We start from the raw sequence: 121,896 nt of genomic DNA on the forward strand, positions 1-121,896 counted from the left end.
ATGTACATTAGGGATTATTTACAGCTATTCACGAAAGTTTAAACGATTACAGAATTTTAAGATCTAATCTTCGGTTTTTCTTGAATAAAAATCTAACGGAAATAGATATCAAAATAATTTTTTTTTCCAATTTGGTCAATAGGTTATTTGTTAATAGAATAAAAAAAAGTAGGTTTCGACTCATCACTGTTTACTCAGAAATTTCATTAAAAGGAAGGTGATACAAATTAAAAGGTGTCACAAAAGTTTAAACGATTTTATTTAGGATCAATTATTTGCTAATTAATTGATAAATCCGGTGCGAATATATTTTTTTATTTTTAAATAAAGTTAAAATGATTAGTTTAATATCAAAAAGTACATCACAACACCATTAGGCAGCTTTTAATTCATTAAATATCAACTTGAAACATTGTAAATTTTAAATTAATTTCAATTGCGTGCAAACGGGTCGAAAATCAGTTTCTAGTGAGATCAAGTGGCAAGTTATTGGTATGGCGAGGACAAAAAATCACACAAACGTTCAAATAGGCAAAATACTTCATGTTTCTGAATCTTGCGTTCGAAAAACCATCAAAACCTGGGAACTTACCAAGGACGTCTCCGACATGCCGCGTACTGGGAGACCATCCAAACTCAGCAATCGTGACAAAAGTGGTATATTCAGAATGAGCAGAGAAAACCCCAAACTCAGCTACAAAAAGCTAACACAAATCTTCAACGAGTCAAAAAGTAATCCAAAAGTTAGCAGAGAGCTCGTGAGACGAACATCGTTGAACAAAGGTATTGGAACGTACATAGCTGCTAGAAAACCTATTCTTTCAATCACGGATAAACGTAAACGACTAGTGTGGTCCAAAGTAAGGCTGGACTGGTCTGTAGAACAGTGGGCAAAAGTTATTTGGAGTGATGAAGCTAATTTTCAAGTCGTAAACCGCAAGGGAAGAATCTATGTCAAAAGACTTGCAACTGAGAAACATTCAGACAGGTTTTTGCAACATCGTCGACAAGGCGGTGGAGGTTCAGTTGGCATCTGGGGATGTTTTTCTCACAAAGGTATAGGCTTCTGTGAGCTGTACGAAGGCCGAATTAATCAATACACCTAAGAACACATTGTAAACGTGTTTAGTTCCATCAATCAGACACTTGTATGGCAGAAGCAAGCAATTCATCTTTCAACAAGACGGGGCTTCAGCTCACACAGCTCACTCAAGCAAAGAATATTTTTTGAAAAAAAAGTTCAATGTGATGCTCTGGTGCCCTAGATCACCAGAGCATCACATTGAACTTTTTTTTTTCATTATTTGTTCGAATGTTGCAATTCGTTTAAACTTTTGTGCTTCTTATTTTTCCTGTATGATATTTTGTAATTGTTTTTTTCTAAATAAATATTAAAATTTTTATAATATGTTCATATTCATTTTAAAGCTAATTACTTTTTCTTTAATAAATAAAAAAAATTTATTCAATACCATTTTATAGCTGTTTTTTATTAAACAAAAACCAAACATACTTGATAAAAATTCTGCAATCGTTTAAACTTTCGTGAATAGCTGTATAATTTAAAACTTTCAAAGTACTAAATAACAATAACTTATGACTTTTAAGTAACTTTACGAAGCTTTAGCCAATGCTTTAATTAAGTTATTTTCAACAAAAGTCAAAAACTATTCAAAATAGGCAAATAGTATACATAAGCAGAACTAAAATTAAAATGTAATGTAAAATTAAATTTTTAATTATCGGACCTGTTCAAGCTCTTCATAGGCTTGGTCTCCTTGGCGCTTCTTTTCAGCTTTTTCCTGTTCCAATGCCTTCCATTCAACAGGGTGTTGACTGACCATGTGCCTTCTTATTCCACTGGTACTGCCATCATTGATCTTTGACAGGTGTTTACAGTCCCCAATGTTGCACTTAGCGTAGGTCTTGTCCACACCACCTTCAGTGACTTTCTCCTCTGTGAAATGCTTCCAGATCTCTGTTCTAGGCCTGACCATGTTGACTTGACTTGAGTGTTGAGTCTAAGTATCAAAAATTTTGTCACAAATTAATTTTTTTCCGGACTTCAATCAAACACGTCTGATCTTCAAAAAGTTCCAGGAACTACAAAACTAACCAAGCACTTTCCCGGAAAAAAAGAACCAAAATTTGTACTGCATTTTATGAATGTGGACATTTTGTTAACATGATAATTCTACTGTTAAGTATTTTAAACTTTGGTCTAAAATGTTTTAATAATACTTACTTTTAAATTAATGACTTATATTTTAACTTAACTAAAAAAATTGAATCATCAATACTTTTGTTTCTAGCAATTTTAACAACAATCTTGTCTAATAATGTTCCTTTAAAAGCAACAAAAATAACAAAGAAACAATTAAAAAGTGTTTTCTTACCGTAGAAGATGTAAAAACCACAAAAATTAGTTGAACTTTACTCTTTTGTCTTGATTAGGGTTAGGACTATTGTAATTGTAATGAAAACAATAACAGTAACAATAATTATTGTTATTGTATTAACTTAATTTAGAAACAATAACAATACTTGTGATTTACAACTATTGTAATTCTGTAATACAATAACAATAATTATAGTATTGCAACTCATCTTTATAAAACAATAACAATATCTGAAAAAAAATGTATTGTAATGACCCACTACAATAACAAGTAAATATTGTGTTGTAATTCGTCTTTGTAATACAATAACAATTTATTGTTATTGTAATAAAAAAAAATATTTTATTGTTAAAATTTAATAAAGTTGAAGAACCGTTCTTCAACTTTTCAAGACATTAACATTTTTAGGGCTTGTTCATATGGACAAGGGCTAGCCCGGAAAACGAGCCAGTTTTAAAATTGCGTTTATATGAATTTTTGCCAAAAAAAATAAAAAATGATATCAAGTGATATTTTACTCTTTGTCGGTAAAATAATGAAACAAGCAAGAAAAAGGCGCCTTAAAAGAAACAATCGTAGTTGCTCTATCAGCAGATAAAAAAGTAGCTATTACTTATATTACTCAAAAGATACTTGATCTTTGGTAAATTATAAAAGCAAAACAACTAAATTTTTAAGTACACGGAAGTTGCCAGTTTTATTATTAAATTTATTATTTTACGCGGAAGCTTATAAAAGAATTTACATAAGCTTCTGCGTAAACGGGCTGGTTAATTTCTTATATAAGAATTTGTACGCTTGCGTACAAATTTATATAAGAAATTAACCAGCCCGTTTGCCGAGATCTCGGCAAAAAAAAGTGAGGTCTCGCTATCCGGGCTAGCTCGTTTATTCATATAAACGGAAAATAAAATTAAGCTTAAATATTGGTGGCGTCGATATCTCGGCAAACGGGCTGGCTCGGCAAACGAGTCAGCCCGCTTTCCATATAAACAGGCCCTTATTTAAGAAGAATTATTATGTTTAACTGTTTGTGTTACTAAAGTTAATTTTCATATATATTTTAAGTTCCTTTGCAGCATTAAAATCAAGAGGAAAAAATAAAAGGGCTGAATAAAACAATTTATGAATGTTATTTTTCGTAATAGTAAGGCTATCATCAGATAGGCAATATTTTGCGGCCATTTAGAACTTAGAAATACATAACAAGATAGGTGATGCGAAATCTAAATATGTAAAAAATAAAATTTGCAATATATTGCAAATCCATAAATAAAAAATAGCAAAAATAATAGTAAGTTCGTCAGAGATGAATATAAATACGTTAAAATACGTTAGCTTTTCTACTTTAATGTAAAGTAATACACTACAATAGTTATTGTAATTGTTTTCATCAAAACAATGCAATAATTATTGTAATTTTAATTCATTAAAACAATACAATAGTTCTCGAATTTTATTGTATTGTTAGGAAAAAAACAATACAATACTTATTGTAATTGTTTTTATTCACAACAATACAATACCAAAGTAAAATTTTGTTATTGTTTCTGTAATATTACAATACAATTTTATTGTATTGTAATGTGTAATTGTATTTAATTTTTACAATTACAATTACAATAGTCCTAACTAGGGTTGTTAACCGCAATATTTCGTGCAATTCCGGAAAAATAAAAATCTTGCGGAAGGATATTGAGAATCAGGAATTTTTTTTTTTTCGTACCGAATTTTACGAAACAAAAAAAACCGTTGATGTTCATTTCGCAAATGCTACTTACGAAATGTCGCCTTTCGCAAGTTGAATTGCGAAATAAAACTATTTTGCTACATACGAAAGTAGCGCTTACGGAAGTCGCACTTGCGGAACGAGCTCTTTCGCTAAACGACGTTTTGAAGTCTATAACAAAATTTTGTCGGCCAAACGGATATAATTGTAAAAAATAAAATTTTTATATACCAAAAAGTTTATAATCAAATTTTATCTTCAGTATTGCAACATATGAACATATTAAGGTTTTATTTTTTGAAATAATGATAAAAAACCAAATTTCTTTCGAAACGAAACTCTTTCGCACCGCAACTCGCGAAACGGTTCTTAACAGAAAAACACTTACGAAACGCGGCTAATTTTAAATATTTAATTACGTTTTATGAATCAAATACGTATAATTAACTAGGTAACTAAAATACTAATTATTATAATATATTTAATATATTTAATAATAGAATATAAGGGGGCCTAACGCAGCTAAAATTTAAAAATTTTAGCTACGTTAGGCCCCCTTATATTCTGTTTCAGCACCGCCATACCCCGTCCTAACGTTCTTAATCCTTCTAGGTCACTGTATGTATATATATATATATATATATATATATGTATATATATATATATATATATATATATATATATATATATATATATATATATATATATATATATACATATATGTATATATGTATATATATTTATATACATATATATATATATATATATACATATATACACACACATATATATACACATATGTGTATATATATATATATATATATATATATATATATATATATATATATATATATATATATATATATATACCATTACCGTTCTCGTAATGATTCTCGTAACAACCGGGACCCGATCGAAATAAATTTCTCGAAAGTTTAAAAACTTTAATCTCGTAACTCAAAAACATTTCGAGAAGAGTTCCGTTACGAGTCTCGTTTCGTAACGTATCGAAACAAAAATAGTTTCGAGAATTCCATGCTTACTTTATAGTAAAATTTTCGATAAATGTTTATATTAACTGCCATGTCAAAATAGGTTACTATAAATAGGTAAATCGATTTTCGGTTTTTATGTGGTGTTATTTTTTGGTTTTTTTTTTGGTTTTTTTGGTTGTTTTTTTTTGTTATGGTATTATAATTACTTTTTTTTTTCTTTAAGATTTACGGTTGACGCATTAACCCATATAAAACCATGATTTTTAAAATGTGTTTCTCGTCTTTATTTGGTGTGATTCAGGTCCAAATGAACAATATTCATCAACTGTTTCTTAATTTTAATATACTTAAGTGAATATTGGTGAAAATATAGGTGTCAGTTTAAACTGACGCTAGCTGCAGGAGGGTACAGGTTTTCTCACGTGTCATATTTGGCTATGAGAAGAAGAATAGTCAAACTCTGAAACCAGGAATCACATGGCAATGTTAACTGATGCAGCATAACTCACAGTGACGTTTTATAACTGTTATTTATTATTTCACAGGGCCACCTAGCGAGTGAAAACTGCCCGTTTGACGCAAATGTGTTCAGAAACAACAAAATGGATGCAAAAAATATCATTAATTTTTAAATAGCACATAATAACTGTAATGTCACATTAATGTTAAGTTGCAAAGACTATATTTCATTGACAAAAACAGGCATCAGTTATTTGCAGTGGAATGCCTTAAAGCAACCAGGATGCGGTCCCACATTGCACTTCTCACTGTAGAAGAGACTAATGTGCCTTTGCAGCCGAGTGCCACACATCGACGCTGTGTACTCTGAGCAATCCAGTGATCTGTAGCATCTGTGCGTACTTCAGTAAGTACTCGTCGATCGACTGCTACACGAGGTGGCGGATACGGCACTGAATTCTTCTTCATTGATAGTGTCTGCACATAGGTTTGTGCAATCTGACGTCGAAATGACAGCAGATCATGCTCCGGGGCGCCAGGTATTTTCTCCTGCATACGGTACAGCTGGAAGGCGTTCTGAACGGCCAAATCAACACAAAATCTAAATATTGGCCAATACCATTTCTTTGGTCGGTGCTGAATCATATAGCAAGCTAGATTTTGGTCTAGGCGGTCCACACCGCTCATCCCATAATTGTACAGTTGTATTACTGAAGGCTGATCAACGTCTATGGGCTTCTTCTGTGCTGATGAATATCTCTTAGCTTTGCGAAGTGGTGCGACACCAGCGTAAGTTGATGCGACTGTCACAACCTTACTGCCATGCCAGCGTACCAAGCATACATTAGCCTTTTGATCCAGGGCAACGTCATGCGAGCCACGAGGCAGCTTGTCCATTGCTTTGGTGTTTTTCAATGGCGCACCTTCAGTTCGGTTAGAACGGAGAGTGCCCGTGGCGGCCATTCCTCTATCCGCTAGTAAGCGCAACAGTAGTGGGCTGGTAAAGAGGTTGTCAAACTCAATGTGAAAGAAATAACCATCACGTTTTGGTAAATCTTTTGTGAGATTGACCACCACCGATCCACTGAGGCCCAGATCTTTATCTGTCGTGCCGGCACCTTGATATGGGTAGAAATTGATTACATATCCCAAACGAGTTGCTGCCACCCACATCTTATACCCGAACTTGATTGGTTTGCCATGGATGTATTGCTTTGCACCGTGTTTTCCGTAATAAGGGATCATACTTTCGTCGATGCTGATGATTTGTTCAGGCTGAAAGTTTGCCAGGCAAGCAGCATTAATGGACTGGATAAGAGGGCGGACTTTGGCAAACCTGTCAGTCATATCAAGTTCGTTGTTATTGGCAAAATGTATATTACTCATTATCGAACTGAATTTATTGCGTGACATAGCGGCCGACACCATGGAATTGTGTACATCCCCCGCAGTTTCTCAATACATAGGGCGACGAGGCAGAGGAGCATAGCCGCTTATTAGAAGAATCGATAGGAAAAGCTTGAGTGATGTAATGTCCAGATCAAAATTGTCATGGCCTTTTTGAGCAGCGTATTCTTTGCTTTCGTTGCATATTCTGTGCATTAATTTTGGTGTCATGAACAACTCAAATAATGACACTGGTGACAGATGGTTTTCTACTTTAGGTGGGGGTATGGTCTATGGAAACTTTTCCTTTCTGACGGCCTCCTTGAAGTCGCTTTTGACCCATAACGGTTTATACGGAACTTGTTTCTTTGTTCTCTTGTGCTGCGGACCCTGTTCCACTATATCATCTGCAGTGTCCTGGGTATTGTTTTCTGCATTGTCCTCCTCTGCAGTGTCTTCTGCACCGTCCGACTCTTCCATTCCAATAACATCAGTTCCGTTGGGTCTTCTTAGTTTCATCGTCGCTTCCGCCAGGAGTTGATTACGATTGAGACTGTTTGGATCTCCACACACCTCATTCTCATCACCAGAATCTTCGTCAGTGTCTGCACCAGAGGTTATTGGAGAAACAATTGATATTTCGGTGCTCTGAAGACATTCATCGTCTGTATCTTCTAGCAATTGTAGCACCTCATGAAGCCGGTACCTGCAAAATATATGAAATTAGTTATTATTTATTTGCTCGGATGTTGAAATGACGTCAAAGCATTCCCACAAATTACGTCATTATAAAATAGCAGTAAAATGATAATAAAAATTAACAATAATCAACTCTCAACCTTCAAATATAAGAACTCAGAAGGGAAATAAGGTGGGTCACAGTAACTTACATAAATACCAGACTGCTGTAGTTTAATTATTTTGTATTAGATAAGGCTCATATATTTACAAGGAGTCATACAGTTTCTACAAACTGATGAAAATGCCTTCTATTCCGAGGTGAATAAACTGTTTGAAAACCTGTACCCTCCTGCGGCTAGTGTCAGTTTAAACTGACGCACAGAAATCGCATAAAAATTTAAGAAGACTAGCTTTGTTGACTATACCGATTATTCAAATGTTAAAACGATATTTAATGATATATTTAATCTATATTTCAACTAAAAACAAAACATATATGCATACCTTTTTCTTGAGGAAACACTCGTGTTCGAAAAATATTAATCAACGCTACTAAAGTGTGTCAACTGAGCAAAAATTAAAATAAGTTAATGCAGTTTACTTTATTATCAGCATCATACATTCACACATGACGTAGTTATTACGAAAAATGCAAAGAATGTTTGTTATTTTGCAAATTAAATCGGATAATGTGACTGTCAGTTTAAATTGACGCTAGCCACATATGGGTTAATACGATTTATAAAAAAAAACCTGATTACCTTTTATTGTAAATTTTTGTCAGTTAAAATGATATAAATATATGCAATTAGTTCAATTTTTTAAAAATCTTCTCTATTTTATTCCTAATTATTTTTTGTACGTAACTTTGGGGATCTTTTTAAACGGGGGGGGGGGGGTTCTAATTGTAGTTTTGCGCATTTGTCAAATATCGAGTTACTTAAATGTTATAAGGTGTTAAACTAATTAATTATCTTAGTTTGCATTTGCAACACTTTTGAGGAAAGAAAAAATTGTTATATATATTAAAAAGAATAAACTGTTACACATGTAAATGATTATTTTACATTTTATTATTCTGGTAGAAGGTCTTCATCAAAATTTTTATAACTCTTAATAAAGATAAATCTATTCTCCTTACCACCATCAAGGCAAAAACGGGGAAGGGAGGTCCTTTATTAGTGTCCGATTGAACTTTCCATACAAACTCTGACATTCGCTAAGTCTGACTATTTATCTATTCCCCTTGAGAGTCAGACTTAACAAGATTCTACTGCATATATTTTTTGAATTATAATTTTATAATTAAAAAATACAAAAAAAACTGCAGAACTTTCTAGGACCACTATTTAAATTACACCATTAAAAAAAGTTCACTTTTTAACTACAGTCTTGCATCATATTGGTACGTCATTTAATACGCCATAACACTCTATTAAATATAGAAAACAGTAAGCAATATATTTATATTATATTATTAGATAAAACAATTTAAATTGGATCAGAATTTAAAATATCTACAAGTTTCATTCTACGAGGATTTTTCCTAGCAAAACAATCAATCACTTCATTTGCATCAATGCTGATATCTTGGTGAACGTGCATTAAAGCAAGACTATTAAATCTATTCTGTGACATTGTGTTACATAGATAGGTTTTTAAACGACCAATAACAGAGATTGATCTTTCGCAAGTGCATGTTGTTACTGGAATAGTTGCAAGAATTTGAATTAAGGTATTAGGAAAAGTTATTCTATCAATAAGAGGAAGGAGTTTGGTTAGAGTTGTTGGAAGAGAATTTTTAAAACTACGCCAATAATCTTCCCACATGTTCAATTCGGTCATGATATAGCGTGGTTCCGGAAGTTCATCCTCATACTCATTTAAAAAAAGAAGAAAGTGGCTCCTCCATTCAGCAACATTTAAAACGTCAGTTGGCATTGCAAAGAATCCATTATAAACAGCAATATTTCTATTAGAAAAACGTAATTGAATCTGGGAATGATAAATGGTCAAGAAAAGGAATTGTAATAACTTTCTTGTAATACTCATTAATAGATTCACTAGGACAATTATTTCGATTTAGCTGTTTTCCTTTTGTACGAGGCTTGTGCTCATAAACACCAACACTAGCTGCCAATAAAACTGCCTCACTATACCAAGCACCGTGATTGTGTTCAATTTCTGATCTTAGTCGCTGTAAAGCAAGATATAACAAATTTACTTTTTCAGGTGATGCAAAAACATCAAAGTTTGGAGATTGAAATTGTTTTGTAATTGGTTTTGTTACTTCTAAACAGCGAGACACCACTACTAAAGTAACAAGAAACTGGAAAGATCTAGTAGCAAAGAAATAACTATTTGCATCACGCACTGAGTCATGATTCCAAGACTTTTCATCGTTAGTAATCATTAACTCAAACCATTTATTTATAGCCGGAAGTACCTCTATAAACACATCTAAACCATCAATTCTGGCAATCCATCTTGTACGACATACATCTATTAGACGAGAGTGATGAGCTTTTGAAAACATTTCTTCAATTTTATTTTTTTTCAGAACATCAAAACGCTTTGGACTAAAATTAAAGAACTGAGGTATAACTCGAGCATTTGACATCATATTGCTAACTATTTGTATGTTACAGGCATCTTCAACACAAAGATTGAGGACATGAGATTTAAAATGAAAATACAATGCTTTGGGATAAATAGTTTTTATTCTTATTGCAGCACCGGAACAGATCCCAGCCATGTTTCCAGCACCGTCATAACCTTGACTAACACAAAATTTCTAATCCCATATCTTTAATACTATTCAAAGTTTGGCTGGCTACAGCTTCTCCAGCAAGCCTAAGTCGCAAGGAATGATGCCAAAAAATAATTCACAAATTTCACAATTATCATTTACAAAGCGTAATACAAGTGGCATTTGTTCCATATTGCTAACATCAGATGCTTCATCTGCTCATATTGAAAAAAATTTAGCTTTTTTAACTTCACATTTCAATTTAGAAGCTATAATGTCATTACAAATATTAATCAACTCATTTTGAGTAGTTTTAGAGCGATATGTTGCATTTTTTGGAGTAGCAATTCGCCCATTCACCAAATTCTTTTCTGCACAATCAGATATTAATTTCAAAATTGATTGAAGGTTGCCAGAGTTACTATTTTCATTCTCATAGTGAAATGAATCATCTCTGTGGCCTCGGAGAGATATGTTTTGTTTTCCACACATAATAATTGCCAGAACTATTGGTTTTAATATTTCTCTATTTTTTTTGACTTGTTCATCAACTACTTTGTTGAGATTTAAGTCAATAAATTTAAAATATAACTACTTTGTTAAGATTTAAGTCAATAAAATAAATTTCTTTTGCTCCTTATATTGGCGAAAATGAGTTGCCTTTAGAGTTGCAGTTTGGTGAATTGGTGAACTTTCAGCATGTTTATTAAACTTATTAATGGGCTTTGAATATGCCATAAATGGAGATTTATAAAGCTTAACATTTGTACTTACATTATGACTTGTTTCTTCAGATCCAAAAATAACACAATTAACACAATAAGCACCTTTTTTAATTTCTGAATATGCAAGCCAAGAGTATAACGATAGCCAGGAGAATTGAAAGGAACGACCTGATTTATTGGATTCAAAATGAAAACTAGAGCTTGGTTTATAAACATTTTTTAATAAATCATACTTATCTTCATTGCCTAGTTTATTAATTCCATAAGATTCATAGAGCCCGATATCGTATTTGTTTACAAAGGGCAGTTCACATCTATTTCCAAAAGCAGAAGAACTACTTTTAGAGTTTAAATTTGCCTTACTCGGTGAATGGATAAAGTTTGAAGAACATTCTGCAATCGATAGTGTGGAAGAACTTTTTAATTTGATTGGCGAAGATACAACACAAATTTTTTTGTCTGTAGGAAAAGATGACTTAATAGTAAATTGATCAATTGTGAGTTGTTTTCTTTTTTTTAAAGTGGAAAGGATTTTAACTGAATCTAGAATATCTGTTTCCTGAGTAGAATCAGGAAACAGGATATTAGATTTTGAAGAAGTAAGTTGATTATTTTCAAGTAATTTTACTACTTTAGGTGCAAAAATATTAGGAACTTGGTATTTTTTAGGAACACACTTTAAAGATATTAAAGGAAAAAGTGATCTTTGTTTACAAATATATTAGAGGTCTGTTTAAAACCTGCAATAACTGAAGAGCAACGAAGTATGTGTATTTTTTTTACAGATGTGCTTAAAGTATGTTCAACACGTGGTCTAACAGTGCATTTGAAAAATATTTCATAAACAGTTTTTTCTATTTCTTTTCTATCCTTTTCTATAGGATAATATGATTCGATTAGTATTCCAACAACACTTGAGAGAGAGCACACAAATTTGTTGCAACATTGATAGACTCTGATATGACAATTAGTGTTCTATTATTTTTACAAAAAGAATTATATGCTTTTTGGGAAATAATAATAGAAAAAGCTGTGTTTTCATCAATTCTTCGAGATTTGGTAACATCAGTTTGAGAAAAAATAATTGGATCATTCGAATAAAAATCTGCATTTGTATATTATTCGATACTGGTCAAACATCTAAAATATTCTGGCAAAGATTCGTTTCCAATTAATAATATAGAACAAGCATTAAATAAACAGTTTCAGTTTGGAGAAGTTCTAATATAAAAACAAAAAATTAACATGAGCGAGGTAACATAATTTAATAATGTTATGCCACAAAATAATTATTACACAATTTTAAATCATAAAGTAGCTTTCTGGTAAATCATTTACTAAATGTAATTTTGGTGTTATTCAAACATAGAATAAGTTATAATATAATTGATTATTTTCTCCTTGAAATATGATATAAATATATTATACTTAAGCATGAACAAAATTTTACTAAAAAAATATGTTTTTAAATTTTAGGCACCTAGGACAAAATTTTACACATCTTTCAGCTTAAAATACAAATAAGTTTGTTGTAAAATGTTTAAGCAAAAAAAGTTATATATGATTTCTTTATTTGCTATTATTTTAACCATTAATCAACACACACACACATACATACACACACACACACACACACACACACACACACACACACACACACACACACACACAAACACACACATAAATATTTCGTTTGTTTTTTTATTTTTAAATTAATATAATTATTCAAGAAACAAATTATTACCTCACTGGTTGAAAATCGCTTTCTGCTCGAAATGATTGAGATGAGGGAAACTGTATATTTGAAACTTTGCATATTTTATGCAATACACTTAGTTTAGATTTTTCATTAAACAAAAACTTTTCTCTAATAGTATTATGAGCTTCAACAATAACATTAGATAAAAACGATACCTTTTCTGATTGAACCCTATTTTCATCTAAAAAACATTTTAAAATGATTTGAAGCATTGAATCCGCCATGTTCACTTAACCTACGAGTTAACCAAAAGCTTAGTGAAAACCCTTTTTTCTGATTTATGTGTCATTGGCTTGCACCCTTCAGAGATCTTTCTGATTGGGTCAGTACCCCTCAGAACCAGTTTTGATTAGCTTAAGAAACCAAGCCAGTCGAAAATAGCTTCTTAGGGGTGCAGGCCAATCAAAAATAATTCTGAGGGGAGCAGGCGAATCAGAAAGCAACTATACTGGAGTTTCCTAGTCGAAACATAAATATATATAAAATACGCTAGCGCTAACACAACAACAAAGATAATTATTTTCGACATCCTTCACAAAAAATTAAATCGCAAATTTTGAGTTGAATAAAATATTTTAACAATTTAATTTTTATTTATAAAAAAATGCAACAAAGTAGTATACTTTGTTTGTTGAAAGCTGACGGGTGCTGGAGCACCCTTTGAACCCCTCTGGATCCGCCCCTGGTATACCCTATATTAACTTTAATCTAAAAAAAAAAAGAAAGAAAAGGTAAGGTTAAGGAAATAATTCATTATGAAATATAAACTTGGACGGGTCATAATTATTACAGTTAAATAAGCTAAATTTAAATAACAAATAATCAGGAAGACTTGCAACCTTCATATTTTGCACTTAGTTTTATAGTCTAATTAAGCAATTGTGTTTTCTAAAAAAAAAAGTAAAAATCGGATAAGGATATTTTGCAAAAAACGGCGATGATTGGAGAAGTAGCATAGGTAAAAGTTTCGGGCTCATAGGCAAGATCCCCCGAGGGGCATCCTTAAGGTAAATTTATTTTATAAAAAAAGTAAATTCAGTAAATATGTTATAAATTCAGTAGTTTATTATTATTACAGAGAAGAACACATGAAAAACAATTACAAAGTATATAATATTAAAAAACTCTTTTTTCTAGCTTTTGCATTTGCAAAGCTAGAAAAAAGAGTTTTTTAATATTATTCACAACTTCTTTAACATCCATTGTTGATGCTGTTACATGCTCTATGGCTAGTAATGCAAGATGATGTAGTCTGCTTTGAGTGGTTGAATTTCTTTTGTAATCTTTAATTGTTTTTATTTTAATAAAACCTCTCTCCACACTTGCAACCGCTACGGGTAATGTGAAAAACAAAAGAACTGTCATGTAAATTTCAAAAAAATCACTTTCCAATACACTTTAATTGGTTGTCATTATTTCAGCTAGCTGTTTAATTGTCATTGTGTGGTTTAAATCTAATTTTAATAATGTGGTAAGTTGGACAAATTGATTAGCTAGGTTTAATGTAAATACTTTTGGATATTTGCTGCAAAGTGTATCACAAGCTTTTACAATTTTTTGTTGCGACATCGTTAATATATTCTTAGGTTCAAGAAATGCAAAATAATGGTTGATAGTTCTCATTCCGGTGAAACTTTTATTGATTTGGACAATTATTTTGTCGAGTGTATAATAAAAAACATTTACCTTGAATACTTCTTCACTATTACTAAAACGATAATCTGATGATAATTCATCAAAAGTGACGTTTAACAAATCTTTGTCGTTTAGACGTTAAACGCGGATCAGCTTTCCACAAGTTTGCTAGCACTTTAGCTTCCATTTGAAATTCTTCATACGAGTCTCGAAATATTTTTAGTTTGATATTTAAATTTTCTAATGCAGAAACTGTCGTACTTAAATCCGCAAATTTTTTTTGTAAAGTATTAGATGCGTAATTGATTTCAGTCATGATTTTGAATAGAAATACAGTAATAAATACAAATTCAAAATTTTCGATTTGTTTTTTAATATTGGCTGCTTTATTTCTTTCATCCACCTTATTTGATTGCAGTATTATTTTTGTAACTGCTTTTAAAACTTCAACGAAACGGAACTTTAATAGCTGCTACAGATTGTATTCTCCCAGACCAACGCGTAGGGATAAATGTTTTTTCCGATTCCCCAGAAATAAAAGTTTATAATAAAAAAAAATAAAAGTTTTCCGATTCCCCAGAAATAAAAGTTTCCGATTCCCCAGAGATAAAAGTTTTTTCCGATTCCCCAGAAAACTGTGACAGCAGATCCCACCTCTTGATACTGTTTCTAAAGAAAGAATATATATTTTGAAGTGTGGTGTAAAATGACATTACATCATGGCAGCCAGATACGCTATCATTAACAACTATAATCAAGTTGTGACTGTTATAGTGGACATATTCATAATTTGGTTGCATTTGTTCAATTTTAGACTGTAGTCAATTGTAAATTCCACTCACAACACTGGCAACATCATAACCTTGACCATAACACTTTTCAATTGGAATATTTAATTCGCTAAGTATACGCAGAACCTCATCAGTAATTCCTTTGGCTGAATGATCCGTTAATTCAAAAAATCCTAAAAAGTGTTACAATAATATTAAAATGTGTCGCTTTTTCGTTTTCACTGCGATCTATGTGTATATGTCTTATAACAACTCTCAATTGATCTTTCTTAGTGATATCTTGTGTCGTATCTAACATTAAAGAATAAAATCGCGATGTATTGATTTTCGTTGTTAGTTCTTCCAATAACCTTACTCCCAAAATTGCTGTTAATTCATTTTGTATATCTGGACTAAGATACGTAATGGATCCGGAAGTCATTGAAATAATTTGTTTCATCACATCATCATTATGAGCAAGTAGTTCTATTTGCAACAAAACATTTTCGTTATAATCTCCTGTAAATCCTTCTCGATGGCCGCGAAAGGCTAAAGAATTTTTGGCGAGCATAAGCGTTATACGAATTAAACGCTCTAATGCCATTTTCCAAAAGGATGCATTATAACCTAACTGTTCCTCCTGTGTTTCATCAATTGTCTGACTAGTTTTTCATAGTTGATATACTGCAAAAGCATTAACATGAGCTTGTTAAAAGGTATGAGAACTTAAACGTGTAGGTAAATTTTTCCAATCTTTCAGAGCAGTTTTCCATTGGCTATTTGAAAATAATCAGCATGGCTCACAGTAGACAGCATCTAAAAGTATGGAATAACATACGTGGAACTGGACCATATTTTGATGTGTAGTAATAATAAGTTTCACCAAAACTCCTGTTCTGTTGATTATAATCTTTGTGAAATGTTCCTTTTGGTCGATGCGGTGGAATACGTACTAAAAAACGTTTTTCGTCATCAAATATAATTTGATTTATTTATATTTACCCAAATCATTAGTTATTGCCATAGAGTAAGTATTAGGGTAATATTATATTTCCTCAATTTGTATTGCATTTTCAGTAGCAGTATCAGTAGTCTGCGATTCTTCAGTTTTCGGAAATTCATTTATATCCGCAGAATCTATATTATCGGATTGGTGAATAACATTTTTACTTTTTTTAAAAATATATCGAGCAATGGGCAAGTTTTGCAATTCTTTTTCTTTTTCCTTTCTGATTTTACGCTTTTCAGCGCCACTTTTAACTTTAGATATAGATTCCGCCATGATAAAAAGGGTCTTACCCTTATAAATTCCAAAAACTGGTGAAATCAATATATATAAAATTTTTATTATTTTTTTGAATTAATTTTTTACCCCTAAAAAAAAATACATAAATTTAATAAATGTCAGAAAAACGTATTGTTAAGGCAATCCAATAAATTAATTGAGTTCAAAAAATGTTCCTGACGTTAACACATGGGTGTATGTTGACATAATGATCCATTTGAAAGACCTCTAAATATTATATATATTAAACCCATTTTTTCAAAACGGGCTAGCACACTAGTAATATATTAAAAATGAAATAATGCAATAGTGCTTGCTTACCTAAAAAACATGATACAAAACATGTCACAACCTTATTTGATTGTTTTTAAAACAAAACAGTTAAAGTTCTAAATTGAAGAGTTTTTATTTAAGAGAAATAAAATAAATTCAATAATAATTATAATAACAAGATACTTTCGTATTACATTGATTAAATGGCACTAATTTTAAACCAAATTAAAAAATTCCAAATTATCGTACAAAAACATCAACATTTGAAAACATTCAATCGTCATCCTGTTTCGCTTAGCATATAAATTGTTTAATGCGTCAGAAAAAAGACACTTACTTGGTGCACTGAAAGCAGGTGTAAACAAAATCATCGTTAAAATACAATACAATTTTGGAAAAACATATTGATTTTGATGCCAAAACACTAAAACATTTTGTACGTGCACTGACAATTTTATAAATTCACTGATTACTTTTTTTAAATTTAAAGTTACATTTTTGAAAGTATCACTTCCGGAATCATCTTCATCTTCAAATGATAACTTTAATTTTTTTTGATTCTTTTGTCACCTTTTTAATTGGGATTATTTTACTAACTCTTTTTGCAAGATAAAAATCCGACAAAAGTTCTTCTAAGCTTTTTAAATATTTCTTTTTTTCGTACTTTTTAAAGAATTAAAAACTTTTATAATTTGGATCCAAAATGGTGGTACGCAATAAAAAGGAATTTTTTCTCTACTTCATATGAATTTTGTAAGTTTGTAAAGATTCTAACAAATGTGATTTCAATATTACAATTAAAGGAGGAGTTTCAATTTTATTCTTATTTAGCTTCTTTTCAAGGTACTTTATACTTGGAATAATTAAAAAACACGTTGCATACCAATCGCCAGATAGTAAAACACTTACTTGATTAAAGCTTTGTAAAACATTTACCGTTTCTTTTAAGTTTACAATTTCATCTTCATCGAGTAAATATTTTCTCATATCTTTGTAATGTTGTTTCAAATTAAAGAAATCTTTTACGTAGGAGTGAAGCTGAAGCATTCGCTCTGCCATGAGAAATCTAGAGTGCCAACGAGTTTTCACATCTTGAATCAAATCAAATACGTGATTTCTTTCGACATCTTGTCGCATTTGGCTTCTTTCTAATAAATAATTAAGTTGAGAAGAATGATTGAAAGATGTAAGAGTTTTCCTGCACTTAGTTAATGTTATTGCAATGAAAAAGAATTTAGACGAATCTTTTTCACCTTCTTCAACTAAATCTATCACATTTTTAACAACTAATTGCAAAACATGTCCCATGCATCTAATTGATTGAATGTTTGAATGATTGAATGAAGCAAACAAAATGAAAAAAAATAATTGAATGAAACAAACTTTTAAAAAATTTACACAATTACGTACATTACTGGCGTTGTCTGATACTATACAAATTACACAGGCCTGCAAAATGAGAGTCATAACTTCCCCTCTGGAATTTGATAGCTGATTCTAGGGTATTTTGGTGTGCTGATTACGAATATGTACTTAGTTTTTCTCTATCACCTCCAGATTTTTCAAAAAAGGCACAGATAGAAAATAGCAAAAAAACAGAAGATTTCACATAAAAAAATATATATTTAAAACAGAACATTATTTTTAACTTAAAAAACTACTAAAATATAATAACAACTTAACACTAGTCTAAATAACATTTAAATTTCATTTGTGGAACCTGATCCTTTTCTCCTGGAAGCTTCGGTTGTGCGATTTTCGCTTAAATTTCCGGTTTGGATCGTCGCGCTTCAATAGCCAACAATAGTCCGCCATCATGTTGGAATTCCATCTTCCTTGATACCGGACTTCAAGCTCTTTCAAATATTGGTGAAATCTTTTGCCTTGTTTTTCGCTAACGGCTCCTAGATTTTCTGGGAAGTAATCAATATGAGAATTTAAGAAATGAAGTTTAATGCTCATATTATAACCCATTACACCCAAATTGGAAATCATTTTGGCCACTATTTCTTTATAGTCGGAGCTTTTATTGTTTCCCAAAAATTTTGTCACCAATTCCTTAAATGACTGCCATGCTTGCAACTCGATATCATTAAGTTTTTCATCAAACTTTTCATCCGACATTAATTTCCTAATATCAGGGCTGACGAAAATTCCTTCTATTATCTTAGCTTCTGATAAAGATGGAAAAACTGAATGCAGATATTTGAAGCCTTCCCCCTCTTTATTTAAAGCCTTCACAAGTTGCTTCATTATACCCAATTTGATGTGCAATGGTGGCAGTAAAACTTTTTCTCTGGGAACCAAACTCTGTTTAAGTACGTTTTTGAATCCTGGGGTTAGTTCAGTTCTCGGAGTCCATTCTTTTTTGGTTCAATGATGTTGTTTATCCCGGCTATCCCACTCTCAAAGAAAGCACGGGTATTTTGTATAACCACCTTGTTGGCCTAGTAGCATGCTTATGATTTTCAAATCTCCACACAACATCCAACCGTGTTGCTCATAAGCTATATTACTCAAAAGTTTTTCCAAATTTTCATAACATTCCTTTAAATGGACAGAATGTGCCACAGGTAACGAGGCATATGTATTCCCATTATGCAGAAGAACTGCTTTCAAACTTCTTTTTGAGGAGTCAATAAACAATCTCCACTCGTTAGGATCGTATTCAATGTCGTACATTTTCGTCAAGCCTGGAATATCTTTACAGAACACTAAATCTTCATCTTCAGCGAAGAATGGAAGAAAATCTTTTTCTCTGTGACGGTACCATGAAAATGAAGTACCAGGTGCCAGCATATTTCTTTCTTTTAATCGTGATCCGAGGAGTTCCGCTGCATCTTTGGGAAGATTCAAATCTCTTGTCAAGTCGTTTAAATGTGACTGTGAAAAGAGCTGACAAGCGTCAGAATCTCCATGAAATTCAGGATCAGATTGGTGAACATCCTCTTCCTCTATATCACAGTCAGAAATTTCAATTTGTAGAGCTGGAACCGGGGGCTGCACCATTTTTGAATCGCCAAATATTGCAGGCGTAACTGATGACACGTTTGGATAGTTTATGTCCCTTTTATTTTTTGAATTGTATCCAGTTATGTCACAACAACAAAAGTAGCAATCTTTAACATGGTCGTTAGGCTCTCTCCATAGCACAGGCGAAACGATTTTGAAGCTATTTTTCTGTCCTTTTTACCACTTGCGAAGTTCTAATAAACAAGTCGTACAAATTTTATGAGGTGCCCAAGTTTTGTCTTGGTTACTTAAAACGAGTCCAAAATAACTTTTATAAATATTTTTTACAAAGTTTGTAATACTGTTTCGTTGTTTTATCACCATAAATTTCCCGCAAATATAACAGAAACAATTATGAGAGTTTAAACAACTTCGCGATGCCATTTTAAAGTTTATGTTGCAAGATGCAACATAAACTTTAAAATGGCATCGCGAAGTTGTTTAAACAGTGCGGGTACTTATACAAAAATCCTTTGGTTTATCTTAATTACACCCTTTTCTAATAATATTCACAACAATTAGTTAATATTACCAAATCATTATGTAATAATGAGCTCTTTACTAAATTAAGCCAAAATGACCCGTTTTTGACATGTTTAATGCGAATTACTAATACTTATTATGTAGTCATTAACAAATTACTAATTGGCGTTAATATCTATGTTCCCTTACACTAATTATATGAAATAAAAATTTAGCTGAAGTAAATTAATAACGTTTTAGACATTTCAAAAAGGTAGGCGCTCAAACATTTTAAAGCAAAATCTTAAATATTCCATATCAAAAAATCCTGACGTGATGGATTTTTTTTATTATTTTTCTCCTAATCAGCACATCAGAAACTATAAAAAACGTTACTCAGATTTTAAAGAGGAAAACCATTGCAGGCCTGTGTTATTTTAACATCCACTTTAAATTTTTCTACGATTTTTAGCAATACCTCTTTTAAATTATTTGCAACATGGCGCCCATTTAGGTATGCCAAGCCCAAACAAAAAAATGTTGAAATTTGTTTTGTCAAAAATGAGATGTGCAGTTGCAGATATATAACTGTAGTTTTGACAGGACGTCCGTCCATCAGTAGTAATAGATAAAACTTTAATTGATAATAATTTTTGGCTTCAAAAGTTCAAATTTTTCTCGATATGTATTAGTTAAAAGAGATCTTAGCTTTTTTCGGCAAGGCACTTTAAACTTTGGATTTAAACACAAAACCATTACTTTTAGTTGTCAGTTAAGACATTTCTTAAGTTTTGTTGTGTAAAGAAATTATATGAACATAATATGATTTATGACAAATAAATCAACTTAAAGGCATTCATTAAAATTTATTGTTTTTCAGAAATTTAAAATACGTAATATAATTTGTGACAATTTCTTTATAAAAATGTTTTGTTTGTACCTAGTATTGCCCAACATTTTCTTTTATTGAATTAAATAAAAATGGGTTTGTTACTAGAACAACTCCTTCAAAAACAGCTGATATTTTATATGGAATACATAATTAGTTATTCGCATTTTAGTAATAATTTTTAAAAGAAAAACCAAAACTTAGAGTTCAACAAGATATATATATCTGTACCTCGGAGGGATACAACACTATGTCCATTTTCACAACTTTACAGGAGAGGAGTTTTAAACTTTTTTTCAACAAAAAGTGTTATTGGCACAGCTATTTATTGAGATGTTGAAACAATATTTTACCAGAACATTCTATTTATTGTTATTTACATCATGCAGTTGTTATAAAATAAAAAAAAACCTTTTTTACGGTTTTTTTTCACTTTTTAATGGACATGGTGTTGTATCCCTCTAATAAAGTTATTGTACTATAAGACCTAATGTGGGATATTCAATAACAAACACAATACTATTTGACTTACAAAATGTATTTAACTATTTTATTTATAATTCTCTTTACAAATACAAATAATACATCTATGTATTGAACTAAAATGGTATTTTAGATGCAAAAAACTCAGTCATCATCACCTAAGTCTCCGTCAGGGTACTCACTAGTGGTATTACTAGTATGCTTTAAGTTTTTATAAAAGTCATGGCAAACTGTAGGAACATATGGTAGTAATGCCAATAGATCATTATACTTTTGTTGTGATATTGGTATTGGACTTGGTGTTACCAGTTGCAAATCGTTTGGCAATGTAAGGTGTCGCCTTCTTAACCTAACAAGGTCAATCTCCTGGTTGTTTTGACATCGTACAAAGACCTAAAAATTTTAAAATCTTCCAGTTCCATATTATGCACAGTATATTTCATTGAGGTCTGTCTGACTAACTGCTGCCAATCCCAGGGCGTTAGAATTGTCATGTTGTTAAGTTTTTTTTCTCTTCCGCTCTATCAGTGCATGGACAGTATCCGCCTCCATATGCGTGTGACCCTTTAGTAGAAACTTTTGAGTGATGATTTTTACTTGAGGAAACTTATTGAGTATCCAAAAGAAACACATAATAAGGCTAATATTCTTTTTCTGGCCGTAACAATTATCCGACCACAGAATGATTTCTTCAATGTCACTGCCAGGAATGACGGTATCTGCCCATTTCAGTAATGCAGATCCGATTTCATTTCCGCCACGAGCTCCTTTGGATTCGTCCCACATAATACAATGGACTGACGAATCAGAAGAATCAAAAAGGGTGTAATTCAACGTCCAAAGTTTTCTCTTGTAAAAGCTTATGCAATTTGTTATATGGGGTGACAGCAAACATTTTTGAAGATCACCCGTTAATACCTTAAGGGTATTGTTAGCCCTTTTGGTGTCCTCGCTTTTTAAATCATACCTTAATTTAGATTCATCCAGATGTGCATTATGTTCTTCCTCAATAGAATTTGTTTCATATAGACTCAAATTATTATTTTTTAATTTTGCTTGAAAATAATCACGTGTCTATTTCTGGTGGTTTGAAATTCAACTTAAATTTTTTGTTGAACACATTGTAGTAGAGCCATTTTTTTAGCTATTAATAAAGGGTTGAAATCATTTTCATTACAATCCTCTACATACAGTTCATACATTTTCTCTATGTTCAGGTGCGGACCCAAATACTTCATATCACTCTTTTCCCTAGTATAATGACTGCTATAATTTGGGAAGGAAGAGATGTGTCTTACTACACTTTCAACAGTGTCATTATGTGTTTTATTGACGGGAGTTTGCTTACCCCTTTGATCGATTTTTACAATTCCACCTGGTTCAATATTTTTCAAAACATTAACTACCACGGTGTTTGATATAGATAGTGTACTTAAAAACATAAGTTTACATACTCTAGTTCGTATGCCTTTTACTGTAAAATAATATTGTAGAGTATTTTGTTTTGACTTATTGGAGGCAAGGTCTCGTTTTCTTGAACGGACAGTACTATGCTTCTCTACACATAAAACAATGAATTGCCGTTTTATGTCATTTCCCTTCTCCTGACTCCAGTATGCATTAAAGATCTCCTGTCTGTCACTTTGTAATAATTTTTCAGAACATTTCAGTCTGCAAGAACAAGGAGGTTTAATAATTCTGGCAGGGACAACTTTACCCTTTTTACTAATATATTCTTCACCTGCAGAATATTTATGTTTCTGAATATTACATGCCCATTCACTGATATGAACGACACGTTTTTTACCTCTCTGAGTAGAAATAGATTTATTTTTCACTTTTCTCCTTACGCCTACTGTACCTTGCAAATGTAGGCCTACTTGATTTTCTGCAATCAAATTTAAGTCTTCCTCAAGTAAACGTAGCTCATGTCCAATTGAGTTTGTTTTAGCACTAGTTTTATTTCTACTGACCTCATTAGAGTATGTAAACTTATGTTTTTAAATACACTATCTATATCAAACACCGTGGTAGTTAATGTTTTGTATTTCATTAAATACAGGGACATCATCACTGGAATTCGTTTCAGAGCTTGGAGGTTCATAATTATTGTCCCGATCAGAATCATCATCATCTTCGTCGAAACGCAAGTCATCTCCATTATCCTCTTCATTTTCAACATCCTTGCTGTTTGTATGATTTGGTTCTGAAATAAAACAAGTCTTATAATATTACATGTAAAACATAATATTTTGAAGTTTAGGTTCATAACAAAACATTACATTAACTGTTTGAGGTTATGTATATCACATTAAAAATAATGAGCAAAACAGTAGCTTACCTGTAGTAGAACCTTTTTTAGAACTTTTCAATAGTTCCAGAATCTTTCTCCCACGAGAATTATGGTTCATTATTCTTACTATTACTAAAAAAGAGCAAATACAATGACTTAAAATACATCCAACTATCCGTGCGTTCTTTTGTACCCACCTGGTAAGTTGCAGTTAACTTGTTTCTCCCGAACGCTTTCGGTTAGTTAGCTATGAAGCTTTGACACTATTGGCTGCTGAGAATAGGTTGCCAGGGCGACAGCACGTAAGCGCCGCCTAGATGACACACTGCGCATGTCAACCGATCTCGCCGAAGTCCAAACTACGATAAGATGAGGAAGTAACTGAACTTACCGAGTAACCATAAAAGAACGCTTGTGGTAAGTTACGGTGACTTCAAGTACCCATAAAAGAACGGGAAAGTGACTTCCAGTTAACCGCAAGCCACCAGGTGGGTATAAACGAACGCACGGTATGTAAACTCATCAGAACTGTCAAAAGTACTCTTAGTTCACTAACAATCCGCCAGGCTGTGTAGAGGTATACAAGTAGTAATTCCATATATATATATATATATATATATATATATATATATATATATATATATATATATATATATATATATATATCATGTCCAGTAGTAATTCACATGCTTCAGAAGGATAAAACACCAAGTCCACATGGTGTTCTATCCCTCTAAATGAAAGTGGACTTGGTGTTGTTTTAAAACATGCTATATCCGGTTCTAACTGGTTTTGGACATAGTGCTCTATTCCTCTAAGAAATATGAGAAAAGCTGATTTTAACTCTGTAATAAAGTCAATATGGAAAAAAATGGACATAGTGTTGTATCCCTCCGAGGTACAGATATATTCAATTACACAATATAGAAATAATAATAAACAATAATTGCGTAACAATTACAATCTTGTCGTCACTGTAAAAACTGCGTTTTATGTGTGTAAAACGAAATAAAGTACGTAAATGATTGCAGGTATTATATAAAAGAAATCCAAAAATGCTCCTGCATATAACACCTTTCAAAAATTTGGAACCAATTTTTTTTTTATTTAATAATTTATAAATCATTGAAATTAGATATTGAAAAAATCCAGATTTAAACTTCTTTTCATTGAAAGTTAAAACAAGTACCTAGTAATAAGGGGGGGGGGGGGGGGAATAATAGGAATCAGTTTTATTACTATTACAAAATTCCAATTGTATATGTCGCAAATCTTTCTCCAAAAACTTAGAAAATTCTGAAAGTCGACCTTAAAAAAAAGATCCCCTAGAGATGTTAATTATAACTTACACCAATTTGTAATTAAAAACATGGCGCTCAAACCACTTCACAACTAACGCATTACAAGATTTAAAAAAATATTTTTTGGGTGAAAGTAACAATATGCTTTTCGCAAATTAAAAACCTTAGTCAACTAAATTTAGTTATGCTAAAAAGTTAGTCGACTAATTTTAGTTAAACTAAAAAGTTAGTTGACTAAATTTTGCTGGACTTAAAAGTTAGTCGACTAACTTTAGTTGGACTAAAAAGTTAGTCGACTAATTTTAGTTAAACTAAAAAGTTAGTTGACTAAATTTTGCTGGACTGAAAAGTTAGTCTACTAACTTTAGTTAGACTAAAAAGTTAGTCGACTAATTTTAGTTAGACTAAGAAGTTAGTCAACTAATTATAGTAAGACTAAAAAGTTAGTCTGCTAATTTTTAGTTTTGGTCACAACACTACTTATCGGATACTTATTTTAAGCATAAACTTAATAAAAATGATATATTTATTACTTAGGGGACAGTCACATAGTTAGAAAACTAAAGCAAATACTACATATTTTCAAACTTAAATTACATATTTTCAAATTTAAGTTATTAATAACTTCAAATATGAAGTATTAAATTTGCGGTAGTTAATTTTTAAAAAACAGTTCCTCTTAACGCTATACACTTTAATCAATGAGCAACTTACAACTTATTTAGAAAAATTAAAATTAAAATACAAAATAAACACAAATAATGCTAACAAATCAAAATTAAAAATATTTATACATAAAGAAATACAAAGATAACTTGAGTTTTTGTTCGTAATTGAAATTTATTTTTCTGAAAATAATTCACTTGAGTATGGAATCGCCCATATATCTTTTATATTACGGAAAGAAGCTGAGAATTAGGATGATATGCTCTATATTGGTATAAATAACAAGTTATACTCTCTCTATTTATTTTAAATGCAGATTTTAAAATATAAGGTTTTAACCAAAGAAATTCGTTAAACATGAGCTTCGTTATATGGGGTTATCAAAATACTCTCATTTTAATAAAATTTGATAAATTTAAAAATGAATTAAGGAAGTAATTTTCTTTTTATGACTGACACAAATATAAATTCATTTCTAGCGCACAGCTGATCGTATGAATAAAGACTCAAGGTTAAATACCTTTATATAGTTTTCTTTAAAAGTTGTGTAAAATGCATGTCCTCAGTCAAAATGTCTTGTTCTAAATTATTTAAATTTAATTCAGTGAATATAACTCATTTCCATATGTTCGATTTATGGAGCATTCTCAAAGTTTTAAGATTTTTTCTTGAAGATATCTTAAATTGTGAAGCTCTGTCCTAGACACCAAAACTCTAAAAACTTTCTTAAGTTAATCAACAATCTTAATGACGTTACAGGATGGAAAGATTAGCCCTCTATGAGTTCTAAAAATAATAAAGTTGCTACATAGTGAGCAGCATAATAAAAAATTCTCATGATATTTGGCAAAATCTTGTGGAGAAGTCAAAATATTTTCACATGTCATGCAGGTAAATTTACGGTAAAGTTTTCTAACAATAAACCCTGCTATATATCCAAATATAGCCTCCTTTTAAACTGAACCAGGAGCTGATGAAAAGCTAGCAAATAGGCTTTTGATAAAGTTAAAATCTTCACTAGATATTACAATTTTTTCAATTAAAGGAGATCTCTGTATATTATATAAAAATATACTTTAATAAAAATATTCAGATATTTTGTCAAAAGCAAACTGTTGAATGAATTTATGAAAGCTTGAATTATGCTACCAGGGAGATTCTTATTTGTAAATTGCATGAATCAGCATGACCGTGTTATTTTCGTAAAACTAAATTAGACTTGCCAAGAAACTTCATAACTTAATATATCAAAATAAATTTTACATGTTAAAACCAGCACTACTGAGAAAATAGTTGTCCCCCGGTCATTCAAAATTGCAGAAAGTAACTCTGCAATAAAAACAAAACAAAAACTTACTTATTTTTATCACAGAATTTCTTTTTACTATTGTTTTCAAAACGTGCTAAGCCAGCCCAGTGGGCACACCGACGACTTTAAGACGTCTTTATTTTGTTTGGTTTGGAAATACAGAAAGACTTCCTGCGTGGAACGTCTTAAAGACGTTCCACGCAGGAAGTCTTTCTGTATTTCCAAACCAAATACATTCAAACAAAATATCTAAAAATACATTCAAACAAAATATCTAAAAATAGCTTAAGTTGATATATATGTATGTATGTGTGTGTGCATATGATATATATATATATATATATATATATATATATATCAAATTGTGCTATTTTTAGATATTTCTTATTATGCATTTTTTGCTTCATTTGTTGCAGGTTTTGCACGCTTTGCATCCCTAGAAGAATAAACAAAAATAACACCTCAAACATAAAAAATGCGAATTTTATCGAAGCTTTATAATTATTGCTAAAATAAATCCGCTGCATTTATCCCAGGCAACTGTCTCTTGGTGTCCTCTCGCCTTTTTCGACCTCCACCTCTATCAGATGAAACACGCAGCAATGTTTTTATAGCTGACTCAATTTCAACGTTTTTGGCTTCCTTTGTCATGGGATTTGCATGTACAGAATCTGTATAATATATAAATATGCTATAAACCCTTTGTGTTTGCAAAGCAGTCGAAATATACTATATCAATACTAGTATCATTTCAAAAAATACATAATAGATTAATAACCTGTCACAAATCAGCATATGAAATTATACATGCCACTAAATTACAACTTATACTAAGGAAATTTTCCACTTTCATTTATTCTAATAGTTTTTATATCAATACTGCATAAAATACAAACTGCAGCCTAAAGACCATAAATGATTTCCATAAAATGTAACCCTAAAATTAACAAATTCTGTGAAAATGGAAACTTTAGGACTCATTACCATGTTGTTACCATTGTATTTTTACAATAAAGCTGTGATGTAATGGTTTGTATATCTGAAAAGATCACAAGTCAGTGGTGCGAGCACTCTAAAATAAGTTTTGTTGATTCTATGCTTGCACATGAATTTAGATTTTTATTTGTTGATTTTTAATCAATTTTACTAAAAAAGAACATAAACACTGATAAGCATTTTAATGGAACTATTTGATCACAAGATACTAGTTTTGCAGGACAAGTCACTTGACTACTTGAAAACTAAAGTCTTCTGTCACAAAAACACTCCTTTTCAAACAATAATAGCAAACTTTTTCAACTAACTCAAATATATACATACATTTATTTACTAACCACAAACAATGTCCTTAAGCTGCAGGACAGAAAAAGCATGCTTTTTCCACGGCCCATGAAATTAAAACTGTTGGCCAAATCATAAGTCATGACCATTTTCATTATTCGTCTGACAGTCTCTTTCAAAGTAACACCTCCTTGAAGACCAAGATACTGTGTCTAAACATTATGTATAACTTAAACTTAAAGAAAAAATAGTTTAAGTTTGTCATTAGAACAAAAACTCACTATCTGCAACTTGTCCAGCGTTGACTGTCGCAATTTATTTTCAAAATTTTGCACCTGTTCAAATGTTTGCAATAGAAAATTACATTTTCAGGCAATTTGGGATTAACTCTTGCAATCTGTAAATCAAGATGCTTTAAAATAGCATTTTGTTGTTGTGAAATACATTGACTTTGAGCCTTTATGTCATCATTCTGTTTTTGACTTCCACCAGCAACTTAATTATATCATCTAAATATAATTTGTTTTCCATTTAAAATTAAATCAAATTTAAATTAAAAGTTTGAATACATCTTTTTTGTACTTTTATATGTTTCATTCATCAATCAAACAAAAACATTTTAAAAACAATAATATTTCTTATGATACTAACAATTAAGATTGTCTACATTATTTAAATTTGGATTTTCAAATAGTATTTGTATGCCAGAAAAAACACAGCATAAAAAATGTCATCCAAAATATTTTATTCATAACAGGCCCAAAGATAGGTGTCCATATTTAGCAATTAACTTTTTATCAAATTAAAATTAGCTATAAAGGCAGACAAAGTATACTAGCCATATATTCCAAGACATTTAACAGTAAACTGCAACCAATCTGTTCCAGGTATTTGAAGTGACTTGATTGCTTTTATAATTTTATGAGTAGCTGTTGATTTAGGTGGCCATGCACAACGTGTTAGGTTCAGCGTTAGCCATAACAATGGCACTGCATTCACCTCTTCACCATCACTTGTTTTAAAAACAACCACTGCATACTAATAAAATCCAAAAATATACTTACAGTGCTTGCAGTACAGAAATTTGTACTTGACCAACGATTAAAAATCATATTAAGCATATAAAACAAACCAATAGATGTATAAATGAAACATTGCTATATATATGAGATAGCTACTTAGGATATTCAAATATTACCAAAAATTAATAAATATTGTAAGAAGAAATATCTTATAGCTGAATAATAGTTGAATATTGTACAGGTGGCATATTTCTAAAATTAGATCCATTTTTACTTACCCACATTTAAAAAATAAGAAAAGTGTTTAACATACTTAAATGTGTTACATATACATAAAAATACAACTTCTTAGAATTATAATGTCTTATAAAATATAAATTATTCATAATACAATATTTTATTACTCTTTAACAAGCAAGAGTGTTTAGAAAAGGAATTACAACAAAGGAAATGTTTCCACAAGGTAAACATACACTATTTTGAAAAAAATCCTCACTTTCAATAGTTTCATAAGAACCACAAGGATCTGAAACATGTAAGATATTTATATTAGATGAAGGTAAGGGAGATATATAGAAATCCTGAATATTTTTAAAAAGTTCAACAACAGTTTTATATTTGAACTGGTTCTCAATCAAAACAATGTTGCGTACAAAGCATGATTGTCCACTTAATTTTAAAAAGCAATTGTCACCTGGAGATGTTGATAAAACTGTTCCATTTGAAAGACTTAGCTTACAATACTGTTTTAAACAACTTACACCAAAAGGCACTGGTCCAATATTGTATTCTATTTGTGGTATGAAATGTTTTTTATTTGCAGACACTACAGACTTCTTATTATAATGTCTTTCTTCTAAACGCCTTTCTACCTGTTGTAAAATAAATGTTGGGTTACGAACTAATTTTTTCAGAGAAGCAAGCTTATTTTCAAATGGAAAGGCGGAAAAGTTATCTAGTGGACCAAATTTCTTTACATCATGACCCAGATGAATCAAACCATGAAAGTTGTATACAAGCATGCCTGTGCCATATAAATTCTTTATATTTTCTAAACATACCACAAGAAGCTGTTTTGCATAGTCTAAATACTGTCTACAAAACTTTGGACTTGCAAAAATAGAAATTGCTACAGATAAAAAAAGGAAGTTTTCATACAAATTTGCAGGTAAAACATCACGTAATACAATGGGACCAGTATAAAAAGAAACTGCCTAAATTCAGTTGCTTTCCATCTCATAATTTCAAACACAGATCTAGGTTTTCCGGCAAACTCTGTGGGCATGTGAGTAGCACATTCCACCAATAAGGAAGAAAATAATTTAATTTCGTGAGCTGAGCACACCAACAGAGTAAAAGTCTGCGAACTACTCCTAAGCACACTAAATGCATGTAATCACAAGGAAAACCTGATACCATGCCAATTGGTAATGAGCACAATGGTGAAAGCACTAAATGATGATCTTCATCAACTTGCCTGTCAAACTGGGCATCAGTTTGCAAATGTGCATTTAGTTCCTTAAATGTAACCTTTCCATTCTATTCTCCTTCAACTCTGCTTTTATCACAGCCGAAGTACCCACTATGTGATTTTATACATTTGATCATAGCTCAGGCAGGGGCATCACATACAAAACTGTGCAAAGTAAGGGTGATTCACCCAATAACGACAAGGATTTATTAAAAATTGAAATTTCTACTTCCTGGGATTGATAATTTTTATCTCCCTTCTCACTACAAATATCTTGGGATCTGGAACTGCCTTTAGAATCAAGCTCTGTATTACAATTTGCAGAATTTTCATCATCACATAATCCTATTTCCGAAGGTAAGCCAGTGATCCTCTTTCGGCAAGTATCACATAGTTTTGCTCCAGCCATAAGTTTTGAGGGATACATAGCTGCCTGCCGACTAGTAACTACTCTTAAGGTTTTATATTGTTTTTTCGTATGGTGTTGGAAAGGATCATAACAAAAGTGTTGTCTCTTCTTTAACTCTTTCACCTGCGCTTGAAATGCCATTTTTAATCTAAATTTAATTTGAAAGTTACTAAAAACTTCTTCCTAAGTTGTCTTTTGATAACAAGTTCAAGGGAAATTAAATGATTGTTTTAATATAAATATATATAGCTTTAAGCCTCATATCATTGAATACTGACTTAGTAAGTATATATAGTAATAGTAATTAAATTACAACCTAGAAAATAAAAGGAAAAAAGGAAATAATTAATAATATATATCTACAAAAGGCTATTTACAGAAAATGACCTCAAAGTATCGCTTTTGAAAGGCCGATAAATATTAAACTTTTAGAACCTACTTATACTTTAGCGTTATTCCTAAAGCTGTTTATGAGAATCCCAAAAAGATTTTTTCATGTGACATCCACAATAGAAAAAGCAATGTGTAAAAAAAAAACTTTGACCCTTGCCTTTGCCATCGACCAGGGTCAAAGGTCAAATGTCCAAATGACCAATAATTTTTTTTTATTATTAAACTAATCACTTTTTTGTATTAACACAAAGTTGTTCGTCTATGCAAGAGCTTCTGTTTGCCACCAAAATCAACTTCCTAAGTATAATAGAAAAAAAGTTATGACATTTTAAATAACCATGGTCAACTGAAAAGGTCTAAACTTTGAAAGGTCAAATCTCAGGAAATAATTGACCTAAGTCAAAAAAATTTACAAGTTTTTCTTCTGTCCGTATGCCCAACATTTGAGCCAATTTTCATCAAAATCCGAGTCGGTGATGTCGAATTTGATTAAAAAGTGGTTCTACTTGATGTGGAATGCTCCTAAAAAGAAAAAAATATCTTGTTGGTTTGCTAAGATTATTAGATTATCCAGAATCTATAAAACGTGATATGGGTGATGACATATTTAGCATTCCATCTAAAGCAGTTATGATAAAATTAGCGATTGAAATAGCTAGTCAACTTTTTCCCATAATGAGATAGAAAACTTAAAAGTATTGTTTATATGAATCAGTTATCTGAATCTTTAGCTGCCAAATTAGAAAAATTTGTAAAAAAAAATATGTTTTTGAAGTCAAGTGCAATAAATCAACTATGCATCAAGAATTCAATCTGTTTGAAAATACCAAAGGTGGGCACCCGATAATTTTTTCTTAATCCGATAATCGATAGTCCGATAGTTTATTTTCTTAATCCGATAATCGATAGTCCGATAATTTTCCAGATTCACCGGTCCGATAATCGATAGTCCGATAGTCCGATAGTTCAAAAAAAAGACCAGTCCGATAATTTTAAGTCCGATAATTTAAGTCCGATAATTTAAGTCCGATAATCTTACTTAAAAAATTAATTGATGAAATTATCTCTTCTCTTGAAAGATCTTGTGTATTAATGTTAAAAAATTCCAGAATAAAAAAATTTCCTCTGAGGTTTTTTTTTAACATGTTGACCTCTAAAATGCATGTTCCGATCATAATTATCTCAAAATATCAAAAACATAAATAACTAAATGCATGTTATAGTTTATCTTGTCACCCAAAGCAGTATGCCATGGTGGTATATAGAAAAATTGCTGTCCAGCATATAAAAAAAATAACCACAAAAATTTTTGCATTAGAAAATTTCGACAAAAAAGAGAATGGTAATTTTTCCAACAAATTTTAGAAAGTTGTAAAAAGAAAACGTACAAAAAATTTATTTTAAGAAAGCAAGGGAAGGTTACCCTTGATAAAAACAAGTTTTTCAAAGTTGTCGGCTGTCAGGTTCGACCGCTTAGGCTTCAAGATATCTGAACCACTACTGAACAGCCTCTCCACAGCTGCGGAGGAGGGGAGGGAGGTGTTGTACTTGAGGAACATATCCAACCAGGCAACTCTGTGGAGCAGGGGGAACTGGTCATAAGAGTCACGTAGTTTACTGTTCACTCTGATTCTGTTCCACTCATCGTAAGCTTTTTCAATGTCCTCCTCAAGGACACCCTTTCTTGCCAACATATCGTCGTCGTCCCTCATGTACTTGAAGGGGTCCTCCTCATCTTCTTTCTGCATCTGGCCAGTCTCTCCACCAGTCACCAGTCTCTTCAGGGCTGGCCCTGATCACCATCTGTCTAACGATTTGCCTCTTGATGTCACCTTTCAAGGCTGGGTTAAGATACCCAACCACACTTAGCTTGAAATGGGGGTGGAGGGCAGTGGCCACTAGAAGGTCCTTATCCTCAAACATCTTCTCAAACCTCCCCTTCAAGGCCACACGTGAATTTTGAGGGCTCTCCAGCAGGTATGTTATCAACGCCTGCCCCTCAACAATGCTGTTATCCCTCCTCAAGCCTGCTACTTGGTCCTTCATCAGCTTAATAGTAGGCAGGAAATAAGGCAAGCTTTGCTTAAGCATTACAGCATTCAGCTTTTCCATCATATCTCGGTCCTCCAGCACCTCAAGCAGTGCACAGGAATCGTAGTATGAGTTCCAGCGTGTCACCCCTGGTGTCTGAAGCTTTTTACCGATGGCTTCCTTGATCTGATTGGCCGCCACTGTCCTCCTGTTCTGACAATTCCACAATGCCTGTGCCTTCCCATCTGTCTTAGTGAAGGGAGCCCTCCCACCATAGTTCCAGCCTGGCACCTTAGAAATTATATTAACATTTAAAATTACGTTTAAAAATTGATAAGTTAGAGTTAGTAACAAATAATTAAATAATACTTAACTTAACTTAAAATATTCTATTAAAACTTAAGTGTAAAAAATCACCTTGCTAATGTCTGATGTTGCCATCAAGTTGACTGTGTGGGCTGCACAGCGGCGGTGCTTGGGCAGCTCTTTGCAGACCTCATCATCCATCCACTCCTCCAGGAGGTCCTCCATTAAGATGGTCATGACAACAGCCTCATCAGAGTCAAGGTCAGGGTCACAATCCTCCTGAATTCATTAGTGAATTAGAAAATAAATAAATAATAAGGTAATAATAACTAATATGTATGGTAATAACAACATTTAAAATAGTTTAAACTAATCTATTTCTTTCAAAAAGAAAAGAATGGATGAAATCCACATTCAAATAAATTTCTTATTGGATGAGCTCTTCTTAAATCAGGGGTCTATATATTGGGAAATACCCCGGGTGCAGGGGGAATATGGTCCCAGAACCATACACAAATATATATTTTTTTAAATATAAAAGGGGAAAAAAGTTCACAAAGGGAAAGGGGGGGTATGGTTTTTTATCAAATATATAGATTCCTGTCTTAAAATAATTCCAATACTAATCAAATTTTAATTGATTAAATCTTTTCATTTTAGCAACATTTCTTACTCAATCTGGGCTGTTCAATAAGCAAAAGTGAAACTTTAAAATTAAATCATTGAATTTTTTTTTTTTACAATAACGATTAGCCTACCTCTTCAAACTCCTCTTCACCCTCCTCTGCATCTCCACCCAGCAGGATCTTGCAGGCGGCAACATAGTTAGCACCATTGTCAGTTGTTGTGCTGATGACCTTAGTGGAGATGCCGAACTCCTGGTGCAGGTCGAGCATGACCCTGGCGAGGTAGGCACCAGTTTGCTGGACTTTTATCTCCTTTATGCCCAGGATAGCATTTTTTCTGTCGAGGTTGACAGGGTCGATATAATGCACTGTCATTCCAATAAAGGCCCTGTTGTGGGCGCTCCAGCTGTCTGCTGTGGTCGCCACATAGCTGACTTTTGCCAGGAAATTGGTCAGGATGCATTTGGCCTCCTCTCCTCTCACGGCTATGTCCCTGCTGAGCTTCCTCCTGGAAGGGACAATGAAGTTTGGATTCAGCAGTTTCAATAAAACCCTCAAGGCAGGAGAGTCTGTCAGTTGAGCGGGCACAATGTCTTTGATGAAGAAGTTATAGTAGAGATTAAGGGCCTTTTTCTGGTATTTGTTGAATAATAACTTCAGTACACAGGTATCTGTTGAACAGATACCTGTGTACTGAAGTTATTATACAACACAACAGATAACTGTATACTGAAGATATTTTACAACAGATACCTGTATCCTGAAGATATTTTACAACAGATACCTGTATACTGAAGATATTATACAACAGATACCTGTATACTGAAGTCTTTTTTACAACAGATACCTGTATACTGAAGATATTATACAACAGATACCTGTATACGGAAGATATTATACATCAGATACATTAATACTGGAGATATTATACTAAAGAAACCTGTAACTATTAAAATTAAATATACCTTGCTCCAGAAGAGTGTCTGCCACGCTTGGAGCCGGCGCTCAGGGCAGCAACGAAGGCCGGATAATCCAGAGGGTGCTGTGTTTTGTAGTGGACCTTGAGGTTGTTGTAAGAGGACGCTGCGTAGCTGATCTCCTTGTTGTACATTGTGGCCTTGCACTTCATCTTCAAACTGCCTTTGCCTGGTCCAAAGTAGGATTTGATGTACTGTAAGACAAAGGGCAGGGGCTCGGACAAGCTGGTCCTGCTGGTTCCGCTGTTATGGGCAATCTGGTTGTCCCCCTGACTGGATATGTCAGTCCTGGCTAAAGAAGCGACATTTTCCTTTGTTAACGGGCTGACTTCCCGGCTGATAGTGCCTTCACAGATTTGCTCTTCATCACTTAGGCTCATGGCGCTAGAAGGCCGTCTTGTAGAAGGGATAAAAAATCTGTCCATTTTAATAATAGCAGACTTAACTGCTGTTAAAAGCACAAAGACTCTCAGACTCTTCTGGTGATACTCAGAACGATGAAATGAATGCAGCAAGGACCCAGCGAGAGCGGAGTTACTATTATAAATTGTTCAAATTACGCGCCACCTGTCCAAGAATGCCGCGGAAGGCTGTCTAAATGTCGTCTTTTTCGTGAAAAATACCCCAATTTTGAAATGCAAAATATTAAATATATGAACATTTTAAAAAATAGAAGTCAGATAGTTTTGAGTCTGTCCGATAATTTAGTCCGATAGTTTTGAGTCGGTCCGATAATTTAGTCAGATAGTTTAAAAAAAAATTTTATTACGATAATTTTTCTTTGATCCGATAATTATCGCTTTATCGGAAGTTCACCTTTGCCGGTCCGATAATCGATAGTCCGATAGTTAGGTTAGTCCGATAATCGATAATTTTTTCTTAATCCGATAATTATCGATTATCGATTATCGAAACTTTTATCGGAAGTGCCCACCTTTGGAAAATACTAATAAAAGATCGCATAACTTAGATACGCTTTATACTGCGCTTTAAACTATTCGTCCTTCCAGTGTAGAGACTAAAAGGATGTTTAGTTCAACTGGATTTTTTTTTACCAACTATAAAACTAGATTGATAGACAGCCATCTCGATGCACTGGTTTTTCTCAGAAGTCACTTAAAAATCGGAAACAGTTACAAAAATATATATATATATATAAATAGAAAAGTGTATTTCGTTATTTACATTTAGACCCTGATGAAGATTTTCCTGGGATCCCGGCAACAATGTAAATAATTCCCGCTTTCCCGGGAATGGGAAAAGTCTAGAAAATCGCAATCCCTAATCATCAGACTGTAACATAATGCTTATTGCAATGCTTAATGCCAAGAAATATTTGTATGAATCTTTAGATAAAATACATCGTAGAACAACTTGACCAGTATACAAAAGAAATTGACAAAATTCAGTTGCCTTCTATTGATCTAAGTCATTACAACTCCCTGGCTAACGTACAAATTCACACGGCAAGTGTCTATTTAATTATAGACACTTGCCTAGTGAATTTGTCCATTAGCCAGGGAGACAGCTTGAAATTTTTTCAAACTGATGAGTAGCTATTCTACCACCAGGACCTACTTTCCAATAATTCAATAACCTACGGGACACACCTAAACATACGAGATGCATGTAGTCCAAAGGAAAGTTGATCAAAGTTTAAATTAATCAAAACTAAAGGAGATATAGGTGTTTGATGGTGATAATATCCAAAATTTTTAAATGTTGTTTTCCCTTAAAGAACTATCGATCTCATTGTTAAAAACAACACGATCTTCATGTGTTCCATGAATACAGCATCTTTCACAAGAGTCATAACCAGTGTTGGATATGATACATTTCAAAAACACTCTGACAGGGGCATCACACAAGAAACACTTAACCTTTACATCATATTGGTTACCATTGATTGATGTACTATGTTCCATCAACTCAATTAATTCTGCAGCAAAGTCCTCTAAATAATCATTAATTGAATCAGGTTTTTTGTTTCCGAAATAAAATGCAACAACAAATATATCAAAGTCACCAAAAGAAGCTAAAGTTGGCCACAACTGTGTGCTGCTTGACTTATACAATGGTTAAGCATCAATGCTAAAGCACAATACAATGTATCTTTCTATGAAACTGTGATGCAAAAATATTGTTTCTAAATCTTTTTTAATACCTAAATAGATATATCTACCTCCGTAATTCTGTATAATGTAAACTTTCCTTAGAGTTTGCAAAAGTGTTCAGGCATCTTTTGGAAGTTTAAGCCCCTCTTCATGAAGTATATTAAAAAGGTCACTGAGAGAAGCTCTGGTCCATCTTTTACGAATGGAGCACGCAGTAAGTTTTCGGCAAAGAATATTATATAAGAATAACAGAATTTAGTATCATTATATTACCTAGTAAACACGGTAACGTTTAAAAAACGTTTTTAAGACGTGAATTGGAAACGTTTATTTTCAGAGCTTTTTCTGTCCAAAGGAAACGGTGAGGGAACGGTTTTTAATAAACAATCAAAAAAACGGTTTTTGGACGTTTATTCGAAACGTTTATTTAAGGAGTTTTTTTTTTTCCATCTAAATGAAATGGTTTAACACTAATTTCAAACGTAAACTAGTTAATTTCAATGTGTAAAAGCATTAATTTCAAACGTATGATTAACTTAAGCTTATTTACTTTCGTAATTAAAACGTCGGTTTTAGTTACAAAAATTTTTAAATATAATTTAAAAAAGCATAAGTTCATTATTATAATGATAATAGCATTATAAAGGTACTTAATTCGAAACAACACAATGATTGCGTGTTGCCACCAAACTATTTCAGCCGGCTGACCTAAAAAAATTCAATAACCCAGATTTAAAAATTTGAAAATAAGAGCTGTTTAATAACAAATTAAAAGTAAACAAAAGTATTTATTAATAAAAAAACACTTCTTTATTAAAAAATATCATTATTTTTAATATATAATGCAGTATAATACGACTTTATGGATTGTGAGAACAAATTTGTTCATATAACTTTATAACAGTTTGATATGTAATTTATCTCAAAATTGATTGATAAATAATTTTGAAGTTTAGTTAATTATAAGAAAACCATCATTTTTTTTAAGGATCTCTTCCTTTTCCTCAAAATCTTCGAGGGCAGATGATTTCTCAATGTGAAATGCTGACATTTCTGGCTCCATCTGTCGACCCAATCTTTCAACACTTTTTTCAAATTGAGTTATCTCACTTTTAACACTACTTTATTCCATAAAAAGAGTTTACTGTTATCCTATTTATAAAAGAATGTATATATTACAGGTTTTGATTTTGAAGGGCATCCAGTTATAAAAACTTGCACCAAACTTTTTCTTTTTGATTAAAAAATGAAAAGAATATCATTTTGATTAAAAAATGAAAAGAATTTAACCCATGTAAGTGTGAAACTATGGATGTAAAACTTCAGCAAAAAAATATATATAAATATATATTTATATTTAGATATTTCATCGAGTGCCTTGAAGGTTTCAGGTGGGTTACTATACATAAATTTGCCACCAACGCAATCCATTTCCAAATGTCTCTGCTTTCGGAAATGATAAAAATGCTTTTTAATATATTTATTACTAGTAGTATAAATAAAATCATCCCAAAAATATTTACATAAAAAAAGTTTTTTATTTAGAGCCTGAAAGCTTTTAGGTAATTTACACTTCTTTTTATTTGCGAGTTTAACTTCGATTTTTCTTTAGATCTCCCTACAAAGTCGGAGAGTGTTGAGTAAACCTGATTTTTGAAGACCTCGTTTATCTTGTTGGCCTTCAGAATAATACTTTTTTTTTTTTAAAGCCAGTTCTATAACAATATGAATATCTGGACTTGTTTCTCGATAATCTTATTTAAAGCTTTCATTTTCTGAAATAACTTAATTTTTGATATAACTTATGAACTTTATAAACAAGACGCATATTATACAGTGGTTTCCATAAATTTTGACGCACTCATATTTGAGAATAGAAATTTTTAGTTTTTTAACGATAAAACAATAACGAAAAAAGATTTTGGCTTAGTTTTTTTTCTATTTATTAGATAAATACATACAGAATACAAAATTAAAAAAGAATTTACAAAAAAAAACAAATACTTAGTTATAATTAGGTACAACTACATGGAATTAAAAAAATAAGACTAAAAAAATTATTCATAAATTATACATTATAACCATAAATTAAACATAATTATAATATTACATTACATTACAATTATAAATTATAATTATTACATAATTATACGATACATTAGGAGGGGTAATTTATGAACCAATCAATATTTTGTGTATCCGCCTTTTACTTTAATACAACTAAGAACTCTTCTAGGCATAGACTCAACAAGATTTTTGCATATGGCTTCTGGGACCCTATACCAGGTTTCCTTAAGGACGTCCTTCAGCTAGCCAAGTGTGAAAATTCGAACCTTTGTCAATTCACGGTCAATCCAAACCCAAATGCTTTCAATCGGGTTCTAATCAGGTGAGTATGGAGGCCACGGTATCGTTTTGATATTATATCGTTGAACCACTCCTTTGTATAGTATGCAGTATGTGCAGTAGCGCCATCTTGTTGAAGTTTCCATGGTTCATTATCGAGCATAAGCAGGTCAATTGATGGAATTAGGTTGTTTTCTAGTACTTCTACGGATATTCTGGAGTTGATTCCTGCGGTGTATGTTTGGCACATAACAACACCTTTGTAATGGAAGCATGACCAGATTCCTATCGAGCCTCCTCCAATTTGTATAGTCGGTCTAATGTACCTGGCGTAATACTTTTCGTGAGCCATTCTTTTGACTATTATGTTAGAGTTGCGATTAATAATCTCAAAGTTATTCTCATCACTCAACATAATGTTTTTCCATTGTTCTATTGTCCAATACCTTCTTTTACGACACCATTTTAGTTTCCTTTGTTTATCATATGGACGCAGGAGCGGTTTCTTCAAAGGAGAGTAGACTCCAATCTTGTATTTGGTAAGTAATCGGCGGACTTTGCATTGAGAAATAGATGTATTTTGCGTTGTATTGAAACCTGTGGTCAATTCTTTATAACTAGTTCTTGGATTAACTCTGACAGCTCTAAAAAGGGCACTATCGTTCTTTCTGCTGGTTGACAAGGGTCTATCTGGCCTCGTTCTCTCGCTGGCACCACCAGTGTGAAGAAAGTTTTGTTTCGTTGTCCGAACGCATTTTTCAGAAACTCCAAACAACCTGGCGATCTCTCTATTACTTTTGGTTCCTTCTTTGATGTGAGCAATAATTTGTCATCTTTTACCTTGAGTGATACGTCTTTTGCCCATTTTTCGCGTCTTTTTAAGTGCAAAACTAATTTAACTTTTATTTATTAAATAAAGATTAACTTTTTCCAGGTAAGTCATATTTTTATAAGGTTTTTTGACAAAATCAGTTAATTTTGGCCTATTAATGAGAAATATGGAAAAAAATGTACTAATTAACTATCAATTAAAAAGATGACTTTTTATTGTGCGTCTAAATTTATGAATAAAATAAAATGAAGCTTATCAATTAACTTTTTTGTGTTAATTGGTATAGAATGAGTAATAAACATCCGGTAAAAAAAGTTAAGTTACTCTATAATAGAGTTTCACTTCCTCTCTTAAATTACATATGTTAGCCCTTCATGATAAACTATTTTTTAAATATTTTAATACAGTTTTGAAAAACATAAAGCTGAAAAAGATTGCAAAATACTATTTTTTATTCGCGAAGGTCAATTATGTTGATGCAAACACAATGCAAATAATAAATAATACAAAACTTGTTTCAGGGTTTCAGAATTAAAAAAACATATACACTTATTTATGTTGGTTACAATTTTAAAGCTGGTTGCAAAAGTAAATATAAATTAAAGACATTCTGAATAATATAATTTAAATATAAATTAAAGACATTCAAAATAAAGACAATCCAAACAGTCTGTTTTACTTGAAAATGAAATTCAACAGTCTGCAAATGAAAATTTATAAAATAGTTTTTATTACTTGATCAAAAGTTCATAAAAAGAGTCTAAAAAAAATTGATGCAGAACCAAAGTGTCAATAGAGCTGAAAGTTGCTGCAAACGAAAATTGATAAAAGTTAACGCTAAACAATTGGTAAATGTTTGTAAGACCGATGACATATATTCTTTGTCTTGAAGTAGAATGAACTTTAACATTGAATTTAGATCTTTTAACTTTTCTATTGAGATTTCTTCTTTTTTTTTTAAGCACCTTCGGTTGCACAAACTTTATATGGTTTGCCATATTTTTTTTATTATTTGAATTTTGGTGTTCAGTGTTATAGTTGAAAATATTTTCCGACTTCCATTCATAACTAAACTCAGTTTTGTATTCAACACTCCATGGCTTATCAGCTGAGTATTTAGGTATTTTTACTTTAGCATGTGGAACATTTTTAGGCAATGAATAATTCTAAGCAACCGTTTGAAAGTCCATCATCTACTCTTCTTTAATTTGAATCAACTTGATTGGATTCTTTCGAGGTATGTATTTTAGAATTCTGACAAGGCCAATTGAACTTTAAACTTCAGCTACTTACATATTTCTTTCAATAATACTATGTAAACTGTCTCCTGGATAACACTATGTCCTGGCTCACAAAATTTCTGAATGATTGTTTTAATTTGCGGATGATTTTGCATGAAAATTTTTAAAGCAATCGTCATAAAACTATTTCTATTCTGCGGTACACAAGAGTCGCTCCATAAACAAATTTCAGTTACCTGAGATTCATCTGCAACTATTTGATCGAATATAACAAGAAGAACACTAGCTATATCATTTCCTGTTCGACCACTTGTAAGTTCTGACCAGACTTCATATAATTTTTTTTTTATATTGAGCATTATGCAGTCAAATGAAAAACCGTCATTTCCAACTTTTTTTACAAACTTTCGTTTGTAAAAAAAGTGGGAAATGTTTGCTGTTGGTAGGCTAAAAACATTTTCCATATCGAAGCAAGTAGCACACTTGCTTTTTTTAAGCCTATCATGATTACGTTCTTCATTAGTTTAAGCTTTTTTTTGTGTGTGAATTTAATTCTCTATTTTTTCATGTGAGTTTGGTGAAGGATTCATTTTCATACTTTCACATTTGTCACATCTATCTTTTTTTAGTCTATGAACTTCAATGTTAAACTCTGTGTTAAATATTGATATTGAAACACATTTTTCACAATATTTCTCATACAAGATGGTCATATTCAGATTTTCTTGAATGTACACTTTGTTTGTACTTTTGTGACAAATTTGACTGTCGGTTCTGGGAATGCTTTGAATATGTTTACGTACAGAATCTTTAATGTAATTTGGGACAGTTCGACTAGGTACTTTACCTCTTTTATACTGTTGAGGTGTTCCTGTTGTTTTGTTTTTTGTTAAATGGTAATTTCTATTTTTTTTTCATCAATATCTAGAGTACATAGATAAAATTGTTTGCAAACACTAATATGAATAACTATGTTTTTTTAATTCTGAATTTACAGCAAAACGAGACCTTTTTTTGTTCTCTGCAATTGTAGTTTGGGAGTAAAAAAGACGCTTTTCTTGATCATTTAAAATCCAGTGTTGTTTGTACAAAGTTACTTGATCAGCGTTGCTTATTTTTAATTTACATTTAAAACGACATTTAGTGTGGTCTCTCTTACAGTCTTTTATAAATTTCGCCCGTTGTATTTTGTCATTTGAGGTTATGTATTGCTGACCACTTTGTCTAAGTTTATTTCTTATTTCTTTTTTCCAGGAGGTAGGGTCTCTTTTTCGTTTGCGTTTAAGATTTTTTCCAGTTCTCCTGTGTTTTCTGCTACTTTCCCTGGCATCTCTGTTTGAATCAGTTTGATTAAGGAAATCATCATTTTTATCAACATGTTGTGATTGAATAACAATGATAGATTCAGAGTAGTTGAATTGAAGATTATGTTGTAATTGAATGTAATCTTGTTCTTTTAAGTTTCTAAATTAATAAATTTTATATATGCAATAATAATAACAATATTAACAATTATAATATGTTAAATATATAGAACTATATAGTAAGCATTGACTAGTCTAAGCAATACGTGATTTTATAATTTAGAGAACTTTATATTTATATTCGTACCTTTTAGAGACTTCATCAGTAGTTTCATGGTGCGTAATTTTATTTATAACAAATAGAGTTTTAGCGGTTGTTTAACAGCGTAAACAAAGTCTAGGCTAATCTGATTTGTCAAAGGACATACGCCCAGTTGCTAATAACAGTCATCTCTTTTTTGTACATACGGCTTTCTGGTTCTTTTAATATAACCCTAAGTTTTATGATTTTTGTGACTAGAATCACTCAAAACATAGATTTCATCATAAAGAACATTTTTTAGTAATAAACAGAAAAAAAAGTCAAAACTGGATATACGGCCTCTTGGTTCTCGGCTTGCGAAATGATAAATAATACAAACATCAAACATAGAATGATTATAACAATGACATTGTTAAAATCCAATAAGCTCCAGTTTAATTTTTTATACCTCTTTTACCACAAAATTTGATGAAACACTGAACCTTTTTTTAACTTAAAAATCAATTTATAGCTATAATAAATGGTCATAAAAAACAATAACAAAGAATAATAACAAATAACATCAAAGCGGAAAATAACATCAAAACGGAAAATTACCAGTTTTTTCATTTTCATGACTAGAAGTCTCGGTATCTATATTTAAGCAAATATCACAAATATCTTTTGTAGCCATGATAAGATGAACCTTTTTCAATGGGGTACCGATTTGCTTTTGTCACGCATATTTTAAATAAATTAAAGATAAGGATTATGGGATCGAAATGCGGACAAACAACACAAAAATGTATAATAACACTGCAACAAGTGCCTTAGTTTTTCTCAATGAAAATTATATTCCTGAGACAAAACTATTCGAAGATCCTTTAAATTGTAGCATGGACGAATTAAAACGTAGGCTGGAATGTCGTGGGCAAAAAAGAGGTGGAAATAAAGAAGAACTTATTATAAGAGTACGAGGAATGATGAGCATAGAAATACCAATAGACCCTAAAGTTGATGGAGGAAAATGGTATAATGTTAAGGCATTAAAAACGAAAAACGTAAATCATTTATTAAATGTGTTTTCTAATTTATCTGAAGGAAGACAGTTTAATGAAGTTTCCTTCAAAAAAACCTGCCTTCAAATTTCAATTATGCACATATATTTCATTTCATTGTTGAGTCTATCGGAAACTCTTTTGTAGACAATCAAAATTTACAAGAAGAGCACGGTTAATATGCACTGATTCCGTTACTACTAAGCCTTTACGTAAAGGAAGAATGTTGCTTAGCAGTGGGTTTGTTGTAGATGTTGGTGATAGTTATGATGAAAAAAGTCTTAGTTATTACCTAAGGGGGCATGTTCACCATTCTATGAAGTCAGAAAAACCTTTACTTGTTTTCTGTGGCCCTAAGTAATACAAGTGGATAAGTCAATTATACAAACTGCATTTGCCGAATTAGTGAGATTGTTAGATGTTGTCATGATGTTGTTAGATTGTTAGATGTTGTTCTTTTATTTTTAAGTGATTATGCCACCAAGAATGGTTCAATTGTTGAAAAACCTTGCACATCCCAACCTTGCAAATGGAATAAAGGAAAAAAACGAATGAAAAATCCTGATGCTCTTCATAAAGTTTCTTATCCATCAAATAAGAAGTCTAGTATAAATAAGCTTTATAATTGGGACCCTCGTCCAGTTAATTTGTTTCAAAATTTGTTACCAATTTACAATTAGCTTCTTCAAATATTGGTAGCCATTCTATGTGGGAGACAATTATACAAATTCCTTATACCGATTTTGTTATAACCATTGATGATAATATTTATTACAAACAACTTACTAATTTTTTTTTGGTTGTTTAATTGCAAATAACAAATCTTTTCTTGAAAGAAGTTCAACTTGTGGAGAAATTCCTGGAACAGTTGGAGAATTATTTTCATGGCACCAACCTCGATGGTTTCTTATTACGGCTTCAATTTCCAATGATGTTGTTGTTATGGCTGATAAAGTAAAATCTAAATGTTCTAAAGCATCTTTATATACTTGGCTGCAAAATAAGTTTTGGTTTCCTAAAAGTATAATGACGCTTGACATGAAATATGGTATTGATGAAGAGTTCAAAGCTTCATTTATTACCTTTTCAACTGTGGTATAACCAAATTTGGTTAAACCACAGTTGAAGAATTAATGGATTTTTTTTAGGATTAACCAAAACTATGCTCATTTAGGTACTTCTCCAGATGCTTTAATTTATGACGGTGGTAAATTAGGTGGAATTATAGAAATTAAATCATTAAAAGTTCTTAAAAGTCGATCAGTAGCTGATTTAATAAAATGTTCTGAAAATGCAAAGATAAAAGAATTATTAAAAAGATAGTGTTTTTTTATTGATAAGAATAAACTAGTTTTAAAAAGAATGCATTCATATTTTTTTTAAGTTCAGCAACAACCTCTTGTAACACAATCTCAATACTGTGATTTTGTCCTACATTTTTCTATTAGCGATCCTTATGTTGAAAGAGTTTATTGTGACAAAGAACTGCAAAAGCGCATAACAACTTTGATTTCGTTTTTTTGGTTAAATTTTTTAATTCCTAAATATTTTATATTGAAAGTACCTCGAAGGCTGATGCCTTTTGTTCTTGAGTAAATGTGGAAAAATAAGACTAGTTTTTATTATGCTTATTGTATTATTAACTGTTAAACTTGTAATTGCGTGAAACTAATAAGATCTTATAACTGCTTTTGGGCCTCTGAAACACAGATATTCATAATTTACCAACACCCTTTTAGCAAAACATTTCAAGTAAATTAGCAACTGTTGTACTTATCATTAAAGTATTTCTTAAGCAATTTAGTTTACTTAAATATATTGTTATTTTATCCAGTAATAGACTTAATAGTGATGTGGAAAATATCACTTTTAACACTTTTTTTGTTTATGATTTACTTCCCCCAGGCCAAGAAACTTCAGTCGAGCAGTCGTTTTTTTGGTTATTTTTTAAATTTTTGTATAATTGTGGTTTAATTGCGGCCCGAACCTTAACGGATAAGGTCGATGCTTGAAGAAACAAGTTAACACGGTACTTCCGGGTACGTAGGTAGATTTGAACTCTGAACCTCTGAATATTTAAAACAAGAAACGTTAGTGTGTTCATATTTGTGTCATGAAGATACTGCGTCAAAATTTGCTCTGATTTGACCCTGGAAACAAAAAATGGTAGTATGGTGGGTGGGTTACATATCCGTAGAGCCACCCACCAACCTCCCCTAGTCTGACGTAATTATGCAATTACCCCCTACCACTATCGAGTTGTCTCCGTCCAAGCATCTTAAAGACTTCAATTTATACAAAAATATCTGAAAATTATTATAAGCTCATATTATTAGCCTAAATAGCAGTGACGGTCACTATAGATATATGGGGAAAGGGGGCGAAGAAGTACGTACTCCTGGAGCACAAATCCGATCAAGGGCTGGATATGTAACTCACATACCTACCCCAAAAGCAAAAATGATATTATGGTATATCTATTACAACTGATTTGAATTCATGATATGAGTTGGGGAATGGTTTTTCACATCGCTACCTCGGTCCATTTTTTGTTTCCAGGGTCAAATCAGAGCGAATTTTGACACAGTATCTTCATGACACAAATATGATCACACAAACGTTTGTTGTTTCAAAATTAAAAAAACTCTAGATCCGTCTCTAAGGTGTGTGCCATCGTTACTTATACAATGAGAACCTCATTTTAAATAACTAATAATGCCACACACCTCTGAGGCAGATCTAAAGTTTTTCTATATTTAATTTTGGAAGCAAAATTAGTGGCGGATTTCGTATAGGTGTAAGGAGGGGAGGCGAGCTACCCTCTAGAACGGTCAAACAGCGCCCCAAAAAACATTCAAAAGTATCTTATATGTATGTGATATGTATGATAAAAGGAACGTAAAGCCACATATTAAGTGTTTTAGTCATAAGTGCGATCTTTAAAAAAATAATTTCTGGGGTTTAAATTACCATACCCAAACCTGGTCGTCCCTATTCATTGACTTGTCCCCACCCCCCGCGACATAAACCTCAATCCGCCACTGTTTGAAACAACAAACGTTTGTTTGTTCATATGTGTGTCATATTATCCATTGAGAACTTTATTTTAAATAAGCCCATTTAATTACACTGGTCAACAATGAATTTGCACCAACTTTAATTTTAGGCTTACTAGTTGTAGTTTTTCACGCTGATTCCAAATCTGTGTTTAGTTTTTTTCCAGCACGTCCTACTCTTGAGATAATGTATGTGTGTTTTTTGCACTAATATATAGTTTCAGTGTGAAATATACTGTTTCTTTATTTTCAGGGTAATTATTTCAATAAAATTAACTTACGTAATGTTTAGAAATTGCAAAAATTCACCAGACGCTTTTTGCTACATTTGTGGGCAATTTACATTGTCAGGGCAGCGAAAGAAAATCACTCCAGAAATCTCGAAAATTTACAAGCTGTATTTCGGTTGTCCTTTGGGAGATCAAGATAAAACTTGAGCACCACATGTGGCTTGTTATAGTTGTTGCAGCTTATTACGAGATCGGATCAGCAAACAGAGGCCTTCTTTTCAATTTGCTATACCGATGATTTGGATGGAACCAAAAGATCACTACAATGACAGCTATTTACGCTAATACTGCTGGATTTTCGTGTATCCGAATTTAGATTTGGCCATGAGGCTTGTTTCTCATGACAGCACTCTGCTCATCTCAGTATCACCAGCTGATGGATTAGGCTCTGTTGAAGACGAATGTTTTGTTGATGTTGAACGTCAAGATGCGGCTGATGTTGACTTTGATCCAGATATTGACGGCGAAGAGCCCAAAGTTTTCACACAAGGTGAGCTGGATTATTTGGTTAGAGACTTGTCTCTTCCCAAGGAAAAAGCTGAACTTTTGGCGTCAAGACTGAAAGAAAAGAGTTTGTTAGCAGTTGGTGTCAAAGTATCCCACTTTCAAAAGCGCAACAACGATTTATCATGGTTTTTCACCATTGATGGACCCTTGTGCTACTGCAATAATGTCAATGGTCTTTTCGAAAATTTATCCCAAATGCATTCGCCTCTTCAATGATTCATCCAAGAGGAGTTTGAAGGCCGTGTTGTTGCATGTACTCCAATTGCTCATTCCGTACACTTGAATGAAACTCACGAAAATATGAAAATATAACTAGACGCTATTGATTAAAAAACTCATCAGTGGAACATTTGTGGTGATTTAAAAGTGATTGGTATGTTAATAGGTATGCAAACAGAGTTTACCAGGTTCTGCTGCTTTCTTTGTTTATGGGATAGGCGTGCTGTGAACGAACATTACGTAAAACGTGATTGGATGTTGAGAACTGAATACGAACCCGGTGTAAGCAACGTTCACCATATTCCGCTGGTTGATCCAGACAAAATATTTTTGCCACCGCTTCATATCAAGCTTGTTTTGATGAAAAACTTTGTAAAAGCATTAGGTAAAACTGAACAACGGGTTTTCAATATTTAGTTGAAAAATTTCCCAAAAATAGTGCAACGAAACTCAAAGAAGGCGTTTTTGTCGGACACTGTTGTAAAAAATGACCAAAAACTACTTTGAGCTGACCCGAGAAAACTGCTTTGACAGGGTGAAACTGCAATGTTTCCTGACTCCAAAAATTTAAAATTTGAAATCTATTTCGTCCGAGAAAATAATTTCGATTTTTAGTTTTTAGTACTTTGCACAATAGGGCGAAATGACAGCTTTTCAAATTTTGCATTTTTACAGCATTCAAAAACTCTTCAAAATAAGCATTTATTATTCCAAAACATAACTGTCTAAAATTCACTTGAATAATAGTTTATTCTGACACAACTGATATAGCTTTTCATTAAGAAGATGGAAATAATAAACACTTTCTTAAATAATTCTTTTAGTTATTCTAAGCCAAAACACAAAAACAACCTCTTGATTCTAAACACATAAAGAGCAAATGGTACATAAAATAAATTCTTCTCAATATTTGATTCTTCACAAATGCTTGCTGTTGTAGTCCACAACACATGAAAGAAGCCTCTTTGCATACTCAGGATGATTGCGGTCTCTTTTGTATCTCTGCCAATGTGAGCTGAAATTATGATGCATTGATTCTGTTGCCTGCTCACTAAAGATCCCCAAGGGAGCCCTTTTGATCTCAATGAATTGCTTCACATGGAAGAAAACAGCATGAACTTTTGGAGTCACACTGATGTTCATGATTGCCAAATATGAGTCTCTGAAGCGATCAATTTTTTCAGAAAAGTCATCCTCCAGAACCATACCAAAACATGCTGTCACCACAGACTTAAACTTTCGAAGGGCATCATTGATTCCAAAGACTTGAAAAGCAGACTCAGTCTCTGCAATTCTTTGAAGGAGGTCAAGATTGCTGAGAAGCTTGTGACAGGCATTCCCTGCAAACTGCCCACCATGGTATGGTTCTTGTTGAATATGGAGAGCTGAGGGCCACTTGACAACATTGGGCCAAACTTCTGTCATGGCTTTGTACATGTGATTGACCACACCAAGGAGAAGATGGAGTTCCATTGGTGGTATGAGCTCCAAGATGAGTTTGTTTTCAGAACCAGATAGCAAAGGCTCATGCACTACATTGCCAAAAGATCTTGCCTTTTTGATATCACCACCAGACTTAGCAAACTCTTGATAACAGGCAACAAGTGAGCCTAGTGTCCTCAAAGATCCTGATTGAGAAAGATGCTTTGATTCTGTGTTGCACCAAGAGCAAGGGTGAGTACTTGCATGGCTCTGAAGGCCACAAAGGATGTTGGCAAGTTTCATGTCGCATGAGACAACAAAGTTGACTTTGTCTAACTTGATTAAAGACAAGATCTGCCTCACATTTTCAAAGTTTTCTGGTAGTCCTTCTGATAAAGCCACAAGCATTTGACGCTTTACACTACTGTCTTTGGCAGCCCTCTGAGTTAAAAGTTTTTTCCGTGGTGGTGACCTTGAATCACAGTGAGAATCCAACTCCATGATGCCAAGAGAAACTTTCAGAAATCCTCCACCTCCATCAATTCCCAACTTGACAATATGATTCTGGAAAACTCTTCGAGAAAGCAGGACTTCATTCAAAAGCTCGGCAAGATCCTTGCAATGCACAACCACAAAGTCAGTGGAGTTACTCTCTGATAAAACTTGGATGCTGGTTTGAGTAAAAAACTCAGACAACTGTTTGCCAATGGCTTCAAACTTAGCTAGAAAACTAGTCTCCACAATCTTGGTGTCACTGACTCTGTTGATGGTTGATGCCAATTTCTTCATGCCAAGGTTGGACAGTCCTGTGTTTAGCTGAACTTGTACAAGATCTTCAGTTTTGATGCTGGGTTCAGGAAAAAGAGCTCTTGCACTTGAGCTTCCTAAAAATGAAATTATATTAACACTTTTTGTAATTTTAAGTTTTAAAATTAAAGGTATTCCCTCTGAACCTGCCATCTTTATATGTATATATAAAAGTATCACCTGTTTTAACTCTAAGTGGTGGGCCGCCTTTAGGATGCGATATTTTGGCAGTACCACCAGGTGTGGAAGGTTTAGTAGAGATGACTTGAGTAGCTATTTGCTCTGCAGCGAGTGGATCAGCTGTAGCTAGCTGCTTGAGATTCTCTCTAAAAGTGAATGGAGTGCACTGATGTGGCAGACCTCTTCCAACTAGACTCAAACAATCACCACATCTTTGAGGGGTACAATCTTCCACAGGTTTAGAATAGTCCACTGGGCTGTTCTCATTCAACTTCAAATGTCCAACTTGACAAATAAGACAGTTGCAACCTTGATCTCTTGTTGGTGGTCTAACTTTTATAGATGAGAAAGGAAACAAAGGTGGCAGGTTAACATCTTTTCCTTCATCTTTTCTCCGAAGAATTGTTCGACATGAGTCACAAATGCCTCTTGGCACTCTGGTATCAGTCAAATCAAGACTTGTATGGTAATGCTTGAGGATCTTTTCAACAAGGAACTGTGTCAACTCTCGAGAGCACTTCTTCAGACACAAGACACAGACAGATTTCCGACAATCTTCATGATTTTTTGAAAAATTTGGCATTTTGAAATTTTTCTCACACAACTGATAAGTGAAACACTTTAAATAAACATGTTCACTGCCAATTCCCGGAATTTTTAGCTTGTTTACAATTTTGATGCAAAACTTAAAACAAACATGTTCACTGCCTATTCCCGGAATTTTAAGCTTATTTACAATTTTGATGCAACAAAATGTTTATAATATAGTTCAACCATGAAATTGTAGGTAAAATTTTATCTTCTGAGTTAAAATAAATACAAATTATACTTGCTATATAGACTGTTATGTTTTAGAGTAATAAATGCTAATTTTTGAGAGTTTTTGAATACTGTAAAAATGCAAAATTTGAAAAGCTGTCATTTTGCCCTATTGTGCAAAGTACTAAAAACTAAAAATCAAAATTATTTTCTTGGACGAAATAGTTAGATTTCAAATTTTACATTTTTGGAGTCAGGAAACATTGTAGTTTCACCCTGTCAAAGCGGTTTTCTCGGGTCAGCTCAAAGTAGTTTTTGGTCATTTTTTAAACAACAGTGCGGACCCCAAATTCAAGAGGTTTTGAAAGACCATGGATTTGAAGAGTCACTTACTTCCGACGAAAAAGAAGCGTGGAATGCGTTTGTACGGGTTTGTAAGAACTTCTTGGGGAATCACAAATCGTGTGAACATGAAAATTGTATTCTAAAGCTACTCGATTCATTCCAAAAAGTGGTCTGCCGTATGTTATTGAAAATGCATTTTCTGCATTCACATTTGGCATTTTTTCCTGAAAATTTGTGAGTGATGAACAAGATGAATGATTCCATCAAGATATTCAAGTGATGGAAAAGCATTACCAAGGATTCTGGAATGAAAGCATGTTAGCTGACTACTGTTGGATGCTTTATTGTGATGAACCAGAAAAAATCTACAAAAGGAAGTCATATTCCCAGAGATTTTAAGTGATTTATATGCTTTAGTCAGTCTTTAAACTTTTAAATGTGTATAAATGTTTACGAATAAACCTAGTCACAGAGACTTTGACTTGTTTGTATAGAAACATAAGTGGTGCTTGAAATATTAAATCTTTATCGATGTTTATGTATTGGGATAAAGTACAGAATGTCCAAAAATTAAAATTTAAAGCTACGAAAGTTCGATTTCAGAGAAATCGAACTTTCGTAGCTTTGAATTTTAATTTTCTGGCTTAATTTAAAGCTACGAAAGTTCGACTTCAGAGAAAATCAACTAAAAATCGCTTAGAAAAATGCTTTTAAATGGAAATATGAATATTATTACAACCTACATTCAAAGTATCTATAGAAGGCCATGAAAAAAAATCTTCTGAATAAATTTTTACATTATGTATATGATATATAACTGACATAGGTCATGCAAGTTTGACAAGTAGTCATTTCCCCTGTTTTTCCTCTGATTTTTGGGAGATAACTGAATTCCCTGACTATTCCCTGTTTTCTCTGATCTGGCCAACACTATGTATGCATTACTTTTCTTTTTAGGTTTATTTAATAACGACGACAAAAATCCCAACTTATTAAAAAACAATTTCAAACTTAATTAGATCACTTTAATTTTAAATACCAAAGAAAGCACCAACCAAAGAAAACTATTATAAGTTAAAACAAAGGAACAACAATTACTTAAACAAATACACACAAAAAAACAAGTTAATATTATTTAACACTAATTTGAATACAGTTTTCAGGGTTGAAATTTAGTGTTTATTCTTAAAACTTATGGAATAAGATGCATTATTAACAAACTTACAAAATAAAAAATAAGTAAAAACATCCAAATATGTTTAATACGAAGATATTCAAACACACAAACATTGTTGAAAGTTTACCAAACATGATGCAACAAAGACTAATTGAGATGCTATTGGTGCTAAAGAAAGAGGCATTACTCTATCAAGTAATCTAAACTTTTTCAAACCTTCATTAAATCGTTCAACATGAACTCGTGCTTTTGCAATTCTTTTGGTTTGCATTACCTCTTCTTTCGTAAACATTTCACGGTCACCTAAAAATGGCGGAATAAATACAGTTGCTTGCTTTTGTACTAGCAAGTCTTGAATTGTAAATCCTTTATCAACAAGAAAGTGATCTTAAAAGTTAATAAGCTCCATAATTCCACACTTTTGAATAAAAGCTCCATCACTAATGCTACCCTTGTAAATATCTGATATAAATGATGCAGCACCATTTGGATTAATTGCAATAAGACATTACATTGTGCAATGGCTTTTATACGAAGAATAAGTATTTCCTTGCTGCGCATAATTCTCCGGCACCTCACACCTAAACTCTGTACAGTCAATGATGACACGGATATTCTTAAATGGTCTAAATACTTTTGGAAGATTTCTTTCATAAACTTGTCTTTCTTGAAAAATTTGAAGCTCCTTAAAATGATAAAAAGTGAATATTATCCATGTTGTGAAAATAGAACGAATAAAAAATTCACCTACAGATAACTTCAAAGACTTTGTTTCAAGTCTCACACTCCTAGAGCTGTTCCAATATGAAAGTTTATACTTCACTGGTCCAAGATAGTCGTACAAAGTAGAAAATTGAAACTCAGTAATACCAATTAAGTATTTGCAACTTTTTCCTGAAAATAAAATATTTTCCATCGACATTGTATTTGCAACTAAAGAATGCAACGATTTAGGTAAAGTCTGATTTAAAAGAGCAGTGTGATTTTCTTGATTTCGTTTTAAACTCTTTTTTAAAACTATTATTTCAATCTTTGCTCAAAGCATATATTTATCATAAGTAGTTTGAGTAGATTTATCATATATTGTAGCAGTAAATGATGCAGAAGAATCTACCAAAAAAGTCATGGCTATTCCCAGCAATAACATTATCAATATTGCACTCTGTAACTGTTACAGAGTCTGTAGTGTTATAAGAACTAACAGAGAGATTTGAAACTGTGTTAATATTGTTGTTATCATTTTCGACTATAAAATCTACATGTTGTAAACTTTTCAGTTTAGAAACATTACTTCGAATAATCGGTAATTTTCTTTTTCTTTTATTATTTTTCTCTAACTGGTCTTTTCAATGACTTGCACATATAGGATGTGGATTTTCTTCAGAAGGACCCTTTCCTCCAATAAAATGCAAGGAACAAATATAGGTGTCTTTTTTAACTTTATACGTAGGAAAAAAATTACGACCACAAGCATGAAGCCATCTTCATTTATCATATCTTGGATTTATCTGTTCTCAAACTTTTCTGGGGTTTTTCACACTTTGTCACCGAATCTTTTATATTTCCAACTTTTGGAAATCTTAAAAAAAATACACCAGATGGCAAACTTTCAGAGTAGCGAGAATCTGATGTGCATAAAACCCGAGCACAGTGTTTTTTTGCACCCTTAGACAATTTTTCTACTTGCACTGGTAGTAATCTTACTTGCACTTTTGTTATGTTTGTCCGCATTTTGATCCCAGTAAGCTTTGCGAAATATTTTTCAAATCTATTTTTAGAACCGCAACGGTACCCTATTGAAACTTTAGCCAAGTAATATCTTGAGCCACTCAGTTGCTAATATAATTAAATTGTTTTTTTGACTTAGGTGTACAATAAACAATATTCTCTTTGTCATTTACCCAGTTAATGGAACTGTCACTTTTTTTAAAACCTTGTCTTCAGAGATGGTGACTACTGAATAAAGTCTTTTAACAGAACTAAAAGAAAAATTCACATACAACATTTAACAACATATTAGCTAAACTCACACTAATATTTAAGTAAGATTTAATATTTACTGATCTTGCCGTTAGATTAATAAAGCTTCTTTAACAAGATTTAAAATTTATGAAATTTATTGAAATGAAATAAATATTAATGGACAAAAAATTTTTTGTTAAGCCAAAAAAAATTAAACTAATAAAATGAAGATAATTTTTTGAAAGCTTTTGATACTGAACTAGTTAACATTTATTACGGAGCAATCGTAAAATAACAAATCCTTTATCAATAAGAAGACATGCACACTTGATCACTGAAGTTTTTATATCTGTGGTACAAACAATACTCTTTAAATCAATTGGATTTTGAATTTAGAAAAAATGTGAAAGTAAGTATCCAAATCCTTTTTTCTGTGATAGAAGCAACTATGTTTTCCTCCTCTTAAATAGTCTTTTACTAAAGCCACACCATGATAGGTTAAAAAGCAACCATCTTTCACATCGGTCTTTACTTAATTAGAAAAAAGTTTAAGACAATATAAAATTGTTCATTTAATCAAATCTTTTACATATTTGCACAATATTATGTTTTATGTAAAAGTATTTATATTTACATTTGTCATCAAAATATTTAAAATACGATTATTTAAAAAATTAAATCATTTTGTTGTTAACTGTTTTATACGTATGATCTAATATAAGTAATAACTTATTTTTCGTCTAGTTCTTTTTCTTGTTTATATAACAGAATAATCACTTGAAGAATCGCTCATTTTTAGTTATATTTTATCTATAAATCACGACACTTTGACATACACACATATATTTATATACAATACTGTGAATAAATTTTAGCCCACCATAGATTTATCATCATTTTTGGTTTTATTGTAAAAATATAAAGGACTTATGACGTAAAAAAAATCAGGTTTATAGACACATTTATATAACAAAGAAAAATATCTAGAAATAATTTAATAAAATATACAGAAAGAAAAATTAATTAATACTTCGTATGTCCGCATTTTGCGCTGATCACAGAAAAAAATCTCCTGGGAATGGATTCATATAAATTTGTAATGAAATTTTGTGGAATATTGTCCCACTCTCTTTTTAATATTTGAAAACATTCTTCGACATTTTTGGGGTTATAGAGCAAAATCGGGTCAAGCCGATCATTCTATTTTTTCGATCACTGATCGAAAAATTTAAATAAAACCGGAACTGATAGGAACATTTAAAAAATATTAACACCAGAAGAAAGAGAATCATCTACTCTATTCAAATGTGTCAAAACAAAATCCAAGTTATTTTTCAGTCTCTTTGTTTTTATAAAAGTTTAAAAGAGAGTCGTAAAAATTTGCTTTTTACTTTTATTTGTTATCGTAATAATTCGGGAACAATAATTCGTTTAAAAACAATTTTACCTCTATCTTGTAGAAAATTTAATCTTAATACCGATTACATTAATTTTTTTTCGTTTTATAATTAGAAGTTAGACAAAAAAGTAAGAAAAATTAATATTAAGTTTTTTCTGGTAAAACCGATCATTCACATATTTACTTTAAATTCTTTTGTTAACTAGTATGTGAATGTTTAAATTAGGCACTTAGGTGAATTAAATTATTGGATTTTCTCATGTGTTAGTTCTGGGTTCTTCCTATATAAAACTATTTTACAAAAATGACTCAATGGTATTTATTATTTTTTCACTTTGAAGATGACAACAAGTAAAAAGCCATGCAATTAAGAAGATATAGAAGCTGCGTTAAATAATATAAAATAAAAAAATACTTCAATCAAAAAAGCTGCATTTAAATATGGCATTTCATTTTCAACTCTAATAGGTTGCAAGAACAGCAACAATGCTAGCTTCAAGGGATCAGGATCAACAACCGTACTCTCACAGCAAACAGAGTCAATTATGGTGCATGCGTTTAAGTTCCAATGTGATTGGGGTTATGGTTTAACACAAAATGATGTCATGGACTTCGTATGAGGGTACTTTCTTTGTACAAATCAATCAGGCCTATTTAAAAACGGCAGGCCTGGCAAAGACTGGTTTTATGCATTTATAAACCGATGGTCTAAAGAAAATTTCACAAGAAAAGCTCACACTTTAGTATCTGCCAGAGCCGCTTCTTGTACGCAAGAAATAATTGATAATTATTTTAAAGTTGTCACTAAACAATATAAATTGTCTGGGATAACTTCTGGTTGTCACATTTATAATTACGATGAAACGGGTTTCTATGGTGATCAAGGCAAAGCAACTGTAGTATGTCAAAAAGGTGCAAAGCGTGTTTTGAAACTCACTGGTAACAATGAAAAAATCCATTATACAGTGAACAATTGCTGTAATGCTGATGGATACTTTATACCACCATTCGTGGTATACAAAGCAAAACGAAACTTTAGAGCTGAGTGGGTTTAGCTGGTCCGACTGGCACCAAATATTCAATATCAATATCTGGTTGGATGGAGCATAACACATTTATTGAATGGTTGAAGGAAGTGTATATACCAGAATGTCAAGCTATTAGTGGTACTCATATTTTATATCTTGATGGACATACGTCTCACGTCAGTTTAGCAGCTGTATTGCTATGTCGGGAAAACAATATAGTTTTGATTTGTCTATCATCTTACTCATCTCACATTCTTCGGCCACTGGACAGAGGTGTTTATTGCCATTTTAAGCAAGTGTGAAAGGCAGTTCTTTCCTAATATTACAAAGACACAAAATGCAAAAACTTAGATAAAGAAAATTTTCCGACGTTGCTCAAACAGCTGTGTAAGAGCGGTAAGTGTTTTACACGATTGTACCCTATTGCTGGTTTTGAATATACTGGGTTATTTCCACTTAACAAAAACAAAATCAATCAACAGGCATTAACTAACTCCGAAACGTTTAATCAACCGACGTCTTCAAAGCCATTGCGAACAATAAAATCTTTAGCATTATCTTCAGAACCAGCAACAGCAGCTTCGAGGTTCGACAAGTACAGAGCACTACATGAGAGAGTGAAAATCGAAATGGAAAATGAGCTAAAGAGTTTATTTCAATAAAAAAATCAGTCTCATGTAAAAAAATTGAGGCAATCTAATATTCCAAAAATTGCTGGTCGATGTTTCTTAATTTGCTGGTCGATCTTATGTTTTTTTAATTTCAACTTTACTGTTCTCAATTAAATATAACGTTTCTAAATTACAAGTCACACAAGTGTGGAACCATAAACGCTAAGCTGCCAAATAAAAAATAAAAAAAGCCCCTCCAACTTATCAGAGCACCAGGAACCATAAAAAAAATAGTATTTTGTAGCTTTCAAAAAGGGTCTATTTTTAAACTCCACATTTGGTGTTTAAAAGAAAATCTTTTTGCAAATAGAACAACATATACAGTATTGGAACAAAACATTTGCAACCAAATAATGCTAATTTAGTTTCTTTATATAAAAGTGCTGCATTTTTTCAATTTAGAGAAATAACTATGTAACTGTTTAGAGACAAAGTTCTTCAAGTTTTATTCACCACAAAGTTCATTATTTGCACACGAAAGTTAATAAATTAATCAAAAGTGTTAAAAAAAGTTGATTTCCTTCTGGACAAAACAAGTGCAACTCGACAAAATGTTGACCAAGCTGTATTTCACTATCAATATTTCGTGGCGAATCCTTTGTTGTCAATCACAGCCTTGCATCTTCGAGGCATAGATTCGATCAGGTGATCAATGAAACTTTGTGGAATCGCTGCCCAGGCCTTTTGGATTTGTTCAAACAGTTGATCCTTATTACGAACACCTTCACGATTAATTCTGCGGTTGACGATCTCCCACAGGTTCTCGATAGGGTTGAGATCCGGAGATTGAGGCAGCCAATCCATCACCGATAGGTGGTAGTCTTGAAACTACTGCTTGACTACTTTTGCAGTGTGTTTCGGATCGTTGTTTTGCTGAAAAACCCATTTTATTGGCATATTCCATTCAGCATGAGGTAACATAGCATCTTTCAGGACATTTTTTATTCATGAAACGGTCCATTATTCCATCGTTTCAATGTATTGGACCTAGTCCGTTAGCAGCAAAACACCCCCAGACCATTACATTGCCTCCACCATGCTTCAAGGCCTTATGGCAGTAACGTAAATCAAGGCTTTTTCCGGCCGGTCGACGTACACGGCAAATGCCATCGCTCCCAATGATGTTGAACTTCGATTCATCACTGAACAGGACAGTTCGCCATTTCTGCACATTCCAGTCAATATGAGATGTAGCAAACAGGAGTTTTTTCTTCTGGTTTTTTAGTGAAATCAGCGGTTTCTTTGCAGGGCGTCGAGAAAACAATCCGGCTTCAACAGCACGTCGTCTGATTTTTCGGTCCGATACAGGCAGCTTTAATTGCTTTTGTATCTCGACTGATGATATTCAGGGATCCTTCTTGACGGATCTGACGATCATAGAATCCTCTCTAGAAGTGGTGGAACGCGGTCTTCCACCTTTGTTATCTGCTGCCAACTTCCCCGTAGAACGATATTTGGAACATAATCTTGATACGGTCCATTTTTTCACGCGATATTTATCACAAAACTTTTTTTGTGACATTCCACTTACGTAATCGCCAATAATTTTCTTTCTTAGTTCCAATCCAAGACTGTCGGGAGCCATTTTTGCACTTGAACTCATAAAAGTATTTCTGGATGCTACTGGATGCTTCCAGATGCTTCTTCTGGAAACTTCTGGAAGCTTCTGCATGCTTCTGGAAACTTCTAGATACTTCCTTTAATTATTAAAAAACTTCCGTGACGTTGACACGGACCAGACTTAAGAAAATGAAACAAACCAAAAAATTTGCACTTGTTTTGTCCGCTGCAAAATGGCACTTGTCAACGAAATTCTAACTGTGTACTGTCACCTGTCAGCTGATTGCTTATGTCATGGCATGCTATGACTCCAGACTCCTGAACTATTTGCTGTGGTAGTATAGTTCGTTTCGTTTTTAAGACATGTAAAATTAGTAACACTTTTTAGCATTGTTCGATGTTGGTTGCAAATGTTTTGTGCAATACTGTATGTGCCAAAATATTAATCTAAATGCGAAACTTACGAATTGCAGATGTGATGTTTGTACTAGAACTAGCTGGCGAAGGTTTATCAATTCGATTTGTGGAAGTGGTGGTTGTCGACTGTCGACGTGGGGGTGGTGGAAGAAGTGGTATCAAACGTTCGCTATCTGAAGATTCAGAACTAGAAATTTCTGATTGATTAATTGATGATTTTATATTATTTTTGATTTTTGACATTTCCTTTTTTTTCCTTTTTTCAATTGCTATGTCAGGACTCCTAAAATTACGAACAAAGTATAAATAAAAATGGTTTCAAATGTAAAAACAATAATAAAAAATACAAAATCTCAACTTAGGAATTCTAATATTGCGTTTAGAATTTGAACATTCTAAAAATATACAATAAATAAGATATACTTTACAATTGTGATTGATGTTTTTTTCTCTTTTTTAAATCTTGTTTTATCTCTGAACAACTTGAAGAAAAATCTGTGTGGTGCAAAGATTTAGCCTCTGCCTTTTTCATCTTTTCATAGACTGGAAAGTTATAATTTGCAGAAAAACAAGCTTATAATCAAAACTAGGGGCCATCCGTAAATTACGTACGCAGAAAAACGATTGATTTAGGACTCCCCCGATCCCCTTGTGCGCACTTGAATGCTTTTAACGACCCCCCCCCCCCCTCTGCGTACGTACATATTTATTACAAAATCAAGACCCCCTTCCCTCCTTCACCAACGCATGAATATTTCAAAACATTAACAACAACAAAAAAACTTTTGCTATTTTAATTATTTATAAAGAAATAAAAAAAATTTTAAAATTCAATATCTTTATTAAAAATAAAAAGTCAAGTTTAGGAGAAACAGAGAAAGTCATACGGCGAGAAATAGAGAGATAGTTAAACTGCATACATACTTGCTCTTTTTAACACCCCTTCCCTCGTACGTATTTGAACGTTTTTGGGAAACCCCCATCCCCCCATACCTGCGTAGGTACGTTATGGATGGCCCCCTACAAAAACATATAGAAATTAAAAACCTCCAATTTTCAATATTCGTATATAAGGATAGAGAGGCCAGTCTTTGTGATTGAGAATTGGTAACTTTTTTGTTTTTGCCCATTGCGTAGCACCAATTCCCTGAGTCCAATACCATGTAGCTGATTCTCGTGTTAACCCTTTACAGGTCAGTACTAGAATAAATAGAAGAAAAAATTTTTTTTTTTTTTAAGATTTTGTGTATCCGAGTAATAATCAATAATTAATTATAATAAAAAAAAAAAGTAATTTTTTAATAATAATAATAATAATGTACTATAGCGGCATAAAGTAAGTATACACCATTGAGTTTTGCATACATTTATTATTTTAAGCAATTAAAAACACTGTAAATTGTTGCAAACACAATTTTTATTTATCAGAATCATCAGAAACAACACTCTGTATCAAGAACATGCAGTTTGATCAATATTTAGTATGGTAACCTCGCGCTTTAATAACATGCTTCATACGGTTTGGCATTGACTCAAACAGGCGAGTAATTGTAACATCATCAATATTGTTCCATGCATCTTGCAAAATTAACAAAAGACTATCCAAGTTAGATGGCCTCTTTCCTTCAATGTTCTTTGCCATAACATTCCACAAATTTTCAATCGGATTCATGTCCGGGCTCTGAGCAGGCCAATCAAGTACTGCCACCTGATTACGCCGAAGAAAATCTGTGACAGTCTTGGCCTTGTGGCATGGTGCATTGTCATGCTGAAAGAAGAACGAGTTAAGTTGCCCAAACAGTGCACTAGCAGAAGGAAACATTGTGTTTTGTAGTACATCAATGTACTGGTGTTGGTTCATACTTCCAGTACATCAATAAAGGTGCCCAAGCCCATAGCCAGACATACACCCCCAAATCATTAAACTCTTTCCTCCATGCTTGACAGTTGGCGCAATACAGTTTTTACTGAATTTTTCACCAACTCTTCTTCGCACAATTACTCGTTTGGAACTAAGGAACAACTCGAAAGAACTTTCATCACTGAACAGGACATGTTTCCAATCATCTACTGTCAAGTCTTTGTGTGCTTTGGCAAATGCCAATCGTCGACGAACGTTTGTAGCTGAAAGCAGTGGCTTCTTTGCAGCCACACATCCACGAAGACCTGCTTTCAGAAGGCGCTGACGTACAGTTCGAGTTGCCAGAGTAACCCCATGTTCTTCAGAAAGTTTTTGACCGAGTTGAGGGGCAGTGAGTCTACGATCATGCAAGGACATTCGAACTAACACTCTGTCAGTGTGTGGAGTTGTTTTCTTTGGTCTTCCATATCGCCTCTTATCAGCTGTTGAACCAGTTTCGATATGTTTATCTATTATTTTCTTAATACCCATTGGTGTTGCTTTAAGTTCTCTGGCTATTTTTCTTAAACTTGCACCTGTTTCTGCCACGAACACTGCGCGAAGTCTTTCTTCTGTTGTCAGTCGATGATATTTGGGCATACCTTCAAATATAAAAATGCACAAAATATATCAGACAAATGGCCAAATATGAATAATGAAAAACCAAAGACATTAATTAATCAGTATTAGCTTAAACTAACAAATTGTAACTAAAAATTCTCTAAAACCCAACATGCATCTCAACAATGGATAATAATAATTTATTAACGATTTGGCCTAAAGTCAAAACTGGTCAGAACCATTTTGAAAGTTTTTAGGACAATACAAAAAAGTTATTTGTTAATTGTTATTAAAAACTTAATTATAATAACAATACTATAACATTGTAAAACAATTACTAAACTTGTCTTCAAAATTTGCACAATTAAACAATACAAAGTTAACTCTTTAAAGTTTAATTTTTACTACACAACATGAGTCACACTTGCTATTGTAAACAGGAATTGCAAAGAATATTGATTAAGTAAATTCACAGAATGCAATAATTGCTTCTATTATGTTTCTAAAAATAATGAAATACCACATTAAATTATTATTTTTACGATTTGGGTAGGGTGTATACTTACTTTCTGCCGCAATAGTACGCTGTGACAATCGATGAAATCAATTGTGAACATATATAACAGCTATAAATGTTTTAAACATAGCATTATTTACTTTTCAATCTATATAAATATTATTTAGTATTTAAAAAATAATTTTTGCAATAATCTGGTTTATTAAGTTTATTTTTGAATTGGTTAATTGTTATTGATTCGACAATATGTGGTGGTAAACCATTCCAAGCATTTACGACTCTACGCGAGAAGAAGTTATATCTAGCATTACTCTTACAGTATGCTTTTGTTAACTTTTGGTTATGACTACAAAAATTGTAAGGTTTTAATTGAACTTCAGGTATTGAGTCGTTTATCCAATTTATTTCCTCATAACCCTTCTTTATTTTATATTGAAAAATAAGGTCTCCTCTTAAACGACGCTCTTCTAGAGTTGTTAATTGCAATAACTTTAGCCTTTTTTCATATGGCATTTTTTTAAAAGCTGGTACGAGTTTTGTTGCCCTTCTCTGTGCTTTTTCTAACTTTAAGATGTCTTGCTTCAGATAAGGACACCATACTGGGATTGCAAACTCAAGATGGGGTCTTACAAAAGTCATGTATAATTTTTTTGCCATATTCGAGTCAAAATATTTAAAAGTTCGTTTAATAAGAGCAAGCATTTGATTTGGTTTTCCTACAACTTTATCAATATGGCTGGTCCATTTTAAATTAGATTGCATTATTACTCCTAAATCTCGTTCTACTTTTGATGTTGCTAAGATATTATTCTGTTGAGTTTCAGCGTCGGACATTAAATAAGTTATACATGGATTTTTAAAGCCAATGTGCATAATTTTACACTTTTCATAGTTAAATTTCGTTAACCATAATGACGACCACTTCATAATATTATCGATATCTAGTTGTAATTTGTTTATGCGAATATCTTCATCTGATTTAAAAATATTTATAACTTTGCTGTCATCTGCGTATAATTTAATATTATTATTTAATGTGTCTGGCAGATCGTTTATAAAAATAAGAAATAGAAGAGGCCAAAGGATAGAACCTTGTGGAACTCCACTCTCAACTGTTAGCCATTTTGATACACAAACCCCTAAAATTACTCGTTGCTTTCTATTATGTAAATAGGCTTCTATCCAATTTAGAATTACTCCATAAATACCATATGATTTTAACTTTAACATCAATCGCATATGAGGTACTTTATCAAAAGCTTTTGAGAAATCTGTATACAACATATCAACACACCAGCCATTTTCGAAAGCATCAAATAAAATATCTTGTGTTTCTAGTAGATTAGTTGTACAGCTTTTGTTCTTTTGAAAACCATGTTGGTTACTATTTAATAAGTTGTTTGTTAACATGTAATCTATTATTTTGTCACCTAAGATTGATTCTAGAATTTTGCATGGTATTGCAATAATGAAATTGGTCTATAGTTTGCAGGATCATTTTTATCTCCATTCTTGTATATTGGTGTTACATTTGCCATTTCCAATGAGTGGAATTTGTTCATCTTTTAAGGATCTTTTGAATAGTAACTCTAGAGGTTTGCAAAAACTATTTTGACATTTTTTTAACACATATGAACTTACACCATCTGCTCCTAATGCTTTATTGGCATTTAGTTCACTTAGTTTAATTCTAACGGTGTCTTAAGTTATTACTGAGTCTATATCTAATTTTAAAATCTCGCTTGTTTTTACTGAAATGTTAGGAAAATTTGTTAGATCTTCTTTAACAAATACTGAGAATATTAGCAATATTATCACGATTTGTTTGTAAAGAAACATTTTTATCTTTTATCATATTAATGCCTGATTTTATTTTTCTGTTTGAATTAACATATGCATAAAATAGTTTTGGATTTCATAATTTATTCTTTTTGTTTTAACTAGATTTTTTATTATTTTGTTTGTTAAAAATTATTGGACTTTTAGCTTTTAACATTTAAATCCATTAGATAATAGTTTGTGCCATAAACTTGTTTTGTTTCTTATTGCTTTTTTTGCTTCTCTATCAATCCAAGGTTTGGGCTGCAATTTGTTATTGAAGTATATATATTTTTTTAGGGATGTATTTGTTGCATAATTCATTATAGATATTTAGGAATATTTCATAGCACACATTAATACTATTTTTTCCAAAAAGACTTTCCCAATCAATTTCATTAATAGCTTTATTTATGACTGTGTAATCACCAAGTTTATAGTTAAGTCCAGATTTCCCAAAATTTGACATTTCAATTTTAGTAGTGTTTTTTACAAAATATTTCTATCTAAGTATTTTGTGTCCCTTTCTAGTGATGCCTAAAGTTGGGTTATGATGAATTTTATTTATACGTTCAGGTGTTTCTGTTGCAATCATATCTAAGATATAACCATTAGGGTGTCCCAAAAAAAAAAAAAAAAAAGCTCTCTTCTGATTCCCATTCTATGTGACCTAAATAAGAACTAAAAAAAATTTGACGGTTTTATTTTGACAGGAAGTGCTAGATGTAAAATTTGAGTTTTACTGTTTTAATGTTAAGCTAGCTTAACATTAATAGAAAACACATTTTAGAAAATTAAAACAAAACAATTAGGTGCGTATAAATCATTTCCAATTGTTTTCTACTATTTAACTTGATAGATTACATTTATAAATATGAAAATACAAAAAAAGAAAAATACATGAAAACTAATATTTATTAGCAAATTTAAGATTTTATTGCGGTGAAACATTTCTCAAAAAATACAACTTTTTGAACAGTTCCCAAGCTCCTTTTTAGTCATAGTCTTAGTCAAGTTTTTTCTAGACTTTTTAACTACAAAAAGTACATTTTGAAGGTGATCTTCATCTCTAGTAGCTGAAAGAAAATCTTTAATGAGCTTAATGTTTCTTTCTGCATCATCATTTACAACAGATATGTTTTTGATCCATGCAATAAAATCTAGCAACTGAGGATGGTTAAAAACATCTATAGTATTAAGTAAGCATCTGCGTCTTGAATCAAAAAGTATTGTTATGATAATTTTTAGCAAGACTTAGCAAGACTTTTCAAGACTTAACAAGACAAGACCATAATGGTCTTGTCTTGTTAAGTCTTGAATCAATCAAGACTAACTTTTTAAAAAAATTACTTTATCAAGAAATAACAAGACTTTAAAAAAAATAAATTTTAACAACTCTTTTCTTGTTTATAATTTTTAACAAGACTTTTCTTGTTAATGATTTTTAACAAGACTTCATGGTGAATTCTTTTTTACCTATATAAGCAATCTTAGCCACCTTGCAAAGTTTGTGTTAATGAAACTATTAGATGGTATAGATGAGTGCAAAATTTTAAGCTTGTACTATAATATATCAATAAGGCTTCAGGCCTATTTCCGGTGAACTGTAAATAAACGGTGAAAAATCTTTGTTTGGATCCTCTTTAGTTTTAAAAATTTGAATTTTGTGATTTTGAAAATGCCTCGGCCCCATGGACTATTGTGGGAGCACTTTGAGCACATCAAAGGAGCTGATGGAGCTGCTACTGCAAAGTGCAAGAAGTGTTTCAAAACTTTTGCAATCAAAAATTCCAATACATCCGGTTTGCTGAAGCACTTAAAAAATATCCATCCCCAAATTTTCAAAGAAGTACAAAAGTCCAAAGACCAACAGAAAAGGCCTGCTGAAGAAATGGATGATGATGAGGAGGAGGAGCCACCGCAGAATGTAACAAAAGTTCAAGGACACAAAAAACAGTGCCTTGACAAACCAAGCACTTTCAACAACCGAGAAGGTCAACAAACAGTTAGGTTATATTTCTATTCTTATTTAAGTAATTTAATAACTATACTCTTAACATTTCTTTGACTTTTCCCCTCAAAATATTGCATTACATTTTTAAAACAAGCTTTATTTTTTTACCAAAATTATAAAAAATTCAATGTAAACTTTGTAAGTAAAAATTTAAAAATTGACCTTTTCCAAATTTTCTTTTTTCAGTTCTTACACAAAGTATAAGACTTATGACACCAAACAACTCAGATGGGATCTGGAAATCATGAAATTCATCGCAAGGAACAATCTTCCCTTCAACATTGTGAACACACAAGCAACCAAGGACCTCTTTCACTTTGCAGACCCCAAGCTCACACTAAAGTCAGCAACAACATTCAGCCGGTTCAAATTACCTTTGTTGTATGAAAATGTGAAGTTCGCTGTTGACAAGGTTCTCTCAGAAGAATTGCCTGGCTCTTGTGGCATGGCAGTATCAACTGATTTCTGGACTTCAAGGGCAAATGATAATTACCAGTCATTGACCATACACTTCATCAACATATCATGGAAACTTCAAAACTTCGTTCTCAATGCATCTCAAATCAAAGGTATATACAGTGCTTCCAGAAAGTATTAGCGCACTCGTAATTTTTTTATTATGGACAACTTCAAATCAATATAAATTGTAAAGTAATTTAAATTTTGAACTAATTTTTTTTTTAAATGAAAGGTAAAAGTAATGAAATTAAATTATAATGTCAAATATTGTCAACCTGCTTGTTTTTTTTATGAGTTAATTAGAAGTTTAATGATTACTCGGAAAAATGTCTGAAATTAAGCGTGCAAAAGTATTAGCGCACTCATTTAAAATGTATTAGCACACTCGTTTAATACTTTTGAGAAAAACTTTTTTGGTTAATTTTTGTTAAAAACTCTCTGCTGATTAATAATAGTCAATAAAAAAATATAAGAGGAATAAATTGAAGTGGCGGAAAATCATTTGAAATACAGCTAGTTTAAACTTTAAAATTGCAACAACAAAAGTATGGGTTTAAGGAGCATATCAATTGAAACAAAGTGGCAAGTTGTTGGCCTGAACAAAAGTGGTCTCAGCAATCGAGAAATCGGACGTCAACTTGATATCAGTGAATGCAGCGTTAGAACAACGCTCATAAATTATAATGAGTTTGGAACAGTCAAAGACAAAAGTCGCTCTGGTCGTCCCAAAAAAATGTCAGAAAGGGACGAAAATAAAGCAGTTATGCTCGCTAGACGCAACCCAAACATGAGCATAGCCGAAATCGACTCAGACCTGAATACAGCGTTGGGTGCACATCAAGTTAGCCGATCAACAATTAGCAAGCTTATGAAGAAAAAACACCTCTATTCATACCTTGCAACAAAGAAGCCACTATTAAGCATCAAAGACCGTCTCAAGCGTAGAAAATGGTGCAAAGAGAGAGCTGCATGGACTGTAGAGCAATGGAGAAAAGTAATTTTCTCGGACGAGTCAAATTTTGAAATTATTAATCGCAAGAAAAGGGTTGTTGCGAGGAGATACAAAAACGAAAAATATAATCCTCGTTTTATCATGTCAAAAGTTTAAGGAGGAGGAGGTTCAATTGGCATTTGGGGCTACATTGCTGGATCTAGCAATGGACTGGCGCATCTTTACACTGATCGCCTTAATCAACATCGATATAGAGAGATATTAGAAGATTATTTAAAGCCATCAATGGACGTTTTCAAGGCTGACTCCACCTGGCAATTTCAACAAGATAACGCTCCTTGCCACACAGCACGCTCAATAAAGCAATACATGGAAGAAAAACTGTTGAATCTATTGCCTTGGCCCGCTCGCTCACCTGATTTAAATCCTATTGAAAATCTTTGGAGTTGGATGGACTGCAAATTACAAAAAAGCAAGCCCACTAACTTGGTGCAGCTCAAAACGCAAATCCAAGAGTTGTGGAACGCCGTGCCACAAGAACTAATCAGAAAACTTATAGATTCTATGCCGCGTAGAGTCTTGGCATGCCTTAAAAACAAAGGTGGTCACATAAAGTATTAAACTTTCTTAGAATCTTTGAAAAACTGTAAGTGCGCTAATACTTTTGCACGCTTAATTTCAGACATTTTTCCGAGTAGTCATTAAACTTCTAATTAACTCATAAAAAAAACTAGCAGGTTGATAATATTTGACATTATAATTTAATTTCATTGCTTTTACCTTTCATTTAAAAAAAAAATTAGTCCAAAATTTAAATTACTTTACAATTTATATTGATTTGAAGTTGTCCATAATAAAAAAATTACGAGTGCGCTAATACTTTCTGGAAGCACTGTATTTCCTGTATTTCTCTATGGTTTTCATTATACAAAATACAGCAAAATATCTATTACAATACTGCTTTTTCCTTATCCTTCAAAGACTGATGCAGTTTAAGCCTTTGACAAATTTTTATCTCATTATATTTGAATTGGCTAGTTTATATTTTTATTCCATTTACATGGCATGCATTTTCAACTCCATTGATTCCATCATTTAAAATTCAAATTGATTTTAGTTTCAATTAGCTTTTATTTCATTATTTTATTTCATTGCATTAAGACTTTTTTTTGCCTAAAATTAATGTGGTTATTGAGTCTAGCAAACTTTTAATTTTACCTGACTTAAAAGTTTTAACCAAAAAAGGTAGTCTACCTTTCATTTATTCAAATAAAATTGATAAAAATTTGTTTAGGTCGTCACACTGGAGAGGCTATATCAAAGAAAATTGAGCTACTAATGAAGGATGTCCCATGTGCTGAAGATCTTCCCATTGTTGCAGTTCACGATTCAGCAGCCAATATGAAGAATGCCATGAAGCGAAGCCAGATCATCGACATTTCCCTCCCCTGCTCTGATCACTTGTTGCAACTTGCAATTTCTGGTGCTGTTGCAGACTGTCTTAAGATGAGTGAGGCGGTAAAGTACTGTACTGCCTTGGCCTCCAAATCCCACAAGTCAACTCTGGTAAAGGAAAGGATTCAGTTGGAATTTGAAATTGAAAAAGATGAAATGGATGTTACTTCAGGTAAAGATAATCCTTTGAATCAAATTGCCTGCATACTTTTTGAGAATAAATAAGCCAGTAGCTTGTGAGGAAGAATCTATTGAATAGGTAATAAAAGATTGATTGTCTCCAACAATTGCAGTTTGCATTAAGTCAAATATTTAATGCATAAAAAAATGTGTAATGTATTTATATTAATGCTTGGTAATGTTTTGTTATACCCCAAAATGAATTGTTTTTTCTTTAGAGGAGAGTGAAAACTATGCTCAAATCATATCGCCTGTTGCTACAAGGTGGAATTCGGTGACCATGATGCTCCAAAGTGTGTTGAAAAGGCGCAGGGCGCTCTCAAACATTCGGGACAATCCAGGTCGTGAGGATGGAAACCTATCAGATGTTATTCCAACTGAAGAAGATTTTGATCTGTTTGAAGAGTGTTTGGATGTAATGGTTTGTGTAGCTGAAATCTCAGAAGCATTTTCTGCTGAAAATCATCCAACTATCAACCGGGTAATGTCTCTGTTGTTTGAACTTCAATCCACTATTAAGAAAAAATTGGCCCAAAATCCATCAGCGGTGGCTGAGTCCTTCTTCAAAGCCCTAAACACTGAAATTGAAAAAAGTTTTCCAAAATGTGGTGGAATGGTGGCGGCCTATGCATTTGGCAACATGCTGAACCCTTTCTATCGTGGTGTGGGTGTGGAATGCATCAGTCAAAATTTTCCGGAAATGTATTCTTTGTTGATCACCAATCACGAAAATCACCAAATGTGGCTGACAAAAACGAATCAAGGTAAACAGCACTTTTTAATTTACATATATTTTCATCTTGCCCTCTGCATTGTAAACATTTTTTATTTGGATTTCTTATAATTTCTTTTTTAGAGACACCTTGCAGCCATTTTAAGATATTTCAAAAGATATTACTATAAAGCAAAATAAGATGATTGATCGTATTGTTTATTTAAAGTTAAGAAATTTTTACTTTTAGGTCGTGTCAGTATAATTTCTGATGAAGAGGAGGAGGATCCCCTAATGGCATTGGCACTCTCACAAGACCATTGTGAAGCTCAGCGTCAACGGCATTGTCGAAATCTCCGATTGAGACAGAGTGGGAGGAGTATAAATCAATGCAAAGGCCATCCAAAGATGATGGAGCAGGAAACATTTTAAATTGGTGGAAAGCAAATGAGAAGAAGTTTCCACTTCTGGCAGGCCTTGCTCGACGCTGGCTTTGCATTCCTGCATCATCAGCCTCGTCAGAACGAGCTTTTTCTTCTTGTGGAAGCATTGTTTCTTGCAAGAGAACCAAACTTCAACCAGAAAAAGTAGATAAACTTCTTTATATTCAGAGAATATATGACAATGTTGAAATTAGACGTTGGAAACTCGTCTCTAAAGATAAGTTTGATGAATTGCCAAGATTTGAAGATGAGGCATTTGAACTTTTGTCATTTTCTGGTCACAGCAAGGTGTAAATAATTATTTAGATTTTGGCAAACTTTTTTTTTCACTTAAACTTTTTTTATGTCTTTCCTCTTTTGAAAAATGAAATGAATATTATAAAATGAACCACTTTATACTTTGGGTCGTGGAAAGTATTATTATGAAAAACATTTTTTTTCAATTATAAGGTCTATTAGAAAGGTCTTGAAAAGTCTTGTTAAGTCTTGTTAAGTCTTGTTAAGTCTTGTTAAGTCTTGTTAATCTTGAAATCATAAACCTATTACAAGACCCATTAGATAGGTCTTGAAAAGTCTTGTTAAGTCTTGTTAATCTTAAAATCATAAACTTATTTCAAGACCAATGTAAAAGAGTCTTGAAAAGTCTTGAAACATTTCAAGACAGCATAAGTCTTGTCGTAGTCTTGGTATTGAAATAAATTTATTTCGAGACGCAGATGCTTAGTATTAAGACTATTATTGAGCCATTCTTTTATACTTGCTCTTGATATTTTAAAATGTTTGAAGAGAAGGTAGCTTTGCTCGGAGATCAACTCAGGTAGCTCTGTGGTCTCTCCAATTTGTACATTTGATGGTTTACAACGCTGAAATTCATTTGGCTCTTCAAACTCAATCAGAGCTAACAGCATTCTTAGCTTTGTTTCAGAAGGAACTTCTTTATCCCCAAAGGACAAAACACAGAGTTGCGGAGTTAAGTACCACGTATGGCGTCCCATGCTGAGCAATATTCTTACTAACTTTTCTCACTGCATAGGCTGTCTGGATAGCTTTCAAATCATTGTAGGGAGCCAGAAATCCTAAAAAACTTTTTAAAAACCATGGAACATAGCAAATTGCAATGAACAAACTTGCATCCTTCAACTGCAGCACTTCTTTTTCTATCAAGATATTACTGATATCTTTAGTCATATAAAGAGTCAGGATGTAGATCGCATCTGCTAAAAACCTTGCCTCATGGCAGTCGCCAGGTTGATGGAACTTAAAATCTTGTACTTCCACTCCAAGGAAGAAGGAGGCAAGCTTACAAACTATACCATAATCATTCCTTGAAAACACTATATCAGTAGTTGCATTAGTCAAAAATGTCTTAGCTTCCTCTGCAACAGTGCGAAGAACAGAACCAATCTTCAGATCATCTCTTTGCCAGTCCAATTTACATAAATTTTTCACTTCATTCACTTTCTCACAGATTTCAGGCCACTTGTTCTTTAGCTTGACATAAAGAGCTCTTCTTGGACCTTTAGTTTTCTCACCAGTAAGGGCAGCCATATAGTGAGATACATGTACTTCATAAATGTGTCTCCTACACATTATCCACAAAATTGGTAATTTCAAAATATCTGTATGAATTTGGACTGCTCGATTTACTCCGCCTGTATTGCTTGCAGTTGTATCACAGCATATACCAATGATCTGCTCTGTACCTCCGTAATATTCTAAAAGATTGTGCACTTGTTCTGCTTGTTCAACTCCCTTTTAAGAAGGACATTGAACAACACCTAAAAGATGGTCTTCCATGGTATCGTCATCCGGGGAACTCACTGAGACTGCAAGTCGCTCAATTTTTTGTATAATGTTAAGCCCAGTGGTAATTTGTTCCAACAGTTTGGTATCAAAATGAAGAATAAGATGATTAGATATTGAAAGCCTTTAAGATGATTAGATATTGAAATCCACTCCGAGTCTCCTTCAAGTTCTACATATTTGAACTTTTTTCTATGAAGTGTGCTTCTTGAAAGCGGTATATCATTAATTTCTATACCTCCAGCTATAAATACTTCACTTAAAATTGCCAGATGAGGTCGTACACCAACATTGAACCTTGTTGCTGGAACAGCAGTACATTCAATGAGCTTTTCAACATTCACTGCTAGATTTATCGTATCTTCAGAATTGTACCTAGGTATCATTTCATAATATTTTTCTACCTATTTATAATTATATACTTTTCAATAAAACAGCTTTAGCTTGTAAAAATTACAACCATGTTATTAAAATAATACTATACCTGCGTTTCCGACCGTTACCCAGGAAATCATCCTCCTCGCTGATTTCACAGTCCTCGTATGACTTTTCTTCCTCACTGCTGAATTGAATCTCTTCTGTCATGGAGTCATGTGACAACAAAACATCATTGATATCTTTTAAGTTTTTCTGTCTCTCTAATTCTTTCTCTCTCAACTTATCTAGCTTGTTCTTTCCCCTGTTTGCATCCAGTACTCTTCTACTGTAGTCTTCATCGACTTTTGTTTCCATATATCCTTTCCTATGTAACTTCTGGTCTTCATAAAAACTAAGAAATATTTAAATCTATTAAGCCATTTATAAATAAGTTAATAATTGTTCTAGTTTTTCTTGGAAGATGACCAAACCATGTAAAGAGTTAAACGTAAATATTTTAAAGGAAATAATATGCTATTACTTAAGTTACTTTTAATTGGAAAAAAAAATCTCACTACTAAAAAAAGTGTTATTTAATGAACTTACTTTATATCTTCCAGCTTGGCATCATCTGTTCTCAATCTATCAGCAAGAATATCTTTTTTAAAATTCTTAGTCGAGATGTCAAAAAGCTGATAGGATTCTGTGAGAAATCTTTCTCTAACTTTGATTGCTTATCAAGACTGCTGTTCCAGTTTAGAGAAGACAATTTAATCAATTTCTTGTATTTTAAATTAAGTTTAATGATTTTAGTCTTTATATTGTACCCACAAATCACAAATTTCTTGCCAAACCCAGCATTATCCCAAATTTTTTTAATCCTAGATACCAAGCAAGAACTATCAGGATCTGTACAAACACCATTTTCACAAACAAAATCCTTGGATTTCAATTTCAATTTGCAACCAACATTAGTAGAAGTGGGTTTGTATTTAACTTGTGACTCGCGAAGTATAAATTGATAGTATCTAAGAATATCACCATTAGATGGAAGCTGTCTCTGAGGTAACTCCCTCAGTGGGTACTTCAATAGGTAAATATACCTCAACCTTTCTGTATTTTTCCGTTTTATCTTATTCTGTCCTATCATCTTCTTTTTTTTAGCTGTTCTACCCATTTTTATATGAATTTCGAAATAATTAGTTTTTTAACTAAATTTATACTAAATGTTACACTTGCATCAAAAATCTATGAAGTCGTTATTCCCTCTCGAATAATATTTTATCTAAGTTTACCGTTACGGCTTTTATAACTGTTTACACGAGAAATTCTTCGTGAACAAATTAGAATTCCTTCGTGCACAAATAATTCCATTTAGAAATTTTTTCCTTCAAAAAAAATTTCTAAATGGAGTTATTTGTGAACCAATCCATGGGGAATTATACGAACTAATAATATTGTCCAGAGGGAAAAATATCAATCTCTAACAATGTTCATAGGGAATGATCCTATTCTTTAATAATATTCTATGGGAATTATTTGTGTACTAATTATTACATCATATTAAAACATATTGAAATACTAGATAGCGCTGTTTTTTAGTAAATACACATAAGTGTACAAAACCGTAAAACTCAGAATTTACATCTATCACTTCTAGTCATTAAAAAATTAAAAAAAAGATTTTGGTAGCTATTTAGGACCTATAGAACGGGGATCAGTTGAGAGCACATTGAAGTTTTAAAAAAAGTGTGTTTTTGGGACACCCTAATAACCATTGATTAAATCTGTATTATATGTAGGTGATATAACTGCTTGATGTAAGTAGTTGTCATTTTTATATTCAACAAATTTGGTGGAGTATTTATCACATTTTTTCATGTTTTGAAAATTGTTTTTTTTCCATATAATATTTGGATAATTAAAATCTCCTGAAATATATAAACCAGAGTACCTATTATGATCAACTTTATTTTTAGCTGCTTCTATTATTTTACAGATATAGTTATTTATTTCTTCAGATGCATCAGGTGGCCGATAAATACCACCAAGTAAAATTTGTTCATTTTTATACTTAAAATACACCAAGTATGTTCAATGTTGTTGTTTTTAGTAAAACTATCATTGGGTGAGTAAACTACAAAACTTTCTTTTACATAGATAGCAACACCACCTCCATGTGTTTTAACTCAACGACTTTTTATCTATTAATATGGATTGTTTGATAACCATTTACATGTGTAACTGAGTTTTCATTAAACCAAGTTTCTGTGATCATATAGATATCAGGTTAAAAGGATGCAATATCTAATAGAAACAAGTCAAATTTATTGTTTAATGATGTAGCATTAGACAATTTTTATTTATATCTATACTATGTTTTTCGGAACGAACAGTTTTCTTTCAAAATCGACATTTGTTTTGTTGGTTTGAGGATTTGGCCAGTGTCCAAATTCATCATATCGTATATCAATTGGGGTGTTGGTACCTGAACTTTGCGACCTCGTGTTTCAGTTAAATCTGAATTAGATGATATTTTTTTTTATCGGTCGGCCAATAGGTCTGTCAACTCGTTTACTTTTCATTATTAAAGTGTTAGCAATTTGACTGCAAAATTGAAGGAGGTTAAGTTGGATACGCTGAGAAATATTTAACTAGTTAGTATGTCTTCTATACAGCAAGCAAGCATTTATCTTACATATATCCATGCAATGAACAAGTACACGTAAGTACCAGCTTTTTGTTTTCATGGGTATTCGATATAAGCTAATAAGCATGTCAGCCAAGTCAACACTACCCATTCCAGAATCGTATTCTTTTACAACTTCAGGGCAAGGTACTTGAATATATTTCATATTTTTTTGATCCCATCGTTTGACATTACCAGATGTATTAGCCGAACAATATGTTGAGGTCATATAAACACATTTTTTATCAAACCATCTAAGTAGCAAAAAACCAGATTTTGCATCTACTTTATAAGAAAAGGATCCCTGACCTTGTTTTTTTAAATCTTTCTCGGAAAGCAGTGGGCACTTTGCTATTCAATTTGTACGAATAGTTGCGGTTGTCAGTATGCCTATTTCTTTAAGTTTGAGACTAAGAGAAAGAGTACAGAACCAATTATCAAAACACAACTTAAAGTTTAAATTTTTAGGTATTTGTTCAGCTAATCTCAAAACAACATTTTCTGCAGAACAATTTTCTCTTCAACCGCTTTTGGCGTCACAATACAAAAAAAAGTCATAAATGATTCCACTTGAGCCCGATCGAACAAACATTTTAAAACCCCATTTATGAGGCTTTTTTGGATTATATTAGGGAATGTCACTATGTTTTGTTTTTCCAGGTATAATTTGTTCATCAATAGAATGTACTGGTTCCGGCTCTATTTTGAGACAATTATCCCGTACCATTTCTAACATGGATCTAATTTTGAAAAGTTTATCATTCTTAGTACCTGCTTCATCTTTTTGGAATTGTCAGCTACATGAAGATATTTTCTTAAGGCTTTATACCTATTAATTGGCATTATGTCAGCAATTGTATAAATTCTTATTTCATTCATCCAATACAAAAGATAGTTTGGTAGCTTTAAAATAACCATTAACATTTGCATTCCCATAAACTGTTCCATTTTATTAACACATGTGATTATTGGCTTACCGGAAAGTTGGGTATTATAAAGATTTGTTTCTGTGCATTCCCTTTTCAAATTGCATTTGAATTTCAGGATGTTCTTCTTGTAATTTTGACATTCTTTGCACAAATATTCGCGCACATTTGGTGTACAGATTACGTCCTGTTGCTGCCAGATAAGATAGCATTTCTGAATCGCATTAAGAAGCAAAGCCCAATTGCCTTGATGATTTTTCGAAGAATGTCTACAATATCCATGTATTATACCCAGAGAGCTGCAGCTCTAGAAGATGTCATTTTGGTCTCAGCTTGCTTTCCAAGACATTTAGCCACTTTCTTTAGAATGTCAGTCTGGCAGACTTCATTTGTTGTCATTGACCCAGCCATAAGCTTCTCATATAGTCCAGAAACTTCCCCTTCATATGATATCCACAACGAATTTGCAGCTCTGATGTTAGTTTTAAGTGTAGCTAATTGATCGAAATCCATCACATTATTTACCATAACAAGTGGTAGAGGAATATTAAATGCATGGGACAAGAGCATAGCATTCAGTGCAACATTGACAATAAAATGACCTCGAACTGCACGAGCAATTACTTTTCCAGACAACACGTGGACTACTGCATTCGGTGCATATATCAACTCAAGAGCTTCTTGTAGCCCAGATGAAGCTATCAAGTGTTTCATGCATCCAAGAAAACTCATTTCGGTGTGAAAGCCGTCTAAAGGCAACACAATGTTTTTTAAATCACTTTCTGGACGTTCCGCTGTAATTATCATCAAAGCTTTCCCCCAGAGTGGCTTGTCAAATTCAATAATTGGTAATAAATCATGGCGTCTTGCATGTTCATTAATAAATTTCAGAGTAGAGTATATGCATGTGGTGTCACTTGGTTTCATGTCTATCAATGACAGAAACATAATTGATGAATTTCCTGGGTTAACGTCTTGATGAATAAGCTGTGAATGAGCCGCATTTTTCTGAAATTTAAGTACTTCTTGATAAGAGCAACAAAATCCATGATGATGCAGAGAGTCAATTAGAAATCACAAAGAGAAATGGTGATAAAGCTGGACGCCTAGTCCAAACTGGATTGGTGGTAACAGAATCCGCGGTCTTGTGGCTTGCATTAAAGCTTGTACTATGGAAGCAATCTTCACATTAATTTTTTTTCCAACAGAAAGTAATTCAAGTAATGATCTGAGTGTTTCTGTAAGAAGCAAATGCCCATTTCTTCTAATTCTATCTCATCACATGATGGATAATTTTAATAAGAAATCTGCACTGCCTTTTTGTCCTCTTTCAATATTTTAGCAGCAGCCTGCACAAGCCTACGCTTCCCATCCTCAGTGTCATCTATCTTTTGATTGATACATTAATCCTGAAGCACAGGCCTTGCTGCTGTTCTAAAAGTCACCACATTTGGTCTTCCACTAATCTCAGTTAAAATTATTCTGTTACCAAAATGTTCCTCCAGCTTTACTTTCATATAGGGATACCGGTATGGTTCTTGTGTGGAACCAATTAATTTCAGATTGTTCTTCATGAGGTCAATAAGATCATTCATTGTGATCTGCTCATTATCATTTTCCTCTAAGTAGCTTGCAACTTCTATGAAGGATACATTCTTTCTTCTTCTTTTGTCGACCAAACTTAAGTTTCTTTTTCGGGGTGTCTTCAATTTTCTGTTGAGCAGCTGGTATTTGCTTCTTTGTACAAAAGTTGACCCTACAAGCTTGATGGTAAACAGCATCAGCAGCATAAAGGTCATGAACATGGATAATTCGTCTGTGCACTAAATCACCCCATGTATCACTACGCTCTTGACAAGTTGTCAGAACTGTTTCTTTGAATTCGATAGTCTTTACTTGCAGCACATTATACTTTTTAACTTTTTTATCACAGATCCCTAGAAAGACTGGTTGTCCACAAAACAGACACTGCGTTTTAAAGTCAAAAAATACATACATACATAAATACATGTATGTATGTATGTATGTATGTATGTATGTATGTATGTATGTATGTATGTATGTATGTATGTATGTATGTATGTATGTATGTATGTATGTATGTATGTATGTATGTATGTATGTATGTATGTATGTATGTATATATGTATGTATGTATGTATGTATGTATGTAGGAATGTGTATAATGTTGTTTGTATGTATGTATGTATGTATGTATGTATGTATGTATGTATGTATGTATGTATGTATGTATGTATGTATGTATGTATGTATGTATGTATGTATGTATGTATGTATGTATGTATGTATGAAGTATGTATGTATGAAAGTATGTATGTATGTATGAATGTATGTATGTATGCATGTATGTATGTATATTTATGTTTATATTTTTAATTATATTTATATTTATGTTAGTGTGCTTTCAAGCCTTTTTTGTGCTGCGAAACATTTTTTGATCCATTTATTTAAATATAAATATAATTACTCATTTTTGAAATAGTTTCTTTCTGTACGGTTATTTAAAAAAGAATTGTCAAAAGTCACCTAAATAATATCCTTACCATACAACAGTTGAATTTCTAAGCTGGCTGAAGGTTTTTTACAAATCTAAGAGTCAATGTTTTGAGGTACTTCTTTTTCACATGTAATAATTTAACTGAATAAGACAGCCTCTACAACATTTTTTTTTTTTTTTGAGTGGTGAAGTATTTATTATAATTTTTTTTACTATTTCTTCTGTTTGAATAGATCTGACAATTATATTTTGCTTACCAAATAATAGATATTTAGCAAGATGCTTGTGCCAAGATTCTTTAAAGTTCTTTAAAATATTTTGATATAATTCATTGCTAGATAATATATCTTCTATATAGTGTCCATGATCTGTATGTACAAAATACCAACAATTTTCTAGTGAAGTGATACCAAGTTGACCTTGTATTTGAAAAGAATGGGGATGATTTAATTTTAATTTTACTTCCCCATTATTTTCACATTCAAGCTGCTTGAGGTTGGATTTCTTGGTACACTGTCACGAATTGAATAAGGGCATTTTATTTCCACAACACAAGCATTCTTTAAATAAATCAGAAGAAGCTGATATGTATGGATGCTCTTTATCTATTATTGTTCTACTCTCAAATAGCTTAACCTTTTTATGGATCATGTTTTTTAAAGCTGATATAACAGCCACTTTTGTATGGGACACTATACCAATTCCATGACGTGTTGAAAATGTGTCTATTTTCTCTTCACTTAATAGTGATTCAATAAGTTTTAAAGAACATTTATTTGGATTTTGTTTTAGAGGTTCCATTTTGTTATAAATCTTGCTAAATTTTGAAGCAGTTATTCTACCTGCTTTTTGTATAAACCGATCATTTGACTTTGATTGGTCTTTTGTATCCTGTTTTATATTTTTTTATTTCAAGATCATTTAGTTAATGTGTTTGTGAAATTACTAATGTTTTCTGATTGAGATACATTGTTTTTGATTTCAAATTTTTGTGCTTTTTCTTTTACACACATGTGCACCAGGCTTATCAGAATCTTTTTCGATTGCAACCCATTTATGATATGCTATATTATTTGTCCTTTGTGATGGTGTGACTCTGGATTTGATAAAGCATATTTTTGAAACTTTACTGATTTCATTTCATTCAACAATTCTCTTTTACCCATTCACATTTAAAATATTTATAAGCCTTTCTTTTTTTATACTCAGATTGAAGTCTATTTATGAGGTCTGATGATGCGTTATTTTTAGTAAGTAATTGATCAATCTCATTGAAATATTCTGTTGGCCAATATTTCAAAGCCATCCCTTTATGTTCAGGTAACCAACCTTTTTTTAAAGTAAAAGGGTTGGGTAAAAAGTAACTAGCTATATTCAGTTTTTCTATATATTCTGTCATTTGAAGGTGATTTTGAAGTTCAGATTCTTTACTGACTAGAATCTTTTCTTTATTTGCAAAACCCTAAACAATATAATTTTACAAAAGAGTAAGATTTAAATCAAACAGTATCAGAAATTACCATATAGTAATCTATATACACACACATACACACACACACAGATATATATATATATATATATATATATATATATATATATATATATATATATATATATATATATATATATATATATATATATATATATATATATATATATATATATATATATATACAGTAGTGGCCAAAAGTCTTGGAACAACATATTTTATGTTACAAGTAAAATAAATAAAAAAATAAATAAGTTCTAAGTATTTTTTTAAACAACATTCTCTTTAAAAATATACCTCAAACCTTCAAAATTCTTTTGGTCATTAAATGTTTTGTTCCAAGACTTTTGGCCACCACTGTATATATATATATATATATATATATATATATATATATATATATATATATATATATATATATATATATATATATATATATATATATATATATATATATATATATATATATATATATATATATATATATATATATATATATATTTGTGTGTGTGTGTGTGTGTTTGTGTGTGTGTGTATATTTATATCAACTGATATTTTACCTGTATACCAATGCTTCAAAGTCACCATCATTGCAAATATTTCTCATGAAAATAAGTTTTTTAAAAGATATCACGCTCCGCATTTGAAATTCAGCTAAAGTCATACAATTTTTTGTCTCAAAAGATAACTATATATTTCGCTTTTATCACCTCAAATAAATATAAGGTTTTTTTACATTTTCACTTCCATTTCTGCCCGCGCATAAATTTTATATCGGAACTCTGAAAATGTGTATTTTCTTGTCATGTGGCCTGATCAATTTCTTCACTATTCCAGTTTTCCACAGTCCGTGTTTAGCATTTGCGTCATGTATTTATGCAAAGTTATCTAATGCAGTCTGGTTTGTGCCATTTCATTTTGTGTGTTTATGATATTCTCTACGTTTTTTAATGAATTCTTCTCGCCATCTTCCAATAATGATTTAGAACACTCTCAATATACGTACTACGTGTATTTAAATTACACTATTAAATCTTCCTTAAATGCTTTGAAGTTAATTGTTCTACCATATAACATATGACTCGCTGTTGATGTGGTGTCTCCAGGCATTTCGTATGTAAATATAAAAGGGCAATTATTAATAACGGCTTCAACTTCGGTTAATATGGTCAGAATTTCTTCGTATGTAAGGGGGGCATTTGCTATTACATGGCGGAGGCAACGTTTGGTCGAAGCAACAAGTCTCTCGAAGAATCCTTTCCACCATAGCGCAGGAGCAGCCTTGAAAAGCCATGATATACCACGAGATGAGATAATATTTTGTGTAAGTTTAGATAGATATTGTGAGCCGTTATCAGAAATGATTTTGGTCGGCGCGCCTCGTTTCGCTATAAATCGTTGTGAACTACGTAAAGTGGTGGCCAAAAGTCTTGGAACAAAACATTTAACGACCAAAAAAATTTATTTTTGATCTAAAGTATAAATTTTGAAGGTTTGAGGTATATTTTTAAAGAGAATGTTGTTTAAAAAAATACTTAGAACTTATTTATTTTTTTATTTATTTTACTTAAAATATTTACTGTAACATAAAATATGTTAATCCAAGACTTTTGGCCTCCACTGTACACAGGATTTAGCTGAAAAATCTGGAACAAGATCTAAAAACAAAGAACGTGTAGAACAGCAAGTATAAAAGAAAATCCAAATTTTATATAAACTACTGCCCTCATTTATTCTTAACGCATAGTGGGTCTGAGTTGTCAACACCTGTAAATTTAAATGCGTGATCATCATTAAGTCTGTTTAAAGGCAAGAGGGGGGGGGGGGCTTCAGGGTAAGAGTAAGGTAGTACTTCGAAACGCTCGGACAAATGGAATCTTCGAATAAGCCTTTTAATATAATTTCTCGCTTTCGGTACCTAAAACACACTGCGTAGTTGGTTTAATGTTTCTTCGACTCTATTGTGAATGACTAACGAGTGATGATAGTAAATAGCTAAGTCAGTAAATTCTGAATTACGCGGTAAGAAGATGTTTAATATTTGACGTGATCGGCACATTTTCTAGTCGTCTTTAGCATCGTATAATACTATCAACATTGTGTAAACTTAGAACACGTTTAAGTAGTTTATGATTTTTTGCATTTGTCAAGGTTTTTATGTATATTGAATCCAAATTTTCAAAATGGCTTCAATATCTGTCGAATCTATAGTAGATAACTTTAAATTTTCTTTTGCCTTTTTCTTCCTTAAGTTCTTCATGAACTTCATTACTAAAGCTGTAGTACATAATAGACATAAATAGTTATGAAACTTTTTGATGTCAATAATATTTAAATCAATAGATGTCATTTTTAATTACATTAAATATTCGTCTAACAAATTCATGGTTTGACTTGCTAAATGAAGCTTCTGCCAATCTTTAGGATTATGTAAAAATGAAGGTTTATTAAACCAAAGCTTGTAATTGTGTAAATTTGCCAGAGTTCTACCTTATGATACAATATCTGGGTATAATAAAAAGAGACAACAGAGTATAATAAAAAGAGACAACAGTGGTATGCATTAAGAATGGCATCACGAAACCCATGCAATGAAATGTCTAGGACTGGACTGTTACAATTATTAATAAACCACCTTAAAATAATGATACTTGAGAGAAACGGAAATCATTAATAATAGCTTGCCACACAATTAATAAATTATTTTCAAGCTTAGTGTCCCATCCTATTTTGTTCAAACATAGTTCCTGCAAAAAGATTTTACATTGCACTATTACTGGATTTATTATACGGAGCGGATCAAAGATACTAGCTGTGAATCGTAATATCTTCCGCTTTGCTGGGGTGGTCTTGGTGTCGGTTAACTTTGAAAAACCAATAGTTATAATATAACTTTCTTTGTTCCAGTTTAAACCTAATAGTTTGATGGTGCTGAGAAGCTCAAAGTTTTGTTCATGTATTAAATTCTCTAATTCTTTACAGTTCGATTCAAATTTTGGTAGATTGAAACCTGCATCTTGGAGACGACATTTGGCCTTTTGATAAAACGCGCTGTGTTTATAGAATCAGCTCCTGTTATGAGATCATCTACTTGTAATGAGTTGTAAATCTGTTTTCAATGACGATCCTGTGTACAGACTTTCGTTTCATAGTGGACCCTCGGCTGAACTACTTGCATCAAGAATTATTCTTATCTTGTTTGTAATTTTATCCTCTCCCAAAACAGGTCGATGTGGTAAGTGGTGTACCTGGCCTAGATCTTTAGCGTTTTTGATAACTGGCTCAAAAACCTTGCAAAAATTTATCTTTTAAATGGTCATTGAATGATTGGAGAAGTGGCTCATCTTTTCTTAGGGGGCATCCATAAAGTACGTACGCAGGTATGGGGGGAGGGGGGTTACCAAAAAACGTACAAATGCGTACAAGGGGAGGGGGGTTTCAAGACAGCGAGTACGTACGCGGTTTGACTATCTTTCTTTGGAGATGTTTTTAAAACTTGATCTGTACAAAAAGCAAAGAACTTTTCGAATGTGAAAAATCTTTTTTTATATATACGGAACTTGGTTTTTATCTTTTCAATTAAAACGTTACAACAAGTTAATTTTTTATTATTTTAAATTAATATTTTATTATTAACTTTTTTATTAACAATGTACTACTTCAAATTATTATTAAAGTTTAAATGTATTTTTTCTTATTAGAAAAAACAATTATTTTTAAAAACAACAGTTTTAATGCTAATAGAAACCAACACCTTTCATTGCGAAATGTGACTGCAATTAATTTGGGTCAGGTTATTTTTTTTACGTTCTTCGCTTTAACGACACTGAATCTTATGATTAAATCGTTTATTTCCAAATAAACAAAAACTTTTATCTCTCCATTCAAATAACTGAATACGTTGCAACAAAAAAAACTGCTTATTTCCAAGATGTCGAACGAATTTGTTGGGAACGAGAAAAAGTATCTTCAGCTCCTTGAGTTATATAAGAAAGCATATTCAACACTTGAAAAACAAAAGCAGTATCAGCACGCACAGGAATTGTGGAAAATAGTAAAATATGATTAGTCTTTGTATGAAAAAAAAGTAAACGAATTAAAAGTGAAAGCAACAAAGTCAAAAGGATCAATCATGTCATTCTGGGGAAATGCTTTATCACCGCCTAGCAAAAAGAAAAAAGATACCCATCCAGTGCCGTCTTCGTCAAATAAAATACAAAGTTTTCCGAACGCAACTACGACAGAACCTGAAAGGATTGAACTTAGTAAGCCATTTTTTGTGATAATTTACAAACTTTTTCTCTCGTGATTTTCTATATATTGAATTCAACCGAATTGGTAATTAAACTACCTTGTACGACTATATTGCAATCGCATAGTTTTATTCATTATAATTGGACAACTTGACCAATTTCTCTACATCCAATCTCTATAACTGTCAAGAATTCATAATAGTTTATTTTTGGGTATTTCCTAATTTAGATTTAACATCAAACGAGAAGGAAAGAGCAAATCCGGCGCAAGTTAAAAGTCGGAAGAAAATCTCAGATCTTGAATCACAGCTTTCATCCTTGATAATCTTACGCGATTTTGGTTTGTCTACCGTAACGAGGAAACAATTAGACAATGTGAAAGAAAACATGAGAAGAGAAAAAACAAACTTGGACAGGTAAATGTTAAGCGATATATCGAATAGAGCTTAGAAGTATAGAAAGACGTCTTGGCCATAAAAACCAAACTTTTAAGCAGGCAGCAACTTTCAAAATTTTGTTTTTCAAATTGTCAATAAGAATTTCTAATTGAGGATTTACAAAGTTCGCAGAATCCAGGTAACCTTAAGTATAGAAGGTTTTATAACGGAATCAAAGATTTGTGTAATATTTTGTTTTCAGATTAATTCGTGAATCGGCACGACAAAGAAAATGCAGACAAAAACTTAAAGAGGGCATCGAAACAGTTTGTCAAAAGAACCCTAAAGTATCAAGTGCTTTGAAACAGTTTATGCAAAACCATCCTGGACGACCACGGCTCGAAATTGATCAACCAGAACTTTTATCAACAATCATAAAAGTTGTTCAAAGTTCATCAGCAGCAGACGAGCGTCGAAGAACAGAATGTCTTCGCAGTGTCTCCACTTTGGATGATCTTCAGAAAGAGCTGACAAAAATAGGCTTCAATTTGAGTAGAAGTGGTTTGTACCTTCGTCTTTTACCACGACGTAAAAACACTTCTGAAGGAAAAAAGCATGCAAAAACAGTTCCTGTGAAGCTTCTACGTCCAGAAAATTCACTGCGAAAAAGAAATGATGATAGAATGTTTGCCAAATCTTTTATTGATGACATGTTTGAAGTTTGCAAATGTCCAATGATGATAAAGCCAAGGTACCGTTGGGTCTTACTGCTGCAAGCCTTCAAGCGCCGTTGCTGATGCATATGGAATACAAGGTCAAACTTATGGATCATGACTTTGTCGTTGGCCCACAGCACAAGTTAATCCCATCGGTGTATGGCATATGCGAAGTTAACAATAATGGAAATGTATCCTTCAATGGAGACACTTTCATACGCATAAGAAGTGGGAAACACGATACATCGAATGCTTTTACACATGCTTTTGATGTTAGGGAGCTTTATGAAACCAAGTTGGTTAGACGTAAACCAATTATGTTAATGGAGACTGATGGAGCTCAAGATGAGGCACCACGCTTCCCTAAAACGTTAGCAACTGCTATTGATCTCTTCCGCTTGCTGGATTTAGATGTCTTGCTTCATGGTGTGAATGCAGCTGGGCTTTCAGCCTTCAACCCCATTGAAAGAAGAATGGCACCTCTTTCTCGTGATTTGGCTGGAATAGTTCTTCCCCATGATTATTTTGGCAATCACCTTGATTCTTCTGGGAAGACAATCAACCAAGAACTGGAGGTAGAAAATTTTCAAAAAGCGGCTGACGTTTTATCCCAAGTTTTGGAGAAAACCGTCATCGACGGTTACCATGTTAATTGCCGGGCAGTACCAGTTGGAAAAGCATATAAATCGCCGAATCCTGATCCTGTTTGGGTAGAGAAACATTGCCAGCAATCGCGATATTGTCTACAAATTGTGAAATGCCAGGACAAGTTATGTTGTTCATCGTTTGAAACAAATTGGTTGAATACCATCCCCCAATGTTTCATTCCATTTCCGGCCATCTACGAGTACTGCGAGAATGGTTACAAGGCGATGGAACCATCTCGATATTGTGGAAATATAAATAGCTAAATTTAAAATACTCGCAACACGAATCTTTTCTAAATCATTTTTCTTTCCTTTCGTTAATAACTGCCCATTTTTTAGTTAAGTACAGAAAAATCCGTAACTAAAATTGTTGATCTTTTTTATATTTAATGTTTTGAAAACTTTTTTTTTTTTGGGTGGGTGGGTGGGGAGGTCATACTTTTTTAATAAATAACGCGTACGTACGCAGAGGGGGAGGGGGTGGTTAAAAGCGTACAAGTGCGTACAAGGGGGGAGGGGGTGTCCAAAAGCATTAGTTTTACTGCGTACGTAATTTATGGACGTCCCCTTAAATAAACTTAATTTTGATTAATTCAGCACCTTTTACTAAATTGTGGCTATAACCGTCAATGGCGCCAGCAGACTCTAGACACTAAGTAATGGGACGATGGCGGCTATAATAGCAAAAATTTAAAAACCTAAATGACAGGTTTAATCACCCAAATTAGCAATTTTTTGTGAGCAAAAAAGAATTTTTAGAAGTTTTACACGAAACGTTGGTTTATAATCAAACAAAAACAAATAAATGACAAAAAAATTATTATGATTTTGTAAATATTACACATTATTTTCGATATGCCATGTTTCAAAACATGTTGCAGGACTTTGATATGCATTCTTTCCAGCAATATGATGTTTCCTTCCTTATTCCCTATTTATACATTGTGTACAATGCTGAAAATATGTTTTTCGCTTATAACTTTCAGAACGGGATGTTTTCTCAGGAAAATGCTGTGTTCCATTATAGTTCATTTCATTGGTTTGGATTCCTGCACCTTTAAATTGAACCAAAGACCTTCTATCCTGTTTATAATTTATACCAGTTAGAGATTGTATGATTGCTTCCCTGTATTCTATAAACTTTATTTGAGAGCCTGTCTTTTCTTTAAAAATGTATTAAGAATTCCACATTGCTATATTCAGTAGATAAAAGATTACCTTTTTATACCATCTAATTGTTTTTCGTGGGCAGGAATAGTTAGACATCATCTGATCGGCTCTGTCAACACCTGAAATATTCTGATTATAATTCGTTATTTCAATTAGTTATCCCTTTTCATATTTAAATAAAGGTCATCATTTGCTCATGGGTTACTGTTGTAATAATTACCCATGAATAAATGATGGCCTTTATTTAAATATGACTGCAACAATTGCACCTCAAGACTTTCAATAGTTGTCATGTTTTCTTCGTTTTCTCAATAGCCTTTGTATATTTCTATGTTCAAAACATAACCGTATTTTGCCTTTTTGCCTTTCATATACGTGCGAAAAAAAAACCTTCCTAGATATAATAACAAAGACTCGTCTAATGATAGTGCTACATTGGGTGCATATGCATACGCAAACTTTCGAATAAGCAAATCAAGAAATATTTTTATTTTCTTTAAGGATCGTTTGAATTTTATTCTTTTAAACAAAAGTATCGCAAAATTTGCTCAAACCTCCTTCCCGACATTTGTGAAGGAAATGCTGGGTGATAATGTTATGCATCAATTGAAAAGAGTTTTTTAATGCTAGGAGTATTAGCTGGGATTGAAGCAAGCACAAACCTAAAAACTTTCATATCAATCGAATCAGTCTTTTTGAAATTCGCGATCCTACTATGCGTTGCATGTGGGTGTGTTTGATTGCAAAGTTTAATGCCGTAATAATTCGTAGATGTTATAATCATTTCCAATACTTGGTCATCCCATATCTTTTCAAAAACCTGAATTGGAGAAACATTTTCGTTTATATTCAAAAGAATCCCAGCGGCATGTGCATCAAAGGAAAAGTTTCTTTTAGGTGTTGCATTATCTCATCATGTTCTGGTTCTTCAGGTGCTTCATATTCCTCATCTGTAGTTGACTCATTATCTTCACTACCCGAACTGTTATTTTCAGCACTGTTAGCATCGGATTCAGATTTACTGTTACTTGTCCCACTACTCGTTTCCTCAAAAAGCTTCAGCAGCCAAGCCTGCTCTTTATCCCAACTGGCCATTTTCTATAAATATTTAATAAAAAATTTTATTCTATATTAATATTTATTTATATTTCAATTAGAAAATCATAAAAAAAACTAAAAGTAAACAGTATAAAAATAAATACTCCTAATGTATCAAAAAATGCTAAACTTTATTTTTTTTTTTTTGTTTTTATTTAAAGCGTAAAATCAATAATAAACAAATGCTTACCAGTAAAAACAATAAATATATGTAAATGTATCAATAACACAACACAACTCATGAGAAATAACGAACGTCCTTCTCCCTTCGCAACCACGTGCGTACTGAAGCTGCAAGTCTTGTTACAGGTGGAAAACAAAGTTCAACCAAAAAAATTGTTTCCAAAACGTTACGCTAGGCTTGTATGCCGGTAAATGCACATTTGTGCCGCTTAGCTGCAGTGTCCAAAGACGACCGTTTCGCTTTAGATGGCATGCCACATTGTGAACTGTGCTTTGACGGCTATAGACGCAAGTGTCCGTCAAGGGGTTAAAAATTAAGTTATTAATTTTTTATGACGCAAGGAAGTAGGACGGAATTTGTCGTTTCTGAAAAAGGAGAATATCTTTAAAGAATAAAAATAAAAGATCTTTAAGCATAATATATTCAGTAATGTTTAATCTAGCACACTTCGATAATTGTCATTACCACTTGTACAATGAGAAAACGTTACAATAAGAAAATTTGACGTTTTTTTATAAACTTCCGGCGTCACTAATGACATGAATAAAAGTAACCAACGTCAAAATGACACCTTTGACAGAATCAGGTTGTGATGAAATAACTAATGTTGAGAAGTTAATAAAGACGTAATAACTATGCAAAATGAGCCAGATTTTGTCGCAAATAAATTATCTGAATTGAGCAAACTTTATTATAAGGCAAATATCTTTTAAGATAACTTGTTGACCTATGAAACTGGCCTACGAAGTTCTAAGTTTTTAAATTTTTTGCAGCTGTTTCAAGTAAAACAAAAACCATTTTCTAGTTAACAAGTTTCACATGAAAATATGTTAAACCTTATGTCTTGCTGCTCATGTTTATTTTTTTTATTTTTGGTTTTTACTTGAAGATGAATTTAATGTTTCATTTTATCTTTTCCAGTTTTTCACGGTTATAATGGATCATGATAATGCCAACCTAGCTGAACCTAGAACACCACTTATATGGGGTGATAGCGCACACACCAAAGTACCCTGTGATGCAAATTTTGAAATCTTTTTAATTTGTCCGCGTAAAATAATTTAATTTGAATATTCAAACAGAGTGAAATTTTGACTTCATAGTGCGCCAATAAAAACACCTGTAGAATGAGAACCACTCTATATAATTTTGTAAAAATTAGTGCAAATGTAGCCTATAGCCATACCAAACTCTGGATAAAGTTTTAGTCGGATTGGTTCACAGGTTAAGGAGTTATGGGAGTTTTAGTTTAAATTCTGTTACTTTTTTGCTACTTATACATCAAAACGTTACCGATTACTGTGATATTCGGACACTATTTTCAAAATAATGATTACATGAGTATTCTGCTATGTAATACCAACATTTTTCGTTAGAATTGTTTAATTGTTACATATACCGTTTTCATTTTATAGACTAAAATAATGATTTGCTATTTAAAGCGTGGTTTGATTTGGCTTATTCATAGCGTGAAAATTTCAGCATTTCTTAAGGTATAAACTGCTGCCAAAATGCAAAAAAATCCTTAAAAAAAGTGAAAAACCTGGTCAAGGGAACCTATCAGTTGGTAAAACAAAAACAAACAAAAAATGCATCTCTGTTAACAAACTTTTATTGACTCTTGGAACCTTCTTAAATACATTTACTTTCAAAATTTAGTGAAAAAATAACTATTTAAACCCTATTTTTTACATTATATTTTACCATAAAATACTCTACAATATTATTTTTTACATAATATTACCATTAAATAGCATCTGATTACAATTTATGACATACATTACCGGCAATTAATTTGAGACCAGCGGTTAAAAACGGTATTTACATTTCAAAAAAAAATATATCTGATTATCATATTTGCACTTCTTTATTTTAGGATCAAAAATAAATAGAGCACAATAAATAAGTGGATAGAATAGGATATGGGCATTTTTGCACCCAAAAATTTGCATATGTACAAAAGTATACAAAAGTGTAAGTGCTGAGTTCTTCCAGCATAAAAGACAATAGAAGTATTATTTTTAACTGTTACTTAATTTTGATTAATGACTTGTAATTGATATTGAAAATATAATTTTTCTCATTGGTAGCTTCCTGTAGATACTTTATGTAGATCCAATATAGTATGTAATGACTTGCAAATAAATATACAAATATTGCATTATTTGAACAGTTTATTTTTTTTTAGTTTCTATTTTGTCGTACTAAAATGGCTCCAGTTCGAGAATTAAGCTTTGAACAAAGAGTTCGTATTGTTTTACTTGATGAAGAAGGTGTTTCAGAAAGAAAAATTGCCGAAAGAATGAAAATATCAAAGACTGGAGTTCACAATACAATCAAGCGTTTCAAGGAAACTGGTCAATATTGTGACTTACCACGACCTGGACAGCCTAGAAAGATAGATGAACATGGTGATCTTCGTATTACGAGATTATCTATGTCAAACAGAAAATTAACAGCTCCACAAATAATGAGAGAATACAGTGAAACTGCTAAAAAACTTGTTTGTGTCCGGACAATTAGAAACCGTTTGATGAAAGCTGGACTTAGAGGGCGTGTAGCTGCCAAAAAACCGTTGCTAAGGAAAGCAAACAAGGTGAAACGACTACAATGGGCTCGCAAACATGCCAACTGGACAATAAGTCAATGGAAAACAGTAGTATGGAGCGATGAGTCCAAGTTTGAATTATTTGGCAACAAGAGAAGAATATTTGTACACCGGCACCAGAATGAACGTTACATTCCGCAGTGCATTGTGCCTACTGTTAAGCATGGAGGAGGTTCAATAATGGTATGGGGTTGTTTTGCAGGTCACAAAATAGGAGATTTGGTCAGAGTTCGTGGAATTATGAAAAAGGAGCAATACAGAGAAATTTTGGAGAATCATGCCATTCCATCTGCTCATCGAATGGTGGCTCGACGTCAGCCTGTTTTTATGCAAGATAATGACCCAAAGCACAAATCTAAACTTTGTACAAATTATCTGAATCAACTAGCACAAGAAAAAACCCTTACTTTAATGGACTGGCCTGCGCAGTCACCAGACCTCAATCCCATTGAGCTTCTTTGGGATGAAATAGACCGATATGTGAAGAAATTCCATGTAAAATCTGAGGAACATTTATGGGAGTTACTGCAAAAGGCTTGGAAAGCTGTAACCATGGAAACTTTAAACAAATTAATCTTTCGTATGCCAAGAATATGTGAAGCAGTAATGAAGAAACGTGGTGGTTATTTTGATGAACGCAAAGTTTGAAACTTGTGCAAAATAATAAGGACTTTATAATTTAGCTTTTTAATGTTTGTTAAGTTTTCTATTTGTTTAGAAATATTTGTGAAGAAAACTAAATAAAGTATATTTTATGAACTAATTTGTAGTTTCTTCATTCACTGAGATCGAAAAAAAAACAAAAACGAAAATATAACTGATAGATTTAATTGATTTTTAATAGAATTACTGTTTTCTCATCACTGGTCTCAAATTAATTGCCGGTAGTGTATTTTTTGATATTCTCCACAAAAAAGTTATAAATAAATAGCTCAATAAAAACTCGTTAATTACAAATACTCTACAATATTATTTTTAATATCAAATTTTAAAATATTTAAGTAAACAGCATTTCAGGATTAAGCAGATTAAAATGTTTTTTTTAAACCGTAAGCTATGATTTTCTGCTCCTTATCTCTAATAACTCAAATTATGCTCGCAGTTCTTTAATTATGCTTATTGTTTAGATCAGTTATGCAGCACAACAATCTTTATTTGTACTCTGGATGATTATACGTTGACCAATGTTGATAAAAATCTTAATGAGCAGTTTCCATAATTTATTCACTATAGGGCCCCATAGGGGGATCCTTTAAACTGATGAAATCCTTAATGTGGTAAATGGAGTATGAATTTCAGGTGTTACCAGTTATCATTAAGCAACGTTCTTTCAGCGAAGTCCGGCTCTAGAATGAATCCAAAGCAAACCTTGACAACTAAATTAAATTATTGAATGCTGCAGTTAAGTAAAAGGTTTTGGAAACCATATTTGTATCAGCAATTTGCTGCAACACATCCACATTTTTAACCCTTTCACCACAATGATGATTGGCTTTTCAATGTTATTGCCGAACAGCTTTTCATTAGCAAAACACCTGCCAGATTGCTGAAAAGACTCGAGGCTAGATTTGATTAAATCCAGTGTTTGCAGATTCAGCAAGACACTTGAACTTGATGTCACACCATGTGCAAGGGTACATACTTGAATGGGTTTGAAAACCATAAATTATGTTTGCAACTTTCATATCACAAGCCAAGATTAGTTAAAATCCATTTGCATTAATCAGTGACCAGATTTGTTTATTACTGAAGTGAGTCTTTGCTAGTCCTTTGAGTGAGAGGCGGCTTTTACGGCGGTGAGCTTGGTTTCATCCCTTAACGCAGTATCAACTATGCTAAGACAAAACTTGAGAAAAGCTTTGCCACTATCAATTCCGAGTTTAACAAAATAGCCACCAGAAATTTAGCGAGATTGAATAACACTTCTCACAAGATTTGATAAATCATTGCAGCGAGCAGTAATCCAAATTGTGCCAGAATCTCCGTTACCGTCGGTGATTTTTAAGTCACTCCAAAAGCTCAATCTCTTCTTCTCCTCCTCCTCCTTCTTCTTCTCTTCCTCTTAGTTAATCTCATATCCACTTTTGAGCTTTTTTTAGCTTTTTTTGTTTACGGTTACTCGTTCATCATTTATTTATATAAAAATAAGTCTCTGTAAACGACTCCGTTGTTGTTTGTAAGTTTTCTCCATTTTGCTTAATCATTAATTTATATGAAAAATTGAATAAGTGTAGAACTTTTTTTTCGTTGTTGTTTGCAATTTTTCTCCCTCCTCACACAATGTATAATTGCCGATTTATGTTTTATACTCAATACAAGGACCTTTTTAGTTGGTTTGCTTTTGTAAATGATGAGGAGATTATGTTTAGATTGTAAAAAACGAGGCATACTATCTTTTTTTTGTTTGACTGGTTTTGGCAACTCCTTTTTATTGGCGCGTATCGTTCCAACTATTACTGTTTTTTAGCAAACAATTTAGATACCAGAAGTACACTTATAAAAAGGTTGTCAGTTTTGACGCATCATCCTTTTATTATCTAGGGCTCCATAAGTTTCATAAAAACGAATTCCCCAAGAGGGGTTGACTTTTCTCTGACCTCGTCTTTTCCTTTTATTATAGATTTGATTTTCACATCCGCTGCTAACCAAAATTTTATCTTAAACTTATCGGGTTGTAAGGCATATATTGCGTAAACCTACACCTTGCTTTTGTTGGAAATAACTGTTCATCAATCGTTATATTTTCGGCAGGTTTATAACAGTTTTGGCTGTCAATAAATTCATTCCGTATCATAGATTTTGGGGCGAATTTTTCAATAGCCAACCTCTGGGTTCTTTTATTCTTACTGTCAAACCGTATGAACCGCAAATTTTCCGTAAAATTATTCCTGCTTATGACAGAAGTAAAGAAATCCAGTCACCATTTTTTACTCCACAAATAAGAGAGTTTCAAATTTTTGGTTTCATACTCACCACAAGCATAAAAAAATGCCAATAAAGCCCAGTAAATTTGATTTGGTTATTGTTCAAGGTTGTCCTAAAACTCTTGAGGCTTCCTCTTCCGTACACGATCGAATGTGCTTTATCATAGTGTGAGGGCGGTGGATATTATTTATTTTTATATTTTAATGATGTGATTATTAAATGTGACTGTGCTAGTTGGTTCTATGTAAGTGTAATGGTGACGCAAATATAGAGAGTGATAGAATGTGAGGTAGGACTGTCAGTGTGTAACGCAGATATGGTAAAAGCGCGATAGGAGCATCAGACTTTTTAATAAAAATTGTTTACTCGAATAAAGCAATAATAAAAATATTTATAATGATAATATTGTCTTACTTAAAATGAAAGCAAAAGTAAAAATACTTAGGACTGATTTTTCTTCTCCCACTTATTTTTCTTAATCAATATTCTCAATTATTTCTCATCAATATATATATTCTCTTAATATTAACTCATACAAATAACAATACATTAATAATTATAACAACGCAAATTGAAAGTTACTCAAATACATTTCCTTACCAAATCTTTCTCATAAGTTCCTCTTTAAATTGTTCATAAATTCTTTTCATTAAATTCTCTTTAAATCTTCAAAAATCCTTTTCTCATAAAATCCTCTTTTAAAATCTCTTAAAATTCTTTTAAATTCTTTTCTCATATAATCTCTTAAAATCTCTTAAAACTTTCTTCCTCTTAAAATTCTTTTTTTATAATCTTTCATAACTCTTTCTTAATACTTCTTCAAAAACTCTCTTTAAAACATTTCATCAAAATTTTTCGAAAACATCTCTCTAATGACAGGTCTCAAGAAAATCTACTAAAAAAAATCTCCCCCGAAAGAAAACGTAAAAATCTAAAAGATTTTCTCAACCGTTCCTTTTCTATCTGTCCGCAGGTGTTATTTTGAATTCTCGTCCAGATAATAGATTTCTTTTTTTTCAAGTTTGTTCAGTACTTTAGTTTCAACTTCTGAGTCGCAAAGTGCTATTACCAGTGCATATACACTGGTAATAAACCGGCAAAAATTGCTATTACCAGTGCACCAATCATATCACCTTATTTTAGCAATGTGACACGCGCGTATTTTAACTGAAATTAAATAAATTTCCATGGCAAAATCATTTGTAAATACTTATTTTTTAAAAATGGCCGCAAATTTAAAGTTAGGAGATACTTTCCCTGATTTTCAAAGTTGTATAAATGCAGTCAATAAGTTCGCTTTAATGAATTATCATCTTAAGGATAGATAGTAAAGAAACAAAAAAGAAAATAACAAGAAATAACAAAAAATTATTTTTCTTAGGTTATTGAAGTAACATGGTTGTTGGAAGCAAAGCAAGGCAATTAGACTTCTACTGTAATTAACTTGACTGATTTTTTTGTTCTTTTATGGATCGATATTTCTGTTCGATTGTTAACACAAGATTAGCATTGCGTGACTAATAATTTCTTTTTTCATTTTTTAAGTTGAAAAACTTAAAAAATGAAAAAAGTGAAAAATAAAATTTCTACATTACATTCCCATTTTCTACGAAGATGGGAAGAACTATCATGAACATTTCAACAGAAAATTTTCCAAGAAACTTACTAATAAAGGTTTAATGAGCATAACCCTTAGCGTAAGCCTTTGAGAAAAGGTTAACAACTTAGATGAATAGAATGAAAGCTTTAAAAGTATATAAAAATCCCCAATTTTTTCAAATTTTAAGGTTCCACAATTGATTTCAAACCTATCCGTTCTACAACAATCTTTATACTTCTTTCTATAGATTAATCATATATTAAAAAGCAATTAATCTATAAGAAGAATGTCTATTTAAAACTGTTTCCTCACCGAAAGGACATCATCAGATTTTTAAATTGTGTCCTTAGTATGAGAGTATCTACATGGACTTAAAATATTCAATAACTTATTTCCTCAAACCAGTAAATTTTTGCATTTCCTTAGATCTTCTTAATATTTATTATTACTTCTCAGATCTTCTTGCTATTATTTAATTAAAAAAGAAAAAATTTTTAATCAAAATATTTTTTAATTGACTAATATACTTTCTAAAGTTGACCAAAATCGATATTTACACTTTTGAAATCAGACTTAAGTTAGAAATCTTATATAGAATTTAGAAATAAGAATGTCACGATAATTAACCAACTAAATCGACTTTTAGTCTATTGGTAGGAAATCCTTAATTGATTGACTACTCAATTTTTTCAAAGTTAACTACTCTCAATTATTTTACAAAAGTCACTTAGTTAAAGTTTTGATTATAAGTGACTTTTAGTTGATTTAATTAAACTCAATTACAACACTAGTTAATATTGCAAATAAAAACAGCAACATATAATTGATCAGAATTTTTTAATGGAATCAAAAACTCTTTTATTATACAATATAACCAGAATAAAAATTTCACAAAAAAATTTTTTAAAATATAAATAACAGTCTCCTTTTAAACATAAAAGATTTTCTAAACTATCAAGTTTTTCATGTTTTTATTAAACCATCGGCTGGTGCTTGAATTAGTTTCTTTTTTTACATGTCATCAATTTCAACGTTTTTTTTTGAACTTACAGTTGATAATGCTTTTACTTTTTTAGGGACTTTCAAACGCAACATATCACATTCTAGATGATTTAACAGACTTTAACATGTCTCTAGTAATTGGAATAACTGGATCATTTAGTTGCTTTGATGATGTGTGATCGCTTACAATTATTATGAAAATCTTCAATTAAATTTTTCAGGGTTAGAGTTAACAATATGCAAGTACCAAATTAAACTTTTAATATTAAATGACAGCTTTAAAAGTCTATCAAACCAAGCATTTATTCCACACTGATATGTTTGGTGCATAAATTTTATAATAAGCTTAACTTCCACGAGAAACTCAAGGAAATATTGCTACAACTTTTCAGCAATGCAATCACACACATTGAACACACAATGACAAATCCACAGAATGTAACTTTAATGCAGCTAATTCTTTAGACCAATACTGTACATACCTATTACGTTTAATAAATTGTTGAATTGTAGATTCATTAAATTTAAACTTGAAAAGAGTTTAACTCCTATAACAATAACTTTAATATAAAAACATTCCAGACTTAATGGTGCATTAGGACTTCGTTTTGCTTTGTTTAAATCCTTTGGCAATTTTTAAATATGAAAACATCTTGATTTATCAAATCAAAAGAATAATTAGATTCAATATACTTAAAACCATGAAGGTTTAAGTTTTTAAAACCTCTTTTATAACTGTAAAACAAACCATTAAAGATTTTAGCAAAATATCTACCTTTATCTTTATTGTCCTAAATTTATTTAAATAATCACATATGAAGTTTGATAATTGCATAACTACTTAGTGTCCTTGCTCTAATTCCACTGACTTAAAAAAAAACTTTCTGACATAACTTGCAACATGCAGAAAAATGATCACCATAAATTACTTGGATCCAGTTAAAGTCAAACTCTTGCAATTTAGGATATTTTATTTTTCTCTAAGATATCTTAAAAATATAAATAAACAGTTGAATTTTTGAAAACTTAATGAAGAAATTTAAAAAATTATGTACAATGTAATTATTACTCTTATAGAGACCAAACTTAACGCACAACATTAATTTTGCATTCATGTAAAAAGAACAACAACAGAAACGGAACGGAATAGTCACGTGTTAAAAAAATCCGTGTGATAAAATTATCGCAATATGATTGGCGCACTGGTAATAGCAAAATTCGATGGCTTATTGTCAGTGCATCTGCACTGGTAATAGATTTTACGTTCTGAGTCATGGTATTCTTTAAAACAAGTTTTACTAGTTTTCTTTTTATTAGTCTTTATATCAGAGTGGCTACAGAACTTTCTAGAACTTTACTAATTAAAATCATATCATTGTTTTTCAAGTCGTGTTTGCGAAACAGTTTTAATCATTTATGGTGTGACTTATTCATTTTTCATGTTATAAGACATGTGTGTCCACCTGGTGTTTCTTTTGGTTGACTCACTCTTTTCCTCGTTCGAATGTAGCGTGTCTGAGTCGGGTAAAACTTAAAGATAATGTTTAGAATTTTCTTCATCTTCCTTCCTCACATAGCTCCATTCTTCGAAAAAAATCGTCCCTTGATTTTTGACTACAGGGTTAGTTCTTCCATGTGGTATGTGTGTACTGTTTATCATGTTGATTATGAAGATCTAACTTTTCGAGATTTGAAGTTGGTATTGTTTGTCTTCTAACTGTGTAGGCTTCGAGATTATTTGAAGTTGGTATTATCACTCTTCTATTCATGTAGGCTTCGAGATTTGGAATTTGCATTGTCTGTCTTCTATTCGTGCAGGTTTCGTGAATATTTGAGTAAACTTGATTTGCGTTTTCAATGTTTTAAACCGTGTAAATATATTCTGAAATACTCCAATTACATATACTTCAATTTCATATACTTCAATTACATATACTTCAATTTCATATACTTCAATTACATATACTTCAATTACATATACTTCAATTACATATACTTCAGTTACATATACTTCAATTTCATATACTTCAATTACATATACTTCAATTACATATACTTCAATTACATATACTTCAGTTACATATACTTCAATTACATATACTTCAATAAATTTCTTAATAATAAAATGAAAATATATTACCCCTTACAGATACTTAAATGTAAATCTTGAAAACATAATGTGAAAAATGGAAAAAGAAAATAGACAAATCATCTCAAAAATAAAATGGCGTAGGCACTGAGTAGCAAGGGCTAAATCCTGAAAAAGTGTCTTGAGAAAAGTTAAGTTTAAAAAGGTGAAATGCAAAAACTCGATTAACTAATTTAAAGCTCGATGCTGCATTTCACACAAAATACTGTTCGTCATTGTTATTGTCATTTGTTTTGTTTTGTCTATAGTGAAATACCCTAGCCGTAAAAGTTCTTCTTTTAAAATGAAGACCTCAGTTAACGGACAGAGAATGAATTTTTGTTGTAATTCTTTGTGTTGTTCACAGTTGTATTTTGAGGGTATGGAGTATAGATGGCAAATGTTACTAACTTTTTGAATGGGTAATTTAAAAGTATCGTACTGTAGATGCATTTCTTCTAAGTTAAAACATTTTAAACCTAATTGTTGGTATAACTTCTTTTCTAAGTGTCCTCTTTTGTAATAAATGGTAGAGTATTCTCCAACTAGGTTAAGAAGGTAACTTGGTGCGTCGCTACAAGCGAGGAATGTTCGTTACTCTGTTGTAGGTTGTGGAACATAAGTGAGGCCATGAATGTTGTTGAAACAAAATTTATATGATTTCTTGTCCTTATTCGAGAGTTTATGAAAATCTTCTCAGGGAACAAAATGTTTAGAGAAATAAGTATCAGTTCTTAAATGTATTATTCCTATTTCCCTGATACAATCATGATTGTTGACACGTATTGCCTCTACGTCACATAAAAACGAATTCTTTTCCCTCGCTTTTTCTCGGCGTGTGTTGCTAATGGTTCTTCTTCGGCCATTTTCCTTTTGTAGATTTTTATAATTAAATCTTGCTAAAATAACAAAAGTAATAGAGTATCACTGGCAAATGAGCAGGGTTGTGATATAAGCCTGAGCACCCGTAGTCGGATACTTGTTACTCGTATACTTATATTATTCATCATTCGACAATGGTGGATCAGTTGTCATCCAACATTTTGCGTGTGTGAAAGGTTTGATTGAGTCGAGTGCATCTTCATCTGTGAATGTTTTTGGTTTATTTTTGTCTGGTACATAACCTAAAACTAGGTGTTGTGGAAGTCCAAGTCGTTTTTGGAGTTCATGATGTATTTTGAAAAATATTGTTATCACCTTGGTGGAGTTGTGTGTTGCGTGTGAGTGGATATATAGTTTCGTGTTTAATATCATATGTCTTGTAGCAGAAGTAATTATCAAATCTTGTTTGGTAGTGTTCTTGTAATTTATGGGTCTCATAAAGTGGTAGGTAATGAAGCTGGATATAAGAGTAACAATCAGTAGCATCATTAGTATCATGGTGATTTTGACTTTCGTGTTGTTTATTGTAAAACACAATAAACTCATACGGTTTCTGTAAGGTTCAGGTTTGGAAATCTCTGAATCGCTTATGATGTTGCATGTTTGTGAGAAACTAGTTAAGATTGATTCTTTCAGATCTATTTTTACTTTCATTTGTACTAGTGTGGGTAACCCAAGGATCATGTCATGTGGTATGTTAGAGGCAATAACTACTGTGGTACAGAATGATTTCTCTGCCATTTGAATAATAATTTCGTCTTCTCCAATAATGGGTATTCTATGATTAGATGCTGATATTAAACATATTCCTTTGTTGTTTGTAGAAATCAATGATTCATCATTTGTTATCTTCAAATATAGGTCTTTACTGATTATGGTTATTACTGATCCTGTATCGATCAATGCCTTTACTTGGAATTGTGTCGCATTATTATGTATTGTGATCATTGCTTGTAGTGCTTCACTGCGACTGCCATCTTTTAAATTAATTTTTGAAATAGAAAGTAGGTTTGTTTCAGGTATATTGATCATTTCGTTACTTTCTTTGTTATCATCCTTGAGTGTTACAGGTGTTGGTTTAGTAGGTTTGATTTGGTTTTTCTGCGTTGTTTCGGGTATGTTTAATATTCGCGGGACGGCGATAGAAGGGCCATTTTTGGTTTTTCTCCGTAGAAACTTCATTATGGGTTCCTTATTTAAGTATATAAGAGATATGATTAGGAACAATATCAGTATCCATTTTATGGTTCCTCCTATTCCTTCTAATATGCCATGAGAAATATTTTCAATTCCTGTAGAGGTATCTTTTATCGCTGTACCAGAGGCGTGTATGATATTGGAAGCTGCTGTACCAAAGCTACTGACTACCTTCTCGTCTAAATTTCCAACTCCGTTTAATACGCCGTTTAAAGCAGAACCAACTGCCTTTATGATGGTACTTCCTCCTTTAGCTAGTGATTCAATGGTTGCAATGGTGAACTTATGTGAAAATATTTAGCATTGTATATGGTTCAAGGTAGTGTGGTGCAGGTGTTAGAAGGCGTTTGTCAAATCCTCTAATTTCTTTTAACTTTATCATTGCGGTTTCTTTCAAAGAGCTTTCTTGTATTGCAAAAGTTGAAACGTCACCTTCGGGTGTAATCATATAATATTGGTTGCTATAGTCTCTCAAATAAGTTACAGATGGTCGATTTTTACACAAGGTAATAGGACTTGTTCTAACTACTTGCCGATCAAATATTTTAAGGAATCGAGTTGTGTTGTCGTTTGGTATAGAAATAGGAAAGTCGTGATAGCATGTGTCATTGATTTTCCGGTTTAATTGTATCTTGTAATTAGATATCTTCTTACACTGTTCTAACTGCAAGGCATCACCTACAGTAATCACAAGTACACCGGCATCAGGGTGTATCCATTTCGAAGCAGTATCGGGAAAGGTTGAGATCATCCAGTGTTGTAGTCTTGTCATTTCTTGTTGGATAAAACAGAGTCTTTCCCATTCTTGAATCATCATTTGTTTTTGATAAACTATTGTTTGAACAATATAAGCCTCTAGAATTGGTGCTACAACATCGTCAGAAACAGTCTTAGCATATTCTTTGATGGCTTCAGTTAGTGGGTGAAATATGTTAGTGTGTGTTTTAGCGTTTCTTAAAACTAGACCATTATCCAATTGTATGGTTTCTTCATTAGTTCCCATGGTTTGTTGTACCGCTCCGCCAGCTTGTAAGCTTGGAATTAAAAAGTATTCTCCAGATCGTTGAATCTGATACGTTCCCAAAGATTGCATTTCGTTGTAATCATGATTTGGATTCTTCCATACAATAACTTTCATAGATGGATTCATATTACAAATTCCTGCATCATATAGTTGATTTATTGTGGAAAGGCATTCACTGTCTGTAAGGTGTTGTTCGATGATACTAGCGTTGCCAATTAACTGTGCTTTGAACTGTTGAACCTCATACAGTTGTTTTATTGTTGTTGTTTTTCGAAATATCCTACAATCATAATTTTCTAACACATAACTTCGCCATAGTCCTTCTTCAAATTTGTGTATCTTAGGTTGTTCTACGTCTACTATTTCTGAGTTTATTAGGGTTTTTTTGTTGGGTGAAATAATTTGTTCAAATACGTGCTTTACGTTCTCTTCTTTGGTTGATTCTCACTTTCGTTTTAACTAAATATTAAGTATTTGATTCCAAACCATTGCGAGACATTCTTCGATTGGAACTCTTATTTCTTTTTCTTGGCGTAATCTTTTACTGGAGAGAAATATATTCTGGTGATCACAGGTCAGGGTAATCTCAAAATGCGAACAGAGATAAATAGGAAACTTTGATACTTTCGGAGAATAGCGGAAGACTTCGGCTAAATAGGTTTTCAATTGATATTCTTCTTGATTCATTTTGTTTTTACAGTTCCTAATAGTAGGATAATCGTAAATGCCGAGTGGGGTGGTAGTAGTACAATCATAAATAGGTCCAAGGTCAATTGCTCTTACATTTAAAATGAATATGGGAAAGAAAAAGAATATTTGCATCAACAGTGCAAGTAGGTTGTAACTTCTTGTTCTTTTGGAATGTTGGACGAATGTCTTGATCACAGGACTAAGCGGTATGTCAGATGAACTGTGTGATGTGTGATTTCGAAGGTAAGTTTTCACTAAGTCTGGGTGGAGGTTCTTTTCGGGTTCCCAAGTGTTTTCTATTTCTTCGTAGTCTTTCCATTTAATGAGAAATTCTCTATTCCCTTTACACGTTCTGTGGTTTCTTATTGCTTCAACTATGAAGATGTCACTATCATCAGTTATACCTCGATCAATTATCGATGGTGTTTCATCTGTTGAGAGGGTCTTGCTTTGGGGTTGTTGAGCTACTTGGTGTTTTCCCATAAAATTCGTCTTCTTGTCGGTTAACCTTAAGATCAGATGCTCTTGCTTTTTCAAACTCTGTAGGCTGATAGTCTTGGCTTTGATTAAGAATACTATTTGAAGCATCATCTTCACTATCGGAAGGTTCTGTGTTATCATTTGGCTTCATCGGAGGTTCATGAAATTTCTTGACTCTGTTAGAATGAACAATGAAAGGTGCTTTACTGCTATCAACAAGCTGTACTTTAAAAATAACTGGGGAAGCCTTTTCGACAATTTGGTATGGTTCTTGCCATTGTGTGTGTAATTTGGGTGATAGGCCTTGTTTTCTCTCTTTGTTGTGTATCCATACTTTTTCTCCATCTTTAAATGTTGGTTCTTTGGTATCTCTGTCATAATAGAGTTTTTTTTGCAGTTGTGCTTTCTGTAGATTGCTTCTTGCTAGCTTGTGAGCTAGTTGTATCCTGGTAGCTAGTAGATCTCTATATTCTGATACGGTGTGAGGGACTTCTTTCGGAGTGTAAAAGATAATATCCGGAGGTAATCTTGGCTCTCTGCCGAGTAACAAGAAATATGGTGATTCACCGCGTGATGAATTTACAGATGTTCGGTATGCGAATAACGCAGCGTTAATGTGTACATCCCAGTCTTTTTGATGATCCCTAACATACATAGACAGTGTTTTGACTAAAGTACCATTAAATTTTTCTACCATTCCATCACATTCAGGGTGGTAGGGTGTGGTGTTTATTTTCTTTGTGTTTACCATCTTACAGAGTTCATTTATCAACTTGGAAAGAAAATTGGTACCCCTATCTGTTGAAAAGGTGCGTGGGGCTCCAAACCGAAAGATTATATTGTCGAGTAACAATTGTGCAATTATAACGGCATCTATATTTGAAGTTGCGAATGCCTCTGGCCAAGCTGTCAATCTATCCTGAAAAACGATAATGTATTTATTTCCAGATAGTATTGTTGGGAAAGGACCTATTATATCGCAGGCTACTTGGTCCCATGGTTCTGTTGCTGGTATTGGTTGAAGTGGAGCTTTATTTTTTGGACGGTTTCCTTTTCTTTGTGAACAGTGAGTACATCCTCGAATCCAGTGTTCAACATCTGAGTACATCAGTGGCCAGTAGTACCGTTTCCTAAGCTTATTAAGAGTCTTAACAAATCCAAAATGTCCGGCGGTTGCATGATCGTCAGCCCAATAAATGATTTCATTTCTAAACTGAGGAGGTATGACTAGTTGTTTATAAATTCCTTCAGCAGTTTTCTTAGAAGGCTCGTATATGTGATAAAGAATATCGTTTTCGTCTAGCATATAACTATTTATATCAGCTAATAATCTAGTTGCTTCTTTCTTATCATCTGGAATCGTTTGATCTTTAAGATAAAGTATCTTGTGTGAGAGTTCTGTATCGGATAGTTGTAGATATTTGAGTTCTTCTTTCTCTGGAGTTAACTTGCTATGGATAAAGTAATGCTCCTCATCCAGCTGATCATTCATTTCATCATCTCTCTGGTTTATAATGTTATTATCTTCGTGGTCTCCTGACATGTCTATCAATATCTCGTTGTCTGAAATGTCGTTGTCCGGAAAGTGTCTTTCTAAAACATCGCTTGGTTGGTCAGCCATTGAAAAAAGAAATATGTCATCTTCATTTAAAAAGTCTCCTTCGTAAGTTCTTCTTGATAAAGCATCGGCGCTCCCATTTTGTCTTCCAGGTCTGTATTCAACATCATAGTCATATGACTGTAATAATAAAGCCCATCTTGTGATCTTTCCAGTGGGTTCTTTGGAATTTAAGATATAATTTAATGGTCGATGATCAATAACTATTGTAAAGCGTTTACCGTGCAAGTAGGCATGACATTTCTTGACTGCAACAACTATAGCTAACGCCTCTCTTTCTGTTACACTAGCTTTTTGTACTCTGGCTGAAAATTGCCGTCCTCCATATAAAATTGGTCTTTCTTTCCCGTCTATTCGTTGGCTAAGAGTGAATCCAAGTCCTGTTGCACTGGCATCGGTTGTGAGTATAAACTTTTGAGTAAAATCTGTATATGCTAATAATGGTTCCTCTACAAGTCTTTGTTTTAAAATATCGAAAGCTTCTTGACAACTGTCATCCCATCGGAACTTGACTCCTAACCTAGTGAGGTTGTAAAGTGGTGCAGCAATTTTGCTAAAATTCTTAATGAATCTGCGGTAATAACATACTAATCCTAAGAATGATCTTGTTTCCTTGACATTTTTTGGTATCGAATAACTTTTTACAGCAGATAAATTTTCTTGGTTTGGTCTTATACCATCCCTAGTTACAATGTGTCCAAGAAAGGTGGCTGATTCTTGCGCAAAACTACATTTACTAGCCTTCATTTTTAAATTTGCTTCTGCAAGTCTTTAATACTTTATCAATATGTTGAAGATGTTCTTCAAATCCAGACGAAAATATGATTATGTCATCAATATATATAAAGCAGAATTTCCATAACTCCTCTCGTAAAACATGTTCCATTAGTCGCTGAAAGGTGCTAGGTGCATTACAAAGTCCGAACGGCATAACGTTGCATTCAAATAATCCTCGGTGTATTATAAAAGCTGTTTTCTCCCTAGAAGTTTCTTCCATTTCAATTTGCCAGAATCCGCTCATTAAATCTAGGGTTGTAAAATATTGGGCACCGTTGAGACTGTCCAGTACATCATCAATCCTGGGAAGAGGATGTGAATCCTTTTTGGTTACTGCATTAACCTCTCTGAAATCAATGCAAAGTCTCACTTCTCCGTTTGGTTTTGGAACTAAAATAACTGGTGCTGCCCAAGGACTTACTGACTTTTTTATTACATTTGTTTTCAGCATCTTATCCATTTCTTCGTCTATTTGCTTTCTTTGTTTTGGAGACACTTGGTAGGGTCTTTTCCTTATCGCTGCACTATTTCCTGTTTCGATAACGTGTCTTATAAGATGTGTACGCCCTAATTGGTCTGGTGTCTTAGCGAATATATCTTGGTGCTTTGATAATAGCTTAGTAATGTCAACAATTTGTTTCTCAGTTAGTTTGGAATTCTGTAACTGTAACATGAGCTCTTTTGTTTTCTCACTTCCTATTGTCAAGTGCTGATTATAATTATTGTTTGATTGAGCATTAATGTTTGATAAACTTAGTTCATCTTCAGGTGATCCAATAAGAGGTATTTGATATGCCTTACCTAAGAGCGTATCCTTCGGTAGTTCTTGTGATTCCATAGATAAATTCGAAATTAGTAATGTGACTTTGTTGTTGTCTCCAGATACAAGAATAGGTTGGAGATACAGATCACTTTGGTAAAGAAGCTCTGGATTTGGTTCGAAACAATAGTCATTTTTGGTTGGGAAGTTACAGGAAACTTGCAAAATGGATGTTGAAAATGGTTTTAAAAATGTTCGTTTTGTGGTAAGGATTTCTTGGTATTTGCCATCAAGCTGCTGTGATTTATCTTCTAAGATAGTATTTTCCTCTAACTGATATGGGCCATCATTAATTTCTAAAGATAGCTTGTTTTCTTTAAAGTCTATAATCCCATTGTACTCTGTGAGGAAGTCTTTGCCAAGTATGACATCATAGTTGAGATTCTTAATGACATATGTTTTAAACTTGTATGTATGCTTCTCAATTTCGAACTCTAAGGTAAACATTCCCTTTATGGACAGTGTTTGACAGTTGGCAGAAGTAACTCGTGGTAAGTCACTTTTTTGTAGGGTTACATTGTTTCCAGCATTCTTAAACATTTCGTATAGGTCATAACTTATAGCAGTGATAGCTGCTCCAGTGTCGATTAGTATTCTTGTCCAATGATTGCATACCTTTCCCCATATGTTAAGATTAGTTGTTTGAGGCACAGTTTTCTTTTTAGATATTTGGTCCGTATCTCGATCAAACATAAATCTATGTTTGATCAAGATACGGACTTTGATACGGTTCTTGACTTAAATCTACCAATCTAACTGGTATGATTGTCTCTTCTAGTATCTCTTTCTTTTGGTTGGAACTGACCAAATCGTTAACATCCTCGTTGTTTTTGATCGATAATGACACTTGCTTCATCTTGTACAACTTCTGGATCTTCGTATGTGAAGCTTTTCATATTTCGGAGCTCCTGATTTATTGTACTGAGATATTCCTTGTTGTTTACTTCTTCTTTCGCTTGTGAAAAAGACTTTTGCTCCATAATATGTTGTGACAAACACCGAACCTGATCTCGTAGATTGCTTAGTTAGTGATCTGTTCACAAAAGTTTCATGGGTGATCTGTACACAAAAGTTCTCAATCTCGTGACGTTTGCAATTGTTCTCATCTTCATATGAAGAGTTCAGAGGAGTATAATCTAGCATATAATATGACATATGATCTTGTTCTGGTGTATTATTGTAACAACCGGTGTTGGCTTCATATGGGTATCTCTCATGAAAAGTTGGTATCTGATTGTTTGTATAAGATTTGTATCCGTAATCATAACTGTCATCCCAAAAGTAGTCTTCAGCATCTTCATATTCCAAGGTCACGTCGTCATCATTTTTGAAATAATTCTCCTGATGTTGAGCAATACTATCTATACCTAGTATACGGATTGACATATCATTTCTTTGACTTTCATGGGTACCTGTTATTGTATTTTGAACGTTATTCCACTTGTTATTTTGTGGTCTTGATTTCACATAATTATCCTTATAAGTTTGTTGTGGGTTGTTTGAGGTATTCGATCTCCAATTTTGGCTATTCGAAACGGTTTGAATGCATTTATTGTCCATGTTTCTGCTCTGGTTATCAAAATTTCGTGGAGTCCAGTTTCTATTGTTTCTCCATTGCGGTTGTTGCGTAACGTTTTTCCTGTACAGATACTGCGAGTTGTTACTTTGTGGAATCCTAGGATGTTGATATTCTTGTCTGCATTGTCTTGCCAAATGTCCCGTCTTATTGCACATAAAGCAGGTTGGTTGATTTACTGTTGCTGGGTTATAATCCTGATTTTGGCCAAAGTTACTATTATTTTGTCTCCGTAGTCCAACCTTTAACTTTCTGATCTCCTCTTTGAGCCTAGCTACTTCTTTAGTTGCATTTTCTGGATTAGCTAAATTCGCAGGTGTTGCACTATACGCAGCCACGGGTGGTATGTCGCTATCGGCAAAAGATACAGTGTTATGTTTAGCAGACTGGTTTTGTAATTTTGTGATGGTCCTTATCACGGTTTCGACTATGCAAGCGTCATCATCAATGTTAACTAAATTATTCACCCTAGCAATTCTGACTGCTTGTGTGTATGTTTCCGGTTGGCTTAAAAGAAGTTTTCTCTTTAAACTAGAAGTAACTCCTTGAATAAAAAGATCTCTTTTAGTTTCTTCCGAAACTTTTAACTCTTGCGACAGCTTCTCTAAATTTGCTATAAAATGTTCAAGCCCTTTTTCTCCTTCTTTTAGTCCATACAGTTGGGTTTTCTTAATCCAAATACGTTCTGGTGGTTCATACTCATTCTGAAAAGCTTGTTGTATTAATTGTAAATCTTGCCTTATTTTGTTTGGAAGGGATTCATAAAATATCGAAGCAGATTTATTTAAGCAAACTGGAAAAGCGCAAAGTTGTTCATTATTGTCCCATTTGTTAAATGTGGCAGTTCTCTTAAATTGAAGGAAAAATTCTTTTACATCATCATCTGGTCCTCCGTTAAACTGAGGTAAACTAGACATATCGATTGTTGGTCTTAATGAGCTTGTAATTCTTTCTAACTAATTAAGAGTGTTTCTCTCATCTTTTTGTCAAACAAAAGAAGCTTCGGCTTCTTGTTTTGTCGTGGAATTTAATAGTTTTCTGACAACTTTTTCTATCTTCTTTTATCTTATAATTTTATCAATATACTCATCTCGCCTATCATTTTTCTCGTGTCTTAGAGAGTCTCGATCAAAATTATCTATTGGTAAAACTTCAATGTCCGGGGTGATACAGTTGGGTGCAGATGGTGTTTTTGAGTAAAATAGTGGTATAACATTAGGATTGTTACAATGAGGTGAACCTGAATGACTCGCCATAATTTTTTGGTGTTGAGAAGAAAATTTTTCAAATGTTTTCTAAATGTGTTTCAGTTTTTTTTAAAAATTTTCTTTCTGTTCTCCTCTTCTCTTAAACAAAATTTTTTTTTGATGTTTTTTTTTCTTCGCTTTTTGTTTCAAAAATAAATTATTTAAATGTTTGAAAATAGTTAATAATGAAAGAGTCTAAAGTGTGAACCGTGCAAATATCTCACTGATTTATGAAGAAATGAGTGAATAAAATTGATCTCGGTAGGAATCTTCAGTGTGAGGGCGGCGGATTTTATTTATTTTTGTATTTTAATGATGCGATTATTAAATGTGACTATAGTGGTTGGTTCTATGTAAGTGTAATGGTAGCGCAAATATAGAGAGTGATAGAATGTGAGGTAGGACTGTCAGTGTGTAACGCAGATGTATATATATATATATATATATATATATATATATATATATATATATATATATATATATATATATATATATATATATATATATATACATATAATTTTTAAACAGCTAAATTTTTCAAAATTTTTTGTCATAACTTTTTAACTCTTCACTGAAAACAAATAAATTTTTCAATAGTTGCTCATGTAATGTGATTACATACAATAAATTACTCAAAAACATGATACGGAACTTGTAACGGAAGGGAGAAATTCAAACTTTATTGAAATCATAATCGTGCAAAAGTTTATAAACAAATGAAAAAATTCACACCATCCGAAAGCACCTGAGATAAATTATTTTTATTGGTCGGTTTTTAGCCTTTCATTTGACGATCGAAATATTCCCAAAGATGCTCTGTTGGATGTTAATCTGGGTTTTGAGAAGACTCATTCGAAGTATACTCATTCGAAGTATAAATATACATTATACCCTGATTGTATCTAAATATACATTCGATGCGATGAAGCCGACTAAAAGAATCATAACTGAAAGATCCCCAAACCATTATATTCTAACCACCATGTTTAACTGTTGGCATTTGATACTTAGGAGCAAATCCTTCATCTTTCGGATGTCTCATGTATTTGATACCGTTGCTATCAAACCTACATCATTGATTCATCACTGAATAGGAAATTTTAACCATTCTTTTGAAGTCCAATCAAAATGAGCTTTTGTAAATTTCAATTGGGCTGAGCGATTATTTAACAATATCAATGGTTTATTGACAGAACAATGACCAAACAAGCTATGCTGACGCAAACAACGTTTTTTAGTAACTACGTTTTGTAATATCTAAGCTGCACTAAACAACAATCTTTGCTCATAATCCTACTTAATTCGACAAGATTTCAGCAGGGATCTTGTTTTAATTTTCTTACCAAAGTTCTGTCTTGATGTTCTGTAATATCTTTGGCCTGCCTGGACGATGCTTATTTTCAAGTGTCTTTTAGTGTCTGTATCTCTTACTAAGTACGCTAATTGTTGATTTAGTCACATCAAAAAGCTCAAAAGTTTGCTTATAAGGAATATTCTTCTCTACAGCACGTATTATTAAATTTTTCTTTTTTCTTGACAATTAGATTTTCCCATTACTTTTTAAATTTGATTTAAGTTAAATATTATATCCAGTAAATTATATATATATATATATATATATATATATATATATATAAAATAATAATAATAATGATAATAATAATAATTATTATTATTATTATTATTATTATTATAATAATATAATAATTTATGTTATAAAATTATATATATATGTATATATATATATATTTATATATTCCATTTATTATTTTCCATTTCCTTAGATTTTCTTCTTCAAATTCAATTACCAAAACCATAGCTAGAAATTTTGTTGGATATGACATTACCACTAGGCTGGCCTGGATTAACCATTAGGCAAACAAGGCATTTGCCTTGGACACCAAGCGTTTTGGGGCACCACGAGTCCTCAAAAAACAATTTTTTTTAACAAATTTAAGTCCAGAAACAACTGAAAATAGAACAAGTGCTATAAAACTGAAGAAATATATTATAATAAAAATTCACATTTAAGTTTGGTAAAATCTTGAATGCTTAAAAATTAAGCTATGAACAAGCTGTTTTTTTCTATTTAGCTTTTTTTTAAACTAATTATTTTTTTTTGCGCTTTAATGACTTCACTTGAGATAGAAATGAGTAGACGAAGACAACTATATAATGATTTAGCAGTTCGCTTTTCTTGTTTGGTCGATGGATCATTATCACAAACATCTCAGTGTTGTGAAAAACTAACAAATGTTTATCCTAAAGATCTGAACAATAATTTATATACTGAACTACAACAGTTTCGTTCATTTATTCGACACAAGTTTCCAGCTGCATCAAAATCGGAAAACAACACGTTCAATCATGGAGAATTATAACAAGTAATAGTTAGAGACAATATTGAGTGTGCGTTTCCAAATGTTGAAATTGCCTTCCGCATATTTTTAACATTAATGGTTACTAACTGTTCAACTGAGCGTACTTTTTCTCAGTTGAAACGTACAAAAAATCCAAATAGATCAACAATTAAATAAGAAAGGATTGATTTCTTATCTCTACTTATGATTGAGGCAGATATTTTGCGCAAAAATAACTTTGAAGATAGGGGAGATGGGGGCGCATTGATCGCCGTAGCAGTGTTTTGAAAATTGCGCAGAACCTGAAAGAGATGTAAAAACTTATTAACTACGAAACACATGTAGAACTATCTGGCTTTTGGAATATATAAATATTTTGATTTAAAAAAATGATAAACATGAATAATTTTAACTTTTAAACAACCCTCTCAAAAGATCAATGTACCCCAAACTATGGGGTACTATGATCTCCGACTTGGGGCACATTGATCTTATATGCGTAATATTATCTAAACGTTTAACACTTCTATAACTAAATCTTGTAAATAATTTAGTCAAAGGGTAATATTGTATAACATATAATACATCTAAATTTTTTAATTATTTTTTAAATATAGCAGTTAAACCCACTAGTCTAATTTTTAATTAAAAAATGTATAAATCACAGCAGCTATAAGCTACCCGCTTTATATACGTTTAAAACTTTACAACAACTTGAAATTTATTAGAACTGAAATATAAAGACTGAAATAAGAATACAACTTTTAAGTTTACAAAACTTGTTAAAAGTACAATATTTTGATTAAGAATATTTCATCATTTGTGAAAGTCAAGTTGTGAAGCAGCTTTTGGTTTACATTGTTTTTTATTCCTAAGCAAGTAATTCTTAGTTTCTTTCTTATCTTTTGTGGAGACTTTTTGTTGATTTTTGGTTTGCTTCAAAATTTTCTTTTCTTTTGACAAACGAATTTCATTTCTGACAGGAGTATCAGTCAAGATCCTTGTTTTTAACTGCCTACTTTTAACTTTTTTTTTTCTGGCAGATGCTTTTGGGTAAGGTTTTAAAACCTCAGGTGAGATTATAGAAGCAACACTTGTTGACACTTTGTTTAAAATACTTGTTTCAATATTTACTATAGTTATTTCAGACTCTATGTGATTAACATGTGCTGGTATCATTTCAGATTCCATGTTGTTGACAGGAGTGATAGTAACTGTATCTGGAGCAGCTCTATCTGTAACTGATGATGGTAAATATTCGTCATCTTTGAAAATTTCAGAATTGAATGGCTCAATGCCAGCTACTCTAAATCCTGTCTGTATATTAGATGGTGAGAAAGCTTTTGTATACGGTTCTCGAACTTTTGAAACAATATCATAAATGGTCATTGGTCTTGGGTTTGAAACCATCCAATTATCACATGCAGAATTGTAAAACCTTTTCAATGGTCCAAAAACAGTTCTATCTAATGGCTGCAATTTATGGCTGCAATGGGGAGGAAAACTAATCATTGTAATTCCGTGTTGAATTGCAAGCTCCAAGCCTTTAACAGAAATATGACTTTCATGACTGTCGAGAAGTAACAAAACTGGAGATTCCTGAGAACAGTTTGAATATTTAACAAAATGTTTAATCCATTCTATGAAAATTTCTGAGTTCATCTAACCAGAAGGATTTGCAAATCCCACACATCCAGGAGGTCCTTCCTTAATCATGTAATCATGAAACTTTACCCTAGGAAAAATAAATAATGGAGTTTCCAATAGCATTAGAATGGAATTTCCAATAGCATTAGAGGCACAACATGCAGTTACCAATGTTCCTCGTTCTGCAGATGTGATTCTTCCAACTTGTTTGCTTCCTCTACCAGCTAAAACCTTAACCGGCTTTTGAACTGTTGTTAAACCAGTTTCATCAACATTATATATACAGTTAGAATTATATTTATATCGATTTCTTACCGTTTTAAGATTTTGAAAAAACTCTCTTACAGTGTGTTTGTTAAAAGCTGTTGATCGAGCGAAGCTCGTTGCTTCAGGTGTTCGTAGAGACAACTCTGGTTGTCTTTTCATAAAACCTTGCAACCAATCAATGCCTGCAATTTTATTTTTGATCCATGATGATGGGCATATCTTATTGTTTTTTAAAGCAAATTCATATGCCAATAATCGCGTTGACCTAGTTGAAAGGCCATAGTTCATTTTTGATGCAATTAGTAAATAACTTGATAAACTTTTTTCATCTTCTGCTGTAAAAACTTGTCTATTGTTGTAGTTAGGCTTGAAAGCTTCATTTGGATTAAGCCTCTTTTTACGACAATATCTTTTTAAAGTCATTCTATCTATGTTAAACTGATGTGCTACAACATTCAGTTGTGTTCCTTCTAAAACTTTATTAACAGCTACTTTCATTGTTTCACTTGGTATAGCAACTTTATTTGTTTTTTTAATTCTATTTCTAACCATTTTAAGATCTGTAAAAAAATATATCAATAAAAACATATGTTTTTAATAAATGCTAATATTTAACATAATAATATTATGTTAAATATTTTTTAATTATTATGTTAAATATTATTCTTTTGATATTATAAAATAATAGTATTATTATTACTAGCTTATAGCATAAGTAGATTTAAAAAATGAAATGCTAAAAGCTATTGTTTGTTTATAAATAGTTTTTTTTTAAATTATAAATACAATTCCATTCGTTTAACTGTATTGCTTATAAACAAAAACATGGGGCACTTCGTCTTCTATGGGGCACTTTGGTCCTCCGATCAATGGGCCCCGCATAGTCAGAGATCAATGTACCCCAATAGGTATAGGTAACATATTGATAGCAATATCTACTGTATAAATTGCAGCCAAATAAAAATTATATATTATATTATACACCTAACACTTACAAATTTAAAATAAAATTGTTGTTAACCCATACAGACATCTAAATAAAAATATATTTGAATTATAGTACGATTTAAAAAAATCACTTTTTATGACGAAAAACAATATTTTCTTTATTTTTTTTGACGCTGATAACCTTATGAAAAAATATTACGAATAATCAATTAGGGAAGCATAATGGTTAATTAAATTGCAACCTCACTTCTAGTAAGGCAAAAATGAACGAGTAAAAGCCAAAAGATCATACTGCCCCGGCGATCAATGCGCCCCCATCTCCCCTATACTCAAAGACTTTGGTAGATGTAAATCTAGAAAAAAAAACTTTAAAATCTAAATGACTATATCTTTTTGATTTTTTCGTCTAATAAAAAACACAGTTTGTCTATTATTATTTCAAAATTTATTAGCTATTAATTTTAATACAGAAATACTTTATTGTAGGTTTTATATGAGTGATAGTAGTACAAACTACAAACAAATTTGTTAACAACTGTTTTCTTTGCATAATATTGAACATACCAGCGGTCACAGTCAGCGAAAAATCAGGGGCCCCGGGCAGAAGGGGCCACCGATGTGGGTTTTTGCCTTGGGCACTAAAAAGGTTTAATTCGGGCCTGCCACTAGGTTTCATTTATTGCTGATAATATTCCATAGATCAAGTCCTTTAGTTTAAAATATATTGGCAAAAATAGTGCTCCATTTAGAAAATCTACTAATAAAAATAAGTTAAATTTTTTTAAAAACAGTCAAAATGCTTTTCTTAACTAGAACAGCATGGAGTGCTATTTTTGACAATATCTCTTCTTCGAAAGGACTTCTTGCCAGTATTGATTGCAAACTAGTTTTAATTTTTTTTGGATTTCCTTAAATTCAAGTTGTTGTTTTTTTTTAAGGTACCTGTTAGTTGACAATTTTAAACACATTGATGGACAGTAAGAACAAGTGAAGTTCAAAAATTAACACTACATGTTTTTGTAATTTTGTAATTATAGCGTTACTTGTGAATAGTTATGTGCGTAAAGGATATGTATTATAGCTAGGGACAGGCGAAAAACACGGTAAAAAAGTGCGAAAAACACGGCGTACTTTAATAAAAATCGCAAAAAGCACGGTAAAAACATGGAAAAAACACGGCATCAAAATGCCATATTTTTATTCATAATACAATGACTTCAATAAGCAAAAAACTGTGTTTTAACTAAGATTTTATGACCGTTTGTTCAACTTTATTGCTGAAGTCTCTAAATGGAAATTATTTACTTAGCTCTTAGCTTACTGAATTAAAATCCATCATCACGTGAAGCGCCAAATTGTCATCGTTTAAGTTTTGACGCTGTGGTGTATTAACAAGCGTATATCGGCTAACGCTCCGCTCCGCATCTACCGAATTACAGGGTACAGGCAGATAACGAACAGCAAGCTCAAAGATATGTGGAAAACGATCACGTGATGAGAACCAGAATGTCAGTGGCTTGACATAATCATAAATCTCTTTAACAGCCAGCTTATAGGCAGCAATTTCACTTGTTGGAATGCGTTTCTTATCATCGTAGCCCGGAATGCCATCAAGGAATGCATAGTAGGTCAAAGTTTTAGCTTGCTGAGGATCGAACATTCGAACTGATTGGAGAAATCTTAGTCCAGGCTGCGTGAAGCGTACTGCAGAAGCCGGGCAATAATATTGCATCAGTTTAGCCGTGGCATCGCTGTACGCAGCACGTTGCGATTCTGGTAGATCAGTGGTTTCCAACTCGTCTGAATAATCTGTGAATCACAAAAACAAGTTGAGCCTACCATCAGTTATTAAAATTTTTTATTTTGATGTGCAATGTTTATTTGATACTTTTAGCAACGATTGCTATTATACTGTTACAACTGTAACTGGAGGGAGGAAACCGTATCAATATCTACATGTGTCTGTTCAGCTATATACTCTCGGTACCGCTGCTTTCGTGAAGAACAGTGAACAAATATAGCTTTGAAGCACGCCACTAATCGGTCAACTTTTTTAAATCTTTGCCTCCAAGTTTCACCAACAAGACTAAGAATGTGAGCATTACACGACAAATGAACACAGAGGGGGAGTATCCCTTAGAGATTTCTCATAGTCTTTGTCATGTAACTGGCATTGTCTGTAACAAATGCACTGACTTTATTGAAGTTAACGTTGAACTTGTTCAGGATCTTAATAATTGCCTGACTGACTGTCGTTGCATTAACGTTTTCTAAGTAGACCAGGTCAACTGTTACCGCCTTCATCTGCATTTCATCAGAACTTGTTACTGGTAGTATAAACAGTATATGTAGGACGAAACGATCTTGGGAATCGCTGGCCTTATCAGTGACTACAAAAACTGAAGATGCTGCTTCAACACGAGCTTTCAATTCATCATGATTAACATCAAAAACTTTTGGTAGATAATCGCGCCGTAGGTGACTTACACATGGCAGTGCCCCAAGATTCTTCACATTCGTCTATAAATACTCCTTTAGCTTAGGATAATCAAGTTTGTTTAGCGGAATGTTAGCTGCAGTAAATGCCTCCACTAATTCAAACTGAGCAAGATTTCGTGCATTACATGACTCAGATACCTTGCTTCTTCGCACGAGTTTCATTTGTTTCATCGAGACTTTTACGTTTTTGAGTGTGCATAGGTGTTAGCAAGTGTCTATTAATCGTACCTTTTCTCGTATGATCTAGTGTAACGTTACAACTTGTGCAAAAGAGACGGCCATCGTCGGCGTCCAAAGTTCCCTAGGAATACTGTTTTGCGCGCTCGGCACAAGAAACATTCACGGCGTTCTTCAACATAATTAATTGTAAGATGTTTATTGATTGACACGCAACTCGTTTACGAAAAAATGGTTATTACTAACCGGAAATGACAGATGAGTCACATGACATAACGTCAAGCAATTACCACTAACAACAAGTAAGTAAGAGAATAGAGCGAGTTAATTTTAAAAAAATACAGAAAACACGGTAAATCTGAAAAAAAAAAACACGGATTTCTCAGAAAACACGGAAAACACGGCAATTGACGAAAAACACGTAAAAAACGGCTTCCGTGTTTTCGTGTTTTTTGCCTGTCCCTAATTATAGCGTACTTGTAAATAATTGTATGTGTGAAAAGTTGTGTGAATGCCTTATAGCATTAATTGTAAATAATTGTATTTGTGAAAAGATATATGTGAATGCCTAGGGAATGCCTACTTGTAAATAATTGTATGTGTGAAAAGATATGTGTGAATACCTAGGGTATTAATCTGTATATAAATTGTGTTGAACTTTACAAAGATATATCGGCGTTTACGCACAACTAAAAAACGATCTTTTTTATGCGAAACTACAAGCTATTTCGGCGAAATGGCGACTAAACTTGATTTAAAGTTAATTCCAGAGTTTAGTTGAAACGATTAACAGTCAGTTGCGAAGTGGCTGGAAAAGGTTGGACTGGTATGTAAAATAATTGGTGTAACCGATCTGGAACGTGTGGTTCCTCTCCATCTCACTGATGGTGCATTCGTAGTGTATCAACAGTTAGCAGAGACTGATAAAGAAAATTTTAAGAGAATAAAGGAGGCTTTGCTTGAAGCTTTTGCCTTTGATGCATTTACAGCCTACGAGCAGTTTATCACAAGAAAGCTGAAACATGGAGAAGCAGTTGATGTTTACTTGGCAGAACTACGAAGATTGTCTACCCTAATTGGTGGGCTACCAGACAAAGCGATCGCGTGTGCCTCGATGCTGAGATCGAGTTCTCGTATGGACGATCTTACAACTGTTCAAATACTTGCGCGAGCAAGGACTCTGATGATCGAGGAACGGAACTACGGGATGGTGGAAATATTTGCTGTAGCTGTAGTGAAAAGTAGTGATCCGAGGTTGCTAGAAGATAAAACACAATCAGTGTGCTATGAGTGCAAACTTCCCAATCACTTTGCGAGAGATTGTTATTTAAGAAGACATAGTTATCGAAACAAGTCAAGTAGAAGACGGGAGTCAAGCGATGTGCTGTGCTACTCGTGTCAAGAGTATGGACACATATCAATGTGTCCAAAAACGGAGTGAGGGAGAAGACGTCTGCGCCAGTTCTCTGCCTAAACAATCAATAATGGCGTTACCTACCATGCTCTTGGATATTAACGGTGTATTTCAGGATGTACCTGCTTCATCTATAAAAAATGTGCGACAAAAATAACGAAGAAAGAAGATAGAGTAAATGGACAACAACAGCAGTGCGAAGGTGTTAGCCAAACTCGAATCACCGCGCCAAATGGAAATACAGTGTGTGTGGAAGCAATTGTGGTCAATTTCAAACCACTGGGTTTTTGTTTCATAATGGGTATGAATGGAATAGTGGCACTTGGTGGAGTATCGATTTCTGCAACGCGGGATGTTTGTTTTATGAAAAAAGAAGCATGTTTACTTGGTCTAAAAAGCGATTTGTCAATAGATGATCATAGTATGAATATAACGGCTCAGGATTTCACAGCTTCATTTGAAAAGAAAAATAGAGAATGGATAATTGCGTGGAAATGGAATACCAAACTGAAAATCTGGTGAATAGAATTGCTGAATATACCATCCCCATTGGCATAAAACACGATTACGAAAAAGAAATTAAAGGTTGGATAGAGAAAAAATGGCTGCAAAAGTACGAAGCGAAAAAATACGGTCCAGTAAAAGGTTTGGTTCCACTTATGGCAGTGGTGCAGCAAAACAAAGGGAAAGTGCGACCAGTGTTAGACTTCAGGGAGCTGAACACGTTTATTGAACCATTTACGGTGTACACGGATGCATGTGCTGACAAACTTCAAGACTGGAGACGGCTTGGAGAAAATATTTCAATTATTGATTTATCTTCGGCCTACATGCAACTCAAAATCAGCGAGGAACTCTGGGCTTACCAAACTGTTGTGTTCCGTGGACAGAGGTTTTGTTTAACACGTTTAGGATTTGGCCTGAACGTTGCGCCCGTCATAATAAAAGCAGTTTTGGACAAAGTTCTATCGCAAGACGAAAAGATCTGGAAGGGAACATCATCATACATTGATGATATTCTTGTAAATGAAGACATCGTATCAGTTCGCAGTGTACTTGATCATTTGGATATGTATGGACTGCATTGTGAGCCGGCGGTTCGTGTGTCCGAAGGGGCGAGAGTTCTAGGATTACAAGTTGGAATTGAAAATAAGAAGTTATTTTGGAAGAGAGACAACGATTTTGGTGAAGTTCCAAGTTCTCTAACGAGGCGAAAAATCTTCTCTTTATGTGGAAAAATGACAGGGAATCTTCCAGTTTGTGGTTGGTTGCGTGTAGCTTCGTCATTTGTTAAAAGGACGGCAAACGCCCTAACAAAAACATGGGATGAGAAGATACAATGCGATTTTGTTGAAAAAATGGTGAACGGTATGGTAAAAAGAACACGTAACGACGATACTGCCAAAGGAGTTTGGAATGTTTATGGCAACGAGGCAACAGTGTGGGTGGATGCTAGTTCACTAGCGCTAGGTGTGAGTATCGAAGCTGATGGCAATATAATCGAAGACGCTTGTTGGTTAAGAAAAGATGATACAACACATATAAACATGTCTGAACTCGATGCAGTAATCAAAGGACTAAACATGGGTCTCAAGTGAAGGATGAATGTCCTGCATATTTGCACTGATTCGAAAGCAGTATTACATTGGGTCACCGATGCACTGACTGGAAAATCCAGATTGAAGACAAAGGCTTCAAACGAAATGCTGATTAGAAGACGGCTTCAGACCATTACGAATATTGCGGACGAATACAAACTCAGAGTGGATATTAAACTAGTACCCTCGGAGTCTAACTTGGCCGATCTACTTACTCGAGTGCCTGGAAGTTGGTTGAAAATGATTGATAAGCCCACTGAACTTGCTGCAGGTGGAACGATTAGTACTTCTCTATCTACCAAAGAAATAAGCCATGTTCATAATATTGTGATCCGCTTAAGCATATAACCCTTGTATATGTTTGATTATATATATTATTTTAAGATAAGTCAATAAAGATATTTTTATACAACTTTTAATATAACGCGAATTCTAATCTCTTTTAATGTCTCCATTTTCTATT

General features: G+C 32.6%; 7 protein-coding genes, 1 long non-coding RNA gene and 7 pseudogenes across 9 annotated transcripts; 5 read left to right on the forward strand and 10 right to left on the reverse strand.

Annotated features, from left to right (window-relative positions):
- Positions 1-9,104: 9,104 nt before the first annotated feature.
- Positions 9,105-10,850, reverse strand: LOC149885155 (52 kDa repressor of the inhibitor of the protein kinase-like; annotated as a pseudogene).
- Positions 10,851-11,004: 154 nt separating this feature from the next.
- LOC149885156 (uncharacterized) lies at positions 11,005-13,106 on the reverse strand (annotated as a pseudogene).
- A 2,232-nt stretch (positions 13,107-15,338) lies between these two features.
- LOC149885157 (zinc finger MYM-type protein 1-like) lies at positions 15,339-16,311 on the reverse strand. The gene is made up of 4 exons (XM_090094640.1): positions 16,290-16,311; positions 16,092-16,239; positions 15,531-15,949; positions 15,339-15,481 (listed from the first exon to the last, which is right to left on the reverse strand). Exons 1-4 carry the CDS (start codon positions 16,309-16,311, stop codon positions 15,339-15,341), a joined length of 732 nt encoding a protein of 243 aa, XP_089950766.1.
- An 18,096-nt stretch (positions 16,312-34,407) lies between these two features.
- LOC149885158 (uncharacterized) lies at positions 34,408-35,233 on the reverse strand (the record flags this gene model as incomplete). The annotated part of the gene is made up of 2 exons (XR_016454653.1): positions 34,932-35,233; positions 34,408-34,452 (listed from the first exon to the last, which is right to left on the reverse strand). It is a non-coding gene; the product is annotated as an uncharacterized LOC149885158 (long non-coding RNA).
- A 2,258-nt stretch (positions 35,234-37,491) lies between these two features.
- On the reverse strand, positions 37,492-56,429 carry LOC149885159 (uncharacterized; annotated as a pseudogene).
- LOC149885160 (uncharacterized) lies at positions 41,668-43,955 on the reverse strand (annotated as a pseudogene).
- Positions 49,777-52,257, reverse strand: LOC145188599 (uncharacterized). The gene is made up of 2 exons (XM_080065072.2): positions 51,394-52,257; positions 49,777-51,290 (listed from the first exon to the last, which is right to left on the reverse strand). The coding sequence occupies exons 1-2, from the start codon at positions 51,974-51,976 to the stop codon at positions 49,903-49,905; spliced, it is 1,971 nt and encodes a 656-aa protein (XP_079921198.2). The 5' UTR covers positions 51,977-52,257; the 3' UTR covers positions 49,777-49,902.
- Positions 53,668-55,148, reverse strand: LOC149885161 (uncharacterized; annotated as a pseudogene).
- Positions 56,430-60,741: 4,312 nt separating the features above from the next.
- LOC149885162 (uncharacterized) lies at positions 60,742-62,572 on the reverse strand. Its single transcript, XM_090094641.1, has 4 exons — positions 62,203-62,572; positions 61,759-61,911; positions 61,140-61,254; positions 60,742-60,994 (listed from the first exon to the last, which is right to left on the reverse strand). Exons 1-4 carry the CDS (start codon positions 62,570-62,572, stop codon positions 60,742-60,744), a joined length of 891 nt encoding a protein of 296 aa, XP_089950767.1.
- A 3,869-nt stretch (positions 62,573-66,441) lies between these two features.
- Positions 66,442-75,059, reverse strand: LOC149885163 (uncharacterized; annotated as a pseudogene).
- On the forward strand, positions 66,818-68,140 carry LOC149885164 (uncharacterized). 2 transcript variants are annotated; one of them, XR_016455255.1, is made up of 2 exons: positions 66,818-67,512; positions 67,708-68,140. XR_016455255.1 is itself a non-coding variant. In XM_090096728.1 (2 exons), exons 1-2 carry the CDS (start codon positions 67,186-67,188, stop codon positions 68,117-68,119), a joined length of 744 nt encoding a protein of 247 aa, XP_089952854.1. In that variant the 5' UTR covers positions 66,818-67,185; the 3' UTR covers positions 68,120-68,140. The 2 variants fall into 2 exon arrangements, 1 of the variants encoding a protein (XP_089952854.1); XM_090096728.1 differs by having other exon boundaries at positions 66,818-67,517.
- On the forward strand, positions 69,977-71,760 carry LOC149885165 (uncharacterized). The gene is made up of 3 exons (XM_090096489.1): positions 69,977-70,559; positions 70,786-71,331; positions 71,530-71,760. The coding sequence occupies exons 1-3, from the start codon at positions 70,271-70,273 to the stop codon at positions 71,709-71,711; spliced, it is 1,017 nt and encodes a 338-aa protein (XP_089952615.1). The 5' UTR covers positions 69,977-70,270; the 3' UTR covers positions 71,712-71,760.
- A 10,349-nt stretch (positions 75,060-85,408) lies between the features above and the next one.
- On the forward strand, positions 85,409-87,028 carry LOC149885166 (uncharacterized; annotated as a pseudogene).
- A 124-nt stretch (positions 87,029-87,152) lies between these two features.
- Positions 87,153-87,761, forward strand: LOC149885167 (uncharacterized). Its single transcript, XM_090094642.1, has one exon. It carries the CDS (start codon positions 87,168-87,170, stop codon positions 87,759-87,761), a length of 594 nt encoding a protein of 197 aa, XP_089950768.1. The 5' UTR covers positions 87,153-87,167.
- Positions 87,762-120,311: 32,550 nt separating this feature from the next.
- Positions 120,312-121,433, forward strand: LOC149885168 (uncharacterized). The gene has a single exon (XM_090094644.1). The coding sequence runs from the start codon at positions 120,312-120,314 to the stop codon at positions 121,431-121,433; it is 1,122 nt and encodes a 373-aa protein (XP_089950770.1).
- Positions 121,434-121,896: the final 463 nt, after the last annotated feature.

The sequence above is a fragment of the Hydra viridissima genome, unplaced genomic scaffold (genome assembly GCF_058129835.1).
Source record: "Hydra viridissima isolate aposymbiotic clone 2 unplaced genomic scaffold, HvirCarnegie_v1 scaffold_8, whole genome shotgun sequence".
Lineage (NCBI taxonomy): Eukaryota > Metazoa > Cnidaria > Hydrozoa > Anthoathecata > Hydridae > Hydra > Hydra viridissima.

Bases quoted from the DNA above. Each gene is read 5' to 3' on its own strand.
- LOC149885157 (XM_090094640.1), bottom strand. From the start codon at position 16,311: ATGGCAATAACTAATGATTTGG. The intron at 16,240-16,289 runs GTAAATATAAAT...AACGTTTTTTAG, and splicing joins GGCAATAACTAATGATTTGG to TACGTATTCCACCGCATCGA. The intron at 15,482-15,530 runs GTGAAAACGAAA...AACACTTTTTAG, and splicing joins ACATATACACATAGATCGCA to GATTTTTTGAATTAACGGAT.
- LOC145188599 (XM_080065072.2), bottom strand. From the start codon at position 51,976: ATGCCAAATTTTTCAAAAAATCATGAAGATTGTCGGAAATCTGTCTGT. The intron at 51,291-51,393 runs GTGATACTTTTA...TTTCATTTTTAG, and splicing joins ACCACTTAGAGTTAAAACAG to GAAGCTCAAGTGCAAGAGCT.
- LOC149885162 (XM_090094641.1), bottom strand. From the start codon at position 62,572: ATGAACCAACACCAGTACATTGATGTACTACAAAACACAATGTTTCCT. The intron at 61,912-62,202 runs GTTACCATACTA...TATTTATTCTAG, and splicing joins GCATGTTATTAAAGCGCGAG to TACTGACCTGTAAAGGGTTA. The intron at 61,255-61,758 runs GTTTTTAATTTC...ATAACTTTCCAG, and splicing joins ACGAATATTGAAAATTGGAG to TCTATGAAAAGATGAAAAAG.
- LOC149885164 (XM_090096728.1), top strand. From the start codon at position 67,186: ATGCCTCGGCCCCATGGACTATTGTGGGAGCACTTTGAGCACATCAAA. The intron at 67,518-67,707 runs GTTATATTTCTA...TTCTTTTTTCAG, and splicing joins GAAGGTCAACAAACAGTTAG to TTCTTACACAAAGTATAAGA.
- LOC149885165 (XM_090096489.1), top strand. From the start codon at position 70,271: ATGAAGGATGTCCCATGTGCTGAAGATCTTCCCATTGTTGCAGTTCAC. The intron at 70,560-70,785 runs GTAAAGATAATC...TTTTTTCTTTAG, and splicing joins TGAAATGGATGTTACTTCAG to AGGAGAGTGAAAACTATGCT. The intron at 71,332-71,529 runs GTAAACAGCACT...TTTTACTTTTAG, and splicing joins GCTGACAAAAACGAATCAAG to GTCGTGTCAGTATAATTTCT.
- LOC149885167 (XM_090094642.1), top strand. From the start codon at position 87,168: ATGTTAATGGAGACTGATGGAGCTCAAGATGAGGCACCACGCTTCCCT.
- LOC149885168 (XM_090094644.1), top strand. From the start codon at position 120,312: ATGGATAATTGCGTGGAAATGGAATACCAAACTGAAAATCTGGTGAAT.